Genomic DNA, 116,502 nt, shown 5'->3' with positions numbered 1-116,502 from the left:
GTTAGTTATAACACGAAAATTTGCTTTATTTTGTATATTCGTAAATTTAAGTTAGATTGAGTATAGAAAAATACAATGAAAAATAAGTGAATTTATAGTAAGGATTTTCCAAAGGTAGGTATATAGATAACAATAAACATCGTGGAATAATATACAGCTACGTATTATATATTACCATCTTGTATTCCTATATTATAGACTATAGTATGCAACGGTGAAGGGTTAACGGACCGGCTGAGAGGATAACTGCAGTAAAGTTTACTGTAAAGTGTAAGTGCCTCTCTCCTAAAGTATTGTCAGCTTGTTTTTGTATACCAACGTAAGCGTATAATATTACAAGATGTTTACGCACAAACAGTAGTACGGTACCGTAACATACGTTTAGGTAGGTATAGGAGAAGTTAGAACGCCATGGTACTGCACTGTCTACACAAATATTTACGTAGCTAAGGATTCAAAATTCAAGACCTCCTTGTGCATAATACCAAGTAGCAAGATAGTAGCAAATTTATTTCATGGTAAGTTTCCTATCCAAATTTATGAACCATTATAGTGTAGGTACCTACTTGCAGTACAATAAATACCTAACCAACTATCCAAGTACAGTCGTTTACAAATCACCTGTTAAAAGTGTTGATTCTCAGTGAGTTTGGAGGACCAATCTGGCATTCAATTTATGAACACTTTATAACGGTTTGAATGTTAATCGAAATTAATGTCCATAAGATTATAAAATACCAACCACCCATTTCGATGTATTTTATAAAATAAGTTTTTGGTCGGTTCATTGATTCAACTTCAGACAAGTACCTAGGTATAGACAACCATTCGATTTGTATAACAAATACTATGTTCAATTACCTACCCATTGAACCACACACATTACATAATATCCATAATATAACACCTATATAAAGTATTAATAATTAATGTATTATATATATATAATATATACCTACCTATCATATTTACACATTACACAAGCGCATATATTTATAGCGAATTTATTTTCGCTTGAAGTTTTTAACTTTTTATCCCATCAAATATATTATAATGCTGTTAACAGATTAACAAGTTGAAGCCTAAAGACCTACTATTATAATATATTAATATTGAATGAGCTTAAAAAATGTAGAAAATATTTTGGAACTGTTAAAATTGATGGTGGAGGCTTGGCCCCCAAATTTTCCCCTATTTGCGCGTATGGTAGGTAGGTACGTAAGATTTTATGAGTCTCTTAGTGATAAAACTGTTGTTAAACTAATTGACATAATGACATCTAGATTCTAGATTTTAAGAAGAAATGAAAATCAGTAGATACCTTCGTGTTTGTTTATCACGGTGTTCGCATATCACGCCATTCGTTATTCCTTAAGTTATATTGTTATTTATCTCAATATAGTTTCAAAATGACAAAATGCTTAAAACATGCAATAATGTCGATATGAAACAATATATATTATATTCGAATTAGTAAACCCGTGTATAAAATATTTTTATTACCATTTATGTATCTACTTATTATTGGGTTTTTTATTTCCAAAATTTAAATAGGTTTTATGCATTTTTCGAAAATAATATAAAAATGTATATTCATACCTTTTTATGACTTTCTATATTTACCTATGTTATGTACCATTGACGTATGTGGTCATGTGGAATAGAAGTAATCAACGCCTCTGTAGCTTCTTCTGTAAAACTATACAGACAGTCTTAAAATATTTTACTCCGTCGTAAACATTATTTATTGGAAAAAATGCCAACCCCTCCCCCCCACAGTGGCGTCGATAGGGTGGGGCGGTCCACCCCGGACCTCACACTCTAGGGAGGGCCTCAAAAAGGAAATTTTTTTTTGGTTTGGAGGACTTTATGAATGTTATAAAAATATAAAATAATACTGAAAATTTCATACTAAACAGTAAAATAGTATTATAATATTTTTACATAGCCAGGGCCGTCCTGACGATTTGCGGGGCTCAGGGCAAAGTAATATTGGTAGGCCTAAAATGTCATTATCATCAGTTGCATAATATATGATATAAAGGTAAAAAAGGGCAAGGGCACAAATATAAGGTAACCCGCAGGTGAGGGCCGCATTTCACCCAAGACTGAAATTGCCTTCCCGCACGAGCCACAAATACTATTTTTTGTAACGCCTCTGCATTCATCGATCACGGCAAAGGTAATGCAGGGATCTATGCAACAACTAGACCATAATTCTACAACAACAATATTTCATAAACTCATAAGCTACTCGTCTTAAATTCCATTTTTATGTATCAAAATACTTAGAAAAATATTCTGCTTTGGAAAATGAAATTAAAACTCTGTTGTCATTCAAAAAAGTAAAAAATTTATATAAATATAAGGATAAAAAAATATTTAAAAATATGATTTTTTAACAACTTGAAACTGTGAATAAAAAATGTTTTCAAAAACATTAATACTTTTTGAGATATTGAGTGTTTTACACTTAATGAATCAGCCTGTAGATATTAGATTTTAGTGTCTGGTTGTGCAGGGGATACGCGTGTGATATGTGCGCCCAGCACTTATGGGGATTTCCACTTTACCGCCCGCTGGACGGAAAAGGACGCTTTCCAATGCTTCAACCGCTATCGAAAATCAAACTTTCGGTGCAGGCGTGACAAAAAACATATTATATAGTTTTTCATTAATTGTTAAAAATGTTTTTAATTTAAGTTCCTCCTCTGTACATAAATTCTGGATCTTCGCTTGGGTATATATTATGTATACTGTTTATAATATTAAATGATATTGTCATTATTAGAATATTGTTAAGGACTATTTGTTTTTTAAATAAGCAATATGTTTTTTTAATATTCTTAGTTTTATGTTAGGTACATTTTTAGAAAAAATGTGCATTATAATCCGAAGTCTTTGTCCATAAATATAAAACACATTAATCGGGGATAGTTGCAGAAAATATAGGCTTCGAGAAAATATATTTAGAAACACATAAATAAATAATTAATTAAATGCATCGGCGAAACTAAGTCTTATGTAGGTCTTTACAAGAATTTCTTTATACTAACCAGGTATTATACTATTATCTGATGATAAACAAGAAAAACATAATATATACCAGTACCACTACAATTACTTTATTCAAATTATCGCCAGATGAGTTGGAAATAAAAAAACAGGCTTTTAACAGTAAATCTGTAAAATATATTAGCACACATTCATAAACGAAGTCCAATACACACACAAATATAGCCTGTGTAATGAATTATAATTTAATGTTATTTAATTGTTACAGATATAATATAATCAAAACAACCTTAACTTAAATAATATAGATATATTGCATTTTCAATAAATTAATAGAAATAGAGACAATGTTGAATAACATAATATCATAGCTAAATAATGATTAACTAAAACTAATAATTAAACAAATGGAAAATAACTCTGAAGGCAAATAATTGTACAATGTGCATCTATAAACAATGTCATCAACAATTTTTAAAAATAAATAAAATAATGTTATGAATAAGTTGATGAGAAAAATAACTATAAAATACTATTGTAATTTTAAGCCCAACATGTATAATCATATCACAAAGATTTATATTATTTGTAATTTGTTGTAAATTATTAATATTAATCGACCATATAATTTGAAAATGTATCAATAGAAATACAATAAAAATAGACAGGTCATGTATAAAGGTGAAACCAATACTCTGATGTTAATTTTTATTTTTATACCATATTGTATAAAATGTATAAAAGATTAGGTCAGAAATAGTAATCCCCCAAGAAACAAGGTTATATATTTTTAAATTTAAAATTGATAAATTGGAAGGTTAGTTCAATTGTTAAAGAAAATACATACAATTATTTATTTGGCTAAGCTATATTTTTTTAATGGAACAAAACAATAAATGTCATATTATATCAGAAATTATTGTTAAAAATTTATCTGTATACAAAAATATTATTAATACTAAAGTAAGCTTTTACTATAGTCACTCAATTGTAATTTTTGTTAAGTTCAATGTTAGAACATACATTTTTAAATTTCTCAATTTTAATGTCTAAGAACAATTAAAATAGTATAATCATAATGTTTTAAAAATAAAATGTATAATGTATAAAAAAGTTAGGTTAATTTAAAATACGCTCAAAAAGAATTATTATTTTTAATATAGTAAATGTAATTAAAAAATTACTTGGAACTAAATAGTACAAAATATATGAATATTTTAGGTTAATTCTGTTTTAAAGATTATAATAAAATAGAAATATATAGATTATAGATACTTAATTATCAATTTTTAAATTAAGATACAAAACACTAAATGGTTGTTATTAATTAAAATGAATAGTTAGTATTTGTATTTAAAACTAAACAATTATACTATTGTATCATTCAATACATATTATATAAATGCTTTTAGTGATGGAAACATAATTTAAATCATTTAATTTTAAATTCTTACGAATACATAACTTTTTCATATTTTAATCATTGTTCTAATCACACCCCCACAAACATTTAAATTGATTCATAATATAATATTTTAATACACTAAATAATTATATAATTACATTTTAATGTTAAGGTTAACATTTAATAAAAAGGTGTTTGTTATAGATAAAATTCAAAATAAAAAAAAATACTAAAAAAATATTATTTATGTTAAGACAATTCATCAATAAAGTGATAAATAAGAATTAAACAATTAAAACACGATTTGGATAAAACCTCAAATAAATTATCTAGGAAAATATTATTCAACATATCTTAATTAATTAACTAATACAAATAAGGATTGTAGTTAAGGATGAAAAATAAAGATTTAAAAAAAACATTGTAAATAACAAGAAATATAAAATGAGAATGAGATCCAGAGTATCAAACCTGTTTTTAATGAAAAATTGAGATGTTTTCAAAATAAAAATTATGTATTAAATTAATACTAATATATAAGCTTATAAATTAATTATATGATTATATAATTAATGCTTTAAATGTATAATTACTCAGCCAAAAATGTTATGATCATAGAATTGAAGTTGTGCCCTGCATTTAAAACCAATTTGAACTATACATTTATCCAATATGCCGAAATTTAAGTTGAAACAAACACATACATTTTGCTAATAAAATAAATAAAATAGGTTTTTTTTATAAAGTGGTATAAAACTACAAAACCAAAAAAAAATACAGACACACACTTTTAAAGATTAAAATGTTGGTTTTTATCAACTGATTCAGATTTTTATCTAATAATAAATAAATTATTTTATCAATTAACACTAAAAGTAAAAATTCACAAGATAGAAAATTGAAGATGAACATAATATATTCAATATATTACTTATCAGTATTATGTTCCATTCTTTCTTCTAATAGACCCTGTAATCGTTTCGTTATTACAGGAGGAGAAGGAGTTTTTTGTTTTGCAATTGGCCCATCATGGTGTCCATCAGTGATATTTCTTTTCTTAGCAATCGCTCGCATAGTTATCATATTTATATTTTCTAAATCCTATTAAGCAAAATAAAATTATACAAAATATGAAATATGAAATTACAATTATTAAATATCATATCATAATCTTAGTTATTTTTATCACTGAGTTATAAATTCTTTGAGTATTATTTTTATTTCATTTTTCGTACGTTATTTATAGTACATGTTTGATGGTTGCTTACATAATGCCGCCACATTTGCACATCGTAGATGCTCACAACAATTTTCAGCGATTTATTTTTTTTTATTTATTTATACATTACGTTGTGTAAACTGCTTACACGTGCCTATTAAATTGACATGGGCAAAGATATATGGCTATAGACAATTGAATATATTAGTACAACACGCTTCTGAAAAGCTCTGTTTTTATTAAGAACCTATAATAAAAAAAATGGATTCTTCGACACGCTATTCAGGTAATAACAACTGTAATTATATTATTGAAAAATTAATATTAAAACCATTTGGATTAAATACTTTTATTAAAAAGCTAAATATCATACATTTCGGGAGACCTGCACCAACACTTTGGGATCTTAAATCAAAATGTAAAAACAATTTTTGTTACTTTAATCATTCTTATCATAATTCTAATAAATAGTTAAACGCAAAAATTATATTGTTGGCCTTGTATTTTATTTTCACATGAATTAAATACTTGGTTTAAGTATGGATGCAGTAATTTAAACAAATATCATAATTTAAAAAATTGTCATGAAATAAATAGCTTTTAAATTGAATTATTAATTACTTTAAAGAAATTTGGTACTATTAAAAAAAACACGCCTAAGTGAAGCATATAAAAAAAGTATATCGAAAAACATGAGTCTGTTAAAAATAATAGGTATGATTTAAGTAGATTTTAATGATTCAACATGTTATTTGGCAAAACAAGAGCTTCATTTTACAGGCATGACGAACAAATCATATCTATTAACAGGGAAAATTATGTTGAGTTGATACATTTTAATGGGCACTCGATCCAAAATTAAGTGGACATATTTTGACATCTACTTGTTTTTCTGGACTCTCTAGAGACATACAAAATTATCTAATTTCTAATATTTTATTAAAAACTATCAGAAACCAAATTGAGCATACAGATTTTGATGCTAAATAATTATGGATGAAACAACGGATATTATTTACAAATCTCAGTTATCAACAGTTTTACAATATGCAAATAGTGAAGGGGCAGAAAAAAGATTTTTAGGATTTGTAGACGTCAGTCATAATTGTTCTACTAAATGTTTAGCTGCGCATGTTTTTTGTTTGATACATGAATATAAATGCAAATATAAATTAGTTGCTGACTTATAATGGGGCTTCCGACATGATAGGACAACATAATGGTTTACAGACAATAGTTCGCTTAAAATGTAAAAAAGGGATATTTAAATTTAATATTAAAACAAATGAAAGATTTGCAGATACAACTCATTTGACTTTTTTTTCTTTATTAGTTTTTTCAAAATTTGAACAGTACACCAGTCAATTTCCTACAAATGTAATGAACTCGTTGAAATATTATTTGATGAACATTTTGATTATGCAATTCTACGAACTGAATTTTCTATTATATACTTCCTCAAATGAATTTCATAAAGTAAACATTCATGAACTTTGGATGTATTTAAAATATACTGACGTATCAGATAGCTTATCACAGGTAATAAAATTAGCATCATTGATTTTAATCATTCCAGCAACAAGTGCAGGTGATGAACGCTCATTTTCCTGTTTAAAAAGAATAAAAACACATCTCAAAAACTCCCGGTCCTAAAATGGATTTTCAGATTTGTCTCTTTCATCAATTGAGAAACGATTGGGGACTATAGTTTAAAACAAAACTTCATTATAAAATAAGTAATTTATTTCACATAAAAAATAAGTAGAATCAATTTCATATAATATTATAAAAAAATTATTTTTAAGTGTTTTTTTTTAAAAATAAACTTGTAAATTCATAACTAAATTAACTGGTGTGTATCGGTATGGTGAAGGAGAAGGTTCGTTAGTATGTACCTACGTTAGTATATAGATCTCAAAATTAAAATAAAAAATAATATTTTATTTTGTGTAGCAAACAGGTTGCAGAGCATTAATAGTGTAGCAGAAAAAGGTTGAGAAAATTTTTTTATTTGTCTGCAAGTAGTTTTACTGCATACAATGTTGTTACTAATTAGTAGGCTTCTTAAACGATATATTTTGGAATATCGATATTGTTTTGAATTGTGCGATATTGAATCGCAATATCGAAAAAAAAATTTAGATATCGATATCTCTATGACTATCATAAATGCAAATACTCAATTGACTGGGTACTAGGTAGTAACTAGTGGGTATTATATTAACAATTGTTTTGAAATATATTATTCAAGAGCTTTGGCATGAAAATCAGTTTATCTTGATGTCATCGATTATCGATATATTATGATTATCAATACCTAAATTTCTGAAAAAAAATTTGCGATATCGATAACGTTGAAGAAGCCTACTAATTAGTGATTTTCACCAAAAAATGATTCTGCTCAGGAAAAGATACTGTACTTCAACCAGACAAAAAATTCCAATTTTTTGATTTTTTTCTACACACAATTTTATAATTGAAACAGTATTGAAATGTGACCACTAGTGATTTGGTTTGAAAATATATTTAAATATTCTTTATTAGTTATCTTTTAACAAAATGTTCTTAAAAAGATGATTGTGGATATGGGGCTTGTTATAAAGCATTATGTATTTAAGTGGTTTGACCAATTCAAGCCACCAACAACTTAAAATTTAAAATAATATTAAATAAAAAACTTTAAGAAATATTAGAACTTGTATCATTGACATAAAAACAAATTTACTTACTTTTTTAGGACTCTGATTTATACAGTAACTCAATGGCCTGATTGGTGATTTAATTGGACTAGCTTGGGCTTCCAACTTACGTATAAATATTGGTAGTCGATCATTGACTCGTCGTGTAGTTGGTGATTGCAATTGAGTCTTAGTAGCAGGTAAAGGAGATAGAGTAAGATTATCATTCTAATCAATAAAATAACGAATAAAAATATAAACTATTCTAAAAATGTAGAATCAAAGTAAAAATTGTGGACAACTTACACTACTGTTGGTAGAATATTTTAAAGCATTATCTCGAACTATTTGAACAAATATAGTGTTATAAAATTTAATAAGATCAATACGTTGTTCAGTATCTCGCCGTGCTCCTTCATTTTCTGTATGTTCTACAAACAAAATATATTTATTTTTAATTGAATTATACATGATATCTTATGTTGAATGAATACAATAATAACAGTAAAGTAGTGAAACATCATTATCTTATTCCTGGAATCTTACCCAAACAATATGACTATTTTTACTAATCAACACCACAATAAAGAAATTAATATTATTAATTATTATTTAATTTGATTTATACTTTTAAAAAACAATAGCTTATTATTTACAAGATATTTCATACTTCCAATAAAACACATTCTAAACGCTCAAAGTTACCAGAATAACAGAAACTAAGTTTTTTTTGTATTAGTAAATACGAAATAAGTAATAACTATTTCAAATTAAATATAATCTACTCAAGTTGTATAATGTTTAACAACAAAAAGAAAATTAATTTACTTGCAATATTTGGTACTTGGTAGATTTAGGTATATAATTACTAATTGACAGCTTTCTCATTATCTCAATTATTATAATTGTATTCATTAACTTATAAAATAATACAACAAAATTAATATTTAAAATACCTTGACTAGGATTACGAGAAGTAATTAAAACACTTCTGTATATATGTGAAGCAGACTGTGGTTGAGTTCGGTAACATTTCATAATTGCTTGAAAAGACAAATTTAAGTTGACCACCTACAACAATTCATTAAAATGTTAACCAATACTTACAGCAAAGTAAATTAATCTCTTACTCGACAAATAATGTAAATGGTACACATCAATATCTGATCTAAATGTCTATCGCGCATCATATCTGTATGCTCAATTATAACATGTTCAAAACACGTCCAAATTTTACGCATTAAATCTTCATCATTTATACTCAATTGATAGCACAAATCTTGCATGCGTACTGAAGCCAAATTATAAAACTGAAATGACAGATGAAATTAACTTAATGTAAACCAGACATGAGAAGATTAAGAATACAAATTAAATTAAGCTTTCTGTACATAATTTTCTTTTAACATGGTATAAATATAAAAGCACTTTGTTTAATATAAAATGTATTTAATAATTATTTATATTAACAAATTGATAGTTTAAAAATAAACAAATAATTAGGTATGCAAAAAAATACTGAGGGGTGGGCTCTATATTCATAATCACCATAAGTTACAAATTAAAAGTAATAGCTTAATTATGATACATATGTAAAAATGTTTCAATGTACAATTTTTGGGGAAGAGTGGTTTGATAAACTAAGGAAATAGCTTACCTTTCTGAAAAATAATCCTAAAGTACCAATTTTTTTTAATGGACCAGTTACAGTAGGTAATGAAACACCATTATTCTTTGATGTAACTGAAAAGTATTGTCTGTTTTCATTCACAGCAATTTGTTTGCCCATTTTAATATTTGGTTGACCAGGTGCCGGAGAAATAAATCTATCAGAAACTGGGCTATCTATAAATTTAAAACAATATATTTTTTTAGAACACAAAATGATATAGTCAATAAATAGTAATATTAGGAAACTTACCTTTATGTGCAAAACGATTATTTTCAATCTTGTGATTCAAATTGGATACTGGTGCTGCCCCTCCAGCTACAGAAACCAAAGCAATTTCATCATAGTGTGGAATCAATTTATTGTTTCTATTAATTAAATCCCATAATGGACTTTCAGACTGCCATGATAAACTATCCAAAACTTGTTCCTCAACCTATAAACATTAGGAATGAGAGAAAATATTAAACAGTTAATCATAATAAAGTAAAACAAATTATCCATATAAAAACATACTCTATTCAAATGTTTGATCATATCTCGAGGTAATTTATCTTCAACGCGGACAATTACTTCAATAACTTTATAGAAATGGTAAGGGTGGATTTGAAGAGCATTAAGTACCCATGGAAATGCACGTTGTGAATTATAGGCAAAGATTACCATTTCTAAGCAGCATGCAAAAAGAGTCTCATGAAATACAGCATGACAAATTAAATTCTAGAAAAATGTAAATATGAAAGAATATAATACATGTTTTTTACAAACTCATTTATTGTGTAATGTAATGTAATACACACTTTAATGTCATATTTAGGATTTTTTGCTTCTTTTGCAATAATATTTTCAAACAACTTGTAAAACCATGTCTTTGCCATAACCAATCTTTTTTCAGCAAAATCATTATGTAATGCAGAATTATGATCGACCTGACAATATTGTGAACAGAATTTAATGCCTAACATATTAATTAGATTTTCAATTTCGCTTTGTAAAGTTGCTGAACATGACCTGTTGAAAAAAAAAAATGTAAACGAGTTGACTATAAAGCACATTATAATATATAGTTTACTTTAGCAATGTATATAATTTTTCAGATGGATAAGGTGAGCAATCTGCTAAAATAGATTGTATCTTGAATACCATTTCAGAAGCATTTTTCACAGGTGTACTTTCATCAGATAAGTCGATTTTTGGTTTTAAATGATTTCGTCCCGTAAGTGGTGTTTGTTGATTAAATAAATTGTTCTAAAATATATAAATTATATAGCTTATTATGTTTTACTTAATTAAATAATTTTAATCAATGTTAATACTTTTTTGTTTTTCATTTCTTTAGCCAAATCTTCTGTCGTACATTCATTTGATGCTCCAATTTCAATATTAGCATTTTCAGCTACAAAACAAAAATACTTTTAATATAGTAAAATATATATGAATATATCAATGTTAAAAATGAACTTAGGTAAAGCAGATCATAAGTGTGTTCGTTCTCTATCAAAATATACCCTATCTTATCCATGGGTACAGTTTATTGTAATAATTGGATAACACTTCTCAAAACATATTTTAAGTAATCATACAGTTAACATGAAAATAACTTTTCAACTTTTTTGAATTTTAAATTTTAAACCTTCTAAAATGTTGTATATTAATAATAATTCAAAAATGCAATTTATTTTTAATTTAACTATAAGAAAAATTTAAATTCAGTTTCAGAAGCTTTATTGAATAGTAAGGTTAGTCAATACATTTGGCCAAATGTGTATTCTTTTAGACAAAAATAATAGTATTAGTGAAGAGCAATGTTGACATGAGCATCATCTGATCGATATATTTTAGTTATAACTCACTATAAAATTTAAATATAATTAAAGCTTAGATTTCTAAGTCATGCGAATTAGGTTTGACAATAGGTCAATTCGCTCAAATATTAAAAGCAAACAACTCTAGTTGAATGGATTTAGCTTCTTCTTAAAAGGATGTACACGCAATATTTGTTTTCTCTCAAGCATAACATTGTTTAGACAAATTGATATTCAAACCATCAAAAATATTACTCTCTATAATTTTTGTAAGCATACTTTGACTATGTAAAGAGAGAAAACAAATAATCCGCTAACATTTTATTGCAACACATGCACTAAACCGAATAAAATTATTAAAGGAGCCTGATGCCATTGCCATTTTGTCCACAAAAATACACTACAAAAATAATGAATCTGTCCTGTGAAATCAACCAAATTTTATCATTTTTTTTTAAACTAATAAAAGGAAATATTCTACAGGATGGATGCATTAAACTTGTTTTTCAATATTTTAATCTCAAACTTTATAATATTCTTTAAGAAATGACAATTTTAAGCTTTTTTTAATGTTATAGAATTGAGGAAAATTTGAAAAACGGCACTGAGCACTTAAAGACATACTTAAATTGTAGTTTGTATACAGGTTAATAAGCAAAATATGCACACCCACATTTTTACTTTTGATAATGCATTTATTCAAATTCTGATTTTTAGAATTTTTAAAAATACTTTAAGTCTATATTTTTAAAAATTGTAAGTTGTACGTGTTATACCTGTGGCCGTACAAAATTATTGTTTTTAAATAAAAAAAACTACCTTTTATCCTATGCTTTTACTTAAAATACATGTTTTTTAGAAACATTGTTTTAATTATATCAAAATTTTAATAAGAAGTCTTATAATTATTTAACTTTGTGTACTAAGAATAATGTGTTGGGAAGACATGGGGTCTATTATTTGAAAATTTTAGTCATTAATATTAATCTATTAAATAAAATTATTCAGTAAATTATTTTATTCTATCTTTGGTGTATGCGTAGAATAAAGTAAAAACATGTAATTAAATTTAAGTATTAAACCATTGCACAAGTATCGTTTCTTACACAGGAATATTCGTTCATCAAATTCTCCAACACTCAAGACATACTGTTCATAACGTTTATTGATTGCCTTATAATTGAAATCAAAATTAACAACATCTAAAAGTAAATTCAATTCAGAATCTCCTTTTAATACCTGGAAAACAATAAATTTGAATTTATTAAGTTTGAGAAATGAACACCAAGAAAAAAATATTTACTTTTCTTTCAATTAATTTTTTTAGATTCGTCTTCCAAAAGTACTCTTTAATCACCTTTGCATCAGTAGTTATACCATCATATTGTTGACATAAATAATCAATTATGCAAATAGGCTTCGAACGTAAAACATAAGAAGTAGATTCAAAATCATGGGGTAGACCTGGACAATATTTATTTATAATTCATAATCTAGGTACTTAATTTAATATTAATTATCATAATACATTACCTCCAAAGGATTTATTCAATAAGTCTCTTAAATCAGCTATAAGAATATTCGTGTACACATAATCACAACAAGCTAATAATAAATGATATGAATTAACCAAATTTTCACTCAAATCTGGGAATTCAGATTTAGCAACAACAAACAATGTCCAACAAAACTCAAAAAGTTTAGATGCTGAACATGTCACTCTAAAAAAAATTATTAAATTAGGTAATATAAATAATATAGGTAATACACATTATACATAAAAGTTATTGATAAATGATCAAATGAATGGGCATACTTTTGCTTTTTAGAACAACGAGTTTTTGTTTGTTCGTCTTTGGCGTTGTTAAACATAGCTGCAAAGATTGGTTGGAATTTTTTAAATATAACCATTGAAACAGCAAAGTTTTTTTCCAATTTATCTATTTTGCGACGCAACTCTGGTGGCATATTGATCATATCTGCCCATTTTTTGCTTTTACCAATAAAGTGTATGAGGCTAAGGAAAAAGGGCAATTAACGAACATTGCTTAAAATGATTTGACCAATTTATCAGCTCTTTAAAGGATGTTACCTAATATTGCACAAACGGAGAAGTCGTGTTAAGCTAACCAAATTGCCCTCAATCAATGTTTCACTGTCTCCAACTGTATGTTCAGTGACATTACGACATGCCACATATATAGCGCAGGCCAACCAATGACTTGGATCACCCTACAGCAGACAAAATCACAATATAATGAAAATAAATCGGACAAAATGTTACACTAAGTAGATAGGGTACATACATCCAAAGAATAGTTCTCCTTGACAGCCAGATAAGTCTCCCACGCACGACTGGCGGCGTTCTTGTCCAAATTTAGGCCTTTGCACAGGTCCAAGAACTTGCTGTTGTAGATGTCTTCGTCCAGGACGTTTGTTCCCACGGGTACACCCATAACGATGCAGGCCTACTGTCACTGCCGTCGTAGAGTGGAGAGTGCTCGTGTCGACCAGTTACCTATTACGGGTCCGAAGACGAGCACATAACTAACTATTGCGGGTCGATTAATAAGTGCTCAAATATAACGACGTTATGCGAATCAACACTGAATTTAATTAGTGCGTTATTGTTACACCGATCCACGACGAAATTTAATATAATATACGGACCGGTAGCGGTGATGACGACGCGGTGCACACCGAACACGGTCGGAATATGGATCGTCGATGCTGTTATTGCTATTTAATTATCGTACGCGAACATCGCTAGCGTAAACGGACATGAGCAATGAATTATATGAAGTATGAACGAAGGAAAACAAAACGTTGATGGCAGGAACACAGTGAAACACACACGGTCGCACGAAAGACGATGATATTTTTTAGAGGATGGCGGGAAATCAGGCGGACAACAAAAGCCGAAACGGGGGAAGCGCCGCCGACACAGTTACGGTCTTACGAGTACGGACTGTTTTTGCGCGCGCTACAGCGGTCGCGGTCGGCGGTCGCCGGTCTGAGATCGGTGCAGTGCCCATGTTGCGGTGGCGGTGGAGGGTCGACGGTGTAGATTGCTTGGCTGGCGGGTGGGTGGCTGGACGGTGACGTCACATGGCGCCCCGCCTACTGGTCGTGCGATTACCGCGGCAGCAATATAATAATACATATAAATAACTTTGTGCGACGGCGATCGCGACTTCTCATCGGTCAGATCTTAGGGAAGTTGCAAACTCGACGCATAGAGTATAATATTATTAAACTATAGTTTGTAGGTGTGATGTAATATGCCATAAGCCACAACTCGAGTCAATAACTCGTTACTGATAATATATTTTTGGATGGATTCGGGACGTGGGCGCGGATCTTAGTCCGTGGCAAGGACCCAAACTAAAACGATATTTTTACGATCCTACCATATTCATAATATAGTTTTGTATATGATAGAAGCATCAGTTAGCCGCTAAGTTGTATGCAAAAACGATCATTACTGCTGCCGTTCAATTTTCTCTACATAATATAACAACAACGCAACGAAAGCGCGCGTATTTCTTAGTTGACTGTGTTGTTGTTGTCGGCCATCGCCGCCGAATATTGGAGGGAAAACGACTGCCGCCAACGCTAATAAGATAAAACCACAATAAAACAATACCCTGCCATTGGCGTTGATCGATGGAGAGGTCTTTTACTATTTTTTTTATATATTAATCGATTAGATGAATTTTTTTGTGTGTGTTTGAATATTGAATTGGTCTCTGGATGGTTTGGATTCATAATTAGACCCCGCAAGTCCAACCCGAGAGGTCCTCACTCATGGATTTTGATATTTACCATGGAAATCGAAAATTGTTTTGTTTATAAATGTTTGCTATTGTTATAGGCTTTCAGGCTACAGCGTACCTACACATTATTATTTATTATAGTAATAGGATAAGTAAAAAATAATTAGTAGAAATTAGTATTTTTTTTTGTACCTAGATAAATGGTTGTCATTGGTTACTCGGGCAGATGAGGTAAAATCATTATATCGTCCCGTTTATGGTTTCGAACTTCGTATAAAAAAATTATATCTTAAAACAAATATGAGAGTTGAATGAATATGTTTGTAGCTTGTATAGATACTCAAAAACTACTTAACCGAATTGTGATTTGTGAAACATTTTTCTTGGAGATATCAGTAAAAAAAATTAAAAGTAAAAACTTCCCAGTAGTTTTCAAAAGTGACGTGACAAACAAAAGAAAAATTAAGAAAAAAACGGGAATTTTTTCGCAAAATCTGTTTTCGAGAAAATCGATTTTGGTTTTTGATGCAACTCAAAAAAAAATGACCATAGGGCATAGGTACATGAAATTTTAACTGAATGTTTATATTAGCATTTTCTATACATCATAACATTTTTATATATTTTGAGCCGTTTACGGAAATTTTCAGTTTCCATTTTTTTTAGTTTTTTTTCTATAAATATCAATAAAATGTTATTTGTTGGTTAAAAAAACCTTGAAAATTTAATAGAAGGCAAAAAAATAAAAATAAAATAATAAAAAAAAAATTAATAAATAAATAGGTTATTGTTTCAAAGGCAGATGAAAAAAATTAAAAATCATAGTCACAATTTTTTTTTTTTAAGCATCTAAAGTTCAAATATTGACAAACTATGTAAAAATGACAAAAATTTGCAAATTATTTTGAGTAAGAAATTAATATAAAAAATTTTTTTTAATTTTAAGATTTGAAAATGTAATACAAGATTCCTCATAAGTTCGTCTACTTTTATCAAAAAAAAAAATGTCTGTCAAATTAAATTTTTATGAGCGTTTGAAATTCATATTTTTACAACATTTGATTATATTCACTCGATTTCTCATGTAACGATTTTCTTATTTTGTTGTAATTAAAAAACGAATGACTGTAGATACTTGAAATTTTAACTGAATGTTTAAATTAGCATTTTCTATACACAATAAAATATTGAAAATAATTTGACTATTTTTGAGCTGCTTACGGTCAATTTTTTTTATTTTTTTTTTTCTATAAATATTAATAAAATTTTAATTGTTGGGTAAAAAAGCGTAAAAATTGAATGCAAGGCAGTTGAAAAATATTAAAAATAGAAAGTCACAATTTTTTTTTTATATAAGCATTTAAAGTTCGAATTTTGACAACATTTATCAAATTTAAAATTGAATAACAACTATTTTCAATTTTGTAGTTAAACATTTATAGCTAAGGATTGAAAATTTAAAACAATGTTCCACGTAAATAGGTTATATATAAATTACTTTATTCACAATAATATCATCAAATATACTTGGTAATATCATATATTATGTTGTCTCCGTCTTACAAGTGCGTAACATAGCAAATTGTACGCTCAACAAAACACGTATAGTTCCGTCAGTTTAAAAATTAGATTGAATTGACTCCTATAAAATTTAAAGGTAAGATTATTATCTAGGTAATCTCATGGGCTTTTTATTATATTAAAATTTTAAAGCGAGTTATGAGTATTTTAAAATGTACAAACAATTTAAAATTTTAAAATACTCATATTAAATATATTTAAGAGGACACTATAATAGCCACATATGTTGTCTCCGTCTTACAAATGTACAACATAGCAAAAACTGTTTTGCGCGGGAAAGAACCGAGAAGGCTACAGTTTTAACTAAGAAACGAGATTTTTACCACATAAAAAAGAGAACTATGGCTGTACAACGTTGTTTCAACATACTTTCTTTTAATTCACATTCAGGATTTTGATAACTTAATTATAAATGAATTATTCATTTGATTTACCAGCTATTTAATTATATAATAAGTTATGATTATCGAGTATATATTTATTTTTAATACAGTGTACTCTTGGTACCTCGAAGCTCACGGCCCACGGTGGAAAAAAAATTCGATTTACTAAAAATGTCGAGTTATCAAAACCTTAATGTGTTATTGTTATTTGAAGGGGAATTTTGTTTGTTCGAGAAGTCGAGAATTTATAGTTATCATAAGGTTCAAATTATTGAGAGTACACTGTACACCACAAATAGTTCCTACTATTTAACTAACAGCTATATTCAGCATGTAATATATCATTTGACTGGTAGTAAAATAATAAAGTAAAAATACTTACAGAAGTTAATAAAACTACAAAAAGTTCAAACATAATATGTTGTAGGTACCTATTTTGTATTTTTACATCTTCTTCTTCTTCTTCATCTTGGTTTCGGCCTTTAAGACCATACCGCTAAATACAAATCTTGCCATCTGTCCCTATCCTCTGCAGTTTCTCTCCATCTGATTCCTGGATCTATCATTTTTAAGTCCTTTTTAACACAGTCTTCCCACTTCAGTCTGGGTCTTCCTAGAGGTCTTTTACCTATTGGTTCATTCTCTATTACCTGTCTAACTAGGGATCCTTGTTTACGCCAGGCATGGCCCCCCCCAACTGAGTGTTCTTTTTGTGATCTCCTTAACTATGTCAGGTCTCTGGAACTGTCTTTTGAGTTCATCATTATGTAACTTTCTCCATTCATTTGTTCCACTGTCAAAGACCGGTCCATACATTTTTCTTAAAACTTTCCTCTCGAAAACCCCTAGTCTCTGTTCTTCAGCTTTCCTCAATGCCCACGTCTCAGAGCCATACAGGACAATAGGTCGTAATAATGTCATATACATTCTTATTTTTTAATTTTTAGAGAGTGTCTTCGATTTAAGTATTTTTTCTAATCCATAATATCCCTTGTTAGCTAATTGTATTCTTGACGACACCTCTGTCTTAAGTTCATTATCTTGGGTGATAATCGATCCTAGATATTTGAATTGTGATACTTTCTTAAATTTATGTCCTTCTAGCTCAATATGTTGTTCTAGTCTATAATTTCTGTTACTTCGACTGACAACCAAATATTCTGTCTTATCATCATTAATAGTTAAGCCTACTTTCTCCGCGGTCTTTATAAGTTTCTTTAGGTTAAGTAATAATGATTTATAATATTTATTACAAATTTTCATTATAGGTAGGTTCATCAGAAAATATAGTATTGAAATTATAATATATTGTACCTACTGCATACTTGTTAAAACTGAATGAAATCAAGAATTAAAAAACAAAACTTTCTTAAATATCAAAAAAGCCGTATTTTTTTAAGTATATAGCAAAATAAAAATATGTTGTACCCAATAATAATGTAACTTATTAATATCTAAAATAATTTATCCAGACTAGAATAAAATTAACTATTTTATTAATGTAGGCATGGGATGATAAAATAAAGGTAGGTATTAATAAATCAGAAAATAAAACTAGTAGGTAATAGTTAATTGAAAAAATGTCTACAAAACACAAGCTATTGTAATGAAGCATTAATTAGTTTTTTTATTTAAAACATTAGGTACTATGTACAAATTAAGTTTACTTAACTTAAATAAGTAATGCCTAACTTAAAGTAAATTTTGAAACCTTTTTTTTTTATCATGTTTTCTTTTTTTGTTTCAATAAACAATAAACTACCTAATGGCTAATAGAAAATTTTCACATATTTTTACGTACTGTTGTTATCGGTTGTTGCGATTTTGTTGGGCGAACGCATATGTGGCGCTCATAGCGGAATTTCTCTATTATGGCGACGATAACCGAATCATAATTTTATATGGACGAGATAGCAGAGAGTAGCCCCGTGGCACGAACTATAAAAAAAAATATAAGCATATTATGAACTATGAACTATGAATAATTATGAAATGATAAAGTGAGATAAGAATGTTCTCAAATGTTCGTGGAAAAGGTAGATTGCTATACCTATTAGTTTGATAACAATTGGTAATTTGTATGCGTCAGTGGTTTAGAATTTTAATCTTAATTCTTTACAACTTAACAACCTTACAGTTTTACTAAAAATCTACAGTTCTTTAGTATCTAAGTTCTTAATTATTTATCCACACTTAGTGGTTACGAGTAAGAACTTTAGTACCTAGTTCAGTGAATTAGATCACATTTTTTTTAATTTTAAATTTTAAAGTGTTTAAATATATTTGAAAGTTTTGTTTTTTAATTACTTGTGTTTGTCTAATATACCTATTTCTAATTTTTGTTTTTAAAAACTCAATTTAGAGTAAATTGTGTAATGATGAGCAACTCAAATTTAAACAAAATAACCTATATCTATGAATTGCCATATACAGAACGTAAGGAATTCTGCAATATAATGGATATAAATGATAAATGGGAAGAACTAGGTAACTAATTAAATAATACAGGTAGGTACCTACATATTTTTTATAATTACTTTGTTTTTGTTTTAAGGTGGATGTCATATGAAAATGGACCGTGCAACAATATTTAAATGTAGTAAAGCTCCCATGCGTAATCAATCTTCCACTGATGAACTTTTAACATCATGGGGAGAACAAAATCATACAATATTAGAATTATTTAATATTTTGAACACAATGCAGCATTATCAAGCAATGATTATACTTAAACCATTTGGTATAAATTAAAAAAAATACAATTTAATACTTTTAATATGATTAACTATATGTATATATATTTTTTTAGTTAATCCTAAGTATCATAAATTAATAAAACAGGGTGCTACAAGCTTCAGTTACTTGGTAAAGTCCGAAACTGGCAACAATTTAAATGTAATAATTGTAGTTATATTATTACAATTATAGATTAATTTAATTTTTACTAATTCCTACATTTTATTTTTATAGAATGAAGTTGGCAATTTTATAAAATTGGACACTGATAACAATGAAAGAAAAGTTAATAATCTAGAACCTGAAGATTTAAATACATTAGGCAAAATAAATGAGAAAATTCATTCTGATCCATCGGTTATGTTTTCCTCTGCTGAAGCATGTACCCCTTTGATAACATATAATGAACTGAAACAAGCTACCAATTACTGGAATAAGGAAAATATATTGGGAAAAGGAGGTTTTGGAGTGGTTTTTAAAGGTATATGGAAAAACACAGCTGTTGCTATTAAACGTCTTGAAGTTCAGGTTATTATACATTTAATTATTGGTACAATTAAATATATCTTTTAAGGTTGAACGTTTGATAAATAACTGGATGTATATTTTCAGAAAGGAGCAGAACAACAATTTAATATTTTAGAAGCTCAAAGACAACAATCATTAAGAGAACTGAAGTATTTAAATTCTTGCAGACATGATAATATTTTATCCCTTTATGGATTTAGTATTGGTGGTGAAAAACCATGTTTAGTGTATCAATATATGATCAACGGTTCTCTTGAAGATCGATTACAATGTCGAGTAAGTTTTAAAACTATTTTTTGTAGAAAAATAATTTTAAACTCTGTGTAAATTGTTAAGTGTACATTTTAAAACTAAAACATACATTGTAAAGAAGTATTGGTTTGGTAAATTATAATTATGAAAATATTATAATGAAGTAGATAATTGCATACTTTTATATTCCAATAACGTAACAGTGAGAATATAAAATGACAATAAATATTAAAAACTAAAAAAAAAAAACAACAATCTTGATAAATTATTAAAAAAAAATTGTATAAAAACCACAATATCTAGTTATTTATCTATCTACATATATAAAAATTAATTGCTGTTCGTTACTCTTGCTAAAACTCGAGAACGGACGAACCGATTTGAATGAATTTTTTTGTATGCGTTGTGGTGACGCCTCACAAGGTTTAGATTCTCCAATCAACCCCTAGGTGCAACCAGAAGATATGCTTAAACGGGGATTTAGAGATTTACGGTGGAAATTTTTGTTTATAAATGGTTACCATGGGTTTTAAAGCTATTATAATAATAATTATTGGTTGCCGTCAAATTAGTTTATTCATTCAATGCATTTAATTTTTTTGTACGCTGTATTTTGATATTATATGTATCGGTATATGTATTAAGTAAAAACGACAAACTTAGTATATCTTTGATACTTTAGAGTTAAATCATACACCTACAGCACGGGGTCCGATTGCCTACCTGATAATATAGGCCACTTATTCCACAACATGAATATAAATACAAATTATATATAATTATAAATACAATATAAATTGTATACACAGTTAAAAAGTAAAAGTAATTTGAATATTAAAAAAGTTAATAAACATTTTGGAAAAATGAATATGATGAACGTAGGAATTGTAGAATCTTTGTAGGAAATTAAATATTGATTTAAATAAATTTAATAAAAAGAAAATGCTTGTAAAGTACATTAATAATTTAAGCTTTGATGATATCTTTGTATATTATTATTTAAATCTATTATTATTATTATTATTATTATTATATTATATATTTATTTTTAAAGTGAAAACTTCTTTAGCGGCGCTGTGCACTTAATCAGTTTATTTGTGATGGGTAAAAAATGTTAAACTCGCGTCAGACGAATGAGTGCATTCAGACCATTATACGAAAGAAAAATAAACATACTTTTAGACCTCCGATTTCAATTTTGAATACTAATTTGAATTCAATAACTTCTTTTCTATGTTTTGTAAAACTTTTTTATTTTTTTTAACTCTTTGAACCTTTAAAGTACAAGTTCATTTTAAGAAATAAAGTAAATTAATTTGCAACTGTACTACAAAAACTTTACAAAATATCAAAAATCTATTTCCTACAAAACATAGAAAAGAAGTTATTGAATTCAAATTAGTTTTCAAAATTGAAATCAGACATCTAGAAGTATGTTAATTTTTCTTTCGCTTTTGGCATTATTCACTCTCATGTAAGAAGAAAAAAAAATAAAAAAAACTACGGGTTTTATTTTTATATGTTGGACTTGTTGATATTTATTAACATAGTAGATGTTCTATCTAGTAATGATTTGTTATTGTTAGTGTCTAGTGTTCGTTTTGTTCAATTACCTTCAATTTTACTAGCTAAAATGAATGATTGGCATAAGGTTGATTTAAAAAAAAAAATGTAAAATAATTAATTATAGCGCAATTAATGAATATTGTATTTTACCAAAAAAATGATTGTACTTTTATAATGATAATTGAAGCAATTCGTGCAAAATTATTACCTAACCATTCCAAAATATCAAAAATGCACGGCGTTAATATTCAAGTTTTCACTTCTGCTGGCACTCCCGGAGTGCAACCCGTCGTTTTTCTTATTTTATCACTATCATATATAATATACTATTATTATTTTTTTTAAATCAAAATTAAGAAAAAATATTAAGAAAAAACTAAATTTGTTTTGTAGGTACACAATGACTTAAAATAATGAAAAAAAATTTTATTTTCTTGATTTTTAATCAAGTAGTATGGTAATTGAAATGAAAAAAGTCTGAATTTTAAAAACTTCAAGAATTTGTGCTAAATAGAAAAATAATAAATATGTAACTCAGTAATGATAAGTAGGTGGGTAATTTAAATACCTATAATATAAAATATTAATGATAGGGATTTGATATCACACTCAAGCGGTATAACCACTTGAATTCATAAAAACGTCGGCGTGAACAGTCCCAAAATATCTATTTTTTAACATTTCTTCTAAACTATGATAGCTAGAAAGTTGGTTAATAACTCATTAAAAAGGGATTATCAAGTAGATACAAAATAAGGAATTAAATTTTTTTTTTTTAAATTATTAAATTTTTCACAGAAAAAAAAAGAGTTATTTTTTGCTTGATTTCCAAAACTGGAGAACGGATTTTGTTGTTTGGGGTCTTGATAAATTCACATTAGCTAGGAGAAGTGCAGTGAAGATTTTCAGGTTTTTATCTCCAATTGTTAATTCACTACAAAGCTGTAAAGCTGAAAAACATCAAAAAACGCCTAATAAAATTTGTTTTAATTTAATTTTATGTTCTGTAATGAATTAAATATTAAAGACAAGGTTCTAAAAATCTTCAATGCACTTCTTCTAACCAATGTGAATCTAACAAGACCCCCAACAACGAAATCCGCTCTCCGGTTTTGGAGATCTATCTCACTAAATGAAAATGAAAATGATTTATTGTGGGGCTGTTCACACAGACATTTTTCAGGTTGTAAATTGTTATACCGCTTGGGTGTGATTATCAGTTAATAAATTTTTAAAAATTAAAAAATCAAAAAAGTTAACATGCCGATCCCTGATTTGGCAAGCGTTTTTTTTTAGTTTTCATGAAAATGATTCTTTACTGTTAAAATAACTCCTCGGTATTCATCATAAATAAATATTTAAATGTGTAGATTCTGTGTTATTAAGCTTTATATGCGTAGAACAATAGTCCTTAATAATGGTAGTATATAAAATAAAAATTAGATGTAGATGTAATATTTAGTCTAGCACTTATTATATTTTAATTAATTTAAATTAGTTTTATTATCATTAACTTTCAAATCATCATAGGTTATAGTTTAAAATTTAAAGTTGAAGTCTCCATAATATCATATGAACCTACTATCATGGACTATTATCACAAGTACTTAAGTACACCAAAGTTTAAGAACTTGAAAAATTATCTTTTTAATTTTAATTTATATTCATCAACAATATCAAAAAAAATTATCTCTTAATAATTAAATAAAAAAAGGTTGGTTCACATTTGAAAAAAAGAAGTTTATTGTCAGAAGACTAAATAGATTTCTTAGAATAAATTTATCATTTAACTATAAAAGAGTAATGGTGATCATGCTTGGTAAATTATCCTCTATAGTGCATACAGTAACCATGAGGCGGTAAACGTTTTTTTTTTACCTGTCTGTGAAGAAGACTATAAATATCAGTGTCAAGATAAATCAATAAGAAAATTGTTTTTAGGTTGTTAATATATCTTTACAGTTAAAGTATAAACTAAACTAATTAATTCATGATTAATAGATAGGGCTACTTAAAACTTTTAGAGTATTAATTCTACTCTAAATCAGTGAATAATAGAATTTAAAAATAATTAACTTATCACTGCTTAATTTTTTAAATATACGCAACATTAATTTTGACATTTTACTAACTATTTAGCAAGTAAAAGCGTAATAAAAATTGTTATAAATTACAAAAATACTTTTAAATATAATAATTCAATATATTTTAATTATTAGTATTTTGTTTTAGCAAGGAACTGAACCTTTGACGTGGAAATTTCGTTTTAAAATTGCAACAGGATCAGCTAGAGGATTGCAATTTTTACATGGAATGGATAAACCTTTAATCCATGGAGATATTAAAAGGTACTTTTAAATCTTATAAAGTTATTTAGTTTAAACGGCAGGTCACATATTTTATGACAAATATCATTTGTTTGAATAGTTATGTGTCTTTTAAATATATTTAATTCATACAAGATACTTGATATTAGACAAATACCAAAACAAAAATCATATATTGGTGTATTCAAAGGTGGGAAAATTAATAAAAAAATATTATCTTGAGTTGGTTAAGGTAAGTCTATATTAAGAACATTCAGTTATAAGTATAGCCCAAATGTATAGGTTTTTGGATTAGGGGATATTATTTTAATTTCTTTAGCACATCTTGGAATATTTAGAAAATTGTGAAAAAAAAATTTTTTTTATATTATTTTAGTTTGCATATTAAAGCGCATCCCAATGTTCTGATGTTTTTGTTTTATTTTTTAATAAAAATATATATTTTTCTCTTTTTTAAGAATATTTGTATGAGTTAAGTGATAAATCATATAAAAAATATTCTGTGCAAAGACAGTTCTTTCAGCCTTTATATAGGTAGGTATATTTCATAATAGGTTTTGATATACTTTGATGTCGCTATTAAAGTAATTTATTTTACTCTTGTATTCAATTTTTAAGCTTTTCTACAGAGCAAAAAAATGTTATCAACATTTAACAAAAATAAAAAATGAAAATGTCTATAAATGGCTAAAAAAGATCACAACATATTATAATGTCGTTGAAAATCTAAGCATTTTTACTGCTCCAAACAGATAACAAAAAAAAAACTTAATATATAAAATCTAAATACATTCATTGCTCGCTCAGAATCAAAAACACTACATTTAACTCTGAAAGTTTAAAGTTAATATGGAGAAAAATATTAACTTCAAAGTTCATTATTAATTTAATTTTTCATTACCACCTGGGTCACAAATAATTTTTTTTTAATACTAATGTACAAATACTATTATTTATTTTGTGGGTTAAGTAATTTCACATTTTTATTAAATCAATGATATTAATTTGATTATTTTTATTAAAAACTATTATAGCATGATTAATAATCCATTAATTAGTTTATACAACTATAGATATTTATGTGTATGGTTTATCATTTTGTAATTAATTGAATAAAGCTAAGTTATTTCTGTGAATACTGTATCTAGTTAATTAAGTTAATTCAAAAATGTACTTACTAGTTCAGTTTATAAGTTAAAAAATTAAAATTCTCAACTTATATTAATATATTCCCCCCCCCCCCCAATCATTAATGTTATTAATTCTAGAATCACATTTTTTCAAACATTTGATATCAAACAGATACTATCAATTAAGCTGATGTACCCCATTCAGTTAAAATAATTGTAATTCTGCTATTATTAGTGCAAATATTCTTTTGGATCCAAATTTTGAACCTCGTATTGGTGATTTTGGATTAGCTCGTGAAGGTCCTCTTCAAGAATATACTCATGTAAAAGTTAGTCATGTTCACGGAACAAGGCCTTATCTACCAGATGAATTTTTAAGAGGCAAAAAGTTCTCCACTAAAGTTGATACTTACAGTTTTGGTGTGGTAAGTGTCTTAAATAATTATACATAATATTATGTAAGTTTAATTGTAGAATTAAATTAATAATATCTTCTTGTACATTTATGAAAATTCAAATTAATATTTTGGACCCAAATATTTTATGTTTTATAAAATAAGTTAAATGTAATGAATAATAATATGATAATATATGATAATAATATTATTTTCTTATTATGTTGTAGGGATGAATAATCTATAAAGATTACTGGCTAGCGCCTAATATTTTAGGTATCCATTACTCACATTAGAAATATTACAACAATATTGGTATAATAAATTGTGTGATAATCATTATTTTATTTACTTACTGCTTATTTAAATTATTATTCAATATTCTTACCGTTTAATTGTTTTAGATTCTGAGCGAAGCGATGAATGTATTGATTTTACAATGATTTGTGTGTGTTTTTTTTTATTTTTTTTTTGTGTCTGTCATCAACTTTTAGACAGTAAAAGTGCTTGGATTTTCTTCAACAGTAACTTTTCTGATAGGAAAGTGAATCAAGTAGGTACTTTAGGGGGTCAAAAGTAAAATTTTCCCAGTAGTTTTCACAAGCGACGTGAAAAACAAAAGAAAAATTAAGGAAAAACGGGAATTTTTACGCAAAATCTGTTTTCGAGAAAATCGATTTTGGTTTTTGGTGTAACTCTAAAACAAATGACCGTAGGGACATGAAATTTTGACTGAATGTTTATATTAGCGTTTTCTATACACCATAAAATTTACAAAATATTTTGACTCTTTTTGAGCTGTTTACGGCCATTGTCAGTTTTCAATTTTTTTAGTTTTTTTTTCTATAAATATCAATAAAATTTTATCTGTTGAGTAAAAAAGCTTGAAAATTTAATAGAAGGCTTCTAGGTTATTGTTTCAAAGGCAGATGAAAAAAATTAAAAATCCTTAGTCACAGTTTTTATTTATAAGCATTTAAAGTTCAAATTTTGACAAAATACGGAAAAATCACGAAAAATAGCAAATTATTTTGAGTTGAGAATTCATAAAAATTTTTCTTTTTAAATCTAAGATTTGAAAATGTAATATAAGATTACTCATAAGTTTGTCTACCTTTATCAAAAAAAAAATGTCTAGAAGAAACTTAAATTAAATTTTTATGAGCATCTGAAATTTATATTTTTACAACATTTGATATTTACTCGATTTCTCATGTAACAATTTTCTTATTTTATTGTAATTAAAAAACGAATGACTGTAGATACTTGAAAATTTCACTGAATGTTTATATAAGCATTTTCTATACACCATAAAATGTTGAAAATATTTTGACTCTTTTTGAGCTGTTTACGGACATTGTCAGTTTTGTGTGATAATCATTATTTTATTTACTTACTGCTTATTTAAATTATTATTCAATATTCTTACCGTTTAATTGTTTTAGATTCTGAGCGAAGCGATGAATGTATTGATTTTACAATGATTTGTGTGTGTTTTTTTTTATTTTTTTTTTGTGTCTGTCATCAACTTTTAGACAGTAAAAGTGCTTGGATTTTCTTCAACAGTAACTTTTCTGATAGGAAAGTGAATCAAGTAGGTACTTTAGGGGGTCAAAAGTAAAATTTTCCCAGTAGTTTTCACAAGCGACGTGAAAAACAAAAGAAAAATTAAGGAAAAACGGGAATTTTTACGCAAAATCTGTTTTCGAGAAAATCGATTTTGGTTTTTGGTGTAACTCTAAAACAAATGACCGTAGGGACATGAAATTTTGACTGAATGTTTATATTAGCGTTTTCTATACACCATAAAATTTACAAAATATTTTGACTCTTTTTGAGCTGTTTACGGCCATTGTCAGTTTTCAATTTTTTTAGTTTTTTTTTCTATAAATATCAATAAAATTTTATCTGTTGAGTAAAAAAGCTTGAAAATTTAATAGAAGGCTTCTAGGTTATTGTTTCAAAGGCAGATGAAAAAAATTAAAAATCCTTAGTCACAGTTTTTATTTATAAGCATTTAAAGTTCAAATTTTGACAAAATACGGAAAAATCACGAAAAATAGCAAATTATTTTGAGTTGAGAATTCATAAAAATTTTTCTTTTTAAATCTAAGATTTGAAAATGTAATATAAGATTACTCATAAGTTTGTCTACCTTTATCAAAAAAAAAATGTCTAGAAGAAACTTAAATTAAATTTTTATGAGCATCTGAAATTTATATTTTTACAACATTTGATATTTACTCGATTTCTCATGTAACAATTTTCTTATTTTATTGTAATTAAAAAACGAATGACTGTAGATACTTGAAAATTTCACTGAATGTTTATATAAGCATTTTCTATACACCATAAAATGTTGAAAATATTTTGACTCTTTTTGAGCTGTTTACGGACATTGTCAGTTTTCAATTTTTTTAGTTTTTTTTTCTATAAATATCAATAAATTTTTATTTGTTGGGTAAAAAAGCGTGAAAATTTAATATAAGGCTCCTGATATATTGTTCTAATAGCAGTTGAAAAATATTAAAAATACATCGATACAATTTTTTTTTATAAGCATTTAAAGTTCAAATTTTGACAACATTTATCAAATTTATAATTTATTAATTATTTTGTGGTTAAAAAATTATAAATTTTATAAATTTTTAACTTTTATGGCTAAGGATTGAAAATTTAAAACAAGGCTCCACGTAAATAGGTTATATATAAATTACTTTATTCACAATAATATCATCAAATATACTTGGTAATATCATAGGCTGACTGACCGTTTTCGCTCAGAATCGTTTTTTCTTATACAATATTATATCATTGAATTCAAATTTAACACCATCCTTTACAGTGACCCACTTGTAACCTACTGTGCAGTAGAGCGACATCCACTTATCCACCTTTTTTTTTTTTTTCATTAACCTCTCCTTGCTACATGATACATTTTATATGATGCAAAGATTCTTGAAATTACATATTTTCCCAGCTGAGTGATTAATGGTATATTAATTAGCATTCAACTTTATTTCATAGTATTATATTCAACAAATTATTATGATAATATGTTAATTGGTTTTGTTATTCATGCTAATTATGAAATTCAATTTAGGTGCTTTTTGAAATTGCTACTGGACAAAGAGCTTATAACAGTTTAAGAAAGCATATATTTTTAGTAAGTATCTAAATAAGCAAACTGACAATAATAATTATTATTATTACTCCAATTGATGTTTTATTAATACCAGTTATCATTGTAAATGTACCTAAATTTTATAGAAAGACCATGTTGAAAATAATGATTGTCTAACTTCTGATATGGCAGATGTGAAGGCAGGACCAGATAAAAATAATATATATGCTTCTCTAATGGCTATTGGTAAAAAATGTGTTAGTCATAAACCAAAAGATCGTCCAGAAATGGAACAAGTATTAAGGCAATTAGATTGTGCCATGTTACAAGAAAAAGAATGTAAGTATACAATATGCAATAATAAAAATAATATATTATTATATAAATGACATATTAATAAATTATAATTTAAAGCCTCTAACAGATACAGTTGTTTATCTACATTTCAAAACGAGATACTAATAAGAAAACTTTCACCTCCATCTGAATCTCACCATGCTCAGCAATGGATACATGTAAATTTTTACTATTTAGCATTCAATAACTATTTGTATGTCATAAAACTAACATGGCCTATGGGTTACTAAACATAATTGTTACCAAAGAAATATTAATTAAGCATTTAACGCCATGATCCAAGCCAAAAAAATGATAAATGATATAATATAGGTATAAAATAAAATAACATACTTTTTTCCATTCAAGTTCCATTAAATTAAACTTTTATTCAAAATTTAAATTTCTATTTTAAAAAATAAAATTCATGATAATTTTTCTAAAGCAAACTTGCTTGTATTTCTTTAAATTTGTTTAGTTATACCAAACAGTTATAGAAACTATTCGGAAAATACATTTTTACCATCCAGTCTTAATATTAGATTGGAAACTAACTCTAGTAAACCTCAGTTAAATGAATCTTGTTTCATCAGTATTATACATTAGATATGTTTTAAAAACATATTTATGTAACCATCCAAAGCTTCAAAGTACAAACTACCCATGTCCATTTGGTTATAAAACTAGGGGGCTAGAAATATTAATTAACACATATTAACATAATTTATTCTACTTACGTGGTTAAGTTAGGAAATACTTTGGGGGGGGGGGGGAGAAGATTCATGAGTTTAGAGGGAGGCAAACGGAAAACGATTTTGAGCGGAGACCACATCACCGCAGCTCAGATACTGGTTCGGTGTTGTGCAATTCATTCTTTCCCTTCATTGGTTCACCACCTTTATAACACATGACCCTAACTAATGGGTTTTTATAGTGGGCAATTGTTAATTTGAATTAGGTAATAATCACACCGTTTTTATACCAGGAAGCTTTAACATTCTTGATGTTTGTGCTCGATAAAACAGATGATAATGTTATGTATGTATGGAATTATATCAATGAATAGTTAATATTGGATTGATTAAGTTTCTATGGAAAGTTTCTAAACATATTGTTGGTACCTAGGTACCTTGCAACCGGACTCCAACCATATAACTGATAAAACCGCTCAATTCCCTCTTAACCTTAATTCTACTTCCTTTATCATCTCAATATACTGCAACTGCAAGTACCTAATCATATAAGCAGTGTTCAATCCTTAGCTATAAAAGTTAAACATTTCATAAACTTTTAATCCACTACAGTGACCCACTTGTAACCTCCTGTACAGCAGAGTGACACCCATTTGCCCACCTTTTTTTATATTAATATTATACCTAGGTAATAATTAAGGTTTCACTGCTAAAATAATTCAAAATATATTATTTAAAAAAATATAGCTGATCCCTCTGGCACTTCGTTGCCCGTTAAATGTACCAATTCTATATGACACAAACTTAGTTCAATTCGTTATTTAATATTCGGTGTATGGTGTATGGTGTTCAAAATTTATCTTATCTTTTCTGTTGCCCGGAGTAAAAATGCTGATTCGCAGCAGTATATTATCAGGTAGGCAATCTACCTGCGGTAGATCGCGGACCCCGTGCTATTTGTACATAAGTGTATGATTTAACTCTAAAGTATCAAAATTGTACAAAGTTTGTCATTTTTACTTAATTCCACCTTCGGAGGATTAATACGATCAATTAATACAAAAGCCTAACGGAACCGTACTAAAATCCTATGAATAAAAAAAACAAGTTTAACACTTTTTAAATTAGCTTATCTTCTTCCCAGAGGTCTAATCTACACACAAACATTCATTTTTATCTATACAAATATATAAAATGATAGCGTTTGTTGGTATGTTCGGGATAAACTCCGAAACTACTGAACCGATTTCGAAAATTCTTTCACCAATACAAAGCCACATTCTTTGTGAGTGTCATAGGCTAATTTAAAAAGGGAAGTGATCACCCCTGGTATGTGCTCAAACAGGAATTTTGAAATTTACGATAGAAATTTTTGTTTTTTAATGGTTGCTATGGGTTATATTTATAGATAAAAATAATTGTATAGACGTTGTTGTTGTTTTTGGCCATATCACCAGGTGTGCACTTATGAGGCCATAACTCCGGAACCACTTATCCTACAGCGTACAAACTTCACAGAAACAATCTACATATCAATCTTAATATGCCCTGAATTTTTATCGAAATCGGTTTGGTGGATCTTGAGTTATAACATTTATTTTTATATTTATAGATTTGGGTAAATATATAGTTTTTTATTGGGAAGGATTTTACTTAGAAAGTTGGATTATTGGTGTGTTGGAAATTATAGGTTAAGAATATGCCTCTGCACCACCAAAAAATGGACCCAATTTTCGCCACTGCACTGACAAAATTCCAAGGCGGTGGACTCCGGTGGGCCCGCAAAACCAACTGCATAGGACATGCCCTAAGCCATATATATATAGTTTAATTGTAAGCCCGCTTAGCACCGCTCCCAGGCTAGGTAGCGGAGCGGGGTGTATCCCAGGATGCTTATTGCTGTGAAATAACTTTTGTTTTGTGCTGGATAGAGTATGTGATGGTCTATCGTCGGGGAAGCTAAAAATTATTATTATCGAAAGAGAAATTATATATAGATCAATTATTGGAAACAACAGATTGCATGGTGAGTCCAATGAAAATAGAAACAAATTGATTACATTTACAGCAGCAAGGAACAGGGTCATAGGCATTACAATGTTTCCGCACAAAAACAATCACAAGCAGACTTGGATATCACCTTGTGGATTAGAAACCAAATAGATCACACAGTTGTTGACTGGCGAATAAGATCAAACGTTGAAGAATGAAGATGTAAGAAGTGTGAGGGGTTGTAGTGCGATATTGGATCGCTTCCTGGTAAAGGCAAACTAAAAATTTCAGTGAAATGGAAGAAAAAACAGAGATTCAAAAAAAATAACTGAGAACTAATAAATGGAAACAAAGCCAATCAATATCAGGAAAAATGGAATAAATACCTTTTGAATGTTGAATATGAAGCAAATAAAAAAAGTTGTGGGGAAGAAAAGAAAAAATGGTAAAAAGTACTGCAGTAGAAACTATGGGTCACGAACCAAAGAGAATAAAAAAAACCTGGTTTAGTGTATAAAGGTCGCGGAAGAAAGAGATGTAGCGAAATTAAGTGCTACAGTACCCAAGAGAAGAAAATCAAAGAGTACTATAGCCATGAAACAGCAAGAGGTAATGAGGACGATAAGGATGAACAAGAGAGCATAGGAAAAAGAAAGAATACAACTCATAGAAAGTAGTAGAAAGAATAATGTGCGAATTTTCTTTGGAAAAGCGAAAAAAGTTAAGCACCGGTTTAAACTTAAAACGTCAATGATCAAAGGAAAAGATGGAACGTTACTGACAAAAAACGGGAAATAGCAAATGAGTTAAAAAAATGTTTATCACGCTTTTAAACCAACCTAGTGAAAGGACAATTATAGAAGAACGTGCGTCAGTAGAACAAAACAAAGAACCATCATCAATATAGCAGAGGCTGGTCTGGAAATACTCAAAAACGGTATGGCGGCTGGAGAAGATAAAATGATTTCTGAATGACTTTTTAAGGAAGGACAACAACTAACAAACCTACACAATCTGATTACTAAAGACTAAACTACTAAAGTATGAGAACGTGAAGAAATATCAAATTCGTGGCGTATATTTGTTTAATGTCCTGTTTTTAAAAAGGGAGACCCAATGAATAGCAACAATTACAGGGGAATCTCTCCATCAGAGAAGACTGTCTAAAATTATATTTACTAGAATATAACCTATTATATATACAAGAAATTATTGGAGATTACCAGGCTAGAGCGCCCCCCCCCCCCCCCCCCGAAATTTTAAGAAAATTTAAAAATTATTTTGATGGTCTATGATAGTCGCTCAAAAAGTCTTAAATTGTATTTAAAATATTTAAAAATGTACTATAAGTATTAACACTTTTATTCCGTTATCTATCTGTGCTATTACGTATTTAATGTGTAAAAGTGTAAGAGTTGAACACTGTCTTAGTGTGAACTGTGAGTGATTACTGGCTAGGCTTACATTTTAACAAATCATATTTTAGGTGAAAAAGGTAAAGGTTTTAACTAAAACAAATTAGGCCGGGCCCTCCGTTTGTTTAACTACAGTAAATCGGGCCGGGCTAAATGTATGTAAAAAAAATTTGAACGAGCTTGTGCTTTAAAAACCAGGCCCGCGCATAGCTCTAATGGACAGATAGGGACACTTATAACAAAACACTTATTATCATAACATATTATACATATATTATGGTTTCCTTATTTTTTATTCTCTGTTTGTGCACTTTAGTTGGATTATTCATAATTAAATAATACCAATATATTATTGTACGCGAGGTGCGAACACAGTAATAAGTAATAACACACTAATACACTAATACTATAGTAATAATTACAATTTAACAAATTACCGAAAATACCGTATAACTGGTAATACTATAGATACAGGTAATAAACAAATACCGAATACCGCTATCAAAATTTGAAATACCGCCAGCCCTACTATGCCTACTCCGTCCAGCGAGAGAACGCGCCGGTGCGGTTTTGCGCATCCCCTGCATCACCTTGCTATTGCAATTTGCAACCGGTTCCCCTATGGCAGTATTGTGTGGGGGAACATGTTTAGGTCGTTGCGCCGGGCGTTCTCTGGCTGGACAGACTAAAGATACCTCCGGCAGGATGCTAGTGTTACTTATCCTATTCCAATAGTCTTTCCAACGTACCTACTCTTTTCTGTATTATATTTAAAATGAAGAAAATTATAAATCTAATTTGCGTGAATTATTGTAGAGTCCTGTACCGAGTATTGATTTGTTAAAACAAATTACATCAGGTCCAGCTATGCCTCAAATAAAAAAGAACAATTGTCTTAAAGTAACGAGCAATCCAGATTCTACAAGACCCTCAAATACCTCGGCATCCATTAATAAATCACTTTCTGACAGTAATGGGGATTCGAATAGTACACCTCAGTTTGTTGATCCTGAACTTCAAACTACTGTTGAAGTGATAAATGTGAGTATAAAATTATTTATGAACTGTTTTTAAATTTAAATACCAACATTAATATCAATCGCCATTTGTGATGATACAAATATAATAAATAATATTATAATTAAAAAAAACTTATGCCCTATAGCAGAGACAGGCAACTCAAAGTTACTAGAGTACCAATTTTTAGAAATTTAAAATTTAGTGGTTCAGAGCATAGATAACATTTTTAATGGAAACATGGAAAATCATTAAAACATCTTAAAAGTAGATATTTTTCAAAAGTCTTTTTTCAATCTCTTTTGTAGGTATAGATACAAATGAATTTGTTTGCAACTCTCATAATTCTAATTAAAGTGTAGCATATTGCTTTTCGATTTCAACATTCATAGGATTATTGTACAAATTTATTATCTACGAACAACGTAATTTAAAAAGACAAACTATCCTTAAAATTGTATTAAGCAATTTGAAAATGTAGCAAGAGCCAGATAAAAACTAAAAAGGGTACCTACCAGTTGCCCATCCCTATAGACTATACAGGACTTTTTAGATTCTGAGCGAACCGATGAATGTATTGATTTTATAATGATGTGGGTTTTTTTTTTATTTTTGTGTCTACCATCACCTTTTAGGACAGTAAAAATGCTTGGATTTTCTTCAACAGTAACTTTTCTGATAGGAAAGTGAATCTAGTTGGTACTTTGGGGAGTCAAAAGTAAAAATTTTCCAGTAGTTTTCAAAAATTACGTGAAAAACAAAATAAAAATAAAGGATAAACGGGAATTTTTACGCAAAATCTGTTTTCGAGAAAATCGATTTTGGGTTTTGGTGCAACTCTAAAACACAAAGCATTTTCTATACACCATAACATTTTCCAAATATTTTGACTTACGTTGAGCTGTCAACGGACATTTTCAGTTTCCATTTTTTTTAGTTTTTTTTTCTATAAATATCAATACAATTTTATTTGTAGGTTAAAAAAGCTTGAAAATTTAATAGAATGCTCCTAGGTTATTGTTTCAAAGGCAGATGAAAAAAATTAAATTAACAGTTTTTATTTATAAGCATTTAAAGTACTTCCGTAGAAGACCCGCCTTTTGAACGTGCAATATAAAATGCGTTTTTCTCGCATAACAAAAATAGGCACCAATAATTGAAACGCGTAAACACACTCACTCTAAACCGGTCAAAATGCGCGTTCCTTCGTATGACGCACTTTAATCAATTGCAACCAAACTTTTTTAATTTCGGTTATACTGTCCGCAAAAGAAACGTTAATGTATGATGATGTTGTGTACAAAACAAAACCGATCTATTGTTCAATCTTTATTCATAATTATTATTATAACAAAATGGTTTTTATTTTTTTCTTTCTATATATTTTTAAAATTTTTATCATTGGGCCCCCCGTTATGGGTTGGGGCCCCGGGCCCGTGTATTTAACACACCCGGTTATTGCGGCACTGTGCGCACGCCTATGATTTTAGGTTAGTAATTTAAATTTTAAACAAAGATTTAAAATGTCTATATCATTCTAGATTGCTCCGAATGATTCAACTATTGGAGAATATAATGATCAATTACCATTGTTATCAATACTGCAAATACAACCTAATCATAACTCTCAAAACTCCGTATGATAAATAATAATATGTTGTATTTTTAAATATTTATGTTATATTATACTTTTAATGATTTGTTTTTAAATTTATGATGTTGAATTTTAATATTTTATACTCTTATGTAAATAAATACTTCTATCATAATTATACAGCATTTTTTTTTTTTTTTGTTAAGTTCACTTATATTTTATTTTACAAATAACAAAAACTAGACAAAAAATAAACATATTTTTCTTTTAGATAAATATCCTTAAGTGCCTCCAATGGGCGGCTTCTTATCTCCAGCCACTCAAGCCATTTCACCTCCATCACATGCACTTATTGTAAAACAACATTTATAGATTGTGTATATTTAAATAAACGATATAAAAAAAAAAAAAGATAAATATAGTAAGTCAGTTATTTCAGTGGTGTTTCAACCGTTACATTTTTTACACCATGATTTGCTGTTTCCGTCTTACAGCTTACAAGTATGTAATGTTGCAAAATTGAAATTTATATTTATCAGTTCACATTTAGTTTTGTTGGTTTTAGTGTTAAATTTAATTGAACTATTGTAAAATATATAATAAACAACATTATCTCTGATCACATATCAGGTTTTTTAGTTTTAAAACTAGTTAAAAATATCCATAACATTTACAATTTGTTTAAAATATTAACAAGTCATAACTTGCTTTAAATTTTATAAAGCTCAATTCACTATATAAAACCGGGGATGGATATGCTAGTCTAGCATTCGAGAAAATCTCGAAGGGCAGCTAATATTTAGGGCTGATAGAATAAAATTACCACTATCAGTGGCATAGCCAGGAATTTTGTATGGGGAGGTAAGTATACAAATAAAATATATGTTTTATTTGAACTTTTTATTTTTTTCATTAATCTTGATAAAATTCTAAGGTCAACAGAGTCAATGGTGGCCCCCCGGCTATAGCCGTTTCCTGGCTAACGCCACAAACCACAATGCCGAATTAAGATTTTGTTTTTTATGGCAATTATATTATGACAGTATACTGTCAACAAATGTGATAAGGACAAGGTCATTATTATTTATTAATATTAAAATTTAGCCAATGTGGACCACTATAACGAATTATGGGCCAATAAAAATATATTTCTCGACAAAAGGCACACTACCCAAACTGACCCTGATTAAAACTAACAATACTAAACACAAACTGCTAAAAACAAGGAGATAATCTATGCATTAGGCTTTGCTTATTTTATATAGTTTTATGATCATGATCTATGCCCTTTTAGTTTTTTAATAATAGGGTCAACTGAATATAAATATTATTGTATTACCATGAAATGATTTTTATCTTTTGTACAAGACATTAATGTCACATTATACAAAATGCAATTTGGTTTTACACACATAGAATTAAACAGCAATAAAATGTATTTAAAAGAAGCAAGTGATTAACTAGTTAGTGTAATATTATTAAGATTTAATTTTTAATAATAAATATATTAATTATGTTCATCTAATGTCTTAATAATTATTACTTTTGTAGAACAATACAACATTTTACAATACAAAAATCAAACAACTAATAATAACTTTATCTACAAATAAAATTTATTTAACAATTATTTGGTTTTAACGAAATGTGTACAATTATACATATAATTTATAATTTTATATACAATATCGTTTGTCATTTGAAGTATCAAGAATAGAGGGTGAGCAAACTATTATTACAGATCTTAAATTTTATTCAGTCTTATTTCACGACAAAAAAAAAAAATTACATTAACATTTTGAATGTAGAAAGGCACAATTCGAAGTTTTACAGAAACCTTGTTTCGCATAATATTTACATAAGCGACCTCCTACTCTTCCATTTCCTGGATGCCCGCCTCTCCGATTGTATGGACCTCCTCTATTACCTCGTTGGTTATTACGGTTAATTTTGCCTCGATAAGAGTCGTAATTACCACCCCTAGGATTGTCCCATCTAGTGTGACCACGCGCGCCACCGCCTCTTTCAAAATGTGGTGGGCCATTGTTAGGAGGAGGTTGTTGTTGGCCCCAGTGTTGATCATGTTGCATTGGAGGCCCAGTTGGACCCATCCATTGGTCCTCTTGAACAGGTGGATGCTGTTGTTGTAATGGTGGGGGTGGTGGTTGCTGTTGCAGTGATAAGGGTTGAGGCTGTTGTGGCATTTGATCACCCATAAACATCTGATTATTCATCATCATCTGGTTTGGGGGAATGTACATATTGTTTGCCGGAGGACCCATTCCCATCATATTTTCAGGTGGCATACCCCAATTCATTTGATTGCCCCCAAACACAGGGAACTGAGGTTGCGGTATCATCATATTGGGCATTGGCATTATATTGTTCATTCCAATAGGAAACTCTACAATAGGAGGTTGATCACCTTTAGACTCTGGCCAAGAAATGCTAACATAATTGTAAATAGGGGCTGTATCCCCTGACATGTCTTCCAAGGGAATGTTTAATGGTTCAGAGTATGGTACTATTTCCATTTGATCAGGTTCTTCTGGTGAATCCGGTACCCTGTATAATATAATTAGGTTAGTAATGTATAATCATGGCAATTTAAAATTGACAAAATACACTCACATATTTCTAGTGAAATAAATAGCTTGCAAAACTGATTGTTCTCTAAGAGTCTGTTTCTTTTTTTCTTGACTGCCACTGCCATGTTCCATTTTTTCTTTACCAAGCTCTTCTGGTAAGTCAACTAACAAGCTATCATCTAAATACCGCCAAGGTGTCTTTGATTCCATATTATCAGCAGCATCTAAACAACAAATGTATTTATTAGTATTACTCTTTATATATTTTGGGATGTGTTATTTATTTTTTAATTTGACTATCTTACTTAATTTTCGAACAGCTATGAAATTTTGTCTTTCAACATCTCGTTCATGCATTTCCATAGCTTTAAAATTCTTTGTTACATTTACTAAAACAATTAAAAGTATAATAAATTAATTATTTTTGAAAAAGAATAAACATTTCTTATTTAGGTGAATTTTTCATAGAATAACTCTTCATTGAAATTTAACCAGGATCAGATATGAATGATGAACTAATATGAACTAACTAATTTGTTATTAATGGTATTGAGACCTACCTATTTAGCTAAATAGGTACGCTTATAGATTTTAGATTTAATTTAGTAGGTACCTTGCACATTGTACAAAGACGTAGAGTGATGAATTTATATGGGAGGGATTACATAAAATATTAAAACAAATCATGGGGCCTATAGCTCTCTTCGCCTCCCTTCCCCCAACACACCATTCAACGCTTATGATTATACATCAATTTGGTTAGGGTTCACTTGAGAAAATACTAGTAATAAGTAACAACTAAATGAAACATTGTGTGGGTACAAGATAACATAGGTATCAAAATAAAATAATAGTTATACCTCTTTCGGTTTCGTCGTGTTCAAAATAAGAAACTTTCACCAAATCGTTTTCTTGTTTCCACGAAACCGATTTTTTTGACGATTTATTTCTGACGTACACCAGAACACTTCGCATACCACTTTTGTCGTCGTTGGAATTATTCGTAGTTGATTCGTCAATAGCTTTAAATACATTCAATATTATATTAAAACATATATAGCCATATAGGTAGGTAAATTTATTAAATAAGTAATACTACTCACGACTTTTGACTTGGATTTTTTTCTCAGGTTCATCAGTATTGAGTGATTCGTTTGTAGAATCCAGTAAAGTGTCTCGATAAAACTACAAAATAAAATATAACAATGAAAATATCCATGACACATTATTTGTTAGTTAATTCTTCAAAATTGTTAAATACCTTTAGTTGTGGTGGCTTTTCAACTATCGGTTCAACATTTAACTCTGGTTCTGGATCAGGGGTCACATCATGGGAAGCAGTATTTTCCGCCGATAATGGTACGTAATCAGAAGGCGTAACCGATTCTGAAAACGACGGCGACTCATCGGCGGCGTTCGCCATGGGTTGTGGCAAAACTAAAGAATCCAAATCTAACGTTGATGGTGAATGTACTGGAGATCTAGGAGGCGATGATAAGTCAGGTTTCACAGGCGATAATGGGATAGACGATGGGGGAGAGTCTTGGTCTTTTTTAACAACATCCGGTTTAGGTTTCCGTTTTTTGGTGACTTTTGGAGCCGAGTTTAGGACATTCAACATAGCATCCATAAACAAACCACTTTCTTTGATTTTAGCTGAGAACAAAACAAATTATAAGTTAATTTCTATAAAAAAATAATCCTATTAAGTATTAACATATTATTTATATTATCAAATAACATATTGGTTGATTCGTAGATTTAGAGAATAATAAATTAATTTAATTAACACTATATTCATAATACATAATATTGAAGGCGTTGGTAAACATAACACGAACAAAGTATATTATTTATAAATGATGGCTTATTGCATTTCTATTTATATGTTCAAGTTAAAAACGTAAAACAATAAAGTAGATACAACAATTTGTGGTCGTTTTAATGTAGGTACACTAGAAATGTGTGCATAATAAAATCCGAGCAACTGCAAAAACACGATTTGTAAACATAACTTCACAATCGTTGGTATGATGTTAAAGATTTAGTTTTCTTTAGTTCAAATAAAAAAAAATCATCATACGTCGTATTCAATACACTATAAAATTAGAATTAGTAGGAATATGTTGATAAATAAAAACAATACATAATGTTTAAAATTCTTTATTCACGCATTGTACAGTGTAATATGTAAAAACATTATTTTTATACTAAAATAACCATATTTTATTGTTTTAATATTTTCACCATCAATAATTAGATCGGCGGCGAAACAAATTAAATTAGTATAACTATTATAACAATATAACGTCTAAAATACATTTCCATACATTTTTGCAATATCAAAATATTTGTAAATGAGTAATTTATTTATAAGTTCCTAAATAGTATAGAAGGTATATGTTATTTTTAACCATCTAAAAATAAGACATATCAACATATTTAACGAAGAACATACATCATACATCATTTAAAATCAATGGAGTCAAAATGTGTAATTAATTAACTATTATTGTTAAAACCGGGATATTATATTATTACATTATTATTTAGATGTTGGATTTGATTTTTCCAACGTGTACTATTAGTATTACCAACAATAATTTTGCTTTTTTATTTCAAATATATGGTGTCAATATACACAAACATATTAAAACTGTAGGTACAGTTTTTTTAAAATTAAATAAACAGACCAACAAACTGTACAAAATGATTCCTTTAAAGGTATACACTCATTATATTATAAAGTATTAACGTTTTAAGAAATTAAATTTTTTTTTCATAATTTGAATTTATTACAAAACAAAATGTTTAAAAAATTACATTTAGGGAACAACGTACTTTTTTTATTTCATATTCCCAAGCATATTTTTCTCATAATTTCAATTTCAATCATCTATAAAAATAGTATTTTAAACGAAGTTATTTGGTTATAATAAATATTAAAACTTAGATGAGCCGTGTAGTGAATCAAATTTTTTTTGGGGTACCTGATACCACACCACTAGCTCCTACTCCCATCATCTAAATTTTAAATATGTAGGTTAGTTTGTTAATTAACAGTCTTTTAAAATTTAATTTAATAAATTAAAATGTTCAGAAGAATATTCTGCTTTGGAATAAGAATGTTAAATTAATATAAGTTAAAAATGTATGTCATTCATAAAAAGTAAAAAAAAATACTTCCAAAAGCATTTAGTCTAATAACTTAGTTCAAGACCAAAGAGAAAATTGGCTTCGACAATGTTTCTGATTTTTCGTCATAAGCGGGAACATAAAAAGTATTTGTTTCTTGGTGTGGACGGCGAGTAGTAATAAAAAAATCGTTTGTATGTCCGTATAACAAAATTGTTCACATATAATTAATATGTTCTAGGCAGTCTAGAAGACTAGAACTATACGAAGACATGATAAAGATCTTTTTTTTGCACTAATATTTTTTTTACATGGTTAATGCTAACTATCAATGGAAGTGATTGTATGTCACATGTGTGCATAATTTGAGAGACTTTAGAAGGTCCCGGAGTGTTTTTTAAACCCACCTATAATGCGCACCAAGGAATTAAAGCCTCTCCATTATGGTTCAATATATTATAATATATTATAATACAATGAACCAAATAATTATCTATAGACAATTTACAGCTGATATGAGATAAATACTCGGTGACTTATATGGGACGTTATAAAATAGATACATATTATTTGAATTAAAAAGTATGTACCTATATTTGCACACAATGACTTCCATGTACCGAGAAATCCAGGAAGGGGTAATTCTTAAGCACCCCGTCTACTTACGACTATGCTGGCGGTGATAAACTTAAGACTATAATTTATTTCGCTGAAGAATATATTATTATCCCCAATTATTCTATACGAGTTGCTCATTCATAAAATATTGTTCTCCGAGTAAAAAAACTGCTAAATGACCTAGTACCTACCTTTCAATACTTTTTCAGAGAAAATAATTAATTTAAAACTAACACTATTTTTATAGAACTATTTATTAGTTTATTATTACTTAATAATACTTATTCATGAATTAATTTATCATCTCGGTTTTTTTAAATTAGTGTTTAGATCAATATTTGTGCCTATAGCTACTAGGATTTAACTAATAAAAAAATTACGAGGAATCGTGTATTAAACTATTAAATATTTAAGCCTTTAGTGAAATCTCATAAACATATAACTTAACGAGTATTTAATGTTTTATGAGTAGCACAGGAGGGGTACAAAATATTGGTCAAATAATCGGGAATCTAAATGTTATATTTTTATTAAGGATATACATTTTTAAAGCTTTTACTTTTTTAAATGACATCATATACATTTTATTTTATATTCCAAAGCAGAATATTTTTTGGAGTATTTCAATACATTTACATCGACATTTTTAATTAGTATTTTATGAGTTATAAGTTCTTAAAGTTAGATGGGCGGACCGGTAGCAGTACACAAAAAAATTTTGATCCACTTCTCAGTTCTTTAAAGCTTTAAATAGTTAGTTGTAACTAAGGCTGAGATTTCGAAGCACTTTGCATTGTTTTCCGAATCTAGCTACGTGATGTTCGTTTTGAAACATATACTTTTCATGTATTTTTGAATTAGGATAATTTTTGAGTCCCTTTTTTATTTTTAGAGCATTTAAGTTTATTAATCCAAAATTTGAATTAAAAATTTAATTTAAATAATTTTATATGCTTTTACACGATATTTATATACATTTAACAAACTATAACCACACAGGTAAATAAAAAAAAATAATGAATGGAAATAATTGTTTTTTGAGATTAAAGAAGTCCAAAACGATCAGTTCTATCTGTAAAACTTTTTTACAATCCTTTAATACATTAAAATGGTGTTATAGGATAAATAATAAAATATTATTTATTGATATTCTTAGTTTACGATTTTTATTGAGCTCGATAAAAAAAAAAATCAACTTTTATATCCATATTGGGGCCGAGTGAGAGGTTCAGGACTATATCCTACTTATCCTAACTTTCCGCAGTTCCGCGTCACAATAGAGTAACAAATGAAATTATATCACCTTTCAATGACAATCTATTTATCAGAATGAGTGATTACGTAATACGTTAAAAAAATAACGAACGTCTACATCTAGTGTCATTTTAGAGTTATTTTCGAAGATGTCAATATAACGAATCTACATATTTTCTATAGTCAACTTTTACTTAGTCCTTTCATTTTATTATTTAAATCAGTTGTCTGGTAGGTATCTCACATGATTTATTTAAATGGTAATTAAAATTTGAAACGGAAGACACATCTACAATCGATATTATTTAATATTAAATAAAACATTGTCACTTGATTATCGTACGTAAAACACATATGGCTACTAATATATAATCAAAAAAGTAGACGGTATGAAAATCACTATCCATACTTGTATCTGTCTTTTCGTTTTCATTAGATGGATATTTAAATTTATTATTACAAATCTAACTGCAGCACCTATGACATCATCGCATTTATAAGTTATCATTTGTATTATCGTAAACGTAATTTAAAATTACCACACATACATGATTAATAAAAAAAAAAAAGGTGGGCAAGTGGGTGTCGCTCTGCTGTACAGTAGGTTACTGTAATGGATGGTGTTAAATATGAATTTAATGATATAATATCATTGTATAAAAAAACAGATAATGAGCGAAGACGATTAGTCAGCCAATGATATAAGTAAGTATATTTGACGATATTATTGTAATTAATTAATTTATAAATAAGTAACCAATTTACGTGTACATTTTATACATTTTTAAACTTCAAATTTGATACATTTAGTCAAAATTCAAAGTTTAAATGATTATAAAAAAAAAATTTGTTCCTATGTAATTTTAATATTTTTCAACTGCTATAATAACAATATATTAGGAGCTTTCTATTGAATTTTCACGCTTTTTGGCCCAATAAATGAAATATTATTAATATTTATAGAAGAAAAAACTGAAACTAAAAACATTGAAATTTGAAATTGTCCATAAACAGCCCAAAAAGAGTCAACATTTTATGGTGTATAGAAAATAAAGACATAAACATTCAATGCATTTTGCATGTATCTACAACTATTTGTTTTTGAATAACAACAAAATAAGAAAATTGCTACATGAGAAACCGAGTGAATGTTGTAAAAATTTGAACTTCAAACGCTCATAAAAATTTAGTTTGAATTTCTGGTAGATTTTTTTTTATAAAATTAGACAAATTTATGAGGAATCTTGTATTTAAAAAAAAGGTTGTATAAATTTCTAACACAAAATAACTTGGACATTTTCACGATTTTAACAAAATTTGAACTTTATAAATGCTTGTAAAAAAATTGACTGTATTTTTAATATTTTTCAACTGATATTTAACAAATAACAGGAGCCTTGAATTAAATTGACAAGCTTTTTTACCCGAATATTAATTTTATTGACATTCATAGAAAAAAAAACTAAAAAAATTGGAAACTGAAAATGTCCATTAACAGTTCAAAACAAATCAAAATATTTTGAAAATTTTATCCTGTATCAAAATGCCAATATAAACAACCAGTGAAAATTGTATGTTTCTACGGTCATTTGTTTAAGACTAAAGGCAGGCGGGGACACACTGCAGCGGTGGCGGTGAATTGCTGCAGGACACATTTCACCGCTCACCGCAGCGGTAAAGCCAAGACAATAGAATTTAACACCACCGCTACCGCTGCAGTGTGTGGAGACCTATACATCAAAAACCAAAATCGATTTTATCAAAAACCGATATTGCGTAAAAAATTACGTTTTTCCTTTTTTTTTTTTTGTTTTTCCCGGCGCTTTTTAAAATTAATGAGAATTTTAAACTTCCCAATGCACCAACTAGATTCACTTTCCCATTGAACAAGATTCTGTTGGAAGAAAATTGAAGCATTATTCGACTACTTATCGTGTGCACAGACACAAATAAAAAATAAAATACACATCATTGTAAATCAAAACATTTATCGTTCCGCTCAGAATCTAAAAGCAACAATTTCTTAAGTATTAATCACATCAATATTTAGAGAATAAATTTCGTTAATAACACTGAAACAAAAGAAATATAATAATTTTTCATGCACAATTTCATTTGTTTTTCAATATTATGCCAATTTTTGGCATATTAATTATCATAATAATATAATATCGTTTTTAATTTTTTAATAAAAGTTGTGAAATTCTATATTATTGTGTTTATTTTCTTTTAATTCACATTTCGCAAACATTCTCTATGAACAGATTATTTAAAACTTTATTTTTCCTTCATTACAACTTTAAAAAAAATGTTATTATTTTTTATCTATATCATATTATTTGTATCACTTAACTTAATTAAATCAATTAAATATTTTAATGATTTATCTGATCGTAAAATTATAAAGAGTGCTTATCTGTGGCACTGTCACTGTTCCAAAAATCTTTTCTTCAAAAATAAACATATTTCTGATAAAGTATCTCTCACAACAATTCATTATCTGTCTAGTGTGTCGATAATACACGCAACATGCAAATTATTGTTTGTGAACAGTGCTCTTCTAAATTCATAGAAAGTTTAATTTACCTGATTATAAAACTGAAAGATGAGATTATTTGTATAGTATATATCATTAATTTTGAAAACTGAAAACTATAAAAATTAAACGTATCAATATTAACGGAAATCGTTATATTATATTTTATGTACTTTGTTATATTTTTAGTGTAACTTACTATTTATTTTTATATCACTGTAAATCTAAGTATTTTGTATAATTATATTTTAAATTATGAGCTGCAATACTATTTTTTCTAACTTTGAGGATGGATACTGGTGCCAATTGGATCTAGTTATCAAGTCAAAAGTAACACATTCTCAGCACTTTAGTTGCTTCTAGTTGATACTTTTAAAAGGTAAAAATGAAAAATGATCAGTTTTTATGAAAATAACAAGGAAAAGCAAAAAATGAAAATAAAGAAAATATAAATTTTTACGCAAAACCAGTTTTTGACGAAGTCAATTTTTAACTCAAAAACGAATAACCGGAGATATTTAACATTTTCAACAAATTTTTAAATTAGGACTATCTATACATAATAATATTTTCAAAATAATTTTGAATTCATCCTAATCACGAAAAAAATTCAATACATCTCCATTTTTAGGGTTTAAAAATGTAATGCAAGATTTCTTATACAATTTTTATCAGTTTGAAGTTCAAATTTATGACATTAAATAATCAAAGTACTTAACAAACGAATATAAAACAGTTCATTTTCAGACGTTATTTGTTGTTTAAAAAATGTTGATCGTTTAAACTTGAAACATTCCGATATTACTTAAATTATAATTTTCTATTGACAATGAAATTTTTAAAGTATTTATATTAAAAGTTGTCAAAGATTACTAATCAATTTAAATAAAATAGAAAATATCCTTAGAAATAGAACCTTGCGTGGAACTGCGTTCAATCTATTTTTATATGCAATGATTTATCAATGAATTCAAATTTAACACATTCATTACAGTACTCAATAAAAACTATTCACCAGGCTTTTTTTAAATTATTGATTTAGTGTTAGGTAAATAATTTATGCAAGCATAATGTACTTTTAAAATGATTTAGTATCAAAAAGTTTTTAATTTTGAAATTTAAATCAGACAATTTAAGGAAGTTTAAAGTAAGGGTTAAACTCCTTTACACTATTACGTATTTCGCAGTTTCTTTCGAAAAATGTTAACGTTTTTGTAAGACATTATTTTTTTTACATAATTTGAATTTACTTCAAAATTAACATTTTTGAACGAAAACCATAATTTTTAATTTAAAAAACAGAATAGTTTTCTAAGAATGCTTTTAAAAAAATTAATTTAGAAAGAGTTGTTTATCAGTTATAAACTTATAAGTGTTAACAGCAATTGAAGTACATTGATAAAAAAAAATAGTGATATCATAATAAAATAAGAACTAGGAAATCACTTCTGTAGTGTAGTTGGTTTCGTTAATTAATTAGTACTGTAATACTATATGTATATATGTTAAATTCAAAACTTTAAGCCATTGCATACAAAAAAGAATTCTGAGTGGATATGATCAGCCTCTACTTTTAAGGATATTTTTAATACGTATAGCACTATAACTACTTTGAATTAATATATACAAAATGTAAAAGAAGTAGTATCGATAAAAAATTCGAAAATATTAAATGAGTTTATAAGTAGGTAGACAAAACGAGCCAAACAATTTGAAATTTATGTCATGTTTAGAAAACAATAATACAAATATTTGATGAACATTTTAGGTCTCAAAGGTTGTTTATTTTTAATTAACAAAAAAATAAAATTGTTTAGCGTAAATATTCTCGTTTTGTGGTTAATTTTTTAGCAAAGACGCCAAGTACATAGGTATTTGTCTACTGGATTTTTTATAGTTTATTTCTATAGTTAGATTTCTTATTTTTTTACAGTTAACATTTTTCGTTCTACAAGAAAATATGCACAAAAACAAATTTATTGTTGAGTGGAAATATTGATGAATAATCGAATTTAGTACAAGAAGTTATATACAAGATACATAATTTTAAATTTAAATTAAAAACGGTCAACTAATAATCACCTTATAACATACTAAAGGGGTACGTCATTTATACTGTTTTTTCTGTAATATAATAATTTATTATATTGTTGCTTTCTGATAATTTTTGTATTTATAACATATAAATATATAAATTATAATTTAAAAAAACGGGATGATAAACAACTAGATGCTGCTGCAAAGTAGATTTCGAGTGTACCTTGTCATTAAGTTAAGTAGGTCAACGTAATGAAAGTGAATCATTGCATACAAAAAAATGATTCTGATAAATTAGATTATTATTCATATACTAATATATCAGTATCGGCGTACCATATATTTGTATTAATAGGTTTGTAGTATCTATAAACAGCTTAAAGTTAATAATAGCCCACCATAAATATTAAATATATTTAAGTTTATGATTAATATTTTTTTGAAAATAAATTAGCTATTAAGTTTATTATTATTTTAATGTCTAAACAATGTCCAATTTCTATGAAATTTGACTCTTTAAAAAAACATTTTGACAGTACCTATTTATGATATTTTTAATTCCTGTAAAAAAAATTATGTGACCAAGTTTAAATGTTTTTACCGATAAAGAAAAATTCTACGAATATAAAGTAAATAGAAAAAATAAAATTCAAAGATTCTTTATAAAAGTCAAATTATTTTGAAATATGCTTCAAGACTAAAAAAATTTCGTTCCAAGTTATCGTATGATTTAATTCCTGTACGAATAGTTGCGTTAATATTCCCGAGCTACTATTTCTTTACTATTTTTTCTTTTTTTTTTAACCAAATAAATAAATATATGCTATACTTTGTTAAATATGAACTAAATCAGTGTTACACAAAATAATATATAGTGATTTACAAGAACTCATACATATTTATCCTAACACATATTTTAATTTTAAATCCTCAGTTAAGGTATATTCAGCATTATCTTATTAAGTTAATTATTTAAGAAGACGCTACACGGCCATTTGTTATCTTCATTTACAAGTGCGTAACATACCAAATTTACCCTCGGGAGAACGCGTTTAGCTCAATTAATTTAAAAATTAGAGTGACTCGACCTATTATAAAACTAATGGTAAGTACATTATCTGTTTTTATGTGGGTTTTTTACGATGGTTCAATTTTTTAGTAAGTTATCTGTATATAATACAGCGTAAATGAAAAATGTTCATAACTCACTTAAAATCCGAATTATCGTAAAAACCCCACATACAAACACAGATAATATTCTAACCATTAAGTTTCATAATAGATCGATTCACTCTAAATTTTAAATTAACTGAGTTAAACGTGATATGCTGAGCGTAAATTTGCTATGTTATGAACTTGTCAGACGAAGACACCAAATATCTGTGTAGCATCATCTTAATCAAACAACTACTTCAGATAACAATGAACATGATTAAGCATTTAAGTAAATACACGTTTTCAAAATATCGATTGTATTTTCCTTTCAATCAAAAAACTTAAAATTATATTTATATTTTATGGATTTTAATTCTCTATACATCTTAAACAAAAATTGAGTTTATGCTTAGAAAATGTTATACCTTACAATACAATCCATATGCAAATGTCAGTATGTAAGTCAGTCAATATCTAGAAAACTATTTTTATTTTATTTTTAATATGCGAATATTTATCACATAATATTATAATAAATCTATGTTTCTTAAATGATTTTCAAATTAAAATATATAGTTTTATTGAAGGAGTAAAGAGTGGTGTGTATTTCTTATCTATTATAAAATATTTGAATTAAATCATATCAATTAATCATCTTTGAGAAAATGTATAGTTAATTTATAGGTGGTTATTTGAAAATTGAAGTAGGTACGTTTGGATAAATAATAGTGATTAGAATATTGAATAATGTGTCCATACTTTGCAATTGTTTTAAAGGTTCAAAGAATCTCTATACCAAATATAAACTTAGCACTTGGCGTTGAAAGGTTCAAACTTTCAAAGAATCCATATACCAAATATAAATTTAGAACTCAGCATCGACAATTGTTGGTCAGCATCTGTCACTTTCCCACCCTTAGTAAACTACAGTGCAACTTTACCACACCTAATGATTTGTTTGTGTACAGTAGGTGGGAATACTACATAAATCACAACTCACATTTCTTATTTAGTATACTGTGATATTACAAGACAATGACCATGACATACATTAACTGAAATGAACATTGACATACTTTATTTATTCATTGGAAGCTTATATTATTATTGTATGCTAACAATGTTGTCAAAACACATATAATGTTAACGTAAAGTTTGTTGTTTTTCTTTTTGCGAGATAGAAATAGTCAAAAAATGTTTACCTCAAATAGCCTATAACTACTGTTAGCGTAGTTTTGGTCCAGATTTTGGATATTAAACATATCACTATCTGTTCTTGAAAATGTTTGTAAATTAACTAAAGTAATATAAACAAAACATCTAATATACATTTAAACTTCAAATGTTTACTGTTGTAGTGTCGATGAAAAAACAATGATCGCAAGCAGCATCTTCCACGTTGTCCGTCCATTTTCATGAACCATGGGTCGTATGTAGAGATGTATGATCCACTTTCAAAGACAAATTTATATATATATGTTTATCATCTTTATAGGAATATGAAAAAATAAACAAATATTGTATCTGAAATTAGTAATGTGTTTATTTGCACGAGACACAAACATAGGTTGCGTCAGACATGCTAATAAAACTTAAAAACTAATTTAATATCACAGTTTTTACATTCTGTGTATATTTATGAAAATGAACTTCAATCCAGTGAGCCGACGCTTCTCCAAGTTATTATTACCTGGACAAATACAAAATACATAATATTTATAATGACTTAATCAAAACTAATTAATATAACTAATATTCTAGTTTTTGAAAACTAACAATACAATCGTGTAATTCTTCATTAATTTTTATTAATATATATATTTTAATCTTTGTAATCATTTAAAGCATATTTTGAATTTATATATTACACCAGCTGATCACGTGCACTTCGTTGCCTGGCAACCAATAATTATTATTATAATAGCTTCAAAACCCATGGCAACCATTTATAAACAAAAATTTCTGTTTGAGTACCTCCCGGGGTTAGGTTAGGTAATGTATCTTTTGCCCAGAGGTCTAATCTATCTCTGTACCAAATGATCTCGTACACTTCGTTGCCTGGCAATCAATAATTATTATTATAATAGCCTCAAAACCCATGGCAACCAAAGGACAGACCGACAGACAAAAATTTATTTTTATATACATAGAATATAGATATATTATCATGTATCTCAAAATTATGCACAAGTAAATGTATTTAGTCTATAGGGAGAAACATTGAAAAATTATCAACATTTTTATATTTTGTAAATTACTGGCTAATTTTTGGATATTATTGTAAAATCAATGATGATATTATCCACATAAATGTGTTCAGCGGGATTAATTTTGAGTTGTTAGCTTCAATATTTATAGTGAATTGACTTATAATCAAACTTGCAGTTAGGCACATTAATTGTGTTTGGGTGTTGGATTTTTTATGATAATTCAATTTTTATACAAGTTACAAGTACTTATGACAAACATTGCAATTTAAAAATGTACACGTGTTACAATACAATTTAAATATAAAAAATTAATTGACATAGTAACACAAAAATTGTTTTTAAAACACCTAATTGGATATTAGGTCGATTCACTTCAATACTTTAGCTAACACAATATTCGTTCTGTTGAATACAAGTTTACCATGCTGTGCATGTGTCAAATAAAAAACAAATATTGTGCTGACAACCTCCTAGAGGTAAGAACATTATCTGCATTTTGATGATACTTCAATAGTTTATGAGTTTAAATAAAATATTATTTCAAAACTATTGGAACTCGCTTAAAAATCGAAAAGAGCATGTTTTTACCAAGTTTGATAATATATCCACTCAATCTAATGTATTTGATGTACCTAACAGAAAATATTTATGGTGTCCAAAATTGAAGTTATATATATAAAAATTAGTTATAATACTGAATGTGTCTTTATATCGCAACAAAATTTAATTACAAGCTCAAATATATCCTAAACCTTGAGATGTGGATCAACTGTTATTTAGGTTATAACTTCAGTAATGGAACTTGACTAAATTAACTATTTGAAAACTAAATAATAATCAGAAATATTCAAACCAAACCATATTAGCTGTTTTATATTTTAATAATCTATTGAATACTAATATACTAATAAAATAGTTTGAGATAACAAATAATATATATATTGATTCCATATTGTGCTAACATACAAATAAACCAGATAATTTTATCACTTACCTTATCACCGTGTTCGGCAGTTCAATTTACAATTACAAATTTCCAATATCACTGTTAAAGTCTCTTTAAGACTCTTTTCCCATGTTGTGTGAAATAGGGGGGGGGGGGTTAACTACGAATCAACCATGTGTTAAAAATGGATTTAAGTGTATACATATGTGTAAAACATTTTCATATATTCATGCATACATACATGGATACACAAAAATAAAATAAGTTTAGAGAGATCATTTCTGTAGGTGTTCCATTAGACACCTGAAGTTTATCCTGAAATGTAACTTGTCACAACAATTATTCATTCATTGTTTAAAATACATTTTCCAGAAACAAATATTGGTTGATTTATCAGTGTCAGTGCTAATAATAATAAACTTTTAGTACTTTATAGAAAACAATTATGTCATACTATAGAACAATAGACATTGTTTGAATTGTAGAAAATCGGCTTTGTCAAAGAAAAATATTCAATTAAGTAAAAATTTGTTTGATATTTTATTTAAATTTATAATCTCTTTATGTAAATATTTTATATTATAAGTTATAGTACTATTAATTATATTCTATAACTACTTAATTTAGCAATAAATAATTATTTATTCTATGCATTTAAGGGAATTTTAATCAAATAGTGACTTGAAAATAGAAAGTTTCCAAATTGTTTCAAGTCTAAATATTATTTCAAATTTATATTAAGCACTGACACTTAAGTTATGTTATCATAATTGAAGAAAAATAAATTGTAAAATATAAGAAGATCTTACGTGGTAGTTTCTTGGTGTCCGAAGGAGAGCTCTTTAGTTTCTTTTCACTTAGAGAATCTGATGGAGGCGACAAACTTCTTTTTTCAGCTTTTGATAATGGTAAAGGTGATAAACTCTTGGTTGACTTTTTAGATTGTGTTTTAGATTTAGGATGAGGCGGAGGTGGGGCTTGTTCTTCTAGACCAGTACTTCGAAATTTTGACTTAAACGTTTTAACAGTTGGTTTCTTCTCACCCACATATTCTTTTTTTTCTACATGAATAGAATAATTTTTCTTCTCTAAAATTGTCTTAGATTCTGGTAATTTAGGTTTAGAAACTGGTGGGGGTAACGGTCGCGATTCTTTTTTTATGTCTGCGCTAGAATTAGGATCACTGCTTTTTTTACTATCATTGGATAATTTTAATTTTATTAATCTTTCTGCTGATGCAAGATTTTTCAAATTTTGTTTTCTTCGACTTGTAAGTTTGGTTAAATTTGAAGTATCATTTTCTATTTGTTTGTCTTCATCAGATTTTTCATCAGTCATTTCTCCGATTATTCTTAAAAATGGATTTCCATTTTTTTCTTTTATGCGTCGTTTTTTCTCTTTGGCATCGTCAGAATCATCTTTTACCTTTTCTTTTTCGGGTTTTGGTTTTTCTTTATTTTTATCAAGATCAACTTTCATATTCAAGATATTTTTTTCTTTTTTAGTTTTATCTTTGACTTTTTCATTTTCACATTTATTCTTAGGTTTGTCAATTTTTGTTTTACAATCTGAAGTAGTACTATCATTTATTGAATCTGTTGAAACCCCAGTATCTATTATAGGTGCACTTGCAATTAAATTTCCTCCAGCTTCAGATTTTAAGTTATCCGACGTATCATGTTTTGTAAGGCTTTCTTTATCACTCATCATACTATGCCATTGTTCAGTTTTAACTACTTTTAACCATTTTTCAACTAATTGCTGTGCGAGTGATTTCACTTCTGAAATTTTAATAGAAAAAAATTATTAGAAGTACTCACCATTTTTAATTTCATACAATATCATTTTAGATATTGTAAGTGTTTTAACATTAATATATCAAATGGCAAAACTCAAATAAATTGAAATATAATACATACCTATATCAATATGGGTTTTGGATAACTTTTTGACTAATTTAGGCCCACCATTTGCTTTCAGTCGTTCCATTGTTACAGGTACAATATGAAAAATTGTTAATAGATCCTGAATTAGTATAATGTTATCAGTTTCTACAGCATCTTTTAACCAATTATAAATTAAATTCCAACCACCAGCATCCATGAATCTAAAAAAAAATAATTATAACAAATTAACTATCATATAGCATTTATTTATTAAATTAAAAAATGGGTTAATACAGATTGATTTTTTCCAATCAATAAGACTATAACATACCCCAATATATATATATATTTGAATATTTAAGAGTAAAAATATTATAATTATTAACTATAAATATAGAACTTAGGATTCAAAAATGAAGTTTTAAAAATAAAATTGTATATTTTCTGGCTTATTATAATTGGTTATATCATATTATATTGTACTATAATGTGATGCAAGTAGTTTTTATAATTTTAAAATTAATGGATAAGTATAGACATTTTATATTCTTCTAAAAAATTATTATCACCAAGTTTGTCTTGTTTGTATGCCTTTGTAGTTTTATACTTATAAAATTAAATTTTTGGATTGTAAATTGTAGGTTCAAATTACAGGGCTGGAAGGGGCTAAATCTAAACAAATTTACATAGTAACTAAAAGTAATCATAAAAACAAGTATGAAACCGCTCTGCTATACTGAAACAGTCTAGTATACTTTTTCATTGAGCATGTCACTGTAATGAATGTGTTAAATACTTAAATATGAATTTAATTAATTCATTGCACACAAAAAGTGAAGTTGATTAATATATTGAGCTAATGCACAATTAATTTGAGTTTTTTTCAAAGAAATTAACACATTCACAGCTAGTGTCATGTATATGTTACATGGTAAATATTGTTTTCACCAATTTAATATAACAACTATCAACTTTTTGTGGTCTATTCTAACAATTTAAGAGGATGTCGTAACAGCATGTGTTGTCTCCATCTTACACACGTACGACATACCAAATTTCTGTTTGCTAGTCTTAATAGGGTGCTGTGAGTTTTGATATTAGAGTGAATTAACCTATTATCAAACTTTTAAGCAACATTATCTGTGTTATCATGTTAGTTTTTTACGATATTTTAACTTTTAAGCAAGTTATGAGTATGTAAAACATGAATATTTTAAAATACTCAAATTCACTTAAAATTAAATATCATAAAAAACCAACGAAAGATAATGTTGTTACCTGTAAGTTCAATAATAACTAAGTAAATTCACTCTAATATCAAAAACTAACAGCACACTATTGACACAGGCAAACAAAAAGTTGACATGTTGTCCATGTGTAAGACGGAGAACACAAATGTGGGTTCGATGTATTTTTAAACAGCTGATTCAAATCTTTGTGACGTTAGTATTTGTATTTATTAAATAATATTTATATTAAAAGCCATTTTATGTGCCTTCTTTTCAAAGAGCTCTAGGATACAGAGCAATCTGCCTTAAATGTGTTCACATATTAGTTTTGAATAAGAATAAAAAAAAAGAAAATATTTACTGCAGTGTTATAATTTATTACTTACTATACTAGTGCTACAGTATTAAAATTGATAACTTTAATAAAATCTTTATTTAAATTTTATAAGGGTATAATCTCAAATCGTTTTATTATACCTAATTAAAAAATTAAATTTATTGAAGTTAATTTAAGCAAAATAATACCAAAATAATAAATATTACAAATATTACTATATTACTATATTTACTATATTTACTATATTTACTATATTTATTACTATATTTACTTACATATTTAATAGATGTGGAGTAGATTCTTTTAAAATAAAAACATATAAGCTTTTACTAACAATTTTTTTTGAGAATTTTGCCATCAACCTGAAAAAAAAAATGTAAATATAATAATCTGATATGTCTACACAGTTAAAATACGACAAGAAGAACAACTAACAAATATTTTTTTAACATTGTAGATTAATAAAATTATATTCTTCAAGCATGAATAATCTAATAATCTTGCAACGTTGGTAATTTAATCATCATTAAATATTTTATAAAAATAACTCATCTTAAATGACAGTGACATAGCCAGTGTGGTGAAGGGAGACTGTAACCCTCTACCCCTCAACATTTTAACAAAATTAAAAAATTAATTCTATGGTCTATGAAAATTATTGCAAATACAAATTTGGAACCTTGACATCAGTATGTTTAATTTATGGGAGGTTCTTGTTCAACCAACTCTGTAAAAAAACATTATAAGCCCCCTATCCCCAAAAAAAATCACGGTTATGCCACTATTAGATGATATACCTATGATAATGGAATAATTTACATACATTTATGTAAATATTCTACCAAACTACAAGTAACAGACAGAGTAGAAGTATATTCTGTATATAGGTTATTGTAATATTATCAGCTATATACAGAATACTTTTGTCTACTCTATCTCTATCTGTTACTAGCAGTTGATATATTTAAATTATAGAGTAATATCACTAATATAGAGATGGCGCGGCGCTTTGTATATCGACAGTCTATAGAATCAATTGAAGCCATTGAGGAAGCAGTTTACAATATCTCTATCTTCTAGCTCGCGATGTTTATCATTAACAAAATGATAATTGTCAATTAATTACATAATTTTGTAATTACCAATTATTACTAGGTATTTTGTTTATCGTTAGAATTTTTGAAAGATTTTAAATTTATTCATATTTTCTATTAATTGTATGATGCTACTAGATATTAGAACCAGGGCCTGGACCACAATTTAAAATATACAGGTTAATCAACGACCCTATGTTCATACCATAGACCTATAAACTAAATAAATGAACAGCGCATTCCACTCTGTCCTGCCATCAATGCTAAGGAATCATGTAACTGAGAAAGAAAGCAGAGGGAACAAAGAGTAAAAGAACATAAAGTAGTAAATTGCGGAGGAAATACTTCAGTAATTTTTTAGTCACACTGTAATTTACTACTTTGTTTCTTTTCTCGCCCACTCTATATCGTATCCCTGATTTCTCTCTCTAAGCGCTGTCCATTCGTTTGTAGGTCTATGGTACCAGGGATAAGACACTCTATGAATTGCTCAGATCGGGCTCAGAACAATATTCGTTATAAATTTTAAATTTGCCGCGCTAGTTTTGGAAACCTTAATAAAAACACCACGAGGCGCGTTAGCGTCGAGTCGCAGTTGCAATGAAACGCACTATAGCTCTTAACGTATCTAGTAGTCATGAATAATTGAGATACCTCTGAGAGATTTAGATAGTAAATAAACATTATATTAAAATACAATTACTGTTTTTAGCACAGTTTAGTAAAATATAAAAAGTCGACACAAAATGACACTAACTGTCAGTAAAATTCATATGAGTACATTGCATGGTCATTTTGTCATTAAGCTTAATATACGTTAACGCGCAACCATTCTATCTTAAACCGTGACACGAACTTAGATATACTCTAGTCCATGTAAACAGAACTCTATACTACACTAGGGAATAAGCTCCTACATAATTTACATTGTTATCAAGTGAAGCTCAGCTGTGGAAGGGCATACATTTTGTCAGTTGGCAAAACATTTTCTTATTTATACAAAATGTATTAGGAATAACATCGCTTTTAATGTAAAATAAAATAGTAAATGTAAAAAGATTTATATAAATACAATTTTTTTTATAAACAACCTTGAGCAGGAATTTGCCATCTAGGACTATATAGAAATCTGTTTTGTGTTTTGTCGTACGAGTTGTTGATGGCCCAATGAGGTAAAATAAGATGGCATGGAAAATGAATCCAGATTCCACTACTACACACATGTCATTTACTAGGTCTCGATCTCCAATTATTAATGATTATACCATAAATAATATTGTACTTAAACGCGTTACATTTGACTCAACCTTTTCTTTCAATAAACATTATTTAAACATAACAAAAAAATCATCAACTATATTAGATTTCATTAATAGAACTTGTCAAGATTTTACAAATTCCGATGCCTTAAAAATTCTGTATTTTTCACTAGTGCGTTCTTCTCTGGAATACAACTCGGTCGTATGGTCACCCTCTAGTGTTGTTCATATACAGAGTTTAGAAGCTATTCAAAATCGTTTTCTTCGTTTTATCTCTTACAAATGCAATATACCACGTAAAGCACACTCTCAATATACACCGTTATTAAACCAATTAAATATGACCACTCTAGCTGAAAGGAGAAAAATCATCGATTTGAAATTTCTATGTAAAATTGTTTTTTAAATTGTCCCGAATTACTCAGCTGCTTAAATTTTAATGTTCCTCATTGACGAACTAGATCTGCAAATACATTTTACATTACATTTCAAAGAACTAATTACGCACTTTGTTCACCTATTAATAGATTAATGAAAATAACTAATGACATCCAGATAGATCTATTTAGTTTTCCTTCTTTTGATTGTTTTTCTAACTATATTGCGCATCTTTAAATTATTTCTGCTACCTATATTATTATTGTCTATATTATATTTTTATATTGTTTTTATTGTTTTTAATATTATATTTTTATTATACATATACTATTTACTGTATTTCTTAATAGATTTAAGTCTACAAAATTGTTATTAAATTATAAAAAATTGTAATTGGGTTCTACCCGTTTGAATTAATAATAAATAAATAAATAAACTACCGCTCTTCGTATGCTATTTTTTTAGTGTCATATACTCATCTTATTAAAGTCTATAAATTAACTATCAAATATTATATGTATACAACTAAATAAACAATAATTATTAATTACTACTTAATTAAAATACATTTTAAAAATCTAACTTTGCCACCGGTAGCAATCTAGATCAAAATAGTGAACAGATCACGTGACTTTTGGATTCATATCGTCGGTCATGTAATAGCACTTAAATAACGGATCGATGGGCAATCATACTATCTTAAATTGTGTGTTGTACTGATGGTCAGGCGGGTTCCACCCTACATTGAGTCGGGTTACTATTATTAGCTTGTATCTATTTCCCAGACATTTCGTATACGTTTTGCTATAAGTTAAGTGTATTTGAATGTATTTGATAGTATTAGTAGAAACTGTACTCACCAGCATATAAAGTTTCAATGACGAAATTGATTTATTGAAAAAAATGACCTAACCAATATAAAACTATATTTATACAATCGGAAGTTACAAATTGTTTCCACCAGAAAGCGTTTTGTTTATTTGCTTCACCAACATCGTGTTTTAATACATTTTGACTGTTGGTTATTTTAATTTATAACACATATGTTATTAATTTAGGGCTATTTATTTATTTATACCCAAAAAAATTCACTTAAAATACCTATTTACATTATAGAATAAAAATTTGTTTTTGAAATTCAGTCGTTGATTCAATTTGAAATACAAATTTAAAAATATTTTTTCGTTATACTCCTAGAGATGAATTAAAAATGACCTAAAAAAAATGTTATAAGCAGCGTGTCAAGAATTCCAAAAAAATAATAATAAGAAAATGGATTGGAATTTGAAAATTAGTTTCTTTTTAATTCATGTGAATTGTGCACAATCTCATGCTAATACATTTGTAATGCTGTTACTAAATATTAGAATTTATTGTACTCATACTATATTATACTATATTCCAACTAAATTCAATAAATGTTAAATAAGAAAAATGTATTTAGAAAATATGATACATTTGTGGCTAACTGATAAAAAGTGCAATATTCTATACCAAATTATATGGGTGGGATAATTACTAATAGCAGTTGCCAGTAGACTTACTACCTAAATTGGTTAGTGCTTTTAAGTTGTATTATAAATAGACAATAGTACTTACGAAGATGCTACCACGTATGCGTTGTCTCCGCCTTAAAACGCATAACATAGCAAAATGTTACGTTCTGAAAAATCCATTTAACTCTGTTTTGTTTAAAGGGTATGAAGAATAGTATTGAAAAATTCTATGAATATGTATTTTTATAATTCAAATAATATGGTTTATTGAGCGGATTGAGAGTAAATACACTTATTATATATATTTTAGAAGATAAGTTAATCTATGCCTGTTTAAAAGTCAATCTTTGATATTTTAATTACTAAACTCAATAATTGAAATTCAACAAGTAAAATATTACAAGTTTCGAGCTAAATATTGGACATTGAAAATAAAATATCGACTCATATACAAGCCTAGATTAGATAAACTTCTTCTCTTCAATTTGTACACAATAGGTGTTCATACTGTAAATGTCACTCAGTAAACTAAATTATTGGAAATACGAAATTAAGTTACAGTGTTTCACTAAAATTCACATTTGTAATTAGTGTGTAAAGTGCTGCATTACTGACATGGCGGTTGCATTCCGCTATTTATTTTATACAGTCACTCACACTAATGATCACTTAATAGGCACACATTTACACAGCTGCATGTATACAATTAGAAAATTACCCATTTTTAACTCCTTAGAAACGGTCGGTATTCATACCCCTTAAGAGAATGTCAGCGCACTATTTGTTTTCTGTCTCTGATCAACGCGCAACATAGACAAAACGCATTAACGCAGAATCATTTTTTCTGTTTTTAAGTAATCCTAGAGTAAAATCACCCATTACAAAAAAGTTAGAAAATAATATTTTTGAGGGAATGACTTATTGATTTTATATTTTATTGTTATTTGACTTTGTATTCGACTTTCAAAATAAACAAAAAATGTTGTAAATTTAAATTATGTTTAAATGGTTTTGAGACAATATTTAGTGAAATCGATATGACATTTCCTAAAAAACATTATTCTCTATTTTTTATGTAATAGGTGATATAAGGCCAGATAGAGGAAACAAATAGTGTACTGACATCCTCTTAATATTAGAGTGTATTGTCAGTCGATATTATCAAATAATCAAGTAAGAATAATATTGTCTAGTGAATATCATAGGTTTTTAATATATTTTAATTTTAAAGCAAGTTATGAGCATTAAAAAATGTTAAATTACTTGTACATTTTAAAATGAGCATAACTCCTTTTAAAATTAAAATATAAATAAACCTATGAGTTTTGCTAGACAATATTTTTACTTCAAAATTTTATAACATGACTCTAATATTAAACAAAACAGAGTTAAATGGATTTGGCTTTATTATGCGGTTGTACGATGGAGATAACGCATGTGGGTATCCTTTTAATTAAAAACTTAAAATATTATAACTTACAACATGATAAAATTGTTTGTTCACAAAAATTGTTAAAGAAATGTACTTTACATTGAACTTAAGTACATAAGTGTAAACCAAACAATTTTTTTTGAGGAAAACATGAAATAGATGCTACTTTTCTCCATTTTTACTTAAACAATCAGTGAATAATCTAAAATAATCTATAGAAATAGATATTGTAGATTATACCTAATTATGTAGGTACATATTATTTATTTATAAATACATATAAACAGATTAATCATTTTATCAAAGAACTTCATAATTTCTTCATAAAGATAAGCCAACATTTACATTGTAAAAAAACACACTTTTATAATTTATTCATTATACAACCAAAATAAAATATATTACTTAATAAAAGTTGGAGATGGTGAACATCTTAAAATAAGCAGTCTACCTATTTTCTTAAAATAAATAACTATAAACATGCATGCATTATTATAAAACTAAATCAGGTGGTTAAGATTATACCTAAATAAATATATATATATATATATATATATACATATTATATAAGAGCTGTATACCCACAACATAATAATGAAATTCATTAGCATGATCAAAGTAAAACAAATTAAAATAAAAGTTAGTTATACACTTTTACGAATTAATTACATAATGGTTAATTTTGATATAGTACCTTATTTTTTTTTTAAATGGTCTATCATATTAAGTAAAAATATCTCAATTCAAAGTCATTGAAAAATTAATTCCTAGAGAACAGGGCAAATATTATGCATTATAAGACCGATTATAAGTATTTTTTTTAATAGCGGTACTTCATCACTCCCTAGAAGTGGCAGTTGAGGTCTTAAAGGAACATGATGCATAAGTCTAAATCTACAAATTCCTTAAGGACGTTACACCCGTGCATGTGTTGTCACCGTCTTATACACGTACAACATAGACAAAACATGTTTACGCAGTCTGAGTAGAACTCCCTCAATTTTGGTTCTATAGTAAAAATACCTATTATAAAATTGAATTGTGACAATATTTTTGAGGGAAAATCGTTGCGTTTTTATTAAAAATTTAAAGGTATTTTTAAAATGTTGACATTTTTTCTATTTCTAAATGAAATAATGAATGTTATAATACTTATTATAGGGTAAAATGAAAAAAAATGCAATGACTTAGAAATATTGTCACAATTCAATTTTATAATAGGTATTTTTACTCTAAAACCAAAATTGTGAGAGTTCTACTCAGACTGCGTAAACACGTTTTGTCTTTGTCGTACGTGTATAAGACGGAGACAACACATGCGGGTGTGAGTGTGTAACGTTCTCTTAAGGAGATTCCTAATGGTCAGTTATTTCAATAAAAATATACCAATCTTTTTTCAATCATACTGATGGATCTATTAAGTATAATCATACTTTGAAAATTGATTTGAATTAGTTATTAGGTATACTTTAAAAATTTCACAATCCAACTACAAAAATTAATAACCTCAAAATGTGGCCTGATCTCAACTCTCAAGATCAATATATAAACAAATTCAAATTAGTTTTAAAACTTATCACATTATTAGGTTTATCAATAGGATTGACAAAAAGTACAATATACAAATAACGATACATTATTTACAATTCATGTGCGCTAAGCTGTGGTGGTGACATAAGTGGTTAAGTACATTTCTTATCCACTTAATCACACTCAAATATTATCACTTACTATGCACACATTTACACGACCAGCACGCATACATGTTAGAAAATTGGATGTATAGTACTTAAAAATTGTTGGATTCTAATCACCTTAAAATTTATTAAGATATTATTTTATACGTAAAATTGTCAATAATAGTTCTGTTTTATTACAAGCACTATTTCAAAAGTATTTTGAATAAAACAACAATATATTATGCAAATACCAATACAATCAACATAAAATTCTTTCGGACACAAAACGTAAATAAATAAAGCTTTTTTGCTTTTCTAAAAAACATCCTTCATATTTAGATACTAAAAACTTAATGTACTTTTGAATCTCTCAGTCGTACACAGAATTGCAACTTTTACCAACACAGGTTCTCACTAATATATTCTCAACTTATATGTAAACAATGGTGGATATACTACCTATTATTTTTGTCAGAAAAATGTCTTGGAAAATTAAGTTGTAGAACACAAAGTTTCAGGATCATGAAATTTATAAAATATACTAGCTGTCCCACACGGCGTTGCCGGGCAAGTTACCTCAGGTGAAATACATTGGCAATATTAACTTATAAGTTTAAGTTCAAGGACTAACACATTAATTGTATATTATATATTATAGCTGATCCCGTTCACTTCGTTGCTCGTTAAAATGTCCCAACTCTATATATGATTCTAACTTTGTTCAACTCGTTTATTTAATGTTCGGTGTATGATGTTCAAAACTTAAAATTTTCATCTATCATCTTGAATATAGAATTACCCGAAAGACACGCTTGTATGTTTTGTATCTGTGAGACACACAGTATGATTTCAGGTAGGCAACCTTCTCTGTGATGTCCTCTTTAATTTAAATAAATTGCACGACAATTGAAACATTAGTTTCGGAGTTTATTCCAAACAAAAAAAGCGACTTCGTATTATATAGTAGTATAGATATAGATTTGTAACAATATAAGTATTAGAAAACGTATGCTATGTAACAGCGGTTCTTGCTAAGCAAGATTTAAGATGGCATAAAAATATGAATAACTTGTTGATAAATTCCCATTATTCATAAAAAGACAACGGGAGCTATACTCTGCACCAGGAGAGAACATTTGCCATTTTGCAGATGTAGGCTAACACGTGACAGCAACAAACTAGTGATGAATCGTTCATGAACAAATCGTTTATTTGGAACGAGTACAGAGGGAGGACAAATCGAAACGATTCCACCTACTCGTTCCTTTTAGGTACAAATGTGCAATAGGTCTAAATCAAATTATTCCGTGTTTGTATTACGTACCAATTGCCACTTACCGAAATGTATAATGTTAGTTATGTAGTACTATGTACTAAGAAAAAAAAAATCATTGGAACTTTTGTACTTTACGCGACACCCCTTTTTTGGGGGGACGTCAGTGATACCCGCGTTGCCGCTCGGACAAAAAAATCGAATATATCCGACTACTTGCTATGCAACACCACCTCAAGTTGGTCACAGGGTATCACGATGTAGATAATACAGTGTAGACCGCGGTCTAGTAGTAGATAACCGTGATGTAGAAACTCGGCGTCGAAAAGTATTTTGACGTATTTTGACGGCAACAAATCGTGTTTTATTAACAATAAAAAAACAAGTAAGTAAGATAGGTTAACTAATTTCACTAACACGTTAAGCATAAAAATATCAAAATTTCATAAAAAAAAATTCCAAAAAATGTAAATTCTTAGTATTAAAAACACGAGCATTTAGAAGTTTTACTACTATAACTTACAAATTAAGTTCGAGCCATTTTTTTAGTAGGTACCTTATAATTAAGCATGCAAAAACACATTTTGAATAATATTCTATCCTTATTCCTTTGGTATAATTGATATTTATACATTATTGTAGGCATGTAACACATTATTTACATAATTTTATATTTAATAGTACATTATAATAAACAATTTAATAGGTACATTATAATAAAAATTAATACCTAAAATAAAACACCAATTTTTTTTTGCTCAAAGTTTATTTGTAAGTTATGGTCAACATTTTATTTCTATATTAATTAATAATTAATTCATATGAGTTCATATGGGAATCCAAGTTCAGATTAAATACTCTGAAAAAATGGACATAGTAATGGCACATTGATTAAAAATTATTGTAATTAATATGATCAATTAAATAATCTTTATTACAGTTTATAGATTTCTGAGTAAGTACACATAAATATCGCGAATTAAATCCAAAAATATAACTTAAGTTTGGCATAAATGCAGTTTAGCTACCGAAAGATTTTTGGAATTTTTTTTCTTCGAAATTTAAGTTTTTGCATGTTTAATTTGATGGTATTTAAAAAAAAAATCGCTCAAACTCAATTTGTAAGTAATATTGGAAAAACATAAAATACCCGATTTTTGGCAAAATATATTTTTATGCTCGACGTGTTGGCGCAATAAGAATTTACCTGTCTTACTTACATTTTTTTGTTATTGTTGATAAACCACGTAAAACCTACAATAAATTTTTACGTGGTTTATTAACAATAACACAAAAAGTAAGTAAAATAGGTAAATTCTGATTTCCACCAACACGTTGATCATAAAAATACTAACATTTCAACAAAAAAATATTTATACCACTACATATAATTATTTAAAGAATCGGCCTTCTTAGCGATCCTAGCAGACAATTCCCACAATAAATGCCGTCAAAATACGACTAAAAACGTGTTAATCAAACATAGGAAGTGATTACACCGTATTATCTACATCGTTCTCCCGTATAACTCTTATCAATTTCCCTACTCTTAATATACTAATACTTTAAGATGTCATAACTTCGAAACTATGCCCGAGCGCTAAAATCTGATTTCACCATCGTTCAGTGTACTTAACTATAAACGTATCAAAGAAGAAAAATTGCAAAAAAAATGTGTCTCGTAAAGTAAAAATATACTAAATCATTTATAGGTAAAGCATTGCTCTAAATTTAATTTAAGTTAATAAATTTGATAAAAGTGACTAACTATACAAGTATTATATATTTTATATTAAGTTATTTAAATGTTAAATATAATATTGTTATTATACCCAATAATAAGTATATAAATATTAACGAACACTAAAATATGGATTAAACTATTAAAGAGGACTAAAATAAAGTCAAATCAAAATAAAATATTTTATTTTATTTATTAATTTGTTAATGATATATTATTATGAAGGTCGAATAATGTGTTGACTGTTGAGATATAGGTTATAGAATAATATTTTTATGCATTAATGCGGTCTTTACCGTGAATTATACTATGTTGATTATAATACAAGATATAAAACATATAAACTGATAAATAAAAATTATTTTCTATTTATCTATTTTTGTAAATGTAAATTTACAAATCATTAAATATTAATTGGACCTAGAACGGCTAGAACACAACGTAGGTATTCCAGTGGCGCAATTACGGGGGTGCTTAAGCTCCCTCCCCCCAACTTAACTTTGAGCACCACCATGTTCCATGTCGTTGTAATTTCAAATATTTAGTTTAAATAATCTAAATTTACTTTTAAGAAATTGTTTTTCTTATCTTGCATTCTGATTAGATATGGTATATTATTATTCTATTATAATCTTAAATAACAAAATGTAAGTTTATAATTTAAGTAATTGTTTTAAGAGATAAGTTATAGACAAACAGTACTATACAAATTACAATCCTAAACAGCTACATTCGGGAAGACCGAAATTATTATTAATAGTGTCATTGAGTCATTTAAAAATATGAGAATAATTAATGGCATTTTTAGAATTATGGTTAAAAATCGTTCTGATCATCAGGCGAGTGTGCGCCTGCCTAGAAACATAAATCTATGCTACGCGTAACAATCGCAGAAATTTTTAATTTAAAAATATAAAATCAAATTTACTAACTTCATATTGGTATACCTACTCGTTCCAAAATTAATATTACATTTTCCATACCTTAATAATTTTTCATTTATTTAATTAAACAGTAGTTTGTACGTAAACATTTGTAAGCAGAAGTATACTGAAAATTTCAATTGTATTTTTTATTAACATAACTAATATATTTTGTAATTTTTTTAAGATATATAGATTTTTTGTATATTTTTGAATTTTTAAGTGCATATTTACGATAATTGTTGTTAACAACAAATTTTGATGAATAGTATAATCTAAATATTGGTAATATGAAATATTTCCGTGTGGGGGGGGGGGGGCAGGGCCTCCCACAACTATGTGAGCCGTTAATAATCGTAGCACCCCCACCGCAATATTTGAACTCCAACTGTGTATTTCGTACCCGCACGAAAACGTATCGCATTTATATTTTATAATCGTTTCGTATCATTGGAATGATATTGTATAAAACGAACCTAACGAAAGGGACGAAGGAACAAGTCATAATATGAACATATACATATTATGTACTCGACGTGGAACGAGAGGAACAATAATTCATAAAAGTAACGATAATCGATAATGTCGATAAGTCCCATCATTAGCGAACGGCCCTAGACAAAATTTCCACCACTTTGTGCCGCGACGGTATAGGTTGTATAAATAAATATTATTGAGTCGAGCGTTGCCGAACAACGGTTGTCGTTGGGGGATGCGCGCGATCGCACACGTTTTGGTGCGGACATGGTAATGTTCTCTCGTGGCGCAGAGTATACATACAACTGAAAGTAGGTACTATAAAAAAATAAATATATCAATTAATTTATTGAAAATAGAGAAATAAAAAATAGGTAGGTACAAAAATCTTATATACCTATAAAAAAAAATATGAATTAAATAATTATTGATTATTTAACTTTAGGTGGGTAATTAAGAGGACGCCACACCCGCTGTGTTGTCTCCGTCTTATACAAGTGCGTAAGCGTAACAAAGGAAATTTATGGTCAGCAAATCACGTTTATTTCCGTTAGTTTAAAAATTAGATTGAATCGACCTATTGTGAAACTTGATAGTAAGAACATTATCTTCATCTTCGTATGTTGGTTTAATCCTTATTTTGAGCTTTAATTATATTTTTTTATGGAAAATTTGATAAACATTATAAAACAAGTTAAACGAATCTCATATTTTGTCTAAACTATACATGGACCGGGAATGAAGCTTACATTTAGCTATGCTCTAAAAAACAAGATATTGTCGAATATTCCTTAACACAAACTTGTTCAAGTGAAATAGTCTAGTTCTAACAAGTGTAATTCCGAAGGTTCTTCATTTCTTTATTCAAGAAATAAATTACTTTCTTTGCATCTTATAATTAGCAGCGTTTGTTTAAGAAGTAACAATCTAATATTTAATGATTGATATACCTTTAAAAATTAACAATATAGTTTCCATAATATTTTATACTTACAATAAAAAAGGACTACACTTATGAAACAATTAGAATAATACTCCATATAAAATAATTGGGAATTGTAAAAAGTTATACATTTTATCAGTTTGTGCAGATTGTTGAGAAAATTAGAAACACAGTGTTGATTGGTTGTATTGAATGTGACAAAATAAAACACATTTTTATATTTTATCATTTTGATTTATATTTTATATTTAACACTTCTATCTACCAAGGTAAAAAAAAATATTTCCAATACAATTTTTGAATTCAGAGCTATAAACACCACAGCAATTGGCATCATTTTCACCCAGCTTTTTTCATTTTTTAAATGCAGGTACTGCAACATGGTCTATGTCTCAAGATAAATTGTACGATGCGCGAGTAAAAGGGAATAAGTCAATTTTTATAAATAAAAATATTTTGTTTTGTAGGTAATTTTACGATGAGTCGATTGGTAACACTGAAATTTGGATATCTCGTTCTTAACAACATTATAAAGAAAGATAGCTAGATTGCAGTGTCACCATACAAACCAGCTTAAAATTACCTATAAAACAAAAAAAATATTTTTATTTATAAAAATTGACTTATTCCCTTTTACCCACGCACCATCCAATTGTACCAGTTGGCTATAGGTAGTTGGTTTTGATCTTTTTGTAAACCCCTCATTCGAAATACTCAATATCAAACAGACTCTGCAATATTGTACAAATTTAATCCACTATTACACTAATTTTCTTCCCTATTGTATCCTTAAATGTATTTTTTTTTTGCATATGAGTATTATGTCACCATTTTTTAGAACATTGCAAATGTATGGTTTTTAAATGTTTTTCTCTGAATCTCGTTTTCCACCATTTTGGAGAACTTATTATAATTTACCACCACAAATGGGCTTTGTTTTTAATTTAAGTAAATGTTTTTACAAAAGGAAAACTCAAGTGTTTTTAAAAAGTGTCTTTTCATTTAACATATTTCATTACAAATAATATGAATAATTCATATTAATAATTAAGAAATAATAATAGTATAATAATACAAATACCCCAGTTTACGGATAGATATTGTACGAGCAAACTATTAAATTAAATTTTTAATTCTGAGCAAAGCATTGTTGGGTAGTAACGTAACAAAAACGTGTTGGTGTATCAGTGTTACTTTGTTTTTAACGTATTACGTAGTTTCAATAGAATTATTTCTAAATAAAAAAAATGCAATGGATATTACTTATTATCATTACATATTTATATGCTTAGCACCTATTGCAAAATTGAAAAATAATAATTATATTATATAAAATATATTTAATTTTAACTCGCCATAATTTAGTTTTCAATGATTTTGAGATGTCTACCTGCACCGTACATTGTGAGTAAAGTTAATTACATTTAATACTTATTTTGATTTTTCTAAATATGACAAAAGCTACTTAAACAGAACGTTTTCTATGAATATCTAGCAAGGACTGTTGTTATCAAGTTTTATACATTAACTATTAATTTCTAAAAACCATATGTTAACACTATTAATACTTAGCTATTAATCATATAAATGCAGTATATAATTATAACATTAATATTGTCAATGTGAAACCAATTGAAAAGAGCACCTCTATGGCAATTTTTCAACAGTTGTATACTTGTATACCTACTGATTATTTGTAAAAATAAATGCCGAAACACATTCAAAAATATATTTTTACATTGAAATTGGGAGAAAGATTTGGAACACAAGAAACACGCTTAGGTACGCATTTTTTCAGACACCAAAAATTAATGAAACGTTTGGGTACATATTTTTAAAATAATACCACATTTGAGCACCAATACATTGAAGTACACCATACGCATTAATTTCTATTTTATTTTTTAGTTTATTAGTGTTACCCAAGAAGTTGGCTCATAATCGTTTCCCTAATTTTGGAACTAATTTTAAAGTATTTTTTGTATTAGATAATAATATGTTAAATTATTGGGTTATTACAAAAATACTAAATCTACTTAATTCAAAAATCATATTTGATTTTATTTACTACTATCTTATTTATTATAACATTTTATTATTTTTCCGACATACCGTGGACCGCGATAAATACTGTCGTAAATATTTCCTAATATTATTGTTAAGTTTAAATTTATTTATTTTTTATTTAAATGTATTCAAATTATGTTACAGTTACATTTAGTTAATAAAACAAAAAATGTTGCAAAAAGTTGATTGAGAGCTGTTAATTTTATTCTGTATTCGGTGTCGGTTCATCAGTTGACAGCTGTATATATATACAGCCCGTATATCATGTTTAATATTTTTTATGTATTATTTTTTTTTTTTGTAATTCTTTTTATTACTATACCTAACTAGTGTATTTCTAGTTAGAATGCTTGTAAGATGACAAGAGCTAACTTAGAAAAAAATCAGTTTTTTTTGTTTTTAACAAGAAAGTAACATAGTTACTTTTCTATTTGAAATGTAAAGTAATTTCTTTATAATTTTATTTGAGGAAACGAGTAAAGTAAATTAATTACTTTTTAAAAGTTATTTATCAAACATTGGGTGTATGTTATGTTTTATATTATATTCTTAAACATTTAGGTATTTTCAGTGGAGCAAATGATAGTTTAGTAACCATGTGCAACATCCAAATTATGCCACTATCTGAACATCAGCACATCATACAACTAATATTAACATTTTTCTTTAATTATAATATGACAATAGTTGAAATTACTGTTGTAACTTAATTAGGTAGCCTTGTTACACAAACCACTATTTTGATAATTTAATTTTTATTTTTTAAGTTTTGTAGGTTTTAATTAAATTGTTATATGATTCCTGTTTACAATTCTTAAAAACATAGAAATCAAAATTAGACTTTTTTAAAAGATGAATACAATTCACATAAAAAATAATAACTTCAAACAACTATTCATGAACTCTAGTAGCATATACTTTGTTAAATAAAATGTCAATAATAAATAGAAGAAGATTAATTTTTTACCATCTATAACCAATACAAACACAATGTGACAATTCACACTAAGCTCAAAATCTAAAATAGTTTAATGGACTTCGCTTATACTACTCAGTAACTAACATCACAGTCTTTTTCCAAGAAAATTATGTGACAAGATTTAATTTTAACATTGAAATAATTAATATACAATAATTATTATGGTTAGTTTGTGATTGAACAAATTGATAGTGAGAATTAGTAAATAAATTAAATTTAAAAAATACTGTATGCCCAAGTTTTAAATAATAATCAGTTACCTGATATAGTGAACCAGTAGGTTACAATATTTACATACTTAATCCCTTGTGATTTAAATTTTCTAATCTAATTTATTTATTACACTTCCTTACATTGATGTTTTTTATTTCTAATTAGCAAGGCTGGGCATTAACAAGTTAAAAAAGTTAATTTAATTTAAACTTTTTAACTCAACTAATTATTTTAAATTAAATTAGCTGTTAACTTATTAAATTTCTTTTTTAATTAATGTGAAATTAACAAATTAATTTTTCATTTTAAGAAATAAGTGAAGTTAATTTTTTTTTTTATTATATTTCACTTTTTCAGTCAATTTAGTTTTTATGTCAAAAAATATTTACAGTGAATTATTTAAAGTCAAAAATGTATATCATTAGAATCTAACTTAAATAGAAATACTTAATTAATACTTTATACTTTATACTTTACACTATCGTCTATAATTTAGTTTTGTGTTAGAAAAAAAATTAAATACGCTAGCATTGTATAAACAAATTTTTTTTTAACTTAATAAAAAGTGTGTATTACCATTTCACTTAACTGAGTTAAAAAAAATCCTTAACTTGCCCAGCCTTCCTGATTTGTTGGTAACTAACCTAACAAGTGTTCTTTATTAGTTTTTTAAATTTCAAAATATCTATTTGGTCATTATAATAAATAAATGCATATTTAAATAAAAATAAGGTTCAGTATAAATATTAGCCAACTGCCCATCTTAAAACAAATATTAATTAAGTCACAAACATAATAATTTACTATTTACATCAATGAAGAGAAATATTTTCTAAAATTCCAATGCATTCCATTGTGTGCTTCATATAATATTTCTTACCTGGATATTTGCATTGCTTCAGGAGGACCTTTAAGACCGCCAGATTCTTCATTTAGCAAAACTTTTAAGCAGTTCAATAGCTGCATGGGATCAATTGGTGGCTGAAAATAGAAATGTTCATAATTTAATTTAATATAAAGTAACATTAATTTTTAAAGGATCTATACTAAAAATTAATAGTAATCGGCTAGTGTACCTATTTTATTCACTAAGTTTGTTTTGTACAAATATTTTTTCGTAATTGTAAATATTTATTGATAATTTAAAAATAATATTGGTTCTAATTAAATATATATATAAATAGGTACCCTAGTCTATGAATGAAATTATAATCTATACATTGTCATGTTATTAAATAAGTATAACTATTCAAATGTATAGAAGAATGTCTTATTACTTTTAAAATTTCAATACATTTTAATTCATTAGTAAAACGGTCCCTTAAATATAATTTAATAGCCCATGATTTGGTCACAATACATTTTATTGAACCATTAAATCAATACATTTTTCATGCAACCCATTATTAATAAACGTGTATGGGAATAGAATGACTAAATATTTAATTTAGAATTTATTAATCAATTACTCGAGATGTGTATCCAATAGCTATATGCCTAAGTAAATCCAATATTTCAACTTTATTAATTAAATTTTAATTACGTTTAATAAAATCAATTATTAGTAAGTCATATTTCAATGAACGTAGACTGTAACTCATGAAAGCTCCGATGCGTGTACGATATCTAAACCTAGGTAATGAAGAGGAGGGGGAGTAAATTGTGTTAATCACAATTCATACACGACTCAAAAAATTTAAGTGGGCAAAAGGTAGAATTAAATGTCTATTTGAAGTTTATATTTAATATTTAACATGACCTCCTAACTTCGCACGCACTTAATAAAATCAAAAACAAAAATTCAGTTTAACCACACACCTACGAATTGTACTCGAAATGAACCCCGCTAAACTCGCATAGTAGTACAGTGATAGTGGGAAAATAATGTCCGACGTTAGGATTGATACAAGAAAGTGCAGGACTAAAAATTCTCCGTCCGATACGCGAAAATGTATACGTCACCGGCAACAATAACGATCGCAAGTACGCCAACGAACGTGAGCCGATTGCAAGTGACGTAATAATAACGAAATAATATGTCGTCGACACTATTTACAACGAATAACGAAGCGGAATACGAATGTCATTGAATATCACAACTCGTTGCGTAGTACTCATATTTTTTTTATTCACTTTTTTTCGTTCGAGGAATTGGCCAACCCGTTTCGGGTGTTTTGGCTCAGTTTCGTGTTGAAAAGGATACAAAGGAATAAATTAGCAAATAAATAAAAACACATCTAAAACTATCACTGTAGCACCGTTTTTGTACAACGTTAAATTATCTTAATTTTCTCGGACTGTTTGGACTAGTAATTACAGTGTTCTACTAAAACCATTATACAGTCATTTCAACCCAAGGTCAAATAATTTTATAGGGCAGGTCAATGAAGGCCCGTAAACTTACCATGGCGTTTTTGTTGTGCGTCTCTGTACGTACAAATACGATTTATACAATGGTTTGGCACAAATTTTTTCTCTCTTTCACAAAAATAAATAAGTGTCGTAATTTAAAATACTAAAACGTCGATTTTGTATTTACGTTTTTTTTTTTTATGTTTTCCTGTCAGTAGGAGGCAGTAAAAATAAAAATAAAATTAATTTAAAATCGTTCGTCCCGACGGCGAATGGATGGTGCCTGGCGTGCAATGGTTTAAATGTTAGCGGCGTACGTGGTGAACTCCAATGCTACGTCTGTTGTTGACGCTACCTCACGTGAATGTGAATCCGTGATTAAAATTTTGCTGATAAACGGCACAAAATGGCGGACCGAATGGCCGTCAACGACATCGATTGATCGGAGCGTTGCCGCCGTGGTAATAATAAAACAGTTCCGTCACCGTTACACCATTTGTATATGCGCCGGTGCCCATGGCCTCCATTTGAAACGGTTTGTGGATTTTTCTTCGTCCGCTGCCGCTCGCTCAACAATATTCCGGACAAAACAACAATCTTACGGCATACGCACTGCTGGAAGCTGAGCGCTAAGCAAGGTGTGATGATATTATGATGTAAAAACGGAAATAAAATTAAATAGAAAACAGTTGTCCAAACACTGACGACAATCTCGGGCGCAGCTCCGGGAGAGAGAGAGAGAGAGAGAGAAAACACGTAGACGCAGCAAACGACAGCACCGATGGACGATGGCAATAATTATATTTTAACGATCAAAGCGCGCGTAGAGCGTTTACGGCAATGACAATATAATTTGTCGTCGTCGTTCCCGTCCCTGTCGATTGAATCGTAGTTAACGCAGAAAATGGTTGATACTCGTTTCCTCGTCGTCTTATGAGTTATGTTGATCAAATGGATCGTACGTCCTAACTGCAAATATGGCTGCAACACTCGACAAACTACGACGTACACTGAACCACGTAACTATAGAGTAGTACTACTGCAACAACTATAGTCTGCCCTTCTGTAGTGAACTGTAATAGTAGGCAGTAGCAACTTATTACTAAATGTTAGGCAATAGCCAATAGGCATTAGGCAAGACTAGCAACTTCCAGCGGTGCCAACTACTTGAAACTGAACTGTCCGTACGCTGAATTATACGAAACTCGAGCGATCGAGTTGGTAACGGTACATTTGATTATGGTAGAGTGGTGTAAAAGGAAGGGGAAAGGATCTTCTGCGAGTTTGGATTTAACAGCTGACGTCGGAGTGACTGTCGACTTATGCGCAGGGGCGTGGCTTCACCTTCACTACAATAATGTGGCTCTGGATCAGCTGCTGCACTGTCGGGCGTCAGCGTTTGATGGTTGACTCGGTGGTGGCCGGGGGGTACACATTTACATATACCACGCACTAAGATATAATATCTAAATATTATATCTTAGTCCGTGACATATACTAATAGACTATGTATTACAGTGTATATCTGTGGTGGGGGGTAACCCTACGACGGATGATAGATAAATATTAAATAATAAATATCTATTATCTGTGCGTTCAGGCCGTTCAGCCAGGCTGAATCAGCCTTCCACATATTATTAGGCCACAGCTTCAGAATTAATAGAATTTAGAATATTTAGATGGTACTTTATTAGATACTAGTATACTTCCACTATTCACTAGATATTGGCCCAGCTAGTGCTTAGTGTCATCAGGTTATGGATGAATATTACAAGATTTTCAATCACGAAATTAGATTAATAATTAGAGTGTATCGAGTTTGGTGTTCAAGAAGTATGTTAGAAATTCACCCACTCAAATCGGTGTGAAAAAAACTTACCGGGATGTTTGCGCTACTTATATCATTGACATGGTTCATTGTCCCGGTGTGGGATAATTTTACTACGGTCTAGATGCGAAACGTATATCGGTACCTAATCTTAACATTGCCTGCCTCATAATTTATGGCAAACTTCAACATCGGTCACAACTATAGTGTTAAGACGACTATCTAGTTTATGTAAATATCTAAGCATACGACTGATACGAGTCTGCACGTAACTATTTCATACCGAATTTTACTCGAAAATCTTGATATTTGATAATATCTTTTCTCTATCGTAGCACCAGAAATGGTACAATACCTGATCAATATCAGGACAGTGGACACACATTTTCGAGGTAAATATAACCATGAACTAAGATAGTCAACTATCTTAGTTCATGATATAACCATGACAAGATCTATTTTGTCATGAATATAATCATAGAATGGCATTCCACATAGCCATTAGCCCGTCCATCGTGCCGAAGCCCGAAAGTTGAAACGTCCTTCAAACGTGGACCGCGGTAACGTCGAGACTAGGTGTCGACAACAGATATATAAAAACATATAAATAAAAATATGTGGTGTCGACACACTGCGAGTCTACACTCCACGGAGTGGGCACCTTCCAGGATCCAGCTCACGATTTAAGATATATCTTAATATATCGTAAATATATCTTAAATCGTGATCCAGCTATCCAGAGTACCAACAATCTATTACGCATTTCTGTCGCGTTGGTCGCACTGGTCAAATACTTATCATTAGCATGAGTATGGTGCACGGACTATGATTAACTATATCTTAGTCCGTGTTATGGTGATAATAAATAATAATTTGTGACGTTGACTTAGGACGATAACGTAATCGCTTAAAATAATATTATAATATATTGCCAATAATAAAGTTTAACTTATCGTCGTGCGGCGCTCATGACGTAACATCGTCCCACTTTCAATCGAGTTCGCTTAAAAAAAAAAATTTCCATAACGTTTACGCGCATCAGTTTCTGTTATCTATTGTCAATTTTACTGATTTTAGTATTTCCAATTTAGTAATTAGTTTACGCCCGATGTTAGCGGAGGGCGGTAGTTGATTGCGAGTCGACAATTTATTACGTATTTTGAGAACATATTGCTAGCAACAATCTTACCATGGACAGAGATTCAAAAAAATTATTTCATAAAGTTATAGTTGATTTATTATGCTTAGGTTCAGGTAAGAACTTGTCTCACTTAACATATGTTAAAAAAATATTATGCATGTTTATTATTACTAAATTCTGCCTCATATTTTATAGTTAGTACAATTATAACAAAACAATATGAATAGTTTTTTTTCACTTTTTATAACAATTATTTTAAAGCTTTAATAAATATTTTCTAGATTCTAAATTGAGCACAAATTATATTCTGTACAGGTAATTTCTTGAAATTCTAATTGTTTTAGAGAACAATTTTAAATTGGAGGTGGGAATAAAAAAATATTATGCATGTTTATTATTTCTAAATTCCGAGCTAAATTCTGCCTCATATTTTATAGTTAGTACAATTATAACAAAACAATATGAATAGTTTTTTTTCACTTTTTATAACAATTATTTTAAAGCTTTAATAAATATTTTCTAGATTCTAAATTGAGCACAAATTATATTCTGTACAGGTAATTTCTTGAAATTCTACTTGTTTTAGAGAACAATTTTAATTTGGAGGTGGGAATAAAAAATGTAAAATTATAAAAATTTACCGTGATAGTGTGATTAAAATAAAATGTGTCATTTGTTAACATGTTAATAGCCAATAGGTATTACTGTATTAGGTATGTTCTAAATATCTGTGGCCCAGTGTCTAAAGTTTAATTTGTTGTATATTTATTCACATATTTATAGTAAAAAGCTCAAACGATACCTAGTTAAATACCTACTTATTTAAGCAGTAACCAAGAATAAAGAAAAATGCTTATTTAAAAAAAATTTAGATTGATGGATTAGATATAAATGTATTAATTTGTGTTTTTTTTTTTGTGTCTGGAGACACTTTTTCTATTAACAAAAATACTCTAATCATCCAAGTTTCTTGTAGAAAATTGGAAGTTTGTTAGTTGGTACGTTTGAAGGTCAAAATTGAAAAATCTCATCACTTTAAAATATATAAGAGAAACTAAAAAAAAATTATGAAAATGTATAAAAATTTCAATATAATTGGTAACCAAAAGTTAGACTGTTTTCGCTCAGAATCGTTTTTTCATCATATACAATGATTTTCATTGAATTCTAATTGAACACATCCATTACAGTGCCTACCTATACGCAATGACAACTGTACACTCCTATAATGAACCACGGCTAAAAATAAATACTTAAGTATTTTTATTCAAAATATTGAAGTCTGTCTGTATTCAGTTAATATGTTATTTTAATTTTGTCACTAGTTGATTCATTTATTGTATATCACAATGGATTTTTAGTCGACGAGTCAGATTTTAAATGTTTACGAAACTTTTAACATAATTACTTATTATTTACCATATAGTAATAAAGTATTTTATATTTTATAAATTTATTATTTAAATCAAAATCCTCAATTATTAAATCGTAGGTAATTTATAACTTAATACGACATTCGGTAATGCCGAAGGAACGCCTCAAACCAAACCAGTACAATACCATTCATACAATTAAAATATATTTTTTACAAGTCTGTTTACATTTTGGAATTTACACTCGTATTGTAATCTTGATGATTCATTGATTTTTAAAGGTGTGCCTGGAATTTCAACAAACGATTATTGAGGTTATTTTATTCTACGGCTTTAGGTATTACTGTATTAGGTATAACAGTGGTTTTCAACCGCGGAGTAACGCAAAGTGTTTTTTATAATTAATAAAAAAATAATAAAATACTAGGTATGTATTAGGGACTAGAGTTATTAGAATTTTTATTTGAAATGGTTTCAAAAATATTCATTTGATTTGTTAAATACGTGTAGTTAGAATATTGTGTCTGTCATCGTGGTTTGGGGGCTTGGGGCAGTAAAACTGCTTCGATTTTCTTCAACAGTATCTTGTTTGATGGGAAAGTGAATCTAGTTAATGCATTCGGGAGGTCAAAATTTCAAATTCAAATTGCAAATGCGCCGGGAAAAACAACATACAAATCCAGAAAAAAAACGGGAAGTTTTACGCAAAATCGATTTTGGTTTTTGTTGTAGCTCTAAAAAAAAGACCGTAGATACATGAAATTTTCACTGAAAATTTATATTAGCATTTACTATTCACCATAAAATATTCAAAATATTTTGACTAGTTTTGAGCTGTTTACGGACATTATCAATTTTTAATTTTAGATTATGAGTGGAACGATGAATGTATTGATTTTACAATGATATGTGTTTTTTATTTTTTTTTGTGTCTGTCATTACCTTTTAAGACAGTAAAAGTACTTAGTTTTTCTTCAACAGTATCTTTTCTGATAAGAAAGTGAATCTAATTGGTACTTTGAGGGGTCAAATGTAAAGTTTTTCCAGTAGTTTTCGCCGTGAAAATCAAAAGAAAAATTAATAAAAAACGGGAATTTTTACGCAAAATCAATTTTTTGCTAAATCGATTTTGGTTTTTGGTGTAACTCTAAACCAAATAACCGATATATGAAATTTTTACTGAATATTTATACTAGTATTTTCTATACACCATGCGTTTTTTTAAATATTTTGACTTATTTTGAGCTGTTTAAGGACATTTCCAGTTTCCATTTTTTTTAGTTTTATATTCCATAAATATCAATAAAATTTTATTTGTTGAGTACAAAAGCTTCAAAATTTAATAGAAGGCTCCTAATATATTGTTTCAAAGACAGATGAAAAAAATTAAAAATCCAAAGTCACAATTTTTTTATAAGCATTTAAAGTTCGAATTTTGACAAAAAGCGTAAAAATCACGAAAATGTTAAAATTATGTTGAGTTAGATATTCATAAAAATATTCCTAATAATATATTAGCTAATCCCGTGCACTTCGTTGCTTGTTAAATGTATCAACTCTATATGACTCAAACTTTGTTCAATTCGTTATTTAATATTCAGTGTATGGTGTTTCAAATTTTATCTTAACTTTTCCGTTGCCCGGAATAAAAATTCTGATTCACAGCAGTACATTATCAGGTAGGCAATCTACCTGCGGTAGATCGCGGAACCCGTGCTGTTTGTACATAAGTCTAGGATTTAACTCTAAAGTATTAAAGTTATTCCAAGTTTTTCGTTTTTACTTAATTCAACCTACGGTAAATTAATATAATCAATTTATACAAAATTCTATCCTAACCAAACTAACCGTACTAAAATCCGATGAATAAAAAAAAACAAATTTAATCCTTTGTAAATATTATAACCTATCTTCTTCCTAGGTCTAATCTACCCAAAGCTGGGCAGTAACTAGTTAAAAAGTTAAAAGTTAAGTTAATAGTTACTTTTTTTGATAACTTTTAACTTAACTAGTTAAAAAAAAATAGAATGTAGAAAATAACTTAGTTAGTAACTAAGTTATTTCTTTTTATAAATAATTGTAACTTAACTTAGTTATTTACAAAAATTTTCTTATTATGATTTATGAACTGTATATTATTTGCATTGATATTTCTGAGAACCGCCAGGATTAATTAAGTGATTTTGTCAATTTTAAACACTTCTATTAGTTCTGAGATTAGGACTGTAAAAATATTTTTCGAAGTAACATTTTAACATTTTTTGTTTTAATGTGAACTGTAAATATTTTCTTTTTTATATCAATATCATATAATTTTGTTCTGTATGTAAGGTACAGCTATAACAATAATCTAAAACAGTTGTATAATTTATAAAATAATATAGTCTGTGCATTTGTTATTAATTTGTTTTACTTTATACCAAAACTAGTTATTTTCCTACGATGAGATAAAAAAAAACGTTAAAGTAAGTTTAAGGTATTTAAAAAAAAAAGTAACTTAACTTTTAATTTAACTTAGTTATTATTTTCATGAAAATTTGTGACTTAACTTAGTTACTCAAATTCAGTAACTTTTTAAAACTAACATTAACTTAGCTTAGTAATTTTTATTTTAGAATAACTTAACTTTAACTAATTAAAACAATTGGTTAACTTGCCCAGCTTTGAATCTACTCACACACATTAATTTATAAGTATATCTAACTATATAAATACACAGACTATAACTATACAGACTTAACTCTAGAACTACTTATCAGATCTTCTTGTATATAATATATTATATTATTATATATATGTATATTGACAAAAGATAATAATACAAATCAACAAACATGCCCGATTAACTAATAGCAACCAATATATTATACACCGGTGGATATTCTTTCATATAAACCTTCTCCGTGAAATACTCTTTCGTTAGAAAAAAATTCAAGAAGATCTGATAAGTAGTTCCAGAGTTTAGCCTGTACAGGAATTTTCATTTCACATTTTTAATATTATAAGTTATTAACCTCCTGGGGTTAATTCTCTACCTTTCAAAATTAGCCTATCTTTTAAATTCGGCCAAATTACACACATTGTAAAAATTTCATTAGATCGGTCCAGTAGTTTCAGAATTTATTCCGGACAAAGACGTGACACGGGATTTTAATATAATATAAGATAAAAAGGTTATAAGGTTAACCTTAATCAAAAAAAAAATATCTATAAGAAAGTTAATTAAAATTTTAATGTGAGTTTGAAGCTCAAATTTTTACAACATTGGATATTCACTTGATTTCTCATGTAGCGATTTTCTTATTTTGTTGTAATTCAAAAACGAATAACCGTAGACATTTGAGATTTATATCATAATATGTTTATTTTATCAACTCCTATACTTGATAAAATATTCTAAAACAAATGACCGTAGATAGACATTTTCACTCAACATTATATTAGTATTTGCTATACATCATAAAATATTTAAAATATTTTGACACGTTTTGAGCTGTTTACGGACATTTTCAATATTTTTAGATTTTAAATATCTTTACAATATTATTTGTTGGATAAAAAAGCTTGAAAATATAATACAAGGTTCCTGATATATTAATACAATAGCAGTTGAAAAATATTAAAAATACATAAGCTCAATTTTTTTATAAGCATTTAAAGTTCGATATTTGACAAAATCTATTCAATTTAAAATTTAATAATTATTTAAAAATTTAATTTATAAAATCTTCAACTTTTATAACTAATGATTAAAAATTTAAAATAAGGTTCCACGTAAATAGATTATATATAAATTACTTTATTCACAATTATATCATCATATATAGGTACTTAGTAATATCATAGATTGACTGACCGTCTTCGCTCAGAATCGTTTTTCTTATAAAATGATATTATATCATTGAATTCAAATTTAACACCATCCATTACAGTGACCCACTCTTAACCTAATAGCTGAGCGACACCCACTTGCCAACCTTTTTTTCGTTTGCAATAATTATAAAATCATTGAATTAAAATCTACTCAAATATTTTGAACAAACATACATTTTAGATTCTGAGCGAAGCAATGAATGTATTGATTTTACAATGATGTGTTTTTTTTTTTTGTGTCTGTCATCACCTTTTAGGACAGTAACTTTTCCGATAGGAAAGTGAATCTAGTTGGTACTTGGGGGGGTTAAAAGTATAAATTTCTCAGTAGTTTTCAAACGTGACGTGAAAAACAAAAGAAAAATTAAGGTAAAACGGGAATTTTTACGCAAAATCTGTTTTCGAGAAAATCGATTTTGGTTTTTGGTGCAACTCTAAAACAAATGACCGTAGGGACATGAAATTTTGACTGAATGTTCATATTAGCATTTTCTATACACCATAACATTTTCCAAATATTTTGACTTATTTTGAGCTGTTTACGGACATTTTCAGTTTCCATTATTTTTAGTTTTTTTTTTCTATGGATGTCAATAAAACTTTATTTGTTGGGTAAAAAAGCTTGAAAATTTAATACAAGGCTCCTACTATATTGTTACTATGATATTTGAAAAATATTAAAAATCCTTAGTCACAGTTTTTATTTATAAGCATTTAAAGTTAAAATCTTTACAAAATACGGAAAAATCACGAAATTTAGCAAATTATTTTGAGTTGAGAATTCATAAAATTTGTTCTTTTTAAATCTAAGATTTAAAAATGTAATACAAAATTACCCATAAGTTTGTCTACCTTTTTCAAAAAAAAAAATGTCTACAAGAAAGTCAAATTAAATTTTTATGAGCGTTTGAAATTCATATTTTTACAACATTTGATATTCACTTGATTTCTCGTGTATCGATTTTCTTATTTTGTTGTGATTAAAAAACGTATGACTGTAGATACTTGAAAATTTCACTGAATGTTTGTATCAGCATTTTCTATACGCGATAAAATTTTGAAAATAATTTGACTCTTTTTGAGCTGTTTACGGACATAGTCAGTTCTCAATTTTTTTAGTTTTTTTTTTCTATAAATATCAATAAAATTTTATTTGTTGGATAAAAAAACGTGAAAATTGTATGCAAGGCTCCTGATATATTGTTACAATAGCAGTTGAAAAATATTGGAAATACATAGGCACAATTTTTTTTTATAAGCATTTAAAGTTCAAATTTTGACAAAATTTATAAAATTTAAAATTTAATAATTATTTTGTAGTTAAAAATTTATAAAATGTTCAACTTTTGTAGTTAAGGATTAAAAATTTAAAACAAGGTTCCACGTAAATAGGTTATATATAAATTACTTTATTCACAATAATATCATCAAATATATTTAGTAATATCATAGGCTGACTGACCGTTTTCGCTCAGAATCGTTTTTCTTATACAATGATATTATATCATTGAATTCAAATTTAACACTATCTATTACCGTGCCCAACTTGTAACATACTGTACAGCAGAGCGACATCCACTTACCCACCTTTTTTTAAAATGAATGTTGATGTAATTGAATCTAAATTTAAAAGGGTAATTTAATAGTTATTAAACTTTGTATGCTAAGAACAATAAGAAATAGGCAGTACTCAATAATGTATAAGTAATACCTATTTAGTCTACTTCCTATTATACTCGGGCAATTTTTACAAATTATAAATTTGTAATAAATTAATATTAATTACTATGATTTAAATTATCGCTATTATTATAGCTCCCGATTTAAACCTGTTCATGCTGTTATCACAGGCAGCTATTAACCCATTAGTTTTTTAAGTTTAATAAGACATCCACTTACCCACCTTTTTTTTTTGTAAATCTAATAAATTTACGAAAGTGTCAACAGTGGGGGGCTTCTTCATTCAAGATTTTCTTCCTTTTGTATTATAGCCCATACTCTTATTGTGCCGTATTGCGTACAGATTGTGTATTTTATTAATAAAGAAAAAAAAATTTAAGATTTGAAAATGTTATACAAAATTGTTCATAAGTTTGTCTACTTTTATTAAAAAAAAAAAATGTCTACAAGCAAATTGGATTACATTTTTATGATCGTTTGATAAGTTCAATCGATTTCTCATGTAGCAATTTTGTTGTTTTGTTGTTATTCAAATACGAATAACTAATTACATGTACATTTTATTGAATATTTAAAATTTCATTTTCTATGCACCATACAATTTTGAAAATATTTTAACTCTTTTTGAGCTGTTTACGGACTTGTCAATTTTCAAATTTTTTTAGGTTTTTTTTTTCTATAAATATCAATAAAATTGTATTTGTTGGGTAAAAAAGCGTGAAAATTCAATACAAGGCTCCTCATACATTGTTTCAGTAGCAGTTAAAAAATATTAAAAATACTTTGTCACACATTTTTTTTATAATATGCATTTAAAGTTTGATTTTTGGCAACATCTATTACGCTTTTTTACCCAACAAATAAAATTTTATTGACATAGAAAAGAAATCTATAAAAACTGAAAATGCCCATTAACATTTCAAAACAAATCAAAATGTTTTGAATTTATATCGTGTATAGAAAATACTAATACAAACAACCAGCGATAATTTCAAGTATCTACGTTCATTTGTTTTAGAATTATACCAAAAACCAAAATCGATTGTGTCGAAAACCAATTTTACGTAAAAATTCCGTTTTTCTTAATTTTTTTTTGTTTTTCCCGGTGCTTTTGAAAATGACTGGGGATTTTGACCTCTCCATTGCACCAACTAGATTTATTTCCCATCGAACAAGATACTGAAGTTGAAAATCGAAGCATTATTTCGATTATATACTTATCGTGTACACAGACACAAATAATAAAAAAAACATACATTATTATAAAATCAATACATTCATCGCTCTGCTCAGAATCTAAAACGTTTGACTTATAAAATGTATGTATATAGGTATCAATGCACTTATATAATTACATATTAGTTTGACATTTGATTCTGAATATATATTATTATCGCATACATATAATTGGCTATACCTTGCAAATATTCTAATAGTGTTTTGATATTCTCTCTAGAACTGTTGTATTAATTTAATTCGTTAAAATAAATTGCATTTGTTTATCGTTTTCCACAACTTTTTTTGTATATTACATAAAGACACGTGGTTGCTGCTCATACCCACCTCCAAACGTAAAGAAATCGCACGCACTTGCCCGAACCACCTAGGTCATTACTCATTACGTTATACTGCCCCGTGTCCACACATTATAGATATTATTTACTACAAAATATCTGCTGACTTATGCTTCAATATTAAACTAAACTGCTCCGGAATTAAAATTAATGTATAAAATATGTAGGTTTCCAATATTAAGAAATTCAAATTATCGTAAATCGAAAATTGGCATTAGTAGTTTCTAAAAACCATTTAACACCAATACACCATAACTAAAGTATTGTAGGCATTCTCAACACATATTTCATTTTTTATTTTGCCTGTACCAAAATAGTGGTGTGAATTATGCACACAAAAGATTTTCTATACCTACAGTTGACTCCTACTATCAAAAATTACATATGAATGTGATTGATAAATTATGATTTGCGACTAATAACTTGCATGATGCAAATTGCACGTGGGTGTGTGCATGAGAATAACACGAGGTCTTAAGAATTTAAATTATAATTGACTCTTTTAATCGAATTTAAATTTAAATACTATGTACCATATTAAATATACTAGCTAAATGCCTGCAAATTATTATTACATAATAATCAAATTTCTTTTAATTATTAAAAGTTATAACTGATTAGTAAGATTCTTAAATTTGTAATTGAATGATGTATATATATATATATATATTACATATAATTACTAATAGGTAGGTCGTAGGTATAGGTAGGTACCTACTATTTACAAATACATTTCTTAGACAATTTTCAACATTTATTTTGGATATTTTTATTTTTCATTAATTACGTACCTATTTATGTTTTTATTGTATTAAAAACAACAAAATAATTAAAATTTTTTTTTAATTTATCAATGCAATTTGGATGATGATAACTGATAAATGATAACTTTTAAATGTAAGATTATTTTTCAGCGAAGAGAGTGGCTCTGATTATATTTTGAATTATATGCATAATTCTGAAATTACTCTCTTGTATTACAATTATTTACTGCAATTTAATCCGTAAAACGATTGTTTAAATAACATAATATGTGATGACTGATGTGTAATGTATATATTAATTACATTGTTTTAATTTAACGCAAAGAATTTATAACATATTTTTGTGAGTACTTTTACAAAACATAATAAACCTAAAATTGTATGCGAAATTTTCTCATACTTAATTTATAAAAATTTAATCTACAACGTTATAAAAATAAATACCTATGGCTGATAAAATGGCTGTATTGTATAACGCATCTCTAAAATATGACAAGAAATTAAAAAAGTATTTATTTATTTTTATTGATCTTAAGCATCGGCAAGAATATTATGGTCATTAGCATTTGTGTAGAGGGGGAGGGGTTACGGTTGGTTGAGGAACACGTTTAAGTGGAGAGAGGATTAGTCATTAAAAACCAGAGTGGTCACCCATCCGGGAACTAGCGACGTCGGTCGATGCATGACCTCAGAACACGTTAGTGACTGAGACCAACCACCAAGCCACACCAGGCGCCGAAAAGTATTATTATTATTATAATAAATAATGATACAAAGCACAAGTATACCTTTAATATACATTTTTTATGCAACATATTTTATATTTATATACATTAAGTAACTGTGATATTATCTACATAAAAATATTTTTTTTTTTTACCAGTTGGTTTTCCTGTATTGATGTTTTATATGTTTGGCTCTCCATATCAAAGAGGATTCTTCTGTGGCGATGAATCTATTCGATATCCATTCAAAGAATCAACTGTTTCATCAAGTATTTTATATACAGTTGGATTAGGACTACCCACATTAGTAGTAAGTAAAAATTTACCGTAAAGGTCTCCAGACGTTTCGTCCATGTCTATTAATGTCCGTAAAATGGGTTCACAATATTTTGTGAATCACATAGTTGAGAGTTGATTAAGTTTTTTAATTCGATCATTATAGGATTGCGCGTAAAAATGATGGTGATCTTAAGCGTAATGGTAAAATCACTGAACTGAATGTTTTAAAAAACTTAATTTTTAACCCATACATGTTTATTTAGCTAGTCGTAACTGTCATTTGTTGATAAAATTGTTTATCCAATATCGTCAGTAAAGTAGCTGAACATATTTTTATAGTACCTACATCTCCATTTCATAGTTGTATTCTTTAATTAATTAACTGATACTTAAAAATTAAACACGCGCAACGTAGGATTATAGACATGTTATATTTCCAACGTACCGATTAATCTAGTAAAGCGATAACAATTCTGAAAACAAATTTGAATTCCGCATAAGGTCTTCAATGGAACGGTCAGGCTACATTTGATCCCTAACTTTAAATTAATTTATTTAAAGAATCAACATTTTTTAAAATTGAATTAATCATTGTAGGCTTTACGCTAAATTCAAATTTATTTTCAGAATTCTTATCGCTTCACGAAATATATTTTTCTTTCTGATAAAATAGACGTTTAAAAAAATAACAAAATCATTTTCCATGTACTTAAATATAGTATATACTTAGTTAATTATGAATTTCCAATAACAAATTTAAGGATTTTTAATTTCTATTCTGCTCCCTATACCCAGTGGCGTTGTGAAATTTACATTTTTCGGAGGCTATAGTCTAATATTACACATTTACACCCACCATGCAGCACTAATAACCCGTCAAAGGCGCATCCAGTGTCATAATTATTGTAACTACCTGTCAGTAGTTATTACTAAAATAGTTGATACTATAAATTATCACTTTTATTGGTGATTACCCACCCACCACCACTCTGGCCATTACTCGATTACCCCTGTCGTCATTCCACTAGCTGCTCCTACATATCCCAATCAGCGTTCATCAATATCCTACAAGGTGTTGACGTGTGCGTATCATAATATTTTATTTTTTAATTTAATTTGTGTCCATGTTTATTTATTTTGTCTTTTTAAAAGGGTGATTTACCAAGCACATTCACCTATATTTTTCCTTTAATAATGAATTTATTAGTTAAAATTGTTGGTATACTTATAAATACAACCTATACTTAAGAAAAATACATTTAAAGCCTAAAATATTTTATGGATAATATAAGAAGTGTTCTGTAGCCAATGTTATGAAATAAACTTTCTAAATGAAAACCATCTTTTAGATTCTGAGCGAAGCGATGAATGTATTGATTTTACAATGATGTGCGTTTTAAATGATTTTTTTTTATTTTTTTATTTTTGTGTCTGTCATCACCTTTTAGGACAGTAAAAGTGCTTGGATTTTCTTCAACAGTAACTTTTTTGATAGGAAAGTGAATCTAGTTGGTACTTTGGGGGGTCAAATTTCCCAGTAGTTTTCAAAAGCGACGTGAAAAACAAAAGAAAAATTAAGGAAAAACGGGAATTTTTACGCAAAATCTGTTTTCGAGAAAATCGATTTTGGTTTTTGGTGTAACTCTAAAACAAATGACTGTAGGGACATGAAATTTTGACTGAATGTTTATATTAGCATTTTCTATACACCATAAAATTTTGAAGATATTTTGACTCTTTTTGAGCTGTTTACGGACATTGTCAGTTTTCAATTTTTTTAGTTTTTTTTTCTATAAATATCAATAACATTTTATCTGTTGAGTAAAAAAGCTTGAAAATAGAAGGCTTCTAGGTTATTGTTTCAAAGGCAGATGAAAAAAATTAAAAATCCTTAGTCACAGTTTTTATTTATAAGCATTTAAAGTTCAAATTTTGACTACATTTATCAAATTTATAATTTATTAATTATTTTGTAGTTAAAAATGTATAAAATGTTTAACTTTCATGGGTAAGGATTGAAAATTTAAAACAAGGCTCCACGTAAATAGGTTATATATAAATTACTTTATTCACAATAATATCATCAAATATACTTGGTAATATCATAGGCTGACTGACCGTTTTCGCTCAGAATCGTTTTTCTTATACAATGATATTATATCATTGAATTCAAATTTAACACCATCCATTACAGTGACCCACTTGTAACCTACTGTACAGCAGAGCGACATCCATTATCCACCTTTGTTTTTATTGTATATTGTTAAAAAAATAATTTTTTTTTTAAATTTTATGTTCATCAAAATTTGAAGAAGTCTAATTTTTTACTTATTAAACTTAAGTACTAATGGGTTATTAGCTGTCTGTGATAACAGCATGAACAGGTTTAAATCGGTAGCTATAATAATAGCGATAATTTAAATCATAGTAATTAATATTAATTTATTACAAATTTATAATTTGTAAAAATTGCCCGGGTATAATAGGAAGTAGACTAAATAGGTATTACTTATACATTATTGAGTACTGCCTATTTCTTATTGTTCTTAGTATACAAAGTTTAATTACTATTAAATTTAGATTCAATTACATCAACATTCATTTTAAAAAAATTCATTCAAATATAACAATTTTCAATAAAGAATTATGGTTCTCATAACAAAAAAAATTGTTTCTACCGTCACGGGATACACAGTGAGCACGTGATTCTCTCTCAACCGAGTAATTGAATATATTTACGCGCAGTATCAGTAATACAACAAGTCACTGTAATATAATAAATTTGGTGTGAGCGTGCTTGGTGAACCACCCTGTTTAGAAGTATTATCTATCATTGTTTGTAAAATATGTTGTTCTTAAGGTGGGTTTACATTTAGAGCCCGAACGTCTCGAACACGAACTAATGAACAAACTAAATCGAACCCATAACGAACCCTTTGATCAGATCTCATTTGGAGCGAACGCTAGACCGTTTACATTGGTTCATTCGTGTTCGGGCTCGGGCTCTGAACGAGGACATTACACAAACATTTTTTGTCTCTGTCTTACAAGTACGTAACATTATAGCAAATTGTTCGCTCAACAGAACACTGCACGTAGCTCAGTTAGTTTAAAAATTAGTGTGAATTGACCTCTTATAAAATGTAAAGGTAACATTATTATGTAGGTAATCGCATGGGCGTTTTATTGGGGACCTATCGATTCCGCCAGTTCAAGTATACTTGACTATAGTCTAAAAACAACCTATTGATTCCGCCACCTACCAATTTTTACCTCAACCTGGCAACTACTGCTGTCAACCTGTTTCTGTTATAATAATAATATATCTAAAAAATAATTCAATAATTCATTTAAATATTAAAAATAAATTAATAATCCGTATAATAATACAATATAATATATTATTAATATAATATAATACAATACAGTTAAATAAATAAAATGTTACAATAATAATAATATAGGTATCTACAAAATAATTCAATAATTAATTCAAATATAAATTAATTTAGTCAAATGTAGTTTTAAGTTATATTACAATGGTATTTTTTATAATATGATGATGCCAAACTAATAAAATGTGAACGGTTAATTTTTTTAACCTCGTAATATTTTAATAAATCTTCGATTTTTCTTTATTGATGAATATATTTAGTGTTCTTACTAATTTTTGTTTTGTGAGTTGACCTGAGAATAATATACGTATCTGTTTGGATCCTTGTGTTTAAGACGTGTATAAATAAAAAAATGTTTGGGTGTGATTTTGTAAACAAAGAATTGAGTTTTGCGTGAAATATTCACAACTATTTGTGGTTCGCTCAGAACTAATGGAGAAAGAGGCCCAAACATTGGGTGCAAATCTCGAAAACTCGTCAATGTAGTTTTCAGTTAAATAATCACAAAATGTTAACATTTTTGGATCATTAGGGCTGTGTGCCATAAACTCTTCTGTAAAACAATCAGAAACTACTTCTGGACTTAAAAAAGAAAGTCCAAATATTTTTGTTAACCAGATTCCGGATTCACATTTTTTATTTTTATACACGTCTGTTAATCCAATTTCTCGGATTTTTCTCCACCAACTTTGCGTTAAATGGAATCTACATCCGATTACTTGTATTAATGGCCAAATCATTTTTGCTCCAGCATGAATAAATTCTTCCAAATCTGCCACAATTGTTGTCAAATTTAAATTTAAATTTAATTTAAAGCTAATTCTTAAACGTGTGTTGTTTTGTTATGTAATAAAAAAAACTAATGAAACATAATGCCCAATTATATTTACATAGATTGTAAAAAGTTGATAAAAAAACATAGGACACGAAGAGAATGTACCATCAACAAATATTGTATTAGATGCGAGCTTAGAGCCTTCAGATTACTGTCTGTAGAAAAACACATCATATTGTTCACCAAATCTGTATGTATTAAAAATGACTCACCTTCAACAGTTCACGATTATTCATAGCTTCAATCACTTCAATAAGATTTTTTGAAAGTGGCGGTATGCGTTTTCTACGTTCTCGATGTATACATTGTTTGATATTGTCAACATAGTCATTTTCCATGACATTTTCAATTTGAGGATTTTTTAGTATTTTACGATTTATAATTTTTGAAGGACTTTTTGTGACATCAGTAAGTTTTCTTTTGAGTTGGTTTGAAAATAGTTTTTTTTTCAATACATTTATTGGCTGTTTTTTTTGGTTTTTATGGTCAATATCATATTTTAAAATATCCGTTAAAAATTCGTTTATGTATATTTTTGAATTACACTTTTTATTAATACATTTCCACTTATACGCACATAAATATTTCACAAAGTTTGTTATAAAAAATTTTTAATTTTGATAAATAACAGTCATTTTCTCGTTCACCAGCTACGATTTCGAAATTCATTATTGCGAAGTATAATGACACGAGGATAAATCGAGACTAACCAATTAATTAGTGTTGGACAATACTATTAGTAGTTAGATTATCATCAATTAGCGATAACATTTTTATACAGGTATTTCATATAATATTTATAATATAGCTATGAAAGTAAAATAAAACTAACAATTTTGTTCGGGAAGATTATTTTTTCCCTGGTGGAATCAATAGGTTGTTTTTAGACTACCTGCACTGGCGGAATCGATAAACCTTATCCCCAAGTATAAAAAGGTCTGGCGAAATCGATGAAACCCCCTTTTTATTATTTTTTAACTTTAAAGCGAGTTATGAATATTTTAAAAGTACAAACAATTTACTATTTTAAAATACTCATTACTCGCTTTAAAAATTAAAATATAATAAAAAGCATAGGACATTGCCTATAGATAAAAATCTTACCTTTAAATTTTATAAGAGGTCAATTCACTCTAATTTTCAAGCTAACGGAGCTAAACGTGTTCTGCTGAGCGTACAATAATTTGCTATGTTACACACTTGTAAGACGGAGACAACAATTAATGTCAGCTTTAAGCCCCGTCCAGACCGAAGAAAAATTGTCGTCGACAGTGTTTCCGATTTCCCGTCATGAGCGGTAACAAATATTAATTGTCAATAACAATGTCAGAAACATTGTTTCGGACAAATGTTTCCTAGTCTGGACGACTGGGCTTAACATCATCTTAAGGTAAACGCACCTTTATACTTATCGTATAATTCACAGCCCTACATCTTCAAACCTACGTGGCATCGAACTATTTCAATTTTCTATGTTTGTATAATATATACCTATTGCGGTCATCCCATAATACATTTTTGGTAGATCTATAATATACAATTATTCGACATTTCAAAACCCGTGTTTGTTCGTACTTTTTTAATCAAATTTTTTCAATTATTTTATAAAAACTCAAAAACAATTCAGATTATTATTATTAACTACTTTACTTCAAACATTTAAAACTACATATAGGTATATGGACTTTTATTAATATCCCTATCAATTATTACTTCATTAGTTACTGTATAAGGTGTTAGTGTTATATTAAAATAGTAAAATTAAAGTAATTATTAGTATTAATTATCACATTTTAAAAGTAAGCATTCAATTTAAAGCATTTCATATAATTTTTTTTATTGAAGTGTAATTTTGACTAGATAATATTAGGATACACCTACTATTATACTAGTCTGTAGATAGTAATAAATATTCGCATAATATGTTTGAAAACAAAATACTATAATATATAAAAATGGACCAAACATCTTGAAACCACATTAAAATTTTTGTTTTGTTTTTATTTATTTATTAATAAGTAATAACCGTAATTATTACTTTCAAAATATTTATAGATCTTATTAATTGAATATTCAATGCAAAACAATGAACAATCACGTTATTCGTTATTGGGAACACCTATTCCTAATTGGCTGTATTCCGTGTACAACAATATATTATGGTTTTTATTTGGAGCAGCTTGTTCACAACTAACTACAGATATTGGTAAATATACAATAGGAAGATTGAGACCACATTTTTTAGACATTTGTAAGCCCGACGTGGACTGTGATAATGACATAAATAAAACAAAATATAACGAAGATTTTACATGCCGCGGAGAAAGGCCCAACAAATTTACCGATAGTAGACTATCATTTCCTTCTGGGCATTCTTCATTATCATTTTATTGTATGGTTTACTTAGCGGTAAGTGTGGATTTCTCTTTTAAAAATATATTATGTTTAAAATGTTATTTAATAATCGTTTTATAATTTATATTATATTAGTTATATTTACAAGCCCGAGTTAAGACATCTAAGTATGGAATGGCAAGAAGCTTAGCTCAATTTGTGGTTATTTTGATGGCAGTGTTTTGTGCACTATCACGAGTCAGTGATTATAAACATCATTGGAGTGATGTATTGGCTGGAACAATTTTGGGAATCACCACTGCTACTATAACTGTAAGCCAAATGATCAATTGTAATAATAAAAAAAAAATTTTCAAAAGGATAAAATGTAAAGATTAATGTGGAAATTCTTCAAATTAAACCACTTAATGTTTTTTTGTATAAATACTTAATTTTTAAAAAAAATGCTGTGGTCTTTCAAAATAAATAAATTTAATTTTAATATTCTTCTATGTTTTATGATAAATAGAAAAATGATGAATTTATTTGATTAATATACTACTAAATTAGTTTGTATACCTGTTAGATTTGCTTACAATATGTATACGTATATGAATTAACAAAGATGTTTATGGTAATAAGACAATAAATATTTTCAAATTTATGATTATTTTTTTTTATGTTTTGCAAGATCATAATTCATAACAAATCTGCATATTTGTAAATTCCAAGCGGAGCGAAAAAGCTTTCGTCATTACCACAGTATGATGGTTTTTTTTTTCATTCAAACTAATTATTACTAATAACTGAGAAGTGATAACTAATAATTATAAGTACCTAATAATCAAAAATTGAATGAGAAATTATTATTTATGTAAAACAAAAATAAAAATTAGTCAATAAATAGTTTCTAGTTCTTTCATAACTACAAAACCTATTTTTTTATTGTACTTTTAAATTTAACTACCATTTTTTAAACCACTTTTAAGGAAATAAATGTTTCAAAAGTTCCATTTGAATATTTGATTTATAAATTGGAGATGGACTATAACGTCATGTAGATTATTGTTTCAACCAAAATGTACAATGATATTATAATATTAATTATATGTTTAGTTAATTTTAATAGGGAGTCACCTATAGGTATAAATTGAGTAACAATTGCATAGACTTTACTAAAATATAATCTATTCACAGAATTATTTTTCTATCAAAATCAGAATAATTTTAAAACACACTGTTGACCTCTTGCAAAATCTAATTTTTTAGATTATGTTCCGTTATACCAGTAGTCGTAGCTTATTGGACGGTTAATGGACTCAACAGGCTGGTCCCAATTTACACGTATATTCGAATACATAGGAAAAAATTCTTCTATTGAACCCACTGCACTGGTTAATGGGGTCAATGTGTATTTTTAAAGATATATTTCCACATTTGTTAGTCCTTTTTCTTGATTTGATCGCATATATTTGGAAAATATTATTTTACATAATTTAAAGTAATTACGAAACAACATTTTTGAAAAAAAAATTTATTTTAATTTATATTTATAAATACATAATACATAATACATAATACATAATCATAAATATTTATTAGTACCTAGATAACCAAATTTAATTTAATTTTTACAATAACTATTGCACTACCGTTAAGTACAATAAAGTCACAAGTAAAATTTAGTTCAGGTGATGGTTTTTTAAGTTTGATAATTTATGTTCATTGTAAGATTACTTTAATCAGAATATTTTTTTTGGTAAGGGGGGGGGGGAATTAGGTATATTAAAATGTGTCTTGCTTTTAAGACTGTTTTTGATTTATCCTGTATTTCTTGAAAATTAAATGTTTCTAAAACATTTGAAGTTACAGCCTATTATAATATTTTCTGTATAGAATTTGGTGCAATAGTTGATAGTAAATTGGTTGATTTTACATTTTAAATAATTTTATTCATCAAATATTTTCTGTTATAAATATTTTGATAATTATTAATTATGATTGTTTATAGGGTGATTCACCTCGATTAGAGCTCACCTCCTTTTTTCTTCAATAACACAGTTATTCAGCTTTTTGGAATTTTTTATATACCTACTTTATGACCATATTTTAAAATTCTTGAGCTTTTTTTGTACTGCTTATGGAGTATCCTGTGGAGATACAAACTTGTATTTTTGAAAAAAGAACTTCCCTCTTTAACAGCAAATTATTTAACGAATCAATTTTCTGAAAATATTGACGTATCAAAATAAAAATTTGAATGAGCAGTTTTTGAGATTTTTCACTTTTGTGTGCTAAGATTATTGATTATCATGATATTGTAATATTCCATGATAATCAGTTTGGAAGACATGTGGGTTATGGGGATTTTAAAATTTTAATTTATTAGAAAATAAATAAGTTTTTGTTTTTTGTTTCAACAGTCCGTATGGTATATTACTATATAGTTAATTAGTTAATATTAATTTATTAGTATGAAAATAATATCAATAATAATTATTTCTTGTTTACGTAATATTTTTACAAAGTAGTTGATAACCTTAACATTGATAGATTCATGATAACACACGTTCTTTGGCTATCTATTGTTTTTATTTATTTATTAGGTTGATATTGTTATGTAATTGGGTTGTAAGTTACAACTTGTAACTTGAAAGAGCGGTACGAGTTAAAAATGTTTTGTCCCCCTTTTTCTAATACAAGCAACAAATAAATAAAAACTTAATATTAACATTATGTAGCAAATTATAATACAAGTTAAACAATAATACCTACCGCTACTATTATTATTTTATAATCAGTAATTTTGTTTTTGTTTTTGATTTGCTTTGAATAAAGAACAATTAAATATTACAAATGTACAATATAAATAATATTTTTATATTAATATTCAATTTAAAATATATATGTACGCATGCAGTTTGCCTGCATAATTTTATATAGGTACCTATTATAAATATCAAAAGTTTAGAGGAATCCCAATTAATAATATAAATGTCAGAAAAGTCTGTAAAATAAAATTTAGAAGAACCTGCTCTGTATGTGTACTTATATATTTATGAATGTAGTGTTAGTGTGTCTCATTGATGTTTGTACTTTTGAAAATTGATGGACATCTTTAAAAACTCAATAATACTCAACAGTCAAATATCAAAATAAAAAAGTTTGAACATCGTGAAATACCTATCTATATAGATGTTAATTATGTATTTAATTTGTGTACCTATATATTAGACTTAAACTTAATGTTTTAGGCATTATACGTATCGGAATTATTTGCGTCAAAATATAAATCCCTCCGAAAACGCAATTCTTCAGCAGATGACATCGAAACTACAAATAATTTACAAACAACCGAACTCAAATAAATATGCACTAATGCTCCAAACCTGCATTTAAATTGTATGAGTATTCTTGAATATATCGTTAATATATTGATTATAATAAATAATTTGACAATTTTTTTTTCCCATTTGTTTAAATGACAGTGGACAGTGGAATCATATACATTGTTAGTCCTAACTATATTTATTATTTTCAAAACGAAAACTTAAATGAATAACAGATAATTTTTAATCGCAATTTTCATTTTTATTTAATTTTAATTTTAATATTACAAATAATTTAATTGTTTTTTATTTATACATTTTTCAAGTATAGGTGTATTTTGAATAAAATATACATAAATTACATTAAATTATAATTATTTTTTGTGATCAATTAATTAACGAGGGTAGGTACCTTATATATTTATTTTATTCATAAATGGAATCCTCAAGATTTTGTGCAGTTATTGTATAGGTGCTATTTTTTCATTAAACATTAATACTAAAACTTTTTTACAAGAATTAATATGGTTTTGGGTATATCTTTTAAACATTACCGATTAGACATTTTATTTATATTAAATTCTAAGCCACCATCACATTTTATTAAACAAGACTAAAAAAAAATGCAATTTATTTATTTTTAAGCTGTGGTTAAATAAAAGCACATTTTATATTAATTATTATATATTTTATGTATCTTGTATAATATATTTTAAGAAAATATATATTTCCAACATAACTATAATAATATTATGTTCCTTCCATATAAATGTATACTTTTTGTTTGTTATAACTTCATTAGTATAATTTATTAACTATTTTACTAAAAAAAGGCAGATCTATAATTTGTTGTTACCTGTTCACATTTAAAAAAATTATAATAATATGATCAGCTTTAATTTTGATTACTATTATTAGTATTATTAAGATTATTAATTTAGTACTAAATAACAAAATTAATTCATTTTTGTACTAATATTATTCATTAGGTAGTGTTTTAATTTTTTAATGTTTATATAATATGCGTTGTTTTAATATTATTATTTTATACTATTCAGAATATAAATTTAATTTATGAATCTATTTTAGTAAAATAATAGATCATGACCATTTTAATATTTGTTTATATTTCTGCTGTACACAATTATTGATCTGATAATTAAAATTGTCTTTGTTTTCTACAAATTAATTAAAATAGAAATTTTAGTAAGAATTAATATATTATATTATATTTTTTAAATCATCAAGTAACAATAAGTACCTATATTTCAAAGAAATATAACCACAGAATAGATGAAATTGCATGTATTATGTACAATGGTCGAAATGGCTCAAGATAAGTGGAGGGATGCCTTACAATATTCAGATTTCCTGATATCATCTTAACATTCTTCTAATCTCCATCTAACAAAAAATTAGAGGGATACCATCCCTTCATACCCCCCTCCCTTTTCGAGCACTGAGTATGTATTCATGTGATAACTATATAGTTGAATCTGATGTGAATATTTATAGTAATGCAAATGTTTATTAGTTTTGGGAAAAAATGACTCTCTGGCATCAGGCTCAGAAACCGTTTCAGAAGTTGCTTTTGAATGGCCTGCAGGTGTTGTGGCGTGATAAAAAAGTTTCATATATCGAAAATGAGTAACGGACTAAACAAAAATAAGAGCGAAAAATAATCACGTAGAACTAGACATTAGGATTGGACATAGGCGCAAATAGTGATTGAGATTTAAGGTTGGGGGTTGAAGCCCTACTATATATAATAATATTGAATAAGCATAAAAAAAATGTAGGACATTTTTGAAGAACTATTGACATTTTTGGAGGGGCTTAGCAACTAAAGCCTATGGTATAGACTAATCGAAAGTATCTAGGTATCTGCCTACAATGTATTATAAACGTCTTGTTATTTTTGGAAATCAATTTAATAATTGAATGGACAATATTATATAGTGGAGACTTGAAATAATTCACATGGATAATGCGACAAGTATCAAGTAAAATAATATACGGTCTGTAACATATTATATTATGCCGGCTTGGTCGCTTGGATCACATTATGCATTTCAATGAGTGCCTATTATTTGGGAACCGATCGGTAATTTAACCGGAAGTTGTTAAAAACCGTTGGAATTTAAATAACTAAAACCGTATTTAAAATATATTAATATGATTTAATAATATAATATAATATAATCATATCCAGATAGACGACACATTCAATACGATATAAAACATTTATTTTTGGAGAAAAGTGGATAAGGCCCAAGCTTACCCACTGGCTACACCACTGTAAATTATAATCGATTACCACAGCTTCAAATAAACGATTTTTCAACAGGCTAGAATAAATTTAAGAACAACTATGGGTAGTTTTAGATTAAGCAATTTGATAATACTTGATTCTAAAGTAGGACATTTTGGATAATATACAGAAATGACGAAAATGATTCAAAAATGACATCGTTAAAAGAATGAAGAATGAATCTCAGTCGACTCTTAGGTAGGTATCTAATATTTGACATAAAATGTTCTGTTATATGATACCTATGTATAATGATAATTTTTTAAATTTGTTATTTGGAATATTTAATATATTAAAATAATATGTATTAAAATTAATACCTATAGTTGTTCGTTAATTTTGTTGTTACAATTTAAATATGTCCTGATTTAAAAACACTTAATTAAATAATTAGGTTTAGGATAAGTTACATCAAATAATATATATTTAATAAATAATAATTAAGATTTAAGGTTACATTTGTTGATCGTTTGGTAAATATTAAAGTTTGGAAATCATTTTGAGAAAATTTAATTTTCGTAAGTTATTTTTATTATAAGATAACAAAATATATATTATGCAATAAGCTTTCCAACTATTATACTTTATAATTTAACGATACAATAATATTATTACTAATAATTAGTAAGTACTAAGTACTATTTTTTTTTTTTTTTTTGTAAGAAAATTGTTATCAATATAATCATTATTGTTTATCATCAATGGTATGGGATATCCAAATATATAAACTATATAGCTTTAAACTAATATGTTACAGAGATGTAGAGAAAAGTTCATTGTTGTGGTGCAACTAAAAAGAACATAACTGATCAGCATTTTGATTATTAAAAGAATCATATTGTCAAAATGCAATAAAAGAATTGTTGATTATACTTTTATTTATGAATTTATGAATTTCTAACTGAAAAAAATTTACAAAATTTGAAAAAATTATCTTGGTTATAACAAGCTTAAAAAGAGTCAAAATAGTTTGAACATTTTACCATGTATGGAAAATATTAATATTTGTAGAAGATTTCAAGAGTATAGTTATTAATTTTGAAAATACAAAAAATATTAAAAATCGATTGATGGAATTCAATAATTTACATCTGAATATTAAATATCGTAAAAATTAAAAGATCGAAAGCTCTTAAAACTCTAATGTTTGAAAAGAGTGCGATATATATATACATATTTAGCAATAGTTTAAGATTAGTCTAATTATGTTTTAAAATTTAAACTACATCATACATAGATAATTATACTCGAAACTCGTAATGGTGAACATTTTTAATTTATAATTGAAATTTTAGATTCTCAGTGGACTAGCGGACCAATGAATGTATATTGATTTCAAAATGATGTTTTTTTTGAGTCCGTCATCACCTTTTAGGATAGTAAAAATGCTTTGATTTTTAATACCTGACCGTAGGTATACTTGGAATTTTCATAAAATGTTTATTTTATCATTTTCTTTAGATGATAAAATATTCAAAATATTTCGACTTCTTTTGAGTTATTTATAGATATTTGAAATTTGAATTTTTTTTAGTTTTTTATTCTATATAATATAAATGTCAATACTATTTTATTCATTGGGTCAAAAATCTTGAAATGGAATATGTAGGTACATGGCTTCTCATAAGTATTTTTAGTGCTAGTTGATAAATATTAAAAATCTACAAGCACAATATTATTTATAGGTATTTAAAGTTTAATTTTTTACAAAATCTAGAAAATTTTAAAATTGTTTTGTAGTAAGGAAATTTATAGCTAAGGATTGAAAATGTAAAACAAAGATTATCATAAATAGTTCATACTGTAACCAACAAATCTAAAATATATATAAACACAGTTATATGTTATAAATATTTTAAGTTCAAATTTGGACAAAAATGCATAGGTATTATTAAAACCAAAAATAACAGACCCACTTGTAACCTACTGTACAGCAGAGCGACACCAACTTTTTAACAATTTTAATTGTTTTGAAACCAATACATTCATATAGCTGTGCTCTAAAATATTATACAATATAATAATTATGGATCTTTAATATAGAGTATTATAGAAAAATATTAAATATATGAATTATAAAAACAGTGATAGATTGGGACAATAATTACTATAAAGCACCCAGTGGCGCAAATGCCCAGGTGCAGGGCAGCATATCAAATGTTTTTTTTTTAGAGCATAGTGTCATACCTATTTCATTTTTAATGAATTTACTCAGTGTTTTTATTTTTATTTTTCAAGTATCAACATCTGAGCTAAAGTAATTTTACAATAGGAAATATAATGTAGGTAGTCTGAAATATATAAGGTGATAAAAAAATCTATTATTTTAGTGTTATTTTAATATTTATAATATCAAAATCAACATGTTCATAATGATAAAAGGGAGGGATAGAGACACATTAATTTAATCTGATTTATCAGGGCCATATTAATATGGATTATTATATTTAAATCTAAAAAAGGGTTCATTCAGTCTTTTTTTTTTTCAGATGACACCATGCAAATAATGCAATAGCAGTAATTCCTAGACTAATAAATTACAATAATAATTACTGTAAAATATAATGGATTTGTATAAAGATATAGTTTTTGAAGTATTATTAGTTTCAATAAGTAAGATATTTCATTTTTTAATTTTTGTTTATAATAATTTTAAAATGAACAAACCTATTTAATCATGATGATTTTTAATAATACAGTTAGTTATGGCGTACGTCATTTTTTATGTTTAATTTTTTCTTCTAATAGTTGGGTTATTGGTTATGGTAACATCATCTCTTGAACCTATTTCGAAAGGGTTTTTTTTGCGATGACGAGACAATTAAATATCCATTTAAGACATCAACTGTTGGAAAAACATTCTTATGTCTGTTTTATCTACTTCTACCAAATGTTTCGGTGAATATGTTATATATTTTTTACAAAAAATTTAAATAATTTAAATTTATTCATAATTTTTGAAGCTATTGAATGTTTAGTCTTAAAATAATATTAATAGGTAGTTTTATAATTTAATTTATTGTTAACCATTCACATTAAACTTTACTTAAAATATAGGCCATAGGGTCAGTAGAATTATTTTTATTTTTACTTAAGAAGACGCCACGCCCGCATGTATTACCTCTGTCTGAAAAGTGCGTAACATAGCAAATTTAAGCTCAACAGATCACGTTTAGCTCCGTTAGTTTCAAAATTAGAGTGAATCGACCTACTATGAAACTTAATGGTATGAACATTATCTATGTTTCATGAGTTCGTTTTTTACGATTATTTAGTTTTTAAGGGAGTTATGAGCATTTTTAATTTAAACTATATTATATACCTATGCATTACTTGCTAATGGCATAACTAGCATAATTTGCTATGTTACGACCTCTTAAGACCTGCATGCGTTGTCTCCGTCTTACAAATGCACAATATAGCCAAAACTGTTTTGCGTGGGACAACTCTATGCTCCCTCTGTATTTTTAGTAGAATAAAATTACCAAAATTCCACATCGCATAGGGAAGAACTTTATCTGTGTTGTAGCGTTTTTATTATTTGAATACCATAAATATATTCTGTTAAAGTTAACAGTTTGAGAACATTAGTTTTTTTTTCGTTTTATATTATTAAAAAATTATTGGTAAGTGCTTTTAAAAAAACAAAAATGCTACGACACAGATAAAGTTATTCATTATGTGTTGTGGAATTTAGGTAATTCTACTATAAGTGCAGAGGAGCATAGTTTTCCCTTACTAAACAGTTTTCGCTATGTTGTACATTTGTAAGAGGGAGACAACGCATGTGGGTGTAGTATCCGCTTAATGAAATATATTTTGTCATTGGATGTTTCTACATCATAGTATTAAACTCAAGCCTGGTCAAAAACAAGTTAAAAAGTTAAAGTAAAGTTATTTTTAAACTTTTTTAACTTAACTCTTAAAAATTTAATTTCCATTAACTTATAATCAAATCCAAGTTATGATCATTTATAAATAATCAAATAATAAATATAAGTAATACAATTATTATTCATGATACATGTTGCATAAACATTTACTTCTTATTATTTTAAACCATATTACTGGCTATTTATAAATTTAAAAAAATAAATAAATAAGTTAATTGTAAGTTTCCATATAACTGTTAACTTCACTGAGTTAAAAAAAAAATTAGCATACCTAACTAACTATACACTTTTTAAAATATTTTCTATCAACTTAACTTAACTCAATTAAAAATTATCATTAACTTTTCCAGATTTTCTTAAACTACATTACTTCAATTTTATTTATTTTTATTTTTAGTTCTACGGTTTAATTTAATAAAACTATTACCTGTTCTTTCCATTAAATGGCATTAGAATAAAACAGTACAATCCATTTAATATAAACATTTTAATCTTGTTAAATATTAATATATTATACAATATACATTACATATTTACATATTCTATATTTTGGTTATTACTTTAACATAATTATTTTATATTTATGAGTATTTTTGAATTTTAGATAAGTTTGAAATATTACTGGACCATGCATAAAAACATAGAAAGCCTATATGTAAATATAATTTATTTTTGGTTGGGTGCTGGATTAGCCCAAATTACAGTAAATCTGGGAAAATATTACACTGGGCGTTTAAGACCTCACTTTTTTCATGTGTGTAAACCAAGTATTGATTGTACATCACAAGATCAATTCATTTCAGAATACACATGCACAAATCCAGAAGTATCTTTATCAAATGATTCAAGGTAAATTACTTGAACAGTCCAAGAAAATTAAATATTTCACACTGTACCTATAACAAATAAATATGTATTTAACTGCATATTTCTATTGCATTTATAAAATTATTTCAGGGCATCTTTTCCATCAGGCCATGCATGTTTAGCGTTCTATTCAACAGTATACACAATTGTAAGTTGTAAGTAACTTAAATAACATAATAGTTGTAACAAAGTAATATATTATTTGCTTATGTTTAAAAGTTGTACCTACACAATTATAAGAAGAGTGTAGCATGGGTTATTATTCAATTTGCATTATTTATATCTGCATGGTATACAGCTTTAACTAGAGTCACTGATAACATGCATCATTGTACTGATGTATTAGCTGGTTCAATTATTGGTACATCCTTTGCTATTTTAATGGTAAATAAAATATATTATATTATTAATTATTATAAATTATAAAAGTATTTACTCAAAGTAAAAAGTTTTATTTTAAATAGATGTATGAAGTGAAGACACGGATATCTCTAGAAAACGTTAATGCAGACTGACATGAAAATAGTTCATTATAATTTTTTTTTTATCATATGTTTACAGCACCAATGTTAAATATTATTAATATGTAATCTGTCATTGTCGAGTTGAGCTAGTTGCTTAAGAAATCCATTGTTAGGTCGTATGTCTCTTGCTTTTTTTACTTTTTCCACTGCTTCTTTAGCTCTTAATCCTTTTTTTATCATTAAATAAGCAATTGTAATTGTTGCAGATCTTGAAATACCCATTATGCAATGAACCAAAACTTTACCTACAAATATGAATATAATATGAGTTTTTACTCAATTTAGTTATAACTAATCTAATATTTTAAATTAAATTTTAGTAATAATTAATAAAAACTAACCTTTTTGTGATAGAGCGTCATCTATAAAATTTGATACGCTATCAAAATATTCATTTATTGCAACATTAGGATCATCACACAAAGCTAATCCCATGTATTGAATATTAAATGGACGATAAAACTTTTCATTTGTATCAACCATACCAAACCCAATGCCTTGGGCTGCATTTACTACATGTGTAATACCCAGTGACAGCAATAAATTAAGATTTTTTGCGGTGTTCCTATAAGAAAAATACGAAGACTTTACATGTTTAAATAATTACTTCATCAAATGTATCTACACTTACCAATCTCCAACATAAATTTTTGGACAAATTTCATTATAATCACATGTTGATATATTTTTTTTTTTAGGAGGAGGTTGGGTACGTAAAAGAACAGCTTGTAGGTCCTCAAAAGTAACTTCTTTTATTGGATCTTTTTTACGAAACTTTGCTAGTAAATATTCCATTTTTGACAACAAAATATTTTATAATACTATGGTTTAATCAATTGATAATAGAAATTACCTATAAAATAAAACAAAAACTATCCATAAAAATGAAAAATGATTTATTTTATATACATGTATAACATCGATTATTTGTGTGTATTCCTTTCCGTATATCTGTATGTCAAAAATTAACTGTAAAATATCATAATCATAAAAAACTAATTTATTTTGGAGTTAAATATATAGATTATCTAGTTGGTAAATAATTATCTATTGTAAAATTTAATAGTTCATATATTCTATGGACTATGGAGCTATATTTTTTAATAATTAATTTACTTTTCAACAAGTTGAACAACTAATCAGTGCTTAAATATTATTATAGTACAAATACATATTATAGTTTATAGGTACAGAGATAATTTTTAATCCAAACGAATATATTATGATATCAACTAATGTGCAACTATTCTACGTTATAAAAAATGTATTATAATTTATAAATTAGGTATATAACCAAAACTAAACAAAAAAATTAAACATTATTACCTGTATATAATTTTTTGAAAGTAGTTAAATGATTTCAGTTTGAATTTTTAGTCTTTGAACCAAAAATTGATTCATACAACAAAAAAATTGAGGTAACATTAATAAGTTGATATAACAACAGCAAGGCTGGGCATTAACGAGTTAATAAGTTAAAGTTAATTTTATTTTAACTTTTTAACTTAACTAGTTACTTTTGATTAACTTTTCATTAACTTAACTGTTAACTTACTTAATATCTTTTATAATTAACGTGAAATTAACGAATTAGTTTTTAGTTCTAAGAAGTTAAGTAAATTTATTTTGTTTTTAATTTTATTATATTTCACTATTTCAGTCTATTTCGTTTTCATGTCAAAAAATATTTACCATGAATTGTTTAAAGTTAAAAATTTATATCATTAGAATCTAACTTATATGGAAATACTGTATAAAGTATAAACACTAGTTTATAATTTAGTTCTGGGTTGGAAAAAAATTAAGTACGCTAGCGTTGTATAAACAAATTAACTTTTTTCAACTTTATAAAAAGTTAACAAAAAGTGTATATTAACTGAGTTAACCTATAGTTAAATCAACTATTAACTTTTTGTTATTGGTGCATATTAACTTAACTTAACTGAGTTAAAAAAAATCATTAACTGCCCAGCCTTGAACAACAGCAATTTATTTTATATTTGCTATATTTATTTAAGCTATAATCAACATCATTTTTTTTATTTTAAATTAAATCTATCCTATAAGATTATCCAAGTATAAGATACATATATATATATATATATATATATACAGGGTGATTCACTTAACATGCTCAACCCCATTGTTTTTTTAAAAATTATTCAAATTATAATTTATGGAATTTTTTAATATACTCAGAAGATTTTTTTCAATTCTTATAGTTTTTTGTACTATTTAAGGAGTGTCATGTGGCAACACAAATTGCTGTTTTTTCCAAATGAGAACCACCTTTACAACTGTAAATTATTTACTTGATCATTAATCTGAAAATTTCAATTTATCAGAATCAAATTTGAACTAGTAGTTTTTGAATAATTTAACTAGGGTTTATATGGTTATGATAATAGGTTTGGAAAATATGGGGGTTATAGTAATTTAAGAATGTTTGTTAATAATATTATACTATCGACATCAGCAATTTGTAAAAATGATCCAGCTATAATAAATACTAGATCCAATATTACATCTATTTCATATTTTTGTAAACAACTTTTAAGGACTATTATCCTTAGAATAAACATTTTAATAACTTATAAACTATTCGTTCAAATTTTGAATTAAGTTCATCAACATTTCCAAAACAATTCTCCACTAAATAATTTACAGTAAAAAAAGAGGGTTTTCATTTGAAAAATAGAAGTTGAATCACCACAGGACACTCATTAAAAGAACAAAAAAAAAATACGAATTTGAAAAGTAGTTGAGTTTAATATTTAATAACTAAGAATCAGAATTTAATTATATAATTATTAATGAAAAAAATGAGAGTGAGTATCTTTGGTGAATCATTCTGTAGTCTGTATTTATGTATAAAATATAATATATGACAAGTATGAAATAACATCATTATATTATTAAATATTAGCTTGAGAAAATGTTTTTATTATGATTGGCAGTAACGATTATATTCAAAACAATTTCTTATGTTAAAAATAATTCAAAATTATATTAATTTACATTCATCGAGAGCCTGAAAACTATACATTTTTCATCAGCTTTATGAGGCAAGTTCATAACATCATTAATTAAAAGTATGTAATTTAAAAAAATTAATCTTTGAAAAACTAGTAAGAAGATACAAATTACCTATACATTAACTTACTTTTATTTTGGCTTAACCACGTATACATTAGATACTAATTACTCAATCATATATTTTACATGAGCGATAAAAATTAAAAACATAATTATTGTAAATCAAGCATTATAATTATAGTAAATAGCTTCTTCTAGAAAGATTTGATATATATCATAATTATACATCAAAACTTTCTAGGTTCTTCTGGAATGGGCTATTATTTTATTTAAAAAGGTTGATATTAAAAAACAAAATGTAAGATACCTACTCTTTAAATTGTTTGTTTATGACTCGTAACAATAACATAGTGAATTTTGAAACTGAACTATTTTTTTTACGTTGAAATATTCCTTTGCTTGTATAAACATGCAAACGTTTTAGATTATACCATAATTGACGATAATTAATGTGGATATTTTTACGACATTGATCATAATATGTACAACCGGTACGGGATATTAAATTACTGCGGACATCCGGTTATCAGATATGGTTGTCAATAATGGATTATGTAGGTGTTTATTAAGTATATGGGGAAACATAGAGAGTCAAGTTGTTTTGCTTATAATCGACGTAAATTATGAGCGGCACGTCGAACTACCGGATGAATGTCGTGTACAGCTCTTTATCACAAATTATCGCGCACGTTAAAATGTCAAATCAACGTTGTTTGATATTATAATTAAAATTTAAATTGTTATTATCCTCGTCCGGAAAAATAATAACAACAAAGCAAAAAAGTGAACTGGCCTCGAGCAGCTGCAGCGGTAGCCGCACTGCCGCAGCCTACAGTAAAGTTTGCCTTTTTGCACCTATGTGATTCTACAGTCAGCCCGCGAGTTCGTGTTTGATAAAAAAAAATAAAAAAATTATGATATTACATTATTACCCACGATTTAAGATAGTTGTAATAACTAATAGTTGTATACAACATATTTACAAGGTTGTAAAATAGTACTATCATAGAACAATATTGAACTATATAATATTTGTACTATATGGCACTATCTTAAATCGTGATAGAAATAGATCGCATTGTTATCTACTTACCGTTTACCACGGTTAGTTAATTCTTCAATAGAATAGATAACAATACCGAACGAACGTGTGATAAGTGAAGCCCGAACCTGCTCACCGTTTGGCACGAGCATGACAGTTAGCGCTTTACAGGATGGTTCCGTGTCAACCGGGAGAATAATGAACTATTGTCATTTAGTTCTTTATTCTCCCGGCTAACACTGAACAATCCTATAAAGCGCTAGCTGTTATGCCAAACAGCGATAATCCATGCGGACTCGGAAAAACATTGATAAGACCTTTCCGTTCCGTATCCCTGTATCGTATCTTAATTCGTGGAAACCTATTCTGTAGTATCTCTTTGGTGGTACCATAGGGTAAATAGAAGCAATAACTTATATCTGTATGGTTACACACACACACACACTCCCACACACGTCGTAAGATTTACGCTATACGCATGTACTTACTAATTATTATGAGCGTTGTGCGTAGGTGTGCGTTTTAAGAGAACATGAGGACGTTTTAGCGAATACCGATACGGCGACGAGTGACGATGATATGCCGTCCTACGGATGATGACTATTGAAAATTATTGTAGGACGTACCTATTTACCAAGAATAAGAAATCCAGTGTAAGATGTGAAGTACCTATTGCTTATTATTTTATTAGTAGTAAAAAAAAAAATTTTATAATGTTAGGTGGTATTTAATCACAGGATTATGAGTGTAATAATTCTAGTCATGACTGCAGTGATACAATTACAATCGTAGTAATAATGAACATGTTATCGTTAAATTATAATTAAATTAAATTAAAATATATTTAAACAATAAAAAACAACACAATGTGTTTGGTGCTCAAGTATGTGTTTATACTATTATGGCTTATGTACACTTTCGTCTCAATTATACTTCTATTCAGCAAGGGACTATTACTGCACAGAGATGTGTTGCCCAACAAGTCCATCTGCGAAACCGATGTTGATTCTCTTCAAGAGTTGACACAGAATTGCACAAAAACCAATACAAAAGTGGTGATGTTAATTATTGACGCCTTGCGTCATGATTTTGTCTTTCATTCTGAACAGGACATGCCGTATACGAACAAAATCACAGTGTTCAGGGACATATTGGCCAGTTATCCAAAACAGTCAAGATTATACAAATTTATAGCTGATCCCCCGACCACGACTATGCAAAGATTAACCGCTCTCACTACTGGAAGTTTGCCTACTTTTATAGATGTTGGTTCAAATTTTGCAACTGAAGAATTACTGGAAGATAATGTTATTGATCAGTTAGTGAATAATGGAAAAAAAGTTGTATTCATGGGAGATGATACATGGGCAAATTTGTTTCCAAAAAGGTTTTACAGAAATTATACATATCCAAGTTTTAATGTTTGGGATTTGGATACTGTTGATGAAGGAATCAAAAAAAACTTATATCCTGAAATTGTAAAAGACGATTGGGACGTGTTAATTGCTCATTTTTTAGGAGTTGACCATTGTGGTCATAGATATGGACCAAATCACAAAGAAATGGAAAGGAAGCTTAATGAAATAAATGTAGTTTTGAGGTGAGAAGTTTTCTTAGATCTAATTGATTACTCTATTTATTACTGCTTACCAAGCCTGGATATATCAATATATTTCTTTAAATTTCAGAGACATATTAAAAGAAATTCTTGGTCGTGAAAATATCATGCTTTTTGTATTTGGTGATCATGGAATGACATCAAATGGTATGTAAATCTATCATTTTTCCATCAAAATAAGTGTTAATTAATGTTTATGTAAATTACTATGTATTTTTAGGTGATCATGGGGGAGAATCTGAAAATGAATTAACATCTGCACTTTTTGTATTGTCATCATCTCAAGAATTACAACCAAAAACAGAAAGTGATATAAAACAAGTTGACTTAGTACCTACTATATCAACATTAATGGGTGTTCCTATTCCATTCTCAAATATTGGCTCTCTTATTAAATCAGCTTTACCACAAAACTTTCATTTAGTCAATAGTATTTGGAGAAACGCTAAACAGATTAATGATTATCTTACTACTTACTCGTTACAGAATGATGAACTTAATGATAAGCATATTCATTTTATTAAAGATACATTCAAAATGTTAGATATTGAACACAACACTTTTGTGAAAAGTTGTGAAAATTTTATGCAATTAAGTAGAAGAGCGTGTGAAGAAGTTTGGATCCGTTTTGATGAAAGTTCTATTTATAAAGGTTTAGTCCTAATGTTTGTATCATTATATTTCAGTTTCTTACTTGTTGGCTCATCTGCTTTAGATCATTATGATAAAATCACTGGAAAACAAGTGCTCATTATGTTTTCTATAGTTGTTCCATTGAATTTAATCGCATTTCTATTTTATTTTTATAAGATAATTCATATAACTGTCGTATTTTTTGTTACTGGGTTTATAGGCACTATTTTTCTTGCTATATTTTGTGTAGCTTGTTGGTCATCATTAACACAAGACTTTCTTAATACACATAAACCTGATAAAATATTGATACGTATATTTACTGTATTAACTACTCTTGGATTTTTTTCTAATAGTTACATTATTGAAGAATCATATGTATTGCATACATCATTTGTTCTTTTACTATGGTATCTAGTTGTCAGATTTAAATTAGAAAATAGAAAAACATGGTTTCGTAATAAAATAAAACCTAAAAACTTTTCACTTAAACATTGGATCACATCATTAAACTGCAAAGTTGTGTGGTGTTCAATTCTGCTGTGTATTATATTGCGTTACTCTCATTCATTTTGGAAATGCCGCGAAGAACAAGGATGGTGTTTTGAAGATGGAGCTCAAACCAAAACCGGAAATTCAATAATTTCCATAATTCTTATAGTAATTTCTGTTACTGTTGTACATAAGTCATTGAAATGTTCTGGAAACCTAACTGGATGTTCTTTAAATGTTTATTTGTCTTCAATTTTGCCAAAAATATTTACTGTACTGTTGTCTGTCCATTGGATATTTGATTCTTCATTTCAACGTATGAAGCATACCATACCTTATGTAGCGTACATACCAAATGTTATTGTATTATTAACTGTAGTACTAATAATAACATTATTTGTAAGCCCATTACTTGTACATTATGTGGACCTACAAGAAGGAACAGCTAATAATCAATCAGAGAATTTTTACCAACTGGTTCTCAGAATAGCAAAAAATATTGTGAAAATGCGGTTAGGTCCACATATTCAAGGTTATCCTATAGTATATGGACTTGCCACAGTTTACAGTGCAACATTTCTGATATTTTCAATATTGTTATGTATTTTTGGAGGGTTGCTATTTGGATATGTTTATGCAGTGTCAGTAGTAATCATGATTATTTCCATCTGGATAATGGCCATGATTGTTTCGGTCATAAGGCATAATCAATGTACCAAAATCAGTTAGTATTTATGTGTAATTTTTTGCAGATTGTTCATTATACTTCTATAATATTTATTATTTATATATTATCTTTTTAATTTACCAAATTCACAATGCAAATTAAATTTACTTACTTACATAGTAGCATATGAACATTTTGTAGGTACATATTTTCTGATATTTAGTATATAACTGTGTACAATCAATTTTTAATATTTTTATAGATGAATTATATACTGTAAGCTGGTTGTATATTTTGCTGTGGACTCTATCATCATCATACTGGTTCTATGGTACTGGACATAATTCTTCTTTTCCTGCAATACATTGGAATGCTGCATTTGTGTTACAATCAAATGTAGAAAACAATACATGGCTTCCTGGATTTTTTATTTTAGCAAACACATTTTTTTCACACGCTGTTCATGCATTTTTATTACCGGTAATTTATAGAAAAATAATATTAGTTTTTTTTTTATGTATATTCATTTGATTTTACAATTATGTGGATTTTTTGTGTGTGTGTGCGTACATCATAAGTAGTCAAAATAATTTTTCGATGGGAAAGTGAATTTAATTGGTCTGTTCCATAGATCAAAATTTAAAATTCCCAGTGAATCCAAAAGCGCCATGAAAAACAAATAATGAAATTAAGAAAAAACGGGAATGTTTACGATAATAAATCGATTTTCGTTTTTGGTGTAACTCTAAAACAAACTACCGTAACGATACATGCAATTTTCACTGACTGTTTATGTTAGCATTTTTTTATACACCACACAGTTTTCAAAATATTTTGGCTTATTTTAAGCTATTTACGAACATTTTCAGTTTCCAATTTTTTTAGTTTTTTTTTCTATAATTGTCAATAAAATTTTATTTGTTGAGTTAAAAAGCTTAAAAATTGAATACAAGGCTCCTAATTTATTTTTAAAATGACAGTTGAAAAATATTAAAAATACATAGTCACAATTTTTTTATAAGCTTATAATACGTAAGAATCACGAAAATGTGCAAATTATTTAGTTAGAAATTCATAAAAAAAATTTCTTTTTAAATCTAAGATTTGAAAAATGAATACAAGATTCCTCATTAGTACCTTTATATAAAAAAAAAAAAATGTCCACTGGAAAGTCAAATTAAATTTTCGTGAACATTTGAAGTTAAAATTTTTACAACATTGATTATTATGAAATACTCAATTTCTCATGTAGACATTTTCTTATTTTTTTTTTTTTTGAGCCTAAGCTTGGCAAATATGGCCATTACCTGTATTTTTTGTTTGTAGGGGAGGAACGGTTGGTTGAAACACATTTGTATGTGTGGCAAGAATTTATTGCTAAAAATCTGGGTTGGTCGCCCATCCGGGATCTAACAACTAACGCCGTTAAATACACTCGGAGCGTTTCCGCAGTTGAGTGTACGGACCGCGCCACACCAATCCACTTTCTTATTTTATTGTAATTCAAAAGCGAATAACCGTAAATACTTGAAATTTACACCATATGTTTATTTTATCATTTTCCACACTTGATAAAATTTACAAAATAGTTTGATTTATTTTGAGCTGTTAATTAAAGACATTTTAATTTTTTAATTTTTTTTGTTTTGTTTTCTATATGTAACATACTGAACAGCAGAACTACTTCCACTTAAACGCATTTTTAAAATTAATTTTAGTATGCCTTAAAATAAACTTGTCACTTTAAATACATAGAAATAGATTTCCACAGTGGGACATAAGAATGTATGTGGGAATTTAATTTTCTTAATAAAATTTTAATTTTTAACGCTGTTTATAAATTCATAATTAAACCTAAAAACTAAACAATAATTAATCAAAATATTTATTCAAAAGTGTATTATACTATTTGTATAATAATAATATTTTTGATTATAGCTACTATTAATATGTCCATTTGCTATTCATGGTGCTTGGTCGGGAAAATCATTGCCTCCCAAAGATGAAGATGAACAAACAATGGCTAGAGGTGAATTATTATTAGCTGAAAAATCAAGACAGATGATACACGGCTCATTTGATTTAACTGCTAAATATATTCTCGCTAATTGTTTTAGGGTAATTATTAAATAAATATTACCAACTTTACTTAATTATCTACATAATTTAATTATTCTTTTTTTCAATATTAGGTGGCTATGGTCATGGCAGCAGCTACTATTCATTCCCGTCATTTGATGATGTGGAAAATTTTTGCTCCAAAATTGATATTTGAAGGAATAGCATTATTTATAACATTGCCTTTTTCTTTTTTTGGATTTCTTCTTATGTATCGTGTAACTCAACACATAAATGTGTTATTTGAAAGAATTATGTCACAACACTCAAATTAATGTTTTTTTGTACATTCTATGACTGTATAATATCAAGTTAAAAAAAAAAATTAAAATATGTTTTAAACTTTAGTTAAAATAACTCAAATAATTTAAGAAATCTTTTTTAAAAATATACTAAAAGTAAATTAGAAATATCATAATCTTACATAATATCTTAGTATTGCAGTTCATAGTTGGTACCATTTATTTATAGAGCTTGACAGGTTTATCACATTTCACGTGTTTAATCTTGTTTTGACGTTTTGTATTAATTTTTACATTTTATTTAGTTTTAATATGTAAGCCATGACTGATTGTAAGTAGATTTAATTAAAATCATTCTTTGAGTAGTTATGTTTGCATTGTTTTTTTATACATTTATAAGATTGACACTAAATACAATTCTATAGTAATTGCGCCCAAATGTATTGGTCTATAGTAGCTTCTTTTAATGACTGATAATCAGTTCTATTGCTCTAATGTCTGTACGCATAATCAATTTATGTGTCACATAAGACATGTTAAACTAATAAGTCTTTTCCTAAAACTTTTTTTTGTCTTACCATGTGTTAAGGTAATTTTTTGTTTTAGTTTATATAGTTTTGATTATCTCTTTTCTGTTAATATTAGTTCATGTATTTTTCTTGCTGCCCTAATTTTATTTGTGGTTCTCTACCGTCTCCACTATCATACAGCATTATTTTTTAAACCTTCCTTGTATGAACAATATTTAAAAAAAGGTAATCCCGTTAAACACACAGTTTTGAATTCCAATAAATTATTTTTTAAAATAGTCTTATGTTTTATATTACATTAAATATTTAATAGAAATAACAATACTTTAGTTGATAATTAATAGTTATTTAAGAAATATATATACTAACTGATCAAATTAAAAGATTAAATAATTGTGATAGTTGAATTTTGAATCTTATAATTTATTGATTTTAAATAGATGTTTTTTTTCTTTTTCTGTGAATAC

General features: G+C 27.5%; 7 protein-coding genes and 1 pseudogene across 9 annotated transcripts; 5 read left to right on the top strand and 3 right to left on the bottom strand.

Moving 5' to 3' along the window:
- Positions 1–3,169: 3,169 nt before the first annotated feature.
- LOC132948895 (retinoblastoma-like protein 1) lies at positions 3,170–14,937 on the bottom strand. 2 transcript variants are annotated; one of them, XM_061019580.1, is made up of 18 exons: positions 14,462–14,937; positions 14,098–14,397; positions 13,884–14,023; positions 13,608–13,808; positions 13,325–13,512; positions 13,095–13,255; positions 12,898–13,030; positions 11,303–11,382; positions 11,059–11,234; positions 10,787–10,997; positions 10,503–10,706; positions 10,239–10,422; positions 9,975–10,162; positions 9,448–9,627; positions 9,274–9,388; positions 8,624–8,748; positions 8,369–8,545; positions 3,170–5,521 (listed from the first exon to the last, which is right to left on the bottom strand). In XM_061019580.1, the coding sequence occupies exons 2-18, from the start codon at positions 14,245–14,247 to the stop codon at positions 5,348–5,350; spliced, it is 2,787 nt and encodes a 928-aa protein (XP_060875563.1). In that variant the 5' UTR covers positions 14,248–14,397; positions 14,462–14,937; the 3' UTR covers positions 3,170–5,347. The 2 variants fall into 2 exon arrangements, with proteins under 2 accessions (XP_060875563.1, XP_060875562.1); XM_061019579.1 differs by having other exon boundaries at positions 14,098–14,937.
- A 4,489-nt stretch (positions 14,938–19,426) lies between these two features.
- On the top strand, positions 19,427–36,811 carry LOC132949728 (serine/threonine-protein kinase pelle-like). 2 transcript variants are annotated; one of them, XM_061020763.1, is made up of 13 exons: positions 19,427–19,567; positions 19,894–20,018; positions 20,086–20,271; positions 20,341–20,426; positions 20,502–20,795; positions 20,880–21,071; positions 24,846–24,961; positions 26,306–26,495; positions 29,569–29,631; positions 29,736–29,928; positions 30,004–30,104; positions 34,841–35,065; positions 36,583–36,811. In XM_061020763.1, the coding sequence occupies exons 2-13, from the start codon at positions 19,907–19,909 to the stop codon at positions 36,682–36,684; spliced, it is 1,860 nt and encodes a 619-aa protein (XP_060876746.1). In that variant the 5' UTR covers positions 19,427–19,567; positions 19,894–19,906; the 3' UTR covers positions 36,685–36,811. The 2 variants fall into 2 exon arrangements, with proteins under 2 accessions (XP_060876746.1, XP_060876745.1); XM_061020762.1 differs by lacking the exon at positions 19,427–19,567 and having other exon boundaries at positions 19,589–20,018.
- A 1,151-nt stretch (positions 36,812–37,962) lies between these two features.
- On the bottom strand, positions 37,963–75,983 carry LOC132949727 (serine/threonine-protein phosphatase 1 regulatory subunit 10-like). Its single transcript, XM_061020761.1, has 11 exons — positions 74,925–75,983; positions 73,401–73,501; positions 56,842–56,928; positions 55,034–55,221; positions 53,924–54,895; positions 40,485–40,879; positions 40,327–40,408; positions 40,084–40,245; positions 39,529–39,612; positions 39,267–39,447; positions 37,963–39,200 (listed from the first exon to the last, which is right to left on the bottom strand). The coding sequence occupies exons 1-11, from the start codon at positions 74,925–74,927 to the stop codon at positions 38,426–38,428; spliced, it is 3,030 nt and encodes a 1,009-aa protein (XP_060876744.1). The 5' UTR covers positions 74,928–75,983; the 3' UTR covers positions 37,963–38,425.
- LOC132949729 (uncharacterized) lies at positions 58,516–60,120 on the top strand (annotated as a pseudogene).
- Positions 75,984–77,574: 1,591 nt separating the features above from the next.
- Positions 77,575–99,030, top strand: LOC132948556 (putative phosphatidate phosphatase). The gene is made up of 5 exons (XM_061019071.1): positions 77,575–77,954; positions 87,989–88,140; positions 94,395–94,748; positions 94,830–95,006; positions 97,928–99,030. The coding sequence occupies exons 1-5, from the start codon at positions 77,891–77,893 to the stop codon at positions 98,039–98,041; spliced, it is 861 nt and encodes a 286-aa protein (XP_060875054.1). The 5' UTR covers positions 77,575–77,890; the 3' UTR covers positions 98,042–99,030.
- A 3,560-nt stretch (positions 99,031–102,590) lies between these two features.
- On the top strand, positions 102,591–105,678 carry LOC132948124 (putative phosphatidate phosphatase). The gene is given in 7 exon segments (XM_061018448.1): positions 102,591–102,926; positions 103,062–103,105; positions 103,107–103,211; positions 104,811–105,055; positions 105,164–105,221; positions 105,293–105,457; positions 105,538–105,678. Coding segments are annotated over 7 exon segments (717 nt in total). The 5' UTR covers positions 102,591–102,877; the 3' UTR covers positions 105,589–105,678.
- Positions 105,586–106,392, bottom strand: LOC132948125 (dual specificity protein phosphatase 3). The gene is made up of 3 exons (XM_061018449.1): positions 106,229–106,392; positions 105,939–106,162; positions 105,586–105,842 (listed from the first exon to the last, which is right to left on the bottom strand). The coding sequence occupies exons 1-3, from the start codon at positions 106,390–106,392 to the stop codon at positions 105,643–105,645; spliced, it is 588 nt and encodes a 195-aa protein (XP_060874432.1). The 3' UTR covers positions 105,586–105,642.
- Positions 106,393–110,054: 3,662 nt separating this feature from the next.
- LOC132948123 (GPI ethanolamine phosphate transferase 3) lies at positions 110,055–115,874 on the top strand. The gene is made up of 6 exons (XM_061018447.1): positions 110,055–111,335; positions 111,424–111,500; positions 111,574–113,202; positions 113,408–113,625; positions 115,084–115,263; positions 115,338–115,874. Exons 1-6 carry the CDS (start codon positions 110,602–110,604, stop codon positions 115,536–115,538), a joined length of 3,039 nt encoding a protein of 1,012 aa, XP_060874430.1. The 5' UTR covers positions 110,055–110,601; the 3' UTR covers positions 115,539–115,874.
- The last annotated feature ends 628 nt before the right edge of the window (positions 115,875–116,502 follow it).

The sequence above is a fragment of the Metopolophium dirhodum genome, chromosome 7 (genome assembly GCF_019925205.1).
Source record: "Metopolophium dirhodum isolate CAU chromosome 7, ASM1992520v1, whole genome shotgun sequence".
Classification (NCBI taxonomy): domain Eukaryota; kingdom Metazoa; phylum Arthropoda; class Insecta; order Hemiptera; family Aphididae; genus Metopolophium; species Metopolophium dirhodum.
Note: the sequence above shows the minus strand (reverse complement) of the source record. Positions and strands in the feature narration are given on the sequence as shown.

Bases quoted from the DNA above. Each gene is read 5' to 3' on its own strand.
- LOC132949728 (XM_061020763.1), top strand. From the start codon at position 19,907: ATGATGAGCAACTCAAATTTAAACAAAATAACCTATATCTATGAATTG. The intron at 20,272-20,340 runs GTATAAATTAAA...ATATTTTTTTAG, and splicing joins GATTATACTTAAACCATTTG to TTAATCCTAAGTATCATAAA. The intron at 30,105-34,840 runs GTAAATTTTTAC...GAATTATTGTAG, and splicing joins ATGCTCAGCAATGGATACAT to AGTCCTGTACCGAGTATTGA.
- LOC132948123 (XM_061018447.1), top strand. From the start codon at position 110,602: ATGTGTTTGGTGCTCAAGTATGTGTTTATACTATTATGGCTTATGTAC. The intron at 111,336-111,423 runs GTGAGAAGTTTT...TTTAAATTTCAG, and splicing joins GAAATAAATGTAGTTTTGAG to AGACATATTAAAAGAAATTC. The intron at 113,203-113,407 runs GTTAGTATTTAT...ATATTTTTATAG, and splicing joins TAATCAATGTACCAAAATCA to ATGAATTATATACTGTAAGC.
- LOC132948556 (XM_061019071.1), top strand. From the start codon at position 77,891: ATGGACAGAGATTCAAAAAAATTATTTCATAAAGTTATAGTTGATTTA. The intron at 77,955-87,988 runs GTAAGAACTTGT...TTTTTTTACCAG, and splicing joins TTTATTATGCTTAGGTTCAG to TTGGTTTTCCTGTATTGATG. The intron at 94,749-94,829 runs GTAAGTGTGGAT...ATATTATATTAG, and splicing joins ATTGTATGGTTTACTTAGCG to TTATATTTACAAGCCCGAGT.
- LOC132949727 (XM_061020761.1), bottom strand. The intron at 56,929-73,400 runs GTAAGAAATATT...TTTTTTTTTCAG, and splicing joins GAAGCAATGCAAATATCCAG to GTTGATGGCAAAATTCTCAA. The intron at 39,448-39,528 runs GTAAGATAGTCA...TTTGTTGTTTAG, and splicing joins CATAGCTGTTCGAAAATTAA to ATGCTGCTGATAATATGGAA.
- LOC132948895 (XM_061019579.1), bottom strand. From the start codon at position 14,247: ATGGGTGTACCCGTGGGAACAAACGTCCTGGACGAAGACATCTACAAC. The intron at 10,707-10,786 runs GTGTGTATTACA...ACATTTTTCTAG, and splicing joins ATCCTAAATATGACATTAAA to AATTTAATTTGTCATGCTGT. The intron at 9,628-9,974 runs GTAAGCTATTTC...CTGTCATTTCAG, and splicing joins TAGGATTATTTTTCAGAAAG to TTTTATAATTTGGCTTCAGT.
- LOC132948125 (XM_061018449.1), bottom strand. From the start codon at position 106,392: ATGGAATATTTACTAGCAAAGTTTCGTAAAAAAGATCCAATAAAAGAA. The intron at 106,163-106,228 runs GTAAGTGTAGAT...TTTTTCTTATAG, and splicing joins AAAATTTATGTTGGAGATTG to GAACACCGCAAAAAATCTTA. The intron at 105,843-105,938 runs GTTAGTTTTTAT...TCATATTTGTAG, and splicing joins TGACGCTCTATCACAAAAAG to GTAAAGTTTTGGTTCATTGC.